Source organism: Mauremys mutica, chromosome 1, assembly GCF_020497125.1.
Source record: "Mauremys mutica isolate MM-2020 ecotype Southern chromosome 1, ASM2049712v1, whole genome shotgun sequence".
Taxonomy (NCBI): Eukaryota; Metazoa; Chordata; order Testudines; family Geoemydidae; genus Mauremys; species Mauremys mutica.
In genome coordinates, this window is record NC_059072.1 from 281,228,395 (window position 1) to 281,372,573 (window position 144,179).

The 144,179-nt window shown below is 40.9% G+C and overlaps 1 long non-coding RNA gene across 1 annotated transcript; it reads right to left on the reverse strand.

Moving 5' to 3' along the window:
• Positions 1-36,104: 36,104 nt before the first annotated feature.
• Positions 36,105-89,034, reverse strand: LOC123366974. Its single transcript, XR_006578244.1, has 5 exons — positions 88,936-89,034; positions 86,902-87,089; positions 63,254-63,328; positions 62,458-62,554; positions 36,105-36,799 (listed from the first exon to the last, which is right to left on the reverse strand). It is a non-coding gene; the product is annotated as an uncharacterized LOC123366974 (long non-coding RNA).
• Between the last annotated feature and the right edge of the window lie 55,145 nt (positions 89,035-144,179).

The window sequence follows — 144,179 nt, forward strand, 5'->3', positions numbered from 1 at the left end:
GGGAGGGGGCGGGGCAGCTGCATCCGCTCGGCGTGGAGCTCACAGCCCCGCCCCCTCACCACGCGGCTCTGAGCGGGACGGAGCTCAGGCCCCGCCGGAGACGCGCTCGGGTAAGAGGTGGGGGGGGAGCGGGACCCGCCGCCGCCGCCGCCGCCGAAGCGCAGCCCGGTCTTCGGCGGCAGGGGGCCCCTTCTGTTCCGGGACCCGCCGCCGAAGTGCCCTGAAGGCCCGCGGCGGGGACCCCTCCCCCGCCACCGAATTACCTCCGAAGACCGGGCTGTGCTTCGGCGGCGGGTCCCGCTTCGGCAGTAATTCGGCGGCGGGGGGCTCCCGCCGCAGGTCTTCGGGGCATTTCGGCGGCGGGTCCCGGAACGGAAGGGGCCCCCCGCTGCCGAAGACCCCGGGTCCCCGGAATCCTCTGGGCGGCCCTGGGTTCTAAATACAGTGAACCTACTGTAGCAGCATTGTATAAAGGGGTAAGCCACAAAGGGGTCTGAAGTAGGAGAAGTTTGGTGGCAGTACAGTGAAGTGGGAAGTAGATTTCACCCTACATGAGTCCACAAGTCTAGTTCTCACTGAATAAGGGCCCAGAGATATTCTCGCAAAAACTCTCCTGAAGTCCTGATCTATAGTTTTGTAATAGTTGTATTGTAATAGTTGATACAACCTTTCCAAATCAGTGTTGGGAGGATTATTTTTCTGTCAACCTCACTTAAATGCTCTGTGAAAAGCAATGAACATGATCTTCGCTCAGGGACTTCTGCATTTTTATAGTAAGGGATCTGCAGACTGTCCCCTCATCTCAAGGGGGTGATAAATTTGGAAGCTAGCAAGGTCAAGAGGAAGTGAACATTTTTAACTATTTTCTTGCTGAACATTACAGCAGAGACTGCCATCTGCTTCGGGCTTGTGCTCATAGCTTGCACAGAGTCCAAGCACTCCCCCCACAGTCCCCTACAGGACTCTGAGGGTATGTCTAAACAGCAATAAAACATTCATGGCTGGCCTGTATCAACTGACTCGGGCTCGTGGGGCTCGAGCTGCATGGCTATAAAATTGCAGAGAAAATATCTGGGCTCAGGCTGGAGCCAGGGCTCTGGGACCCCTCGAGTGGGAGGATACTAGAGTCTATACTCCAGCCCGATCCCAGACATCTTCACTGCAATTTTATAGCTGCACAGCCTGAGTCCCCTGAGCACAAGTCACCTGACAACATGGGCCAGCCATGGGTGTTTTATTGCAGTGCACACATATCCCGACTGAGCCCCTTTCATCCCAAAGCACTTTATCCATAAAGCACCATAGAACTACATCCATGTCTAGAAATCAGATGGGGGAGAAATTTATTACAATACTGGATAAAACCCTTCTAAAAATCAGTGTCCACACACAGGAAAATTAGCTTCAGTTTTTTTTAAATATGAAAAAATTCACATGATAAACTGCAATGAACTCAGTTTATATGTCAAGAAGATAAACAAAAAGGCCAATGTTGCCTAGATGTGATTTGGTAACTCCAGAATGAGTAAATTTTTCAAACATGATATTTAGACCACTAAGCCATATCCTCAAGTGGAAGCTGAAAGCTCCATAAATACTGGGGAGTTTTCAGCTTAATGGCCTTTTTTAATCAATTTACTTCTCTACAGAAAATATTTCTGTCTAATATTAATTCCCCCCCACATACACCCTTTTAAAACAAAAAGTATGGGTCGGAATGGAGGAGAAATGACCATATTACAGGACCATGTAGAGGAGTTCCCATTTAAGTTAACATTGACTACTCATGGAGTAAGGGATCAGAATCTGGCCCTGGCCCATTTTGGCCAGTGGGACTTATGCATTGATTGATCTAGCTATTCCTCCTCAAAGATCCAGACATCCTTAACCATGCGTCTACAATCTAAGAGAAAAAGATCTACCTTGCTGAGGTTAAGTGAGACTACTGAACCAATTTTCTTCAAACTTGGCTACATTTTTCAGTCTCCATTCAATCTACAAATCAAGCTCATTTGAAATTTCAAACATCAGCCATTTGTGTGCGGTCTGAGTACAAATTTTTCCTGATCAAAAGACTGGAGAAAATATAGATTTATACAGCACAACTCAGAAAAGGTCAAAACAGCTTTGTTGATGCTTCCCAAAGAGTTCACAGTTAGAAATAGCACTACGTTCTTAGATGGCTAGTTAGGTTTGAGCCTGTGAGGAGAAGAGTGGAGCTCTGCCATAGAACCTAAGCTGAAAGGTTGAGTATTAGTCCTGTGAGATTGTAAGACTCTGATCCTCCAGCTGTGCATGTGTGTAACTTGGACTTCAGTGGGGCTCAGAGCAAGTGCAAGGATGTGCCTAAATACAGACAATTGCAGAATCAAGGTCTAAGATTTTATTACTTTTCATATTACTTTTCACTTATACTAACCAGCTAAATGTTTTGAGCCCATTTTTGCACTGAAAATGTTAAAAAATCTCAGGTAAATTAGAAAATTGTGTGTATGACATTCTGCTACCTATGCTTTGTGAATTTCTAAAAACCTGCTCTAAGGTAAATTGTAATGAAACACTGTAAAGTACATACTCACAAAAGTATTAAAAGTTAACTCCTCACACTTGCCAAATATCTTCCCAGTTCCTATTAATTTTAAATGCAGTTTCTCTTTGACCATATATTAAACCATATTAGGATATGCAGCATTCAAATATGCTATATACTGTTTCCTGCTGTAGTAGCCAAGTTCTCTTCACAAAATGAATACTGTGTATCTGTCAATTATCCCTATGTTTATTACTATTTTAATTTTCTAAGGGTTTCTAGTGCTGTAAATAGTGAACTGTGGAACACTATGACTTGGATGGGTTTCAATATTTTGAAGTGTCAAGGTATTTGTACTTGTAAAAACACAGGTGAGTACAATCTGCTTTAAGTTTTTGCATTTTGATGATGTGTAGCAACATGAAGTTAAACATAGTAACTCAATACTGTAGTTGATTTTGAAACAAAGAAGAGAAAAATAATTGAATTCCAAATGTTTACATCTGAGATATTTGAAATTCAATCTAAATTTTCTTTGAAACCGTTCTTTTTGGGGTGATAGGGTAAAAATTATAAACTAAATATAATTTTTGCCCACAAAACTAGTTTTGGGTAAAATCCTGCCCTATTGTATTTTGAATTTCACATTTCATTTGTTGATTTGCAATTTATACTGTATCATTTTCTCTCCTTCAAAAGCACATGACTTGTCCACTGTTAAATGTGGTGCTTTTTCTATAGCAGTAGATGAAGTCATATTTAACAGATGTGCCTGTGGCCCAGGATATTGTTAGAGGATAATGGTCCCCTGCTGTTACAGTAATGCTAGTATATGCCTCACTGATTTTTGAAACAAAGACAAGACATTTATTTTCAAAACAGGAGATGTTTATTCTGTGACAATAGCATAGTTTTTAATAATTCTACCAGTTTATTTACATCCAATCTGTGACCAGCTCCTTTTGAGTACTGATGGAGTAAGGTACTACTCATTATGGTATAAGGGCAGAAGAATCTGGCTCTGATCAATTTAGAGAAAAAACTTATTTGGCTTGATTCCCCTTGCACACCAGTATAGTTATGAATAACTCCATTGAAGTCAATGAATTACATCAGTGTAAAGCTTTGCAAATCTGAGGGAAATCAGGTCCATTCCATTTGTCAGATAGCCAGAAAACACCTCGTTAATAAATGTATTAGTTACATTTAAAAAGTAAGGTCCCAATTCAGTAAGGTACTTAAGCACACACTTCGCTTTAACCCCTTGAGTAATCCTACTGATTTCAATGGGACTACTTACATGTTTAAAGTTAGGCATGTGCTTAAGCACATTGCTGAGTCAGGATCTAAAATCTCAGGCCCACCTCCTGCCCCCTTGTAGCGATCTAGCAATCTTATCCTTAATGTCATATTCAGATCTCAGATAACCCAGACAGCACTTACAATTCTAACAGGACTTTTTTCAGGAATAGGCCAGTGGAGTGGGCATGGAAAAAATGGCTGCGTCAATATGAGAAACTGTCAATGAACCTAAGCCCTGTTGGACAGCTCCAAATTAATCATACTGTTCATTACAAAAACAGCATTCCCCTTCTTTTCCAGATGACAGTGATTATAATGCAGCCATGGAAAAGTTTCTCCAGATGAGGTGCCTGAAGGAGCACACTAATCTGACTTTTCTGAAAGAGCAATGCTTTCCTTTCCCAGCGGCTACAAAACACCATAAAGAATGCTCTCCTTGGCCTTCCCCCATTTTTCCCCTCAATCCTCTCCCCAACACACACTTCTCAATTTATGGAACAGCTCAGAGCCTGAGCTACAAGACTTAACTCCTACATTTCTGAACTGAAGGGGATTCAATCTGATTAGCTTGACTTTCCTCCAAATCTTTTTGTTCTTCTCCATCTTTCATTGAAATTGCAAAGAAAGGAACAGAAGGTGGGGGACAGAGGGGCGGGGGACAAGCAGCAGTGAATGGATAATCTACTGCTTCAAAACTGCCCATTTTCTGAGGTACTTAACCCATGAAGTGACACAGAATAAGACAGAGAAGGAAAGACTTTTCAGGAGGGAAAGCTACAATGTGGTTAATGAAGGCCAGAGGTTGCACTAAGCTTGCTGGTGGTCCTTTAGTTATGAATGACAGAAAAATGGGATAAATGCTTAGGTTAAATCTACAACACAGTCATGTGTTTATTTTTCAAAGCAGCATTATGCTCTTTCTTGCTCTAACATGCCCCTAATAGAGAAAAACCATGGGAGGGACTGAGGACTCTTTACACTCAACTCTTTTATGTAGAAGGGTGGGGAGGGGTCAGCCACCTGTCCAGCATTGTCCCCCATCCCCTGTGGAGGCCAGTTTCTGGGGTTAGGAAATACAAGTAGGGAGTTGGACTGGGCAGATTGTAGGACAGGGAGTTTGCAGCTTCATTCTGGGTGCTGCAAACTCAGAGATGCACTTTTCTCCCATTGGGCTCAGGAAGAGTCCCCAGGACATGCGTCCGATGAAGTGGGTATTCACCCACGAAAGCTCATGCTCCAATACGTCTGTTAGTCTATAAGGTGCCACAGAACTCTTTGCTGCTTTTACAGGAAAAGTTAAGCACCTTGGGGCTGTATGACTTTCACTGAGATCTTTTCACTTCCCTTTTAGGAGCCATATGCTGCTTGTAGGGCAACGAGGGTATGGATCTGTTGCTGAGGCACAGGGCCTTTATATAGATGGTTCTGGCCTCCTGATGATCCCCCAGGGATTCATGTAGATCTTGGGGATTCATTGCAGTTCATTCCATGGGCAATGAATGAAGGCAAACCCCACATCCTTAGTGAACAGTCAGGAAAGAACTCACTCAAGGGATCCTTGAAGATTTCCTTCCCGTTTCCTAGATATTCACTGTGAGAGAGTATTCATACAATGGGGAAAGAACTCAACCCATATCAGATGAAGTCATAACTTAATAAAACTTTGCAGCATGAAGTCTAAAGTGGCTAAAGGCCATTGATTAATTTCAGGGTCAAAATAGGGATCTTCTTATTTTGTGTTTCTGGTATTTATGATCCTGATTGTTTCCCATCACCATCAATAGGAACCTATGTCAGTATTTGATAAACAAATCAATGAAACAGACATATGTTATTTCCTCACAGACAGCAAAAAATGTAAACATCTGTTGTAATTCCCCCAGTGAAACCTGTTTTCCTTGGGGACATTTAAGTTTTCATTTCCTGAAATATCATCTTTCATGTTGCAGGCTTTTTCTGAGAAATCTTGCATCCATTATTCTGGATTTAAAAAAATCCAAAGCAATTGAAAGATCCTTGTTAAACTGCTTACAAAATACACAAGTGATGGGATCACAGCTAGCGATAAAGCATGATTAAATAGAGCACTTTTCGTTTTTAACTGAATTTCTTTAGACTTGTGCTAAGTCATCATCATGCTTGCACTTTTATTTTTCATTCTAACCAGGTATGGCTGGGTAATAAACAGATGATTTTGCTGTCTTGTTTTGTTTTTTTAACCGAATGCTTGACTATAAGAACATAAGAACGGCCATACTGGGTCAGACCAAAGGTCCATCCAGCCCAGTATCCTGTCTACCGACAGTGACCAATGCCAGGTGTCCCAGAGGGAGTGAACTTAACAAGCAATGATCAAGTGATCTCTCTCCTGCCATCCATCTCCACACTCTGACAAACAGAGGCTAGGGACACCATTCCTTACCCATCCTGGCTAATAGCCATTATTGGACTTAACCTCCATGAATTTATCTAGTTCTCTTTTAAACCCTGTTATAGTCCTAGCCTTCACAACCTCCTCAGGCAAGGAATTCCACAGGTTGACTGTGTGCTGTGTGAAGAAGAACTTAGTAATTGCTGGGATCACCTTTAGACCCCCTTTTAAATATTGGCGTTACATTAGCGATCTTCCAGTCATTGGGTACAGAAGCTGATTTAAAGGACAGGTTACAAACCATAGTTAATAGTTCCGCAATTTCACATTTGAGTTCTTTCAGAACTCTTGGGTGAATGCCATCTGGTCCCGGTGACTAGTTACTGTTAAGTTTATCAATTCATTCCAAAACCTTCTCTAGTGACACTTCAATCTGTGACAACTCCTCAGATTTATCACCTACAAAGGATGGCTCAGGTTTGGGAATCTCCCTAACATACTCAGCGTGAAGTCTGAAGCAAAGAATTCATTTAGTTTCTCCACAATTACTTTATCATCTTTAAATGCTCCTTTTGTATCTTGATCATCCAGGGGCCCACTGGTTGTTTAGCAGGCTTCCTGCTTCTTATGTGCTTAAAAAACATTTTGTTATTAGCTTTTGAGTTTTTCACTAGCTGTTCTTCATACTCCTTTTTGGCTTTTCTTACTACATTTTTACACTTAATTTGGCAGTGATTATGCTCCTTTCTATTTACCTCACAAGGTAAAGTAAAGGTAAAAGTACAACTTTGCAGAATGGAACTATTCCAGGTTTAGGGGGCTTAGAGCCTGGCTTTATGATTGCCTCCATCTAGACACAGGATCAAGGTTTGTGCACCCTGTCTGCCACATAACATGACAAAGCATCACAGTTGCTCGGATCTGGGGAGATGCCACCTACTGATGTAGTTGCACATCAGTGTCTTACAGGGGAAAATGCTGAGACTCTCAGTTTGACTTTTAACCACTATAGTTCATTAAGTTTCATGTATGTGCTCTGTGCTAGGTTCTGAAGGTGTTGAGGGGGTCCTTCATGGCTAGCAAAGGTGAACACTGACATACTGTGTTTTAGCCTGGTGATGTTGTTACAGCTTCACTTTGGCTTGTGCTCTGCCCTTTTGAAAGCAGTATTTCTTGGCCTTAGCTCAAGCTATCATCTCTTGATATTGACATGTCTGCAACCTCCTTTTTTTTTTTTTTTTTGAAAAGGGGTTCAAGAAGGTTGTGATAGTTCAACTCTATCATGAGTCCTCAGATTTACCAGACTCCAGTCAGTCTGGACCGAGGTTTAAGGATTATACACAAACAACATTGGTGGCATTCATTGATGATTTCAGCCTGGAGAGTCGTGAAAAGCAGCTACGTTTACTACCGTTGACATCAGATGTGTATGGATGAGCACCTTTCTGTTTCAGAAGTCCCAATGTTATGTAATTGCTCTTTTGCATCAAGGGTATTCTATAGCATTCTATAGGATTCTATAGCATTCTTTCTATAGCATTCTATAGGATTCTGGTTGGTTACCATTCCTGTTCAACATGTATGCTGGACCATTAGGAAAAGGAGCCATTGGGTGAAATCTTGACCCTTAAAGTTAATAGGAGTTTTGCCTGATTTCAGTGGGGCCAGGATTTCACCCAGCACATAGTGTTGTACAACTCTTTATTATTTGTCTTTTAATATACAAAGATAATTGACATAGAAATTAAACTTACCTATTCATTATACTATTTAACATTCAATTCTATATTTCTTTCTTCTTTGACATAACTTATACAGGGTAACAGTTGACTCAGAGTTTTAATTAAATTGAGGCCTGTTAGTCACTCAAGTCATACAAGACTGAGATGGTGTTAGTAGCCTAGGAGAAGCAATCAGAAGAGCTTGAAGAGTTTATGTTCACATTCCCAACTGAGAGATTGTTATGCTGTTTGTTACGAACTTTGGAGTCTTGTTAGATCCAGAAGTTGTTCTGGATTCAGAGGTAGCAGCTATTTCCAAGACTGGTTTGTTCTGTCTCTATCACCTGGAGATAACAGTGTGGCCTCTTGTGATACCACAATCCTTTGCTCCTTAGTTGCCTTGAGATTACATATGGGTTTCATTATGAGAGCATCTAGAAATTGAAGTTCCATGGATGCATTATGCATTTAGAAAAAAATCAAGCATTGCTTCACACATCATCATCAGCATATGCACAATATGCCCAACCATTTAATGGCATCGTTATCAGCCAGGTGGAAAACCGGTAGCCTGCCATCGAAATAAGTCAATGGGCACTCAATAACAATATGCGACATAGTTTGAATTTGACTGAAACTGCATTGCGGGTCATTAGAAAAAACTATTTTAAAAGATTTGCTGCATAGTTGCCCTGTCCTGTTCAAAACCAGTTCAGAGATGACCACAGGTCCCTTGGCAGATCAAAACTGTTGGACGGATGGTTGGGTCAGTGATGAGAGAGTGATTAACAACTGTCATCAATGACCACTTGCTATGCCAAGCAGATTCCACTGTCATGTCCTGTGGTGGGATAAATGACCATAAAGGGCCAGAAAACAGGTGAGCAGGTGAGTGGTTGAAGAGGTCTGAGTATAACGGCAGGTGGCTAGTCTTATGAATCTTAGCCAGCAATGTGACAGAGACCTTTTCACGGCATATATGGGGCAGTGCTATGTTGCTAAGTATTGGGACCCATGGCAACAGAGTGTCCATAAGGTCCCAGTAACAATACGTATAGTTTTGTTCAGCTCTACATCAACCAGCCTCATGTGAGTCACTTGCATGGGGGCAATGGATCAGTATTCATATCATGCTCCCCATCAGTACCCGGCCTGGGCAAGCTAATGATCCAACCAGCGGACCAAATTTGGTGGTGAATCTTGGTCATGTGCCATCTGACTGCTTCACACAGAAAACCTGGTATGACAATAGCCTGTATCTGCACTGACAGATGTTACGTTTACTAGGTGGAGTTCAAGGTGTTGGTCTTAATTTATAAAGACCTGATTAACTGAGAAACTACTTATCTCCTTGTGTGATACCACCACAGTTGTGAGCAACAAAATGGTTTGAGTTAACAACTCCATGGTTTAAGAAAGGGCTCTAGTGGCAGGTTTTTTGTCTGGGGTTTTTTTTTGTTTTTTTTTTAATAAAGGTTCTTGAATTCTCATATTCACTTCCCTCCTTCATCTAATAGAACCCAGATTTGTTAACAATCAGAGCACTCTGCCATGTTCACCTTTTTCCTCTTAGGCTTTTGGAGAGACAGTGAATTGAGGCGGCTCCTCTTAAACATTCTGTGACCTATTATTACTAGGTTGGGTACATACTATGAGAAGCCCATTGTGTATTTATGTATATTTTATTTATATTGGTTCATGTTTGCATTGTGTGAAAACACCAGGAGTGATGAACAGGTGCTTTAAAGACAATTAAATACATTTTCAAGAGTTGTGGAGTTTTCATAATACACAATGAAAACTTAGATTCCAAATATGCTTAGATTCCATGAACTTTGAAAATTGAATGAAATTTTGCAATATATGCAGTATAACGTGTCAGTCGGGCTGATTTTCTTTTAGACCAAATAATATTTAAAAAATTAAACCAATTTTTTGTAAAGAACTAGTATTTATTATAGAATTAATTTGAATAGCCATTGACATGGCCTATCAGAGACCAGTTTAATTAAAGATGCAGACTTTTTAGACTTGGTATAGTGTAACATATACGCATGTTTTAAAGACAAATTCCAAAAGGGCATTTGGTCCATCTGTTCTGACCTAACGAGGTCAAATTCTGCCCTGAGATGCACATTTGGCATCTATAGTGCATATTTTTTGAAACAGTACATACTGTATTTTACAAAGTGCATTGAAGATCAGCCAAGTGATTTTTAATGTATTTTAAATGCTATTTACAGAGTGTGCAGCTGCTATGGTATTCTTCCAAGGTGTTCCCTTCTTTGTGCCTCTCTGCTTCTCTCTCTGTCACAAGTAGAAATGATTTCAATGCTAATTCCAAATGATATCAGCATTAATTTCCATTCTCAAATATGAGACTGGGAAAGCACAGAAACACAGGGACAATATCAACAGTTCAGTATCTACACAACAGAAGCAACAAGTTAATAGCCTCAGTACTCTGTTCCTATGTAACATTTGTTGCACTCTTCCGAATATATTCTATTTTCTTAATTTGAAAAAAACTAGAGAGAATTAACTCTGACATATACTGTTTCAAAGCAATTTAACCTTCTTGGAATACTACAAATTTTTATAAAATGCTTCAGATTGTAAATTGATCACAAAAACATTTCAGTAGCTTTAGGCAAGTCTTTATGTTGATGAAAAAAAAACAACAGAAAACTTTCCTAACACACACCTGAATTGTTATACCGTTTTGCTTTATCCATTTCTTTCTCTCTCTAGGCTTCTAAAGCCTTGATCCAACAGCAACTATATAATACCTATGATAGGAAAATAAATACAAAGTTCAAAGAGATTCTGTCCATTTCTTATTCTGTTAAAGCACTCTGTGCAAAAATAAGTTAAATATAGTCAGCCTAATATAATATAACCAACTAAAATGTAGCAAAGCTGCAAATAAATTAAGCTGGTTTAAAAGTGCTTTGGGTACAATTTGTAAAAATCTTTTTCTCTCAAATATAGTTAACATTAGCATTTAATGTAGGCATTCTGGGCCAGATATCTGTTGGTGTCCATTGGCATAGCTAGGCTGACTTAGTGGAAATACATTGATTGACACCACCTCAGTATCTGGTCCTCTGAAATGTGACTCGGTTGGTGTCCAAAAGAGAATCTATTTAACACTATATTGAATTAGATAGAGTTTGGGCAACTAGGTCACTTTGTAACTGGCCATCTGCATCCATGATTTATCTCCCAGAAAGTCACCCATTTGATCACTCCACTAGAAATGAGGCATGATGAGCAGAGGGCGAAAAAAGCCCACAACAACAACATTTAGCACATGATCATAGAATATCAGGTTGGAAGGGATCTCAGGAGGTCATATAGTCCAAACCCCTGCTCCAAAGCAGGATCAATCCCCAACTAAATCATCCCAGCCAGGGCTTTGGCAAGCCTGACCTTAAAAAACCTCTAAGGAAGGAGATTCCACCACCTCCCTAGGTAACACATTCCAGTGCTTCACCCTCCTCGTGAAAAAGTTTTTCCTAATATCCAACCTAAACCTCCCCCACTGCAACTCAAGACCATTACTCCTTGTTCTGTCACCTGCTACCACTGAGAACAGTCTAGATCCATCCTCTTTGGAACCCCCTTTCAGGTAAAAGCAGCAAAGAATCCTGTGGCACCTTATAGACTAACAGACGTTTTACAGCATGAGCTTTCGTGGGTGAATACCCACTTCTTCAGATGCAAGTGGTGGAAATTTCCAGGGGCAAGTTTATATATGCAAGCAAGAAGCAAGCTAGAGATAACGAGGTTAGTTCAATCAGAGAGGATGAGGCCCTGTTCTAGCAGTTGAGTGAAAACCAAGAGAGGAGAAACTGATTCTGTAGTTGGCAAGCCATTCACAGTCTTTGTTTAATCCTGAGCTGATGGTGTCAAATTTGCAGATGAACTGGAGCTCAGCAGTTTCTCTTTGAAGTCTGGTCCTGAAGTTTTTTTGCTGCAGGATGGCCACCTTGAGATCTGCTATTGTGTGGCCAGGGAGGTTGAAGTGTTCTCCTACAGGTTTTTGTATATTGCCATTCCTAATATCTGATTTGTGTCCATTTATCCTTTTCCTTAGAGACTGTCCAGTTTGGCCGATGTACATAGCAGAGGGGCATTGCTGGCATATGATGGCGTATGTTAAATTGGTGGATGTGCAGGTGAATGAACCGGTGATGGTGTGGCTGATCTGGTTAGGTCCTGTGATGGTGTCGCTAGTAACTCTAGCTCAGGAACCAATCCATGCAACAAACCTCCCTATACCGAAAACCTACCGACCACTATGCCTACCTTCATGCCTCCAGCTTCCATCCTGGACACACCACAAGATCCATTGTCTACAGCCAAGCACTGAGGTACAACCGTATCTGCTCTAACCCCGCAGACAGAGACCAACACCTAGAAAATCTTCACCAAGGATTCTCAAGACTACAGTACCCACACGAGGAAATAAGGAAACAGATCAACAGAGCCAGACGTGTACCCAGAAGCCTCCTACTGGAAGACAAACCCAAGAAAGAAACCAACAGGACTCCACTGGCCATCACATACAGTCCCCAGCTAAAACCCCTACAACGCATCATCAGGGATCTACAACCCATCCTGGACAATGATCCCACACTTTCACAGGCTTTGGGTGGCAGACCAGTCCTCGCCCACAGACAACCTGCCAACCTGAAGCATATTCTCACCGGCAACTGCACACCGCACCATAGTAACTCTAGCTCAGGAACCAATCCATGCAACAAACCTCGATGCCAACTCTGCCCACATATCTACACCAGCGACACCATCACAGGACCTAACCAGATCAGCCACACCATCACCGGTTCATTCACCTGCACATCCACCAATTTAACATACGCCATCATATGCCAGCAATGCCCCTCTGCTATGTACATCGGCCAAACTGGACAGTCTCTAAGGAAAAGGATAAATGGACACAAATCAGATATTAGGAATGGCAATATACAAAAACCTGTAGGAGAACACTTCAACCTCCCTGGCCACACAATAGCAGATCTTAAGGTGGCCGTCCTGCAGCAAAAAAACTTCAGGACCAGACTTCAAAGAGAAACTGCTGAGCTCCAGTTCATCTGCAAATTTGACACCATCAGCTCAGGATTAAACAAAGACTGTGAATGGCTTGCCAACTACAGAACCAGTTTCTCCTCTCTTGGTTTTCACTCAACTGCTAGAACAGGGCGTCATCCTCCCTGATTGAACTAACCTCGTTATCTCTAGCTTGCTTCTTGCTTGCATATATAAACCTGCCCCTGGAAATTTCCACCACTTGCATCTGAAGAAGTGGGTATTCACCCACGAAAGCTCATGCTGCAAAACGTCTGTTAGTCTATAAGGTGCCACAGGATTCTTTGCTGCTTTTACAGATCCAGACTAACACGGCTATCCCTCTGATCCCTTTCAGGTAGTTGAAGCAGCTATCAAATCCCCCCTCATTCTTCTCTTCTGCAGACTAAACAATCCCAGTTCCCTCAGCCTCTCCTCATAAGTCATGTGCTCCAGCCCCCTAATCATTTTTGTTGCCCTCCGCTGGACTTTTTCCAATTTTTCCACATCCTTCTTGTAGTGTAGGGCCCGAAACTGGACACAGTACTCCAGATGAGGCCTCACCAATGTCGAATAGAGGGGAATGATCACGTCCCTCGATCTGCTGGCAATGCCCCTACTTATACAGCCCAAAATGCCATTAGCCTTTTTGGCAACAAGGGCACACTGTCAACTCATATCCAGCTTCTCGTCCACTGTAACCTCTAGGTCCTTTTCTGCAGAACTGCTGCCTAGACATTCGGTCCCTAGTCTGTAGCAGTGCATGGGATTCTTCCGTCCTAAGTGCAGGAGTCTGCACTTGTCCTTGTTGAACCTCATCAGATTTCTTTTGGCTCAATCCTCTAATTTGTCTAGGTCCCGCTATATCCTATCCCTACCCTCCAGCATATCTACCACTCCTCCCAGTTTAGTGTCATTTGCAAACTTGCTGAGGGTGCAGGAAAAAATAGCTCAAGTGGGGATGATGTAGGTACAGACATACATGTGATCATTGTCTTTCATAGATTTATAGGACTTGAATCAGGGAAACTACACATGAATGAAGTGATATGACAGACCTTCCTGAAGAAGAATATAATTCTAATGTAAAAATCACACCCCCAGGTTATTCCTGATTCCTGAAGCTTCTTCCACATATGTAGAAGCTTCTTCCACACCTGACTATACTACCTACACATTTTGAAGATTAAGACACTGTATGTGTCTGTTTCTCTCCTACAGTTCTATCCCACCTGCTACACTGAAGTAACTAATGTGGGCTATTTAGCAATCTGTTAGCATATTTTTCTTGAAGCCCATGAGTGTCTTGTTTGTTTATTTCATCTCTTCATGGCAAGAACTGTGTTATACCTTTTTCAGTGCCTAACACAAGACGATCCTAGCCTCTATCCATGACCATAACACAAATTAACAATAATGTTATTTATTTGTATTATTATTTGTTATTTCACAGATTCCAAGGCCTGAAGGGACCATTGTGATCATCTAAGCTGACCTTCTGTATAACACAGGCCATAGAACTCCTGCAAAATAATTCTTGGAACATATCTTTTAGAATAGCATCCAATCTTTATTTAAAAATTCTGTGTGATGGAGACTCCACCACAACCTTCCATAAATTGTTCTCAGAAAAAAACCCTTTGATAGCAACCAATTGGAGCCGGTTGTTTGTATTTTTTTTACTTCAGATTTCTGCTATGGGTTGTATTTGAACTCTTAGTGCCTGGGGTGGTACTTGGCTTTGATAAACTTTACATATCCTCAGAGTTACCCAGGTCCTACATTTGTATTAGCATAGCACCCAGGAACCCTAGTCATAAACCAAGGCCCCTATGGGGTAGGTTTTCTACCAACACCAAACAAAAAGATGCTCCCTGCCCCAAAGAGTTTAGAAGCTAGTGTGCCGTTAACTTCAACAGCATTCAGGCCACTGCCAAGTATCTTCAGATGTTTTTCTTCAGGATCTAGGAGTGTATAATTTTTAATTAAAATGTATACTCTTGTCAAGTGTTCATCAGTGAGAGTTTGAGTATTTTGTTTATTAGAAAAATTAAACCTTACAGTCAAGCCAGATTTCCACTATTTTATCAACAAACACAAATACATAAATGCACGCTCATTTCAATGCTGGACGTTTAAAAATCAGAATAATTGGAAATCATTCCAATTACACAGAATGGGCCTAGTAACATTGGTTGTACACTGAAAATATCCCCAAGAACAGGAACTCAGATACATCTGCTCTGAGTAAATGGTAACATCTCTTTTTTGGACACAAGACCTAGAAATGATACATTTTCCACTGAAATCTATGATATCTCCTTGTCTATGCATGAATACTGGGAATGCATCTCAACAGTTTTTCTCTCACCAAGCCACAAATGATTCCTCAGAGCAACTGTATCTTAGCAGTGTGAGGAGCAGGGTTCTGAAATCTAGGTGATGGCTACTATTAAACCAGGGGTTGGCAACTTTCAGCACATGGTCGATCAGGGTAATCTGCTTGTGGGCAACGAGACATTTTGTTTACATTTACCGTCCGCATGCACAGCTCCCCGCAGCTTTTATCCTATTTGAAGTCTAGCCCCTGGAAGGTGACAAATTCAAATATTCTTTAACAAGTGCAGGTTCCAGCCACCAGACTGCAGCAGAGAGCGTATATGTTTTATATACATGCACCAGATAATATGCAACATGACTATATCTGCAAACAACACAACACATCACTCTGCCTATCATATTTTGTTTTTATGCATGTGACTATTTATTTATAAATCTACCTGATCATCTTGAAACCAATAATGCTCTTAATGAAGACAACTGGGCCCTGTACATGAACTGCCTTCCGAAACTATTTTCAAGTAGTGAAATGTGCTTGTGCAAATCTTTGGAGAGTAAGGCCCTGCAGAATTTTTAAATGGGGTAACTTTGTTATTTAATATGAGAAGTTGAGAGATAGTGTATATTTTCTAGAAATTATATGTTCAGGATTAAAGCATGTACTTCTCTCCTAAAGGATGCAGTATATCTGCCATATATTGTTCATTACATTATCTGTTCAGCCAAATACTAACACAAACCAGCTGTTTGGAGATTATTTTTCAAGTACATGAGTACATAATCATCTAAAAAAATCTAAATAAATAAAATCCATCCTATTTATTCTAAATTTGGGTATTATGAGAAACTCCATTTTATAGTATAGATTTAAGGTCTAATTTTGTTCCAATGCATTGCATTGCATAAACTGCAGCAGTTATAGCAAATCTCTAATAGTGATGATGATCTTTAAGTAACTTTAAGAGTTTCATTGCAATTGAAACTAATTGTCAAAAATCATATTCATATGGAATATTCAGTTTTTCATTAAGGACACCACTGCTAAAGTTTTAGCAAGCAGTTGTCCGTATTTGTTTTTGTTGCAAGCAAAGAAACAGAGCAAGCGAGCATGCCTTTTTTTTTTTAAAGAGTTTCATTAGCTGACGCATTGTAATGTAAAATTCACAGGAAGCACAATCTTGCGTTGTTTTAGCCATGAACTGTTGAAATGCCAAACACAATTTTAAAAAAAAAAATCAGCAGGACCTAAAGCTGCATGGGTAGACAGACAGGTCATGTGGTAGAAGGCTCTGCAGTAACTCAAAGATTGCTAACTTGACAAATGCCCTTTCAAAAACTGGCAGTGATGTGCACTCAACAATATTGGCCCAATTCATCAAAGCATTTAGTGTGTACAGATTGAATTCAAAGTGAAATCAGGCAGACAGAGTTGGTTTTTAAAAGGCTGGAAATTCCTGGGTGAATATTCATGCTAAAAAGTTTTCAACATAACTTTATTTGCCTGCAGCTTTGTACATTTTTATGATGCCCAATTCATTGTTTTGAATTTTCATATGTTGTTCGGCAACAGTTTTCACCACTCAAAGTGGTGACAAATATTTGAAAGAAATGGCTTCATACACTACTGCAACCTAGCTTAGGCACTGCAAATAAAGAACAGCACCTGTGCTACTCCCACTGAAGGGAATAGGACTCATGCATGCATACGTGAAAGGAGAATAAAATATTTATATAAGGACAGAATACAATATATTGAATATATGGCTGGATTCTCTGGCATGGAAGGTCCCTTACTTGCAAATGTCCTCCCATGTGGAAAGGAAGTAGCTTCCTCTGTGGCTGGAGAAGAAAGGGGCTGGAGGTAACTGCAGATGGGCCTGGGCCAAGACCCAGAAAGTACACATCATTTCTTTGTCCCCACTTGCAGAAAACCTAGCAAAGGGTCCTGTGTTTCCCCTCAACATTAGAACGAAGTCCCCTATGAGATTGGCAGCACAGTTCCATAGGAATCACACTGTCAGGGAGCTAAAGAGGAGTAGGTTCCGGAGCTATCACAGAAGCATAAATTTTAGTTTCCTGCCGATAGCCAGGGCAGAATTTGGTGGCTGACCCCAAACAAAACAATCCAAGAAAAGGGGAACTCACAAACTTCCCCTTTCCCCGTCTCCTCCCCCAGATTTTGGTCCCCTACGTATTTCCTCAGCAAGGGGTGATGAGGGCAAAATACTTGTGTTGTAAATGGAAACAAACAAACCAGGGAAAATCACTGATTGCTACATAAGAGATTTAAAGAAATTATTACTCACGTGAATATTGGGAATTTTTATTTGAATGCACTAACCATGCGTAAGGCAAAAAAAACCTCTTAGGCCCCAATTTTTTACACTGCTCTGAACAAGCAGACCCTTCTGCTTGCAAGGAGTCACATTGACTTTAATGAAGATCCATGTGTTTGCTTGCAGGGTCAGTGTCTTAATCTACCAGCATCTGTCTTGAATGCTCATCTCCAAAGGATTCAGGGCCAGATCCTCAGCCGGCATTAATTAACATCGCTTGATTGAATCTAGTGGAACTGCTGCTGATGACTGTTCAGGTCCACAAATTCCAGCTTCAAAGTTGTCGACCAGACCATGACAGAACTGAGGTTTAGCAACAAGTCAATGACCATTGGTTCTAGGGCAGAGATTTATAAATAAATAGAAATTAGCCCCCGCACACACAAATCATAAAATGCTTGTAGTTTTCAAACAGTGGACACCTCATACTTAACTGTTTCTTACCCACTGCATATTAACAACAAGAGTGTCTGAAGCTGATCAGCTGTGATCTGTACCAACAGATATCAGTGAAGGCACTTGGAATTATTACTGAAATTGTTGACTGTACACAGATAAAGCAGACCTCAAAAACAGGCTTAAACACAACAAAAATAGGTAATGTTTACTCTTTTATTTTTTCTTTCAAACTATTTTGAAAAGACTTAATTTGAGAACAGGAAAGGATTCGCTTTGGACTAAATGAATCTCTTTTGGCATTTGAATTCAGCAGCTCAAGCACTTCCTATAATTAAGTCCAAAGAAATACTTATTTTAGGCTTAAATAAATCCCTTTGGAGTTGTCAATGAATGCTAACTTCTCTGGACTCTAGAGGGGCAGGGTGGGGGTCAGGGAGATCTCTTAAGTACCTCATTACCCATTAGCTTGCACAACACATTTATTTTGAATACCTGTAACGTGATATTGGGTTTTTAGGGGGAAAAATCAGTTGAGAATCCAGCAGGAATGTGCCCTTGTGAAATCCAATATGAAACTAACTTTAGTCCCAATTCTGTCCTTCCAGAGCAGCAAGCTAACATGAAACACTGTAATGGTAAGCTCTTTTAAAAAAGCTTTTTAGGACCCTTCTCCCCCGCTTCTGAAAACAATGTGTGCCTGCGCGTGCGCGCACAAACACACACACACATACTTCTGCTGCCTGCAAGGAGGTGTCTAATTACTAACTGGAAAGTTCATTCATCACCCAGGTGTTAGAAAGCACAGCCCTCTAATAACAGGCCATTGCACTCCAGTGAACTTGCACTGCAGGGGATTGTCCTGTCCAAGGCCAAGCCTAGGGAAATCTGCTCACGGCCATATGGAGGGAGTCTAGGGTTTTGTTTATAACACTCCACCTCTCGTTCCTGTTTTTTCTCTACTAGCCCCACAGAGATTTTTTTTTTAAATCTTATTTCCAGCAAGAGCAGCAGACGCCTTCGGCCACCTGTCCAGCAATTCTTTAGAGTAGAAGATCATTGCTGGCTCACTTGTGCAAATTTTAAAAAGAGCTGTGTGTGCATAAACTGCTTTCTAGCATTAATATGTATTAAAAAAACCAAACAACCCAAACCCACCAAGTAATCCCACAATGTGCAGTTAAAAAAGTAACAAATTGACAGGAATAAATTAGGAAACAGTTGTCTGCATGGGGCAGTAGCCTATAAAACTCACTCACTCTTTATATTTTCTCAGATCTAAAGATCAAAACAAATGTTGTAGGGCTCCAGAGCCAACTCTGATGGTAGCACAGTTGAAGCATCCATGCATACATGGTAATAGTGAAATAAAGTCCTCATGTACATCTTTGTTTCATTCACAAAGAGATGCTGAATACAGGTTAAGTGGAACTTGATTAAACCCTGTGCACTGCCCATGTGGCTGAGTTGCTTCCAGCCTAACTCCCCATGTCTCCTGGTGTCCCATAACAATAACAGTCCCTCTAGAGTGTGGGGGCCCTCACTCCAGTTCCACTGATCATGATACAGTCACACTGATATTCCAGCTGACATATTTAGCAGTTTCTAAAACACTGACAAATTACAGCTCTCTCACTCAATTGACCGAGCTTCAGTCTTGCCAAGGTTCAATTTTGGCGAGTTCCAAGCCATCCAATTCACCATGCAAATGCCAAAAGGCCTATCCCATTCAGAGTCTGCATTGTAGAAAGCACATAGGTGAGCCTCAGCTGAACAACAGATATACTTCTTTAGTTCAGCTCTTCCTATACAATTCGAGCAAGACCTAATGAGTTCCTCTCTCAGTACCAGCTGTCTAAGACCATTAAATTTATAAAAGTAATGGCCAGTAAATTTAGAACAGAAAAACAAAATACAAAGTCACAAAGTAATTCCCAGATGCATAAGGTAATAGCGTTGAACTCTTCTTGCATTTTAAGAGGGTCGAATAATTTTATGACAATTAATAATTAGTGCCATTCTGTATACAAGGACTATTCAAATCTCATGCTTAATACATAGGCAGCTCACCTTCAAGGTGAGGGAATAACCTCCTATCCACATACACCATGGTGAATTAGTTCTATTTTCCCACTGCTTTGCACCTTGTATAGTCATAATCCACTAAACTGAAACCCTGTCCTGTTCAAGAGAAAGTTGGAGCTTTATTTACTGGCACTCATTTGTTGGTTTAGGACAAGGGTCGGCAACCTCTGGCATGCGGCTCGCTGGGCCGGGCCAGTTTGTTTACCTGCCACATCTGTTTGTTTACCTGCAGCTCCCACTGGCCACGGTTCGCTATCCCAGGCCAATGGGGGCGGCGGGAAGTGGCACCGCCGAGGGATGTGCTGGCTGCGGCTTCCCGCCACCCCCATTGGCCTGGGACGGCAAACTGTGGCCAGTGGAGCCGCGAGCGGCCAAACCTGCCAACGCGGCAGGTAAACAAACTGGCCCGGCCCGCCAGGGTGCTTACCCTGGCGAGCTGCATGCCAGAGGTTGCCAACCCCTGGTTTAGGAGGACGCATGAGACAGATAATTCATCTTACAACAAACATGCAGACCACTGACAGAGTGAGTTCTAGCATGCCTGCTAGGCTCTTTCCTATGCTGAGGATAGTACAGAGTCATACTAGTCTCTTGGAGTTCTGGGAGGCATTGCCTCCTGGAACGCCTACATGTGCAGAAGGACTGCACCTACTGTTGTACCCTTTAGGGGTTGCAGCAGATTATATCCATTGCATGGGTCTCTCTGAAGTGTGGAGGGGAGAGAAGGAATTGTTCATTTCCCTTACTTACAATTCACCACTATCAATTTTCTTCACTCGTGATAACTACTTGGAATTGGTTTTTAAATAGTGCTGGTCTAACTTATCATTACAAATAGGATTCATTGTGACTGTAATCAGTTTAGGGTCTAGCAAGCAGTTCAAAAACCTATTTTGATTTTCAACAAATGTGAGTGTTATAGCAGTGGTTCTCAACAAGGGGTATGCATACCCTCGGGGTACGCAGAGGTCTTTCAGGACTACATCACCTCCGCTAGGTATTTGCCTACTTTTACAACAGGCTATATAAAAAGCACTAGCAAAGTCAGTGACTTGTTTATATTGCTCTGTATACTATACATTGAAATGTAAGTACAATATGTATATTCCAATCAATTTATTTTAAAATAAATAATAATGGTAAAAATGAATGAGTAAGCAATTTTTCATTAATAGCATGCTGTGACACTTTTGTATTTTATGTCTGATTTTGATAAGCATGTCGTTTTTAAGTGAGGTGAAACTTGGGGTACACAAGACAAATCAGACTCCTGAAAGGGGTACAGTAATCTGGAAAGGTTGAGAGCCACTGTGTTATGGGATGAATGATTTTCACCCTATGGTTTGTCAAACTTTTGGTTCTGACTAATCAATATTGGTTATAAGCCATGTGTGTTGTGTGGTTGCTCACCTAAGTCATGTTGCACTGTATCTGCTCCCTGCTGGGAAGATTAAAATGTTTTAATATTGTAGAATACCCATTAAGGAATATCACATTTACGTTATGAAGTTTTAGATGAATACCCAATAAACTTCTGGGATTTATGGATGTCCAGTGGTTGGTTGATTACTTGCAAATAACAGATAAACATAATGAATAGGGTTTAGAGGTTTTACTTATGAAAAGATCTACAGATCACTTTTATTTAAATGATTCCAGCTCTATACCAAGTATCTCAGTCATTTCATTATCATCTGCTATTTCATGTTGATTTTATCCAACAGTTGCCCTGCTCCCCCTTTCTTTTTGTCCATTTTTTTTAATGCTGGCCTCTCTCTTTCTGAGAAAAGGTTCAACGTTTACTTCACAGTTTCCAAATATTCTGTCAGATTTTTTTTGTCCTTTCACAAAAAAAAGTTTTTATTACTTTTACATACAACAGATTTACAGGAATTAGAGTGTTCTAGTTCCAACAAAGCTTGCATAATAATCCCTAGTGTATTTCTGTATAACTGCACCCTAGATATTATGTTGCTGAGATTATGTTTTCTTTTTGCTTAGACTCCCAGCCCTCCTCTTCCTGTATGAGGAGAGGAATTCCCATGATAATACAGAATCACTGTTGCAGTCCCCCTGTATGGCCGATGTCCCTTCAAATCATCTGCTGACAAGAGATACTATTATCTCTTTTATTCTTTCCTCCTCCTCTTTCCTCTCTAAGGGAGGAAAACATCTGTACCTCCATCAGAAACTAAATGAATAGCTACATTTATCTGGCCTTTCAGGTGTGCTCCTTCCAGCCTGCCTGTTACAGACAGGGGGCCTGAATTAGAATTCCTAGATCAACTCCCATCATTAATTCATGTCTGAAATACTAACTAGTCTATTGCTTAACATGGACTATGGAATCTCTCTCTTCCTACATTATAGGAATAGAAAAAGATCCAAATATGCTATTAATATTACTAAAAAAATCTCTGAAATCTGAAAGACATTGATTAGAATACATTAAGTCAATGATGGACCACATTTACTTAAAGAATTTGTCATAATACGTGTTACAATGTCACATGAATATTATGCTCACGTTTTTCGATAGGCAGATTGTGATGGAATATACAAACCCTACACTGGACAACAAGGGGTTAAGGAGCTGTCCTGGGCTCAGGCAGCTCTGATCTGTCACACCTGCAAGGTTGGAGGAGGAGCTTGAAAAGGAAGAGGCAGGTCGCTGCAGAGGTGGAGCAGCTGCTGGCAAGAGACACCCAGCAGAGAGAAAGCTACTATGCCATGCCCAGGCACAGAGAGGTGCCAGTAGTGAGACAATCCCGTCACACAGATAATTAACATTTTCAGTCAGGATAGTAGATAATCTTGTTTTTTTTAGGCTGGCAAGTGAAAAAGTCTGATTTAGGATTCTACATATACAATGTCTGTGCATCAATATTAAATTTACAACATGTCTCCACAATGTGGCATTCCTGGATATGCATTACAGTCCAAATGTAGGAAACAATTTCATAAAAATGTTTGCACTATCTGGCAAAATGTAACCACTCCAAAATGTTGAACACATCTTCTCCCCTGCAGCTAAAATTACAGCAGGCTTGGGGATTATTTGTATTTATTTAAACAGAAAAGCAAAATCAAATAAACCAAACAAACATTTCAAGGGTTTTATGTTCTCCTAGCTAATCAGGGCCACTTGCTTGTCTTGATAATCTCAGCTAGACTAGGGATGGTTCTTTTTCACAGTGACCTCTCAGCAAGCATTTTTTAATCTATTTTCAGAACCTAAACTCCACAAATCCTAGTGTTGAATAGCCCCACTTTTTTAACAAAAGCCATGAAAATGATCTGGGCAATGCAATTTGCTCCAATTGAAGACAAGTAAAGGGAGGCCAGGCTACATTGGTAGGAGCATACCCAGCAGAGACAGGAGAGCTATATTTGTAGGACAGCTCTTGCCATGACTGTGGATAAAAGATGACCAAGGGGGAGACCAAAGACTCAGTACATGGACTGGATATCAGCAGACCTCAGAGAGACCAATCTGCATGACAATCTGTTGTAAGATCATAAGTTTCAGAAGACAGCTATAAGAGTCACCAACCTCAAGAAAGAAGAGGGCAATGCCACAGCCTTTGTGCTGTTTCACAAGTGTGGCCAAAATAAAAGTATTTCTCATATCATTCAGTTGCCAACATTTTTTGGTTCATCTCTTACCATTTGTCAAACAAATAAAACCCATTTTATGCTTTAATTTCAATTCTCTGAAGTCAATGATGCAAAAATTGTCATATGTATGCCGTGCATTTGCTTGTTGAATTATTGTTTATGGATAAACTTGTGCTTTTCTTACTTCTTTTCTCCCCCACTGAAGTCAATTCAGTTCTGGTGCAGTTCTATTTTGGGGGTTGCACTTACTCAGATCAGGTCTGTATTTGGCTCTTATTGTTCAGATGAAATGGAGGAAGGAGGTGTTTCATGGACCAAGGGACTAATAATGGGATACACAGTCCTTTACAACTGAGTCAAAAGTCCTTATCCGCCTCGGGTTGGTAGTGATCAAATGTTGCCATTTAATGGGTCTTCAGAGGTTGATGTGAAATAAGTCATCTAGTCCAGTTCCTAACTTACATATAGGCACAGTAAGAAATACCATAACGAGCACTAACATCCTTGTTTACAAGTGTTGGCAAAGAGTCCAAACACTGAAACGGACAAGATATTTCCAAACCCTTTCCGCATTTGGACTCTCTGCAGAGATCTGTAAATGTCTTGCCCATAGAAGTGGGCATCCCGGATCGAGATGCTGCAACACCATATCTAAGCACCTCACAAAGATTATTGACTTTATCCTTACAACATCCCTGTGAGGTAGGGAGATACTATTACCCCTATGTTACAGCTGAAGAACTGTGCACAGATATGTTACAGTGACTTGCCCATTCAGAATGTTTGTGGCCCAGTCCAGAATCTGAACTCAGATATCCCAACTTGTGGCTTTGGCTGCAAGACCAGGCTGAAGACAGCATAGGGAAAATAGTACAGCCATTTGTGCTGTTCTTGTTCTGTGGCTAAGAGTTTCATTCTCCAAGAAAAAATTCAATTATAAGTACATTTCAGTGTATTCCATGGCACATTTTGGGTCTATATACTGTGCACATGTTGCATTTGAGTTCCTTGTTTTGTCATTATTCCAATGCCTCCACACCTTGTAATAGTAGTAATTTGCACTTTTGTATGGCCTTTCTGCTAAAGATCTCTAAGTACTTGACTAAGCACCATGAAGTAGAGGAATAGTAATATCCTACAGAGCTGGTAATTTTTTTTAAACCAAAATTGGAAATAATATTCATTCCACAGGCTTCAAAAGTGAACTCTCTTGTAGGTGCTCCCTGCTAGAGAGGCCTCTGAACTTAATTGTGAGTGTTCCAATCATGAAGATCCCGTGTGTCGCAAATCAGCCTTGGAGATAAACCACTCATGATGCCTTGGGGAAGAGCGATTTCCACAGAATGCAGGGAAAGCCTCCACTGGACTTCATCTTGGTGGGGAGCTGAGATCCTGGTCAGGGGAGTGGAGATTGCTTTGTGGTACTCTGTCCAAGCCACAAGCTGCTGCTAAGATGCTGTTAGAAAGACAGAAGTTGCTGCAGAGAAGCTGTTGGGGCTTGGACCAAACAGGGAGCCATGGAGGCTATTGCTGGGCTTCACTGGAGTCTGGGCAGAGACTGTTGCTATGCCCAGAGCTGACTAAGGTTGGCCTGCAGCGAAGACAGCGTGAGTAACCATCTCCTTTGTTGTTTGGGAAAGGGCTTGCAGGGGAAGGGAGACAGTGAAGAGATTGTAAGGGGTTTCCCCGAGTCTGAGAAGAAATGAAGTGGTCTTATTGTCGAACCAGGATCCAGAGTTACTGACCTCTGGTAATAAAACCTCCCAGCTTCAGAGAAGTGGTGCAGCTTGGAATGATCCCAAGTTAGACTTGCTCTGCTCCTTGTTGCCTTGGCTGGACTGCTTTACTGGACCGACTGTCCCCAGCTTCCAGATCTTCTAGCGCACCCACACAAGCAAAGGTTTAGAACTCTGACTTTCAAGTGCACACTAGAGATGTAGTAAATGGTTCCAGTTTAAATGCAAGTTGGTTAAGTTTCATTTACTACTGTAAATTGCATTTATTAATTGATTTGTCAAAATGCTCCCTACTGATTTAACACGGTTGTTCCAATTCAATAAATCTCAATCTGTTATATCATGGTTTTCTAAATTGTTAAGTAAAGATGTATTTAATCTAAGAGTATGTTGGTTGTATATTGTTTATAATTGATACATTTAAGTTAAACCCCTTGCCTAGATTAGCTCAGGTTTATTCCTGGAGTCTCCCAGAGCATACCAGTGAGTGTGTACCAGTCCCAGCCAGGTAGATGCACCGCCAATTTTCATTTCCTATACAAGTAAAGGGACTGCAGCAGACGAGTGGATGGAGGATTTCCACCTATCCAATATCACCACTGGGGTACTCAGGATCTCCCTTACTGTGGACAACTTCAGGGACCTGGGCACACAAGTGAGTATCGCCTGCTTCTGAGTAAACCCTGAAGGGGGGTTACACTCTTTTTGGAAGGAGGGGGCAAGTATTTGTACAGAAAATGTTCATGTTTTTTGTCTCCCCCCCCCCTTCAGCTTTGTCCTCCGTTTTCACCTATTGCGACTGAAGGAGGAGTGAGGGAGAAAGGAAACTACAAAAGTGTGTTGGTTTTGGAGGGTCACCCTAAATAAATAAATAAAAAGTTAAATTTGAAATGTTTTGACCATTTCTGAACAGAAGGGGGAGCTCTCCTCACATTAACCTGGTAGGAAGGGCAGATGTGTGGGCGTGCTGCTTTCATAAGCTAATGAGTGAGGTGGGAGCTTTCCCTCTATTTTTGGCAGAGGAGCAGGAACCATGTTTTTCTCCATTCCCCCTTACTTTAACCTCTAATGCTGTCATATGAAGATGACAACAAAAATACATTCTGGACATGAGTCTCCTCCCTTTTGCCTCATCTTTCTAAGAAAATCTTGCTAGCTGGTAGTTTTCTTAATCTAAAGACACCTAAATCAGAACTAATTTAGTACGTTGGTTCATAAGGAATAGTATGTCTGGATGAATCTCAAGTTAATCATGAGTCTTACTAAGAACTATGCAATGCCTTTTGCTTAAGTCCACATTTCAGTCCCTCTTAAAGACCCACTTCTGCTCAGGGGCGGCTCCAGGCACCAGCACGCCAAGCGTGTGCCTGGGGTGGCAAGCCACGGGGGGGTGCTCTGCTGGTTGCCGCGAGGGCGGCAGGCAGGTTGCCTTCGGCAGCATGCCTGTGGAGGGTCCGCTGGTCCCGCGGCTTCGGCCGACCTCCCGCAGGCGTGCCGCCAAATCCGCGGGACCGGGGACCTCCCGCAGGCAAGCCGCTGAAGGCAGTCTGCCTGCCGTGCTTGGGGCGGCAAAATACCTAGAGCTGTCCCTGCTTCTGCTGAGTGGCTTACAATGAATTGAATTCTACACAATGTATCTATTGCTTTTCCCCTTTACTTGGCTGGCGGTCCTTATATTAGGAGCGCTTCAGAGCAGAGACCATTCTCTTTCCATGTTTGGAAAGCATCTAGCACATAGTGAACTCATCAGTAAAGCGCCACTATGACCACCATAAAAATACAAGTCCTTTGAATTACTATAGCAGGGTTACTCTGCTTGTTGGGTTTCTGTATGTGGCCCAGCCTGCACCGCTTCCCGCAGCTCTCATTGGCCGGGAAGGTGAACTGTGGCCGCTGAGAGCTGCAAACAGCCGTACCTGCGGACGCTCAGGTAAACAAAGCATCTTGTGGCCCGCCAGGGGCTTACCCTGAACAAGTTGCAAACCAAGTTTGGGAGCCCCTGCTCTAGAATCCCTCTTGGTAGCTGTTTTCTACTTGCTTAACCTGTAAAGAGTTAAAAAGTCTGACTGCATGCATAGGTAAAGGGAAGTGAGTGGGTACCTGACCAAAAGAGCCAATGGGAGGGCTAGAACTTTTTAAAATTGGGGAAAAAACTTCCCTTTGTCTGTGTGTTGTGGTTCTCCGGGGAACAGGATAGCAGTTATGCTGTAAGAAGCTGAAGAATTGCTTATTTGGAACCCAAATATGTAAGTAGATCAGAAAATGTGTAGGAAGACACAATTAGGTTTATTTTGTTTATTTCTTTTGTCTTGTGGATTCCTCTGTGCTATAACCCCAGATGCTTTACTTGCTTGTAACCTTTAAGCTGAACCCCCAGAAAACTATTTTGGGTGCTTCATTTTTGGAATTGCTTTTTTAAAAATCTAGCAATAGTCTGAGTTTTCAGATGTATTTTCTTTCTTTTTGTTTTTAATAAAATTTACCTTTTTTTAAGAACAGGATTTGGATTTTTGTGTGTCTTAAGAGGTTTATTCATATGGTTTTTTAGTTAGCTGGTGGCAACGGCTGATTTCTTTGTTTTCCTTTCTCAGCTCTTCTTTGGGGTTGGGGGGGGGGGAGTGAAAGGGCCTGAGAGCACTCATCTATCACCTCTACAAGCACATGTGCCAGATTACACACAATATGTAATTTTTGTAAATGGTACTTACACTGTACTGTCCCCAATGGGCACTGCAGATCCACCCCATGGGCACACTTTCACCCAATTCAAATTCCCTCCCACCCCTCCAAAACTTACGCCATTTGTGCTCCTGTAGAAATGACTTACCCGGTCTGGTATCTGGCTCATCTGCTGCATGAATTTCCATCAGGCTGGTGTCTCAGTTTCCCCACTCAGTCAGTCATCCACAGGCTTGTAGGCTCCTGTGGAGCTCTCATGCTGTACTGCATTGTAGCATGAATACCACAAAGCCTTCTGTCTAAGCCACAAAGTCCTGCTCTCCCCTCCCCCCAAGTTAATCAAAGTCCAAAGGAAAACACAAAACCAATCTTCCACCCCAGACTCTTTACAGACACAACCCTTCCTCCAAGGGTACATCCTGTTCCATGACAGCCTCTCTCTTGGACTCAGCTTCCACCCCTCCCAGGCTCTTCCACTAATCCCTTCTTTCCCTTGTTAACAGGTGTTTTGGCTTGGGGCAGGGGGGTGGGAAGGGAGAGAGTGTGCATATCCCTCTTTCCTAAGGGCCTCTGGATCTGGGATCCTAAACAATTGAGCTCTCAGACTTTCCTATCGTCCCTTCCAAGTTGTTTTATAACATTAGAGGAGTCCACATTTTTTTCTGAAAGTAAAGTGGCTCTTCATTAATAGAACTATTTGCAGAGATGCTGCAATTACAGCTAGCATTCAACCCATGTGCACAGCCTAACTTCCTGGTGCCTCCAAATTCTTTCCTCCAGCAACCTGTGCTTCTCCCTCCAAGTCCCATGCAGGTTGCTACATCAGTGCCTCCTCACTGGCCCTTTCCTGGTTGGTCCCCTGCTCTTTAACAGAGCATCTCATTCCCAGGTCTGCTCTCCCTGAAATCTCTTCGCAATGTGACCACAGGTTGCCCTTATATTTCCTAACTGGCCTGGTTCTTAATCACATGGTCCCCTGTCATGCAATGATTGACCTCGCATTCCTTCCACTTGGGATGTGACGGGTTGGGTCACAGAAACTTTCTTGGGATTGCCACTTGATGTGCTGAGACTACCTCTGAGCCCATTTTCCCTGCCAGCTTGGGACTTCAGTACCCTGTCTTGTTGAGCCAGACACGCTACCCAGCTGCAAACTCAGTCCCAGGTCTGAACCATGTCCCCCCAAAGCTGCAGACTTAACTGAAAACAGCTTAGAAAGTGCTCCTGTCTCTAGCACCCAGATACCCAGTTCCTAATGGGATCCAAACCCCAAATAAATCCATTTTACTCTGTATAATGCTTATACAGGGTAAACTCATAAACTGTCCACCCTCAATAACATTGATAGAGAAATATGCACAGCTGTTTGTGTCCCCCCCAGGTTTTTATGCATAATATGGGTTAATTAATAAGTAAAAAGTGATTTTATTAAATATAAGTAGGATTTAAGTGGTTCCAAGTAATAACAGACAGAATAAAGTAAATTATGAAGTAAAATAAAATAAAAACATGCAAGTCTAAGCCTAATACAGTAAGAAACTGATTACAGATGAAACCTTACCCTCAGAGATGTTCCAATAAGCTTCTTTCACACACTAGACTTCTTTCTAGTCTGGGCCAAATCCTTTCCCCGGTACAATCCTTGTTTCAGCTCAGATGGTAGCAAGGAGATTTCTCATGATTGCAGCCCCCTTTGTTCTGTTCCACCCCCTTCTATAGATTTGGCACAAGGTGAGAATCTGTTGTCTCTCTGGGTCCCTATCCCTCCTTTTAAATAGAAAAGCACCAGGTTAAAGATGGATTCCAGTACGAGGTGACATGGTCACATGTCCTGTGAGACCCCTCCAAGCCTTCATTCTTCCCAGCCTGACTCACAGGAAGGCTTGCAAGTAAACAGAGCCATCTACAATCAATTGTACAAGTTGATGGGAGCCATCAAGTTTCTAAACCACCATTAATGGCCCACACTTTGCATAACGACAATAGGATCTCAGAGTTATTTTTCATATTTCTATTTTCAAATACAAGAATGATTTGTTCATACAAATAGGATAACCACACTCAATAGATTATAAGCTTTGTAATGATACCTTACAAGATACCTATGCATGAAGCATATTCCATTTACGTTATATTCACACTCATTAGCATATTTTCATAGAATCATATGGGGTGCAGTGTCACAGAGGGAGGCACACCAAATCTGGCACAAGTGAAACTGAGCCCCAACCCCTTTAGGGAGAACCAGTTCTCCTTTGGATATGTCCTCATTCATAGAGGTCTGAGAAACTCTCCCACAAGTTTGCTGCAAGGTAAGTTGTCATCCAAGCATAGCATTTATCTGATGAGTGTGCAATCTGCCATCTCTATGGGTACGTCCAGACTACCCGCCCTATCGGCAGGTAGCGATTGATTTATCGGGGATCGATATATCGCGTCTCATCTAGACGTGATATATCAATCCCCGAACGCGCTCCCCATCGACTCCGGAACTCCACCGGAGTGAGCGGCGGTAGCGGAGTCGATGGGGGAGCCGCGAACATCAATCCCGTGCTGTGAGGACCCGAGGTAAATTGATCTAAGATACTTCGACTTCAGCTATGCTATTCACGTAGTTGAAGTTGTGTATCTTAGATCGACACCCACCCCACCCCCCAGTGTAGACCAGCCCTAAGGCAGACAGTTCACTGTGAATCTGATTTTATGTGCACAGCAACCTGAAATGTCCTCTCAAATCACCTCACTAACTGAATGGATAGTTTACAGAGAGAGTGAGAACATCAGAATCTGGCAGCAAATGAATAAACAGTAGTTGTATTCTACAAAAATATTTCAAAAATAAAATATTACAACACCGAACATAGCTCCACTACTGTATATTATACCTCTGCCTTTAGTCTGGAAAGCAATCAAACAATTAGGCGATATTGTTTGAAGCCATTGTTGCGTCAGTGACAATAGCATGCCTGTCCTAAATTGTGTTCCTGGACTATTTCTTAAGACAAAATACCTTTTATTCTGAAGAATGTTTACACAGTTTTTACAGATAAGAGAGTGAAATGCTACTTAAATTGCTTATGCAATCTACAGTATAGTTAAACTCTGTAGAGAAAAACAGTCTGCCTGCCAATTTATATGTTTCTGTTAGTCTCCAGCTCATTATGGGCCCAATCCAATTAACACTGAAGTTAATGGGAGCTATTCCAATTACTTCAGTGGATGCTTGATCAGGTCCTATCGTTGTTCTACACTTAGAATGGTAACTTATTCCATGTGGGCAGACCCTGGCACCCCAGGCACCCCACTGACTTCAGTGGTGCTCCGTGGGAGCGCAATGGTTTATCTGCATGGAGTTGTTTCAGTATCGGAGCCTTGGACTATTACATTTGAAAAGTAAACTAACTGTTCTATTGTATTTATACAGTGGTGTATGCATTATATTGCATAACCTACACTGTTTTAGGTTGGTCTACATGAAAACGTATATTGTGTGGTGATAGTTAGGCTGATGAAAGGGCTGATGATTTGAAATAATTTACAGCAGTGTGCAGGACACTAGGTATTTTTATTATAAAGTAACATTGGTAATTAAGCAGTAACGCAACTCAGAGCATGAATTATTGTGCAATTATTTATGTTTAGTGTATTATTAGGCATCAGCCTTAAGGTCAAATATTTATATAGCACTTAAATGTGAATTATTACACACTTAAAAGGCACTGTCATGCCTCATAATTATTTTGCTTATACAAACAAAAACTAACCTAAAATACCATCTTTTCATCGTAAAATCATTTTGTGGAAACGAAAGGGCACAAATCAATGATACTGTTTTTCAAATTAATATGAAACAGTAAAGCTATGAGACCACACAGCACTCATATTCCTTTTGCTTTAAGCTAGAGATGAATGAACTGCTTGGCACTCTTTGCTGATATCCCACATCTATCCATATTGTAGTAAACATTTTTTAAGCCTAGCTAAAATTACCCTTTCAGGTGCTTTTCACTACTCTCCTCTTTTGTGTCCCCGCCTTCTGTGATCTGACCTCATGGTTCAATAACCAAGATAAAGCAACTAATGATTTTTGTATACCTTCCTCTCTGGCTAACACACCTTTAAAGGGGCATGCATTTCAAAAAGGAATGAATACCTACACTCTGAATAATCAGGTCTCTTCAACAATAACAATGAGCTCTCATACAGCAATTTATAAGGCATTTTACAAAGATCACTACTTGCTCCCCATGACAGGGGCCCCAGTTTATCAAGATATTTAAGCGAGTTCCTAATTTTAAGCATACAAGTAGTCCCATGGAAGTCAGTAGGACTTGTCACATATTTAAACTTATGCATGCAATTAAGTACCTGCTGAACTGTACCCTGTCTTCTTATTTGTCTGTCAAGCACCTACACCTTGCATTGGAGGGAAAATGAACTGTATAAAATAAGAACAAATTTGAATTTTCACCTAAATCTCAAAGCTCAGTTAAATGGAATCCTTTGGGCATTGTGTTTTTGTTTCTTTTTAAAATTAACTTTTCCCTCTCTCCTCCTCATTTTCGCAGCACTCTGCAGTTTCCTGGTTCTTGCCAGTACAGGAAATGAAGTACTAAAGTGCCCCTCAAAAGGACTCTTCTTAAGGTATTTATGGCTCAAATGGAAGCAAGAACTATCAGAACTCTCACAGATTTTTCCAGTCCAGGTTTGCAGACCCACATGTTTTGAACAGTTGAGAACTTTTGCTAAGCATTAACCTAATCAGAACCAAATCCTTTTAGCTGTTGATATTCATTCATAACTAGTTTAAATCTTAGCTGCATTGACTTCCCTGAAGTTACACTAGGAATCACTTGAGCTAAACAAATTTGATTCTATAATTATGTGTGCCTGAGGGAATTCTGCACCAAAAAATTCAGTGCCAAAAAATAAAAATGTTGCAAAAATTCGGGACACGATATTTTAAAATTCTGCAAATTTTGTTTGCCAATAAATAAATGTGGAGGCTCCAGCATGGCAGTGGGGAGCACAGGCCATTGGCTGCATGGAAGTGGGAAATCACCCTGCAGCCCCCCTTCACCTCCCCCTCCAGGACATGGACTCGGCAGCGAGGCTTCACCCAACACAACGCAAGGACCAGGCCTGCCCTTGAAACACCCCTGTCCCTCTGTGCCAGGCACACCAGATGGGGACAGACAGGCTCAGCCTGGCAGGATCCAAGTATGAAGGGGCTTAGTGTCGGGGGATCCAGGTGTGGAGTTGAGAGGGTTCTGTGTGAGGCAATCTGGGTGTGGGCTCAGTAGGGGGTCTGAGTGCGAGGGGGATCTAGATGCACTGGGACTCATTGGGCGGGTCCAGGTTCAGAGGCAATGAGACTCTGCAGTGTGGTCCAGGTGAAGATGGTTGGGGTCCAGCAGGGATATCCTGATTTGGGGTTCGGTGGGGGGGTGAGTGTGGCGGGCTCAGCAGGCGGGTCTGGGTGCTGAGGGAGTTCTTGGTGGGGGGAGAGAGTCCAGGTGTCGGGGTGCTCAGCAGCATGGTCCAGGTGCATGGGGGTGGGGCTCGTCAGGGTGGGGCTTCAAGTGTGGGGGCTCAGTAGGGAGTGGTCTGGGTGTACTGAGTCTAATAAGAAGAAAAGAAAAAAATGTATTAAGGGGAAAAGGGAACAAAGTATTCATTTAGGAAAACACTGCAATAGTGACTCAAAAGTACACAGACAATAAGTGAAACACCTACCCCACAGTGCTCTGGGTGGTAGTCCTTTGCCTCAGTTTCCCACCTGAGATGTGAAAGTCCAGTGGACAAATATTCCTTTAACACACAACTCCCCAGTTTTCTCTGCTGAACCCACTCACAGTTTGTTGTCTCACGTTAGCAAAGTCTCAGAATCCAGGTTCTGGAGTTCACCTCCAGCCTCTGGTGGTGAGCAAATTATGCCTCTGCTTCTCACTGCTGCCACCTCTCAGCACTGTTGTCTCTGTTCTGCTGTGTCCTTGGTCTGGTCCAGTTCTACACACCACATTCACCTAGCCTCATTACAAATAATTACAACTTTAGCTACAATGCCATGTTCTGAGGCTCTATCAAGCCCAGTTCATTATGATTTCAGCACTAATGATATCACTAGGTAGTAGGGAACCTCACTACTACATCCTCCTTTCACCACACCACCACCCCCCAAGGCTCAGCCCCTCAACCACCTTATCAGCAGTTTCAGAACTAGCTATGAGTAACACAAAAGAAGAATTCTCAATTCACTCTATTCAGGATCCGTCCTTAAACACTGCAGGGGGAAGGATCAAATGGCATACAGAACCCTAAGCAGATTTCTTGCTAGTAAATAGGAACACCAACCCCCTCTAACTTATGTTTGGCTGAAGCCCCTTAACCCATGCTTAGTGAATCAGGATAAAGGTATGGTGACCTCTCAATTAGGGCATCTTAAGTGCAGTTCCGCTGCTCTTTAGTCATGCAATAAGGATAACAACATTTCATTACTCTTACATCCAAAACTTAAGTGAATTTTAACTCAAACCAGCCAAAATTGATCACTGTGACAAGGCAGATGTGTATATTGATCCTCTTGGCAAAGTAGGAGTGTATATGCAAATAAGTCCAGCTCATGAGATCTTTTCCTCCAATTCATCAATAGATGGCAGGAGAGAGCTCATTCAGACCACTGGCTTACACTCGAATGCTAAGAACTGTAAATTGGGATTTATCACAGGAATCAAATAGCATACAAGATATGCATGAATATAAATGTTCAGTGCTGTTATTATTTACTGGTATCTACTCCACTACCTTCAACACTCTCATTCACAGATTGCACTCACAGAAAACTAGTGTCAACTTGATCTTCTCTCTACATCTGAGAACTATAAAGAAAAGTCATTATACATATTGCAGTACTATGTGATTTTAGGACTGCAAAGGGTCTCTTGGGCACAAAAAATAAAAAGATTGAGTCTGTGGTGTGATGTGGCTGGAGAGAGAGAATCCATTGTTTTTTGTGCTGGTAAATCAGGTAGCATTCCTTAAGGGATTTTACCCTACACCAACAAATGTCCCCCTGCACAAACAATCTAATTTCCTTTCCACCCTACATGCTGCTCTTGCTGATGTAGAGTAGTGAGGATATTATTGACCAGGAAAAATCCTAAGAGTGAATGCTATTAAGAGCTTCTTTTGTTACAATTGAATTGATTTTATAGTTAAAATAAACCTGAGCTTCCTTTGGAAAACACATACACCCACCTAATGAAATAAGTTTGCTTAACAATTCAGCTGTTTAGACTTAGCCATCCTGTTCTCAGTTCACTATTCCAGCAAGTGAAAGAACTGTCCTTTTATAGAACTCTGTGTGCTCCAAAATACACTTCCCTCCACCCAAGTCTCCTTTTCTAGTCTGAGCAAAGACTTTTTTAAAATTTATTAAGATTCCATTTCACATCTACATCATAGTATGGTCCATCTTACCTTCTTTATTGGATTGCAGTTGTGGTAATGTATTTATGCCAGTTTATGAGGCTGGGATAGAAAAACCAAATGTGTTGTAAACTTCAAGAGAGTTAAAGTTCTTGCTGGCGGCAGCAAAAACTTTAAATCAGGATCTTTATTCCAGCTGCATGATGCTCACATATAGTTTTATATAAACTACTGTGAGTAAAATTAAGCTCACATTGTTAGGAAAAAATGTACATTTTCAAATTTTAAACAGACTTTTGATTATTTCTAGTTGACTAAGTTACTTTTTTTTCCCTCCACCAGTGACATAGGGCTAAATTCAATAGTGCCAAAGCTCTGCAGAAATGCCCCCACCGCACATGCACTCTTTCTCCCACTCCATTCGTTTTGCCTGCTCCTACCAGGTAAGTATCCTTCCCATCCTGTAGAGCAGAGCCAAGGCCATTCTTGCCGACGCCACCCATTTAGAGTTTGATGTGTCACATTGCTCTGTTCTTCCAGTCAGAAGCACTGCTGCAGAGCAAGGGGTGGGATGAGACCTGAAGTTTCCTCCTCACATCACCTCAGAAAAAGGGAATTGGTCACCACACAGGAAACACACACTCCTGGTCTCCATTTTAAATCCCCCACCTTCCATTCTGTCCCTGGCAATTGGTAGCAGGGGATACTACTACTCAGGCTGGTTACCTCACGGAGCAAATATGCCCCCCTTTCAGCTGCAATCCTTCCTGCCTCCCACTAATTACAACTGACAGGAAAGAGGCCCCTGCAGCCAATCAGCAGCCTTGCCAGACAAACTGCTCCTACCAGCCACCTGTGTCCAAGCCCACCTGATCTCCTGGATCTGAGCTGGGGGGCTAGCCCAAGCCAGAACCATACCGCAAAGTCCACACCACTGTTTTTAATGCACTTGCTTAGGCTGAGCCCTTGCGAGTCTGTCTACCTGTGATGGGAATCACACCTCACAGCTGCAGTGTAGACATCCATGAAGTTCAGAAAATTACAAGGTAGAGTTGCCAGAGTGTAGCTTTATGAAGTGTAGTTCCATCCTGGAGGTACCAGAGCCATGCTCTGTGCTGCACTGGAAGGACTATGAGGAGAGGCTGAGGGAACTGGGATTGTTCAGCCTGCAGAAGAGAAGAATGAGGGGGGATTTGATAGCTGCTTTCAACTACCTGAAAGGGGGTTCCAAAGAGGATGGATCTAGACTGTTCTCAGTGGTAGAAGATGACAGAACAAGGAGTAATGGTCTCAAGTTGCAGAGGGGGAGGTTTAGGTTGGATATTAGGAAAAACTTTTTCAGTAGTAGGGTGGTGAAGAACTGGAATGGGTTACCTAGGGAGGTAGTGGAATCTCCTTCCTTAGAGGTTTTTAAGGTCAGGCTTGACAAAGCCCTGGCTGGGATGATTTAGTTGGGTTTGGTCCTGCTTTGAGCAGGGGGTTGGACTAGATGACCTCCTGAGGTCCCTTCCAACCCTGAGATTCTATGATTCTATGATTCTATGACTACACCCCTTCCCTCTACCTGTAAAGGCAGGGCCCTTAGTTACCATGAATGCAATGACAAAATTCTCTCATTGACTGCAACATAGCTGGAAGTTCACCCCATTAGTCCAACTGTGCAGGACTCAGAGGGGAAGAAAATGTTAAACTAATAAATTTAAAGCAGCTCTAAAACAGCATTTCTATACCTAATAATTTTAGTAGAAGTCTCATGGGGAAAAGATTTGCAGGTAGAGATCAGGTAAGATAGTCAAAGGTGCATAAATAAATGAATCTACATCATGTCTGTACTGTTTATGGCTATCTCACATCTGCACATACAAAGTATGTATGTATAGTGCATACATGTGTGACTGCGCATACACGTGGATATGCACTTAACTGCAGATGCAGTCCAAAGATTTAGAGAGCTTGTATTCAGGTTTTCTGAGATGATTACTAGCTAGGGTATATCCACAAGCTTCAGCCCCAAGAAACACCATTCCTGTGGTACAAAATAATCTGAGAATATTATTACTTTAGGTTATTTTTACATTTTGCTTCTTAGATTCTGGTTGTTTTGCAACAATTTGGATAAAATAAATTAAAACTATTTCAAGCTTGGGATCATTAAAAATTGACTCAATGCAGAAGGATGCCTGACAGGGCTTCATGAATCTACCTAGTAATATCTGCTGGAACAATTTTCAAGGACTGGCTAAAGTGCATTCCTGTGTATTTCCACTTAAGCCATCTGCCAGTCTTAATACTTATTCCTGAGGGAGGAAATCTTCCAGGACTGTTTTTCATTTAATTTGCAAGGACATCCTGTTTAGGTACTTATCAAAAGAACGGAAGAATTGATGCCAAATACCACAAGCCTCAGTTTAGAAAACTTAATGGGTCAGGCTGAAGTAACAACCTACATTTAAAAAAAGCTGCAGCTTTCTTCCTGTATATTTACAAAATATATGTGGCTCCATTTGATCCAAATGCATTTCTGCGTGTCTTAACAATAACTTTGCACTGCTATCTAAACAGTAAGGGATTTCAGTAAAAGTTGTTAATCTCCATCAGCATGGTGACTAAGTGCTTCAATGCAGTGACCCTTCGTGTATCAGGTTCAAAAGCTAACATCCTAGCAATACAGGTCATATTGGGGATAAGCCCTTTAATAATTTGTACCGTGCCCTATGTTAGACACAGGCCTTTAAAACTCATAGCAAATGACCAAAATGATGAAGTATTCACAAAAGATTGGGATAGAAATGTTAACAGTGCACAGCTATAGTAAATCCATAGAAAAAAAAGTCAGGTTCTCCCAGGTTTGTGAGTTAGCAGAAGGCAGCACAATGTTAGGGGTCATATGGAGAACAGTAGCTGGCATAAGCTCATAGGAGACAGACTGTGGAAATCACCAGATACTTGGAGATCCTTTCCCAGAACAGCTAGTCCCAGTTAAAACTGTGGGTGCAGGGAATAAGTCAGAGACTTCCTGCTTACTCATGTCATGTCTAGACAAAGAGGGACTTGCTAGGGTAACCATCTGCTTGGAGAATAGCATCAACATCTGGGAAGAGCCTTCACACCTCCTGGCATTTTCATTGACTCAGTTCTGAAACTTCTTGTAAGTTTTATTGCCATTGGCTGTTGGTCTCCCTTCATCCCACCCTCTCCTAACACAAAAAATCTTCAATTCCTCAATCTCATTCTCCTATTTCTCTTCCTTTGCCTTTATCCACTTCTTTGTTTTATTCCAACAATCCCTTCCTCTCTCACATTTCAACTCCATTCCAAAAAGCTCCTAACACTAAGTTTTAATAAATACATAAAACAAATATATAAACCAATATTAAAACACTCCCTTTCCCTATGTTTCTATCCCTGGCTCTAGGAAGAAAAGGGAGTCTAGAGTGTTTACAGCACCAGGTCTGTGAGTCAGGGCTCCTGGATTCTAATTCTGTGGCCAAATGTCAGACTAAATGATCTTCTGACCTCAAAGTCTGTGAATGACCTGCTCCTGCTATCATCACCCTGATTGTTCTGCTGGTCTCCCATTTCCCTATCCTCTATCTGTTTGTCTTTTTCTATTACAAACTCAGATACCACAGTGATGGGTGCCATTGTAAGAATCTAAACACAGACACTGTTTGGTACAGAAATCACATCTTCCTATATGTTTGGATAGCCTCCTCACAGTGTTTTTGGTTAAATTTAATTCAGTCATTTCACTATAAACTTTGCTCACTCACTCATCTATTCTACAATTTATACAGATAGTAAACAATTTCAAAGAAATATATAAAACTACATTTGGAGGCAGATTTGAACCCCTTTCTAACAATGGTCAGCAGTTATAGGAATTTGGCTCACTAAGGCAAATGGAACCATTCATATAACTTACCAGTGTCAGTGAGGAGATCATAATTTGGTCCCAAATTGGTCTGTTTTTCAAAGAGGCTGAGCCTCTAAAGCTCCCATTGACTTCAGAAAATCAAGTCAATTAGACCATAGAAAACCATACTGTACAGAATAAATAACCAGAGATTCCAGTGGTAATCATTAGATAGGGTGATCAGATGTCCCAATTTTATAGAGACAGTCCCGATTTTTGGGTCCTTTTCTTGTATAGGCTCCTATTACTCTCCACCCCCATCCCGATTTTTCACATTTGCTGTCTGGTCACCCTACCATTAGATGATACCATCTGGTTTGGAAATCCAAATATAAATTCCAACATAATGAAAAGTATCAAGATTCTTGTCTGGGCTTTGTGATCATAACAATAAAGCGTAATAATTATGGCCTGTTCCTGAAGTCCTTGCATGGGCAAAACTTCCATTGACAATGGCTGTTTCAATGACAAGGACTGCAGGCTCAGGACTCATGTGCTTTTTGATTCCTTGTGGATCATCAGCAAAATGACCAGCTAAACTCTGCTTATAAAATCTTTATTGTTGGTGCTAATGAATAAAGCACAGAAACCACATCTGGAATCTTGGAAGCCAGGTTGAGCTTGCAGCAAATTAAGCATATCTGACTGAGGAGACCCATAAGGAGCAGATACAATCCTGGAGCCTTAGCTTTCCAAGTTCTCCTGCAGTAATGGAGGCTAACAGTTAGGCACCTACATAAAGTGGCCTGATTTTCGGAAGTCAATGAGAGCTGACAGCACTCAGCACCTTTGAAAAAACAGGCCACTTAACATCTATTAAAGAGCAAATCCAGATCCCAGCCTAAAAGGCTTGGCAGGATGCTGGGCAAAGCACTTTTTGGGGTAAGGGAGAGAAAGATCCATTTCAAGGAGGCTACTGCAGCCCAAGGGCTGAAGTTATCTCTGTGGGCCCTTATGTCCCCTACCTGTAGAGAGAAAGGGCTCCTGGCCTACACATGCTCTTCCTTCTAACCCCCTGTTGCTCCCATGCAGGTAGCTTAGGCAGAACAGGTTTCTGCATCAGGCAGGGAGCTGTGTGCAGCACCCCATTCCCAACCCCCCAAACAGTGGAACAGAACTGGGTTGGCTGTTAAGAGTCCCCTTGTCGCTAAGGAATAGGTGGCTGGATTTGTCTCTTAGCGCAAATGAAACTACAGCATATTCGAAATCTGGAAAACTTTCTAAAAATACCCAAACAATATGTATTTACAGGTTCATGTAAGAGATTAAAAGTATTATTTAAAAAAATCCTGTAAGGGGATTCACCTAAAAAAAGAGCATCTAAGGGATGTTAAAGTTGTGATTCAGACAACCAACTGCCAGGAAAATCAGAGTTAAGGGCGACATTCCACTATTAGTTATACTTTGGTGCCTGTCTTCTAGTTCCTACAACTATTGGAATAAAGGACCCTAAAGTTTTAATTCCCTTGTTTTTGTCAGTTTAAATTGCTAATGTAACTTTAACTAAATGTTGATTTCATCTGTTTCTATTCAGTTAGAACATACTTCTTTCAATTCCACATTCGCTCTAGCAGGAGCCAGGTTATCACAATTACTACCAATTAGCTACAAGGTGATCATTTTGTGATATCTGGGAGCAATACATTAACAGGTTTTCTTTTTTAATGAGATTAGCAATAGAAATATTTCACTGAAAAACTCTATTTTCAGTACCGGACCTGGTGCTATTAACCTCTGCCAAGAGCTCTCCATAGAAAGCAATGCTATTTACTTAAACTCTTAGGCTGTATCACAAACTTATTTCCTACATTACTAATAGTCGTACAGGCAATAGGGTCAGTTTGGAAGCAGCATCGGGTCCCAGTAATGAAAGGCTAACACATCTATCTACCCTATCACCTGATGGCTTTGAGGCAGAATAACTGGTTTAGCACTCCTGTGACAAGGAAACAAATCAGCTCCCTTTTAGAGTCAACTGACATTTTGCTAAGAAGCTTATCAGGGTACTGCAGAAATTTGCTTGCAAGAGCAGACAATTAGGAAATGAAGGTCAGAAAGGATTAAATACAAGTAAAAATCAATAACATTTAGAAAATCATTGCACTTGTCTTGAGGCAACCAAGAAAGTAATATCAGCGCATCACAGGTCTGCTTATCATAACATCAGCTCCTTTTTTTTCTTTTCACTCTCTCTCTTTCTATTAAGACTATTAAAACTGAAAGAATTAAATTGTAATTGTGCAGGCATCCCTAGGCATCCTGAAGTTTGTTCCTATCAATTGGCTCTTTATGCCTCTCAGTAGAGGCCGGATGTTTGCAGTTGCTGGCAGCTGTTGTTCAAGGCCCAGCTAACAGCTGATAGACTGGCAGTGTACATTGAAAGAGTGCAGCCTAGAGCCTGGGAAAGGTCCTAGTGCTGAATACTCTCGGCTCTGATGGGTAATTAGCTTACTACAGGCAAGATTAGAAAACTAGCACTGAAGATAGTGCATCTGACCTGCTTTTCAAAAGTCATTAGAAATTAGAAACGGTAATTCTTTCACAAGAAATGTAAAGAATTTGTGAATGGGCTGTGTTGGCTTCCTTTACTGAAGGAAACTCTGTTCTAGAGGTAGAGTCTGGTGGAACATGAAACAAATGGTACTATTTTATGCCTTCTTTCTGGACTGAAATAGTATATTGAAATTTGATTTTTTTTTAAAAAAAAGAGTTACCTCTTGCAAATATTCAGTCAGGACTTTGTCTCAGAGAAAGTTCTCCTTCAGAAAGTAATTAACAAAACAAGGCAAAACCCCAGTCAGAATAAAAAATCTTTCAAAACTGGTAACAGCAAAATTCTCATCTCTGATTATTCTAGTCTGAAATAAAGAAATTTGGGGAATTAATTCATGCTTAGAATTTGGGAGGGAAATACATTCCTTTCTTCCTTAGTTATGTTAAGTGGAAGTCCCATGCTCATTGTACAGTAAAGGCCTCATCCAAAGCCTTCCACTGACGTCAGTGGGCTTTCAATCAAGCTGTAAGTGAATTTCCCATAGTATCTCAGAAGTTTCTGCATACAGGGAAATGTGGCAACTGCACCAACCCTCTGAATCCTGTGTTTAAACTGTACCAAACTCAGAATCACGCAGTTCCCATTAGAAAAGCATGATCTAATCCCAACTCTTGACTCTGACTCTTTTTGTACACTTTACCTCTATCTTCAAAAATGAAGAAAATAATGATTAACTAGCTCAGAGGAATTCTGGGAGGATTAAATAGTTGATATCTTTAGAGCACGTTGAGACTAAGTACTACTACTACTAATAATTAATAATAATAATAATAGCCCCAGTCCTATCACTCTTAGTCAAAACCCAAAGGTTTTAATGGGAGTTTTGATTAAGGACTTTATATCCTTTATTTTAATATTGTTAGACAGCTATAATTAATTCTCAGAGCCCTTGCTCCCCTATTTACCTGTTTCTGGAGAAGAACCTGCACCAATGGAGACAGGAATAATACCATGGGTGCATCCTACCCCAAACCTGGCCCCGTGGAAGCTCCTGTATGCTGTATCCATAAAGCTTGGGCTCTATGGATAAAGAGGCTACAGACAGGAAGTAGTACAGTGGTGGGAGTAGACAAAGGAGAGGTTGGGTACTTCCAATTTTTCCACTTCCAACCTTGTTGGGGAGACTGGGTCAGGTTTGTACAACCTGATGTGGTATTAACTCGTGCTGCATCCCATTCTCTGCTATGGAAACTTCTTTGGGGAATCAGAGTGAAGATGCATTAGTGAAGGCTTGAAGGGGCTATGCTTTCCAGGACAGAAGAGAAGACAGTAGGATCAGAGAAGAGCCAAGTGATATATGTGCTAATTGCCCTTCAGTGCATAGATCCATATGGATCATAGGGAATCTGCACATTAAAGGTCAGCCACTCACCCATGATGGAAGAATGTTAATTTCAAATAGTTGAATTTCTGCTGTTTCATACAGTTAATTTCCTCCCAAGCAAGAATGGTATCTTGCATTTATGTAGGTTTAATAGTAAACTTCTTTTTCTTTCTCTCGCTAACCCATGGATTTTCAAGAGACACTAGCATTGTAATATCCCTTGAGATTTCTATGTGTTTACAAACAAATTCCCCAAACTCATATAAGTTCCATTGCATTGCAGTAATAATATGGTCACTTTTTAGTGACAAAATTGCAGACATGCTTTGGAGCAGATAAGTAACAAGATATCTGGTGTGTACTGTACAAACCTAACAATGTTTTTGACAAATCAGAACATTATAAATGGATTTTTGAGTCTTCTTATTTTGGTTTTGAAATGTCATTGTCATAAACTGAGCTGGCTGAATGACAGCAGTGCATTACGCAGATATCTTGGAGTTCTTACTGAATGCTTTGTGATGGATGCAAGGGAAGAATTCCAACTGAGTTACTCGTACAAAATTCCAGGCCAACCAATAGATCCATTCATTGACTGTATTCTTGGATGGAGCACACTGTAGCACATTCCACTCTTCTGGCTACTGAAGGAAAATCTTTATGAAAACAATTGCTAAGTGTGAGTGTGAAAGGAAAGGGTTAGAATTCAGAAAAACAACTCAATAAATGAAGTTGTATGGTAGGAAATCTCCCAGGACTGGATGCCAAAACTGCAGGGGGTAAAGCTGAGTGAATACTGTAGAATGAAATTTAAATGTTTTCTTTGAAGAAGCTCACAAAATTCCCCATATAAATTATTTTATTAATATTTGATTATCTCTAGTAAGGGGAATTTGCAGACAAAATCTGTTAAGATACAATTACAAGTAGTTATTTTAAATGTCAAGAGTTTAAAAAAAGCCAGCAATATTAAAATTAAATAAAATGTTTTTAAATGGAAGAACAAGATATCTTTAAACTATAATTTTCACTAAAGAATTATTTGCAAATTATTTGCCCTTGTTTCAGCACTGTCAATTTCTCATCATTCTTCTGTCTTTTATGGGTACTGGTCTCCCACTCATGTTAATAACTTGAATGGAACAACAAAATAACTTTATTGAACAATGCCATGTGCATTATTAGAAGAGAATTTTGCCTTAGTGATGCTAGATCATTTAAAAATTTCTTAGAGAGGATGGTCAGACTAATTTTTCCCAAATAATGAAGCTGAAAACTCTGTGGATTACAATAAGGGATTTTTCAACAGACTGCTAATTATTTATCAGTTCCCATGTGAATGTTAATGATGACATTTAGCTGTTCAGTACTCTCCTTTCTCTTTTGGATTATTTTTCACTTTGTTTTTCATTTCCAATTGTCATTTATTTTTAATATTATTTTCCTTTTTTTCCATTATGGTTCAACTGGTCACTGATCTTTTCCCCCTGCTTTGTGTATTATATTGTTCTGTGCTTTCCTTATTTCAAATCAATCTCCCCACCCACATTTCTTGTCACCCCTGTTCCCTTTCCAACTGAAATCAATTGAGCAAGAACAACCTGTAGGTCAACTCAGAGTAAATGAAGGATCCAACCCTATCAATTCCCTCCAGAATCAATCCACAGTTCCCTCCAGCTGAGATTATTGTTTCCAGTGAATAAAGTAAGCAGTGAAAATAATGTATGATCCACATTTACCCGGTACTATTGATTGGTCACCATCTGTGTGCTCAACACTGTTTAAAATAGTGAAAGCTACAATGCCTTCCCCAAGGGGTTTATCATCCGGATTATGTAGATTATGTAGGTTGGACTAATTACCAGAAGATAGTCTCAAGGCAGTGCTAGTATTTTTAAAATGCATATAATTCTATATGATTAATATGAATATAATCTGTGGTTAGAAGTATGTTTGAGTGGTGGATATAAATGAAGGGCTGATGATTCCATGAACACAAGAATAGGGAGTTCCAGATATAAAGAGAAACCAGAAAAACATGTCAGGGTGCACAACAATTCTGTATTAAGCACCAAGGGAAAGTGAGGTGCACAGAGACAGTTGTGGGGGGGGGTGTTAATCAGGAAATGCTATTATTTAATAACACAGCTCCACAGAATTGTCGATATTATGGGTTTTCTGAAAAACTGGCCCATGCCTTTATAGAGGTACCTAATTTAGCCTGAGAGTAAATGGGCACAAACCCACTGAAGTCAGTGGAGTTCCATGGAATTGCATTTGAGATGGGTTCCATTTTTATGCTTACCATTTACAGCATTCATATATACTTTATTTATATAACAAAGCAAACTGGTTCCTCCACAGTTTAGTCAGCATTTATCCAGTAATGTCCCATGGTGAAAATCATAAATGCTTCAGCATTGACCCATTGTAGTTGACTCTTTTTTTTTTTTAGCTTTGTTATCTGTGGACATATCTTCAGAGCACAGCAAGACAGCATCAACATCTATGGCTTTTTTCCATGTATATAGTGTTTAATATTATGTATTATGATAGCACCCATTGTGCTATGCATGTACAAATGAATGAGAACATGTGGTCCTTGTTGTGGAAGACTTACAATCTAATTAATGGCAAGATGTGTAATAAATGGCAAGATGTGTGCATAACAAAAAAATAAGATGGGGAGGAACGTTGAGGGTTACAGTAATAGGATCATATATATACATAGGCTAATGCAGGGATCAGCAACCTTTGGCATGCAGCCCACCAGGGTAAGCACCCTGGCAGGCCAGGCTGGTTTGTTTACCTGCCACGTCCACGGGTTCAGCTGATTGCAGCTCCCACTGGCCATGGTTCGCCGCTCCAGGCCAATGGGGGCTACGGGAAGCTGTGCCCAGCACATCCCTCGGTCTGTGCCACTTCCCGCAGCCCCCATTGGCCTGGAGTGGCGAACTGCAGCCAGTGGGAGCCGCGATCGGCCAAACCTGCAGATGCAGCAGGTAAACAAACTGGCCCGGACCACCAGGATGCTTACCTTGGCGGGCCGCAAGCCAAAGGTTGCTGATCCCTGGGCTAATGTGTACAGCTCGATTGCTCTGACCCACGTAAAAGTACTGAGGTGCTTTTATTTTATAAACAGATAAAGTTTACACTGATTGCCCTTCAAAATAGCCATCATTAGCTGACTGATGAAAGACATTTCTCAAGATATAGTTTCTTCCTGCACCTGCTGTACTTTTAGGGCTAGATTCACAAAGGAACTTAGGTGTGGCAACACTGAGCATCACCATATATAACTTTTAGGTGCCTAGAAAATCACTGGTTTATACGAAGCCTGAGTTTGGTGCCTAAGCTCCCTATGCATCGAATGGGGAGATATCGGCATCTTGGAATGTGATTCACAAAAGCCAGCATGCTACGTGGCTCTCCACCTATGCTAGTCAACGGGAGATGCCAAGGCCATAGGTGTGTGCTAAACCCCGATCCTGTTCAGGTTCACTGTCATCATCATTCCCCCACACACCAAATGCTGTGAGCTAACCTGCCGGGGACGGGAGGGGGCAGGTCTGGTAAGCAGGCTCTGAGCGGCGAGCTCGGTGGAGGAATTGCTATCTTTCTCTGGTTTGTACATTCCACTGGAGCTTAGGTATCCAGATACCTAGTGTGGGGCTGCTGTATGCATGCCCAGAGGCAGAAACACAGGCACTTATGGAACTTTTACTGCAAAATTTAGATGCCATGAAAGTTTATGCACCAACAGGGTTCAGTGGCAGATTTTGTGAATCCCGGTGCAGCCTAATTCTGGGATGCAGTTGCTTAAAGTGGTATTTAGGCACTAAGTCTTTTCTTGAATCTAGTTATTATCCTCGAGAAATTACACCTGGTTCTGAAATTACTAGCCACAACCTACAAGACTTTCTTCATATGATTTCATTTAAAAATCATATTTTATGATCTTCAAAAATGTCATATGGATAGAAAAGCTGTTGCTCCTCAAGCATGTGGGACAGTGAATAAATTGGCAATATTAGTTTTGTTGTCCCCCAAGAAGATAGTTTACTGAAGACAAAGATAAAAAATATTTAGTAGTGTAAATGAATAAGTCTAGCAAAACATGATGCCTGGTGCAACGCCATCAACCATGGGCACTCTGGCTAGTGCAACGGTCCTTAGTAGACTTTGAGTGTTTGAGGAGGATGTTTGCAACACCAAAAATACCAATGACTTCATTTTAGCTAGAAAGACTCAAAGATCCTGCTTTGAACATGCAGCATCTACAGCAAATCCCTATATCAGACTCTGACCATGAAAACAGCCTTCTTCCTGGATCTGTTCTACAAAGTTCCTCTTCCAAGGTTTACCTACATTACAGGACTCTACTAAACATGCTGCTAGTCATTCCAGTATTTCCTTTTCTGAGCAGTTACACTAATCCTTAGCTGTCTCGGGTTCTGACTTCTGTGTGGACTTTCCCATGAAGGCTCACGTAAAAAAGTAAAACAACATTTCACAAAACAAGGATGGGGAAAATTCCTCAGGTAGATCCTGAAGTGACACTGACCACTTGAAACACTGTCCCAAAGTTACAGGAATTCAGGGACAACTGTGTGTGTGTGTGTGTGTGTGTGTGTGTGTGTGTGTGTGTGTGTGTGTGTGTGCGTGTGTGTGTGTGAAAATAAAAATAAGAAGGGAAGCATTGTTGGTGCGCTTTGATAAATTGAAGGAAGAAGACGCTTCTCATGTAAAAGTGTCATCCAAATCCCTAATTTATTTTACTTTGAACTGTGCTAATGGGAGTAAGATCATTTATGTGCCATCAATGTTTTATAAACACTTCCCTAACAAATACTTGTTCTTTTGCTAAAGAACTGGACCAAATAGCAAAAAGGAGAGGAGGAAGGACATGCTGTCACAAAGCAATATTGTTCTTTCAGGGCACTGCATTAAAAGCACACTAGAACTGCTCAAAATTCAGTGACCCTGGCTGAGCTAAAGATTTGCTTTGTATTAATTTACTGAAGGATCTGAGACTGTGTCTAATCTGACCATCTTCAGATACCAGTGCTAAATACACTATTTTATTAAAGCCAACACACAGCAACAAGAATCATAATGGTGTTTACTTTAAAAAAAATCAAAATAAGTAAAAGGGACCAGTTGCTAGAAAGTAAAAGTTGAACCTACTAATATTTAAGAGCTACTGTGTTCAGCTCATTAAATATTCTTGTTTAAATTCTGATGTCTTTCAGGTGGAAGATAGAAGCTGTAGGTAGTCTAAGAAAAGCAATGGTTGTTGACTGGACATCAAGTTTAATGAAACAGGGTACAGTGATCTAATTTTATACCCTGGGACATAATACATATCACTCGCTGAGGCTGCATTCTTCTGGCCTGAGATATATCCCCATATGATGTTGGGAAATTTTGTGTTCTAACCACTTATTAATGCTGAACACAGAAAAAATTCTCAGAAACCTTTGGAGTACAATACCAATGGGACATTTACATAATAAGAGCTCTCTGGCCAGGATATTCAAATATTTAGTTACCCACCCTTTCCATGTTTCTGTTTAGTCATACAGATTATATCAGCATTTGAAAAAAAATGGTTTTTTTGATCAAAAAAGAGAGCCTTGACTCTGAATAACTTTGCATTTGATAAGGGAATTCAGATTTCAATTCCCAGATTGAAATCCCTATGGATGTGGTTCCAGATCAGAGCTAAATTTGGAAGAGATCTGGTTTCTGTTTAGATGTGGCCAAAACCTCATGAGGGTAGCTCACAAGGTTTCTGCATGATTGAATCAAATCAAAACTTAGCCTTGATTCAGCTCTGATCCCAGACTTAAGCTCTAGACAAAATCTGTTTCAGATGTAAACAGCCCATTTCTGCGCTACATTATGCAAGCTAGGCATGGATCTTTGAAGAGGATAATGTGGCGCTTTCCTTCCTGAAGGAGAGCTCAGGAAGGAGTTGTGCCTGAGTCTTGTGGGTAGAGCTGGTAATGCATTTTATAATTATGATTGCCAACACTTTCCACTATAAGCCCCTCTTTTGAGATCCTTGTAGTTTTGCCAAACTTTTACCATTTGGGCCAACATTTTCTAAGCTTGCAGTCAGCCTGAGCCTGATTTTTCTAATTCAGTTTGACCTTTGAGCACTTAAATTTGCAAGCTTAATGCTCTTTTAACATATTTTAGTACGACACATTATATAGATTATGCCATGTGCTTAAAATATAATGATGTCCAGACACTACCGCCAGGAAATAGGTTTTAACCAATGAGCAGAGCTAAAAAGCGTCTTTCATTATCAGTCCCTAAGACAATGAGTGCCCTTCCTGTTAATACACACAGTTAAACAAGGATATAGCTTTATATCATGTGCATCATTTTAAAATGTGGTTTGGATTACTCAGTAGTGCTCCTAAGCACTGTAAATATTTTTTCCCTAAAAGCTGCATTTGTAGTATAGGAATTTCTTCAATAATCTCATCTATCCATTTAAATGTTTGCAGACTTTCTGCCTCCATTAATTCTTCCCAGAAGAAAATATACAGAGTGAATATAGTATAAGCATTTGAGCAGAGTTCTCTCCATACAGGGTGTGGATACACTGGTTCTCCAACTCCTTAATCAATAGTAACCTACTTGAGTTATAACTACTATTGATGCTGCAAGGGGTCTCTCTCTGTCTGTAATGAGTTAAACATTAGAACAGGTCAAAATATTTTCAACAGAACAAAAAATGTCGGAAAATGCAGCTTCATAGAAGTCAGCTTGTTTTCTGCAAATGTGTTCATTTAAACAATTTTTTTATAGAAAAGTATCAAAATGAATTTTTAACTTTCTAATTTTAATTTTGTTTTGAATTTTATATTATATTAATTTTAATATAATAGATGCATGTTATATTTAATAATGTATATTATAATGTTTTGACATTATTGAAATGAAACAATTTGACCGTATCCAAAAAAAATTGTTTAAAGTATCTGAATTGAAATTTTCCAGCATTCCCATTCCTCAGAAAATTTTGAAATGTTGACTTTGTGTTCTGATCTGGAACAAAAACAAATGATAGATTGTTGGAATTTGGGCCACCAAGTCCAGGTTCCATTAAACACAAAGCCAATGGTACTTGACAGCGCACTGCAGGGCTGTCTTTAGAATTGTGCTAGGCTCTACCTCATCCCCATTCAGTTTTCATAGCCTCCCCAGTCAGAGTTCCAGTTTACCAAGCCCAGGTTTTTCCTCCCTACCTGTAAAAATCCTGTATTTTCTGCCTCTGGCCAGAAGAGGTTTTTTTTTATTACTTCTTTTTGTCCTCTCTTGTGAGTACTAGTCCCCACCCTGTCTTTCTCCAAGTTGGCAACTTTCTCTTCTAGCTGTCAATGTCTCCAGACAAATAGAAGCCACAGGGAGCAGAGAAGAAGGCAGAGCTGAGGCAGCCACGTGGCCAGTATCCTGTATGCTCAGCAGATCCTGAGGGGGCAAAGGTGATGCTGGGCTTGGTAATTAAAGGGACCAGGTGACAGGGGATATGCTTAAAGGAGGATTGGGAACTACAGAGCTAGTGCAGAGGGGCATGATATTTCAGAGTTCCTCCAGTCAGAAGAGTGTGGGAACTGTGGGTGGGTGGCAGTGGGGGGCAGTGGGGGAACTGTGGGTGGGTGGCACTGGGTGTTAACATTGCTTGCGGCAGAGGGTGTGCTGGGGCAGAAGAGAACTGTGACAAGATGCTGATTGTAAAGGAGAGAGCATGAGGCAGGGCTATCAGGTGGGAGGCTGTTGTGGCCAAAAGGGAAAGCTGAGATGACAAAATGAAAACAATGAGGAAGCTCTAAATGGAGGAAAGGACGTCCTAATGGAGCCTCAGGAGTGGGGAGGGAGTGTAAAAATGTCAGACCAAGAGCCATGGAGGATAAGTAGTAACTGGAAGGAAAGGGAGAGACTCCTGGGGGAAACTCTAAGGAGAAGACAGAAACAAGTATGGGGTCCAGGAGATAGGAGAAGTGAGTGAGATCCAGTGACCTCACAGAAAAGAGCCCTTGGAGATGGAGATGATGGAAGACCCATAGTTCATTTAATAGTGTGGAGGGAGTGCATTTTTGGAGCAAGGGTAGCAAAGGTGGGAGGGAAGGACATACAGAATGAGAGTAGTGAGTAGGGAGTGGAGAATGAGAGGATGGGTAGAAGCGGGGAGATGATAGCAAAGAGAGAATGGTGAATGAGTAAGCAAGCACAACAGTGCAGAGAGCGACTGATGAGGTGGGATGGAAAAGCAGGGGATGAGGCATGGAGAGTGAATGGAGCAAAGAGTGAATGAAACTGTGAGTGGTGGTAGACGGTGTAAGGAGAGTGTGACGGTGTATATGCACCCCATCTCCTTTGGTAGTGGATAGTGGGTGTGCTGACACCGCGGTTACTGTCTACCAGACTGTCTTGGGCATCACCATGATGAAGTCCAAGGGTCAGAATCAAAGCAGTGGCCCTTGGTTTCTGGGCTGCGTGGCCTAATGGACAGAGTCAATACAGGGGCCCTTGAGTGCAGGGCAGCGTGGCCTAGCAGCCAGAGTCAATAATAGCAACCCTCAGGTACGGGGCAGTATGGCCTAGAGGCCAGAGTCAATACAACAGCCCTCACATGCAGGGCTGTTTGGCCTAATGGCTAGATCTGGGGGCCATCGACAGAGGGGGTGGTGGCCAGGGTAGAGGACCCTGGCCCACCCAACTCCACCAGGTCCCAACCCAGGGCCCTAACAGCCACTGGATCAGCAGGGAATCCAGCTGCAACACACTGACCTTACACAGGTGAGAGATATCACTCACTCACCTTCCCTGGGTCACTTTCTACTGGGCTTCCTGAAGCTGCAGTCAATAAGGCACTGGGGTCTCCAGGCTCCTTGGTGCAGGTAGCTCCTTGGGAGTCCAATGGCAACAGGTCTCTGGTCCAGGTCTCAGGATCTCTGGCTCCCACAGGCAAGGACTGTAATGACTCCTGGGCTGGAGTCTCCACCAAACATCCTTCCTCCTTGGCAGTCAGCCCAGACTAAGCTGGGCTGCTTTCCTTTATTCTATTGCAGCAATTGGAGCATGCCCAGCACGGTCTGAGGGGTGGGACTTTCTTCACCCCTAATGTGGGATTAACCCTTTCCTGTCCAGTGAGAGGTATGCACACCCCATCACAGAGAGATTGGTTAAAAAAATAATCAGTATTTGCCAAGTGTAGACGGTCCGGTGTGGGGCTCGGCCCTCTCAGGTGCGGCCGGGAGCCAGGCCGCCTCACTAGGCAAGGCTAAGTACACAGCTCAGTCTCTAAAGTTCAAGCCCTAGGTCAGGGCGGGGCAGCAAACAGCGATTCGCAATTTTGGGGGCCCTTTCCATAAAAAAAAGTTGCAATACTATAGAATACTATATTCTCATGGGGGCCCCTGCGGGGCCTGGGGCAAATTGCCCCACTTGCCCCCCTCCCCTTTGGGCAGCCCTGCACCTCTAAAAGCAGACCATTTAGATGCCCAAATATGGATTTAGGTGCCCAAATTCAAAAGTGTTGGCTCATAATGTTTAGATTTTGCAGTCCCTGCTTCAAAGAACTGAACTTTTTCCATACTAGGAACAGATTTTGAAAATAGAATTATCATTTCTTTTGGAACGGATGTATTTCTGGCCTCTCCATATTGTCATTGCCCTTTTTATTTATTTAGTTTAAGAAAAAGGAATGGTTGTACTTAACAGCTCAGAATTAAAAGTTGTCACAAGAGGCCAATGTTGGCATTAAGCATATTACAGCTCTGTCTGCTGCTGAAAGATCAGCAAACACTAGTGCAGCAATTACAGAACATGGCCAACATAAGCTAGTATTTTGTGTACTTAAGGACATGCTCATTTCCCAAGGCACAATTTATGAATAATTTTACTCACTCCTTTATCTTTTGTGTTATGCATATTAGTTCCTCATAAACAAAGACTTAGCTCATTTACTAACCTATATTTACTCTGTAGATTATTTTTAGTGTCCTAATACCTCTCAGAAATATTTTCAGTCAGAAAGAGGCCATGAGTTTCATCTAACTGCATCCATCTGTTTGAAATGTTTGCCCCAATCTAAATACTTGCTTAGCCATATAAAAAAATTACTAACCACAGCATCTATTGCTGCCTGTGGTAGTCCAGTACTAGGAGTTAGGATTCTGGGCTTCTTTTTCTAGCTTAGCCATTGACTTCCTGGGTGACCCTGAACAAGTCACTAAATTACTCTTCTCTTGTATGTGCTGTATGGTAGTTCAGTGAAAACACATTACAATTATAATAATATATCAATCCCATAATTTTAAATTAAAATCAGCAAATACGAAAGTCCACATGGAAAAGAAGAAGAGAAAAGGTTTGAGTAAGCCCAGCAGTGATTACACAAATTAAAAAATAAACAAATATTTAGGTACCATTTTAAAATGAGATGAATGGGGCTGGGATCTATACAAAGTGGGGACATAAGAATGGCTGTACTGGGACAGACCCATAGTCCATCTAGGCCAGTATCCTGTCTCTGACAGCGGCCAGTTCCAGAGCTTCAGGAAGATTGTACAGAAACACAGTGATTTTGGAGAGATCCAGCCCTTTCTTCCTCTCCTGGCTTCTGATACTCAGAGATTTAGAGTCAGCCCAAGCATTGGGTTACATCCTTGACCATCTTAATTAATACCATTAAGTAGAGCTATCCTCCATGAACTAATGACATGTTACACAGGGCCCATTACAACAAAAGTATGACCACCTACTGACATAAGGTATGATAGTGATAATCTTACAAGCAGATACATTTGAATTGATGTCCATTAGGATGAGACTCAGAAATTTACCTAATATAATCAAACCATACATAGTTCAGGTCTTAAGAATCAATAGAGCCTGTGCAAAATCAATACAATACTGCAAAACATTAGATGACTGAAGTATGATCACTGGTGATCAGACCATTGAGTAAAGATGTTGCTGTAGTTTGAACACACTACAGGTGATAATCATAGAGAAGCCCTTCTGAAGTCCCCCGTTGGAAGAGATTTGCAATACTTGAGCCACATGGTCATTAGTCTATATAAACAAATGATTGAGAGTACTTTGAGATTTTTCAAGTTGCTCATAACTGCTAGTGTTCCCTGGGAAACTTCCAACGTGTCAAAAAAGATATATTTTGATTTAAAAATATAATTGTATGCATTTGCTTAGGTATTTTCCCACATGCCAAATCCCTTCTTTCCAAGGTTTCTGAGATGTTCTTCCTTTGGGTAGAATCTCAACTATATGATGCTGCCCCTCTAGAATGAGACATTCAGCCTCACCCATAATAAAATTCTTTAGCACGGAAGCTTTGGAATGCCTGGTATTCAGCATTTATCCTTCAAATACATCACTAACATTCTGATAATTCAAGAGCATGTGTCCTTCAGATATTCCAGGTACAACTATTTAACTAATTGATTCTATTATGCAAATATGTGTAATGGTATAATGAAGGTTAATATTTTAAGGCCTAATACAATAGAAAAGCCATATAGCTCCATGTTGTGGAAGTTTATTCACAGCCATATAACTCTCAAAAAACTGATTTTTCACAGTAATTGGATGGAATTGTATTCTATTGATGCTTTGATTTATAACACTCTTCATCATTTACACCTTTCTGTCATGTTTTGTTCATCTGAAATCTCTACAAAGCTACTGTAAAGTAAGTTTCATTTGGAAGATGTTGCATTAACTATTAAAACTATAGATACATCTTTTACAAAAAACAATTTATGCCAACTATAACTCAGGGGTTCTACTATATATCCATAATTAGAACTATTCAGAAAATGGAATTTCCATTCTATGGTATTCAGACATTTTGACATTTGGTTTTGGGCTAAATTGGAACAAAAAGTTGAAATTTCTTATGGAACAGAAATTCTGAAATGTTTCATTTCAGTAACATGAAAACTTTATAATATATAATTAAATAAAAGTCAAAGCAAAATATTTCAAAATTATCAAATTTAAAACAAGAAAGTCAAAACAATGCATTTTGACTTTTCCACCCATGAAATCTTTTTTAGAAATTGACACATTCTCATGGAAAGTTCAGATTTCAGAAAACTACACTTTCCAAAAGAAAATTGTTCTGTTGAAATGTTTTCAACTGGCTCTATCCATAACTATGTTTCAATTCTGTTGTGTTCTCTTACCTTTTGTATTTGTCAACCTCTCATTGAATACTTTCCCTAAAGTAGTTTGTATTGTCATATTGTTGAATTTTTTTTATCATTAATAAAAAGTCAGTGACTAAAAGTTAAGGGCAGGATTCTCAACTGGTGTAAATCAAAGTAGCACCATTGACTTCAGGGGAGTTAATTAAGGCTGGATGCCTTTCTGAAAGATGGGTTTTTGTCAGTCACAAGTCATTTGGCTCAATACAAGAATAGCTGGAAGAAATTCTTTATCTGTGTTATACAGAAGGTCAGTGTATATAATCTAATGACCCTTTATGACCTACACTCTGTGAATCTATGAGTTATGCTAATTTACATGAGTTGAAGAGCTGGCTTAAGTGTCTGGTTTTACTTCCCATTTTGAATTGTTTTTTTATATTGTTCACTTTATTTATACATTTATTTTTAACAATTCACACATTTATTTTTAACAATCACATTACTTTGATTTCCATTGATGTTTTTGTGCACAAGCGTTCCAAAGCTTTCTCTGAGATAACTCTTACTAGATTCATTCAAACATAAATTAGGTGAGTTTCAAGTGCTTTCAGGATTCATAAAGGTAGGTTTCACACAACCCTAAAATGAACACTCATACCCCATAGCATAAGGGGCAGGGTACATTCTCTCCACTTCGTTTCTAGTACGTCAAGTCGCTGAAGAGGGTGTCAGCCTACAAGGATGGAACCTTATACTGGTATTCAAGATGTTTAATTTAAATATATACTTATGACCAAACATAGATCCATTTTAAGTATGGATTTCAGTATCCATTTAGAGTTTAGTCCTGAAACCAGGTGAAATTTTGTCATTTTAAAAGAGTTTTTGTTTTTATCCTTGAAACTCAATGCAAACTACTGTTGCAGCCCACGTTGATCAAATCTTGAACCTGCCAAGTTTTGGACAGCTCCTACATGTGAGTGGATAGGGATGATGTAACTATTGAGGGGTAAGAATATAAACACTTCGCTAGGTTTTCTAACTTGCTGTTCACCAAAATAAAGCTGTTTCTTTTAATATTTCATTTTGCAATATAAGAATTGCTGCAAGTTAAGTCAGCCCAAACCAAGAAGGAGGGCCAGGAATCATTATTTCTAGCTAGCTCATATAGTAGAATGATTTCTAGAGAACTCTGTCAACAGCGGAACATTCCTAGTTACATTCTCTGCAATAAAGGGAGGGGGGGATCTTGGTTCATTTCCTGCTGGTTTGAAAACTGTCAGCTGGTAGATAGTTAGCCTTGCTCAACAAATAATTGACATGAAACAGCATGATGACTTCTGAAAATGTTTTTATATTGTTCACAAATGTAATCACAATCTCTTCTCAACATGTAAGCCTTCATGCAGAACAAAGCGGTTGCGGCTGCTGCCATTGTACCATTCAACTCTGATGTGCCAGACTTGGCATGAGCCTCTCTCTTATCAACATCAAAGACTTGAGTAAAACAGCATTAGTGTTGTTTGGGATTACGAGCATTGCATATAAATACACAGCTCTAATACTGTTTTAGCCTCAGCATTAGTGATGGCTCTGAGCACAGAACTCTGATCCATATCTGGATTCTGACTTTCCCTCATCCCACCCTGAAGATTTCAGAGAGTGGCTTTGAATCCAATGTTTGGCTTAGAATCTTATACAACTGGAGACAGACATGAAATTTGGAACTGGATTTCATGTACTATTCTATTCTAACATCTGTCACAAGTGGTTCATTCTGTGTCTCTCTCATCTTCTTCCCAGGATCTCTGGATTCTAAAGCACCTTCCCCTCCAAATGTGGAGGTGTTCGGAGCCAGGGGGATTGGTTCAACTCACTACAGAGATGGAAGTAATGTGTGAAATTTAGATCCAGATCCTTGTTTGGATTCTGAACCTGTTCTAAAGGTTAGGGAAATGTGGAGTAGATTTTTGCTACAGCCCCTTCTCCGATCAACAGATCAACAATTCATCTTCTCTACTTTTAATATATCACACCTTCTTGGTGTGATTTTAAACAAATAAACTTGATCTGTATCTTCTTATACATGCCTCTGCCCTCATAAAATTTAACAACCCTTTTGAAAGGGTAGTAGTAATATTCTTGTGCAGAGAACATTGTACTGTAGTTAATAAGAAAAAATATGTTAGTGCCTAGATACCGGTGTGCTGTATACACTAGAATTACCAGAATGGGAAAAAGCAGCCACCGATGAAATTTTTTGAGAAACTTTAGTTTTGAATTTCCTATCTCTTCTGCCCATCTTGTCTGCAAGATAAAGAGGCTGCAAGTGTCACTGATCCAAGGGTTTAATACCTGTTCACTGTAGTTCCCACAAGTTTCCCCATTCACAATGATTTATGTCAGTTTCTCTTTACAGGCTTCATCCTTGTTGCAGCTCCCCTCCCAATGAGTTAACTCAAGGATGGAGAAGAATTGTTGAGTGTCATCAAAGGGACAATAACTAGTAGAAAGTGGGACTAAATTGGGCAAAAGAAAATCTAGATTGAATATCAGGGGAAAAATTGTAGTTAGGTCTATTAGACTTAGGACTGGTCTCCCACTGGAAGTAATAGAAACACAATAAGTAGAGTCATTCAAAAATTAGACTTGACAAAATACTCAAGAATGTGTTGTAGGGAACAAACCACCATTAGCTGAGGATTGACATGGTGATATAACAGGTTTTTTTTCCACCTCTAATTGTGTGATTCTGTATTGGCCACCAGCAAAATACCACTGCTGCATGATGAATTGCTTCTGACTTAATGCTGCTGGATAGTGCTGTACTGTATATGTGCCAGCAGGGCTTCCAGGCATATTATGTTATGGCAAATACATCAAACAATCTTGGATCCCTGAGTTTTCGCAACACTGGGCAGGGCTTTAGCCATTAAACCCCATCAAAAAGTCAATGGGGATCACATGGTTAAAGTGACAGTTCCATAAACTCATCTCAATGAATGATTTATTCATGAATAAGGTCATTTTTTGTTCTGCTTTGGTTTTTATTATTTTGTTGATGTTATTTCAAATTGTACAAAGAATTTTTTATGCCAACATACTTCCGCATATGGATTGCTCACTAACTGTTCAACTTATGGGAGATCCTGGCCCCACTTAAGTTAATGTGAGTTTTGCCCTTGACTTCAATGGAGACAGCATTTCAACCTGCAACTATTGCTTGGAGCATTTGCTATTTATAATCTGCTATTCTTGCTGTGCCACTAGTTAATTAAGTCACATAGTATTGTTTCTGCTCTGTGACTGGATGAGTCCCAAACCCCCATAAATCTTTCAGGTTAGTTAAACAAACAGTTTCAGTGCAAACACTTTTACAAATACATATTTGCAGAAAAACTGAAAACATTTTCTCTTACTGTGAACTAAAGCTCACTCAATGCAAATAAAAGAGATTGTTGTAGCAAATTCACAAGCAATTTAAAGTCTGAACATTTGTCAATACTGTTTGGCAGTACTTATCCAGCTCTAGTTACAAAACTATACTTTGTTTTAGAAGCTCTGAGGATAGTAAGTTGAAATGAGAAAGATTCCTTATACAATAACAACCATTCAAAGCATTTTAAAAAATGTATCAATTAATAACAACTATAAAACGGAGGTGGTTGATTTTGAGGTAATTTACCAGCACCAAGTATATTTTCAAATATACCACACAGTATCCCACTAAGGCCTAATAAAGGCTTTCTGAATGCTTGTTTCAGTGACCAAATGACAAACTTTGCTTCCAGAATCTTCTTCTTGAAATTCTATGGATGTGTCATATGCTCACTGCTCCTAGTAATCAAATGTACCATAGGCCTCAAGCTCATCAGCTCTTTGCTACATGAAGAACAATCTTTCTTGGACTTTTAGAAGCTTACTAAGTGGTGAAGGGAAAGACTTGTTGCCAAGAGTCCCCCTCACCTGCTCAGATTGACAGCCAGCACTGACATTATGTTGTTCTCTAGGAGTTGTTCTTTTGAAACATAGTAATTTGCTGTCAATCTATCTGCTTTTATGGCCCTCATAACAATAATAATAACAATTTCCCTTTCTCTTTCTTCTCAGTCTGTTGGAAAAATAATTTGCTTTGTTTATAGTTCATTTTTTTTATGTGTGTGTGTGACTGAGTGAGCAACAGGCTGGGGTTATGTGTTTGTGCAAATGATTTATTATGGTAAGGCCAATTATTATCATCATTTTGGTAATGCCCCAAGATACCTTGGCGTGCTGGTACCTGGAGCCACCCCTGTCCACTGCTTGCTCCTTTCCATACCCTCCCCCTTGTTGCTCGCTCTTAAGGGGAGGGGCAGAGCGGGGGACAGGACCACAGTATGGCTGCCAGTGGCTCCCCCACTTCCAGGGTGCTTCTAGCACTCCTACAGCTAGGGCACAAAGGCAGCAAGCCAGTGCACTTCCAAAGGGAATTGACCTGTATCTGGCATTTGCTCCCTGCATGGTCAGCCATTTTTATTTTGGGGCACCTTCCCAAGCCTCTCATATGCGCCACCCATGCCTTTGGACATTCCTACATAGTGTGCATATAGCTTCTGCTACCTCTAGTAGTTTTACACTTGAGAGAGAGAGAGAGTGCACACCAGTGGTAAAACTTTCTTGAGTATCCAGTGTACAGTATATTCAATACAAGACTAAATTGTATTGCTTGGATACTCAGATCTTCTGAACACTTTTTAAAATAAGTTGCAAATTTTGAAATATTAGCTTTATTCCTGTTCATGTTCTCAAAACCTCCTCTAGCCTAGTGCTCGGTCTCTGATTGTTTCAGATGATACCAAGGTATACAAAACCCACCTCATAACTCCAGCTTTCCCACAACAGTGCCCTAATCCTCATAGATTCATTAAAAATAAGCCACTGAACCCCCTAAGCCTTCTGGATGGCAGGGAGGGAAGCAAGGGAAAGTATTGTCATCTTTTAAGTCATGGGATGTGCTCAGGTACTTTGGTGATATGTGCCATATAAGAAACTGGATCGATCCACTAATTATATTTGTTCACTTTAATGTTGCCCTAATGAGCAGTTATGCATCTGCACCCACATTTGATCCAGATCTACTCTGTCTGGAATGTTAGCAATCTCTTGATAGTGTTCCCTTCAAATATATCCAAGGCACAATACTCTTGTGCCACAGATGACATTTCAGTCATCTTAGGAGAGGGGTTATTCTACAGATAACAATTGGGTTTGAAAAAAGTTAAAATGAGAAAAAAATTAAATAACTGGCATGTTTGACAGAAGTTATCACCCCATTCAATTGTTAGTCAAATGTTGTCAAAAGGATGCCTTTGTGCAAAATATCAAATTACCAACCCTATATTTTCCACAAAGTTAGATATTTACTACTTAAAATAAAAGTGGTGTCTTTCGAATACCTTATGCAGATAACTTTAGGTTATGCTGTTTTTTTATTTTATTTGATCTCATTCATAAGGGATAGAAGCTCTAAATACCTAGGCAGAACCTCACTTTTGCTTGAGCACTCCTAGAGAGTGTGAAAACGCAATTTGAAAATATGTAAAACCAAAAGACAATCTCTACCTCCAATAACTCAGCGCAAAAGCATTGCTTGTGTAAAAGACACATTGAAACTTAGATGATGGAATATGGATGCTTTTAAAGGCACAAAGTGCAGTCTTGACTATTGAAACCATGCGGGCCTCATATAAAGAATGACAAAGAAATATTTAGACAGCCTATGCCAGGAGCTGTTCATCTCCTGTTACTGAGGCAGAGGCAGTAGCCAAAAATTTCCAGCCTGCTGGCCCTTATTATACATCTGCTGGTGTGTGACTGTTTAGCACACTAAGTTCCTATTGACCAGTGGGTGAGTTAACATATTTGTTCCCCCTAAAGACACCAGCAGTAACAGATGTTTTAAAATGCACGTTATGTTATTTTGAGATTTTTTTTTCTAATATCTTGGGAGCAATCAAGTGTAGGCTATACATATGTATCCATAAGGTAATGTAAACTTCTTTTGAGAATAGAAAATAGTTGGCTCCAATCAGTAAATTGGTGTGCTTTACCAGTATTTTTATATTATAGATATATTTCTCTAATTTACAATAAGAGGCAAATAAAAAAAAATTATTTTAAAAAATTATATCTATTCCAGAGCACATCATTAAATTGTTTATATCTTCTGTACAGTATAGTCTACTATCCTGCACAATTCAGACAGCCCTAAATAGACTTTGCAAACCATGCTATAAAAATATATATATGAGAGAAGATCTTAAACACTGAACCCAACATAAGATGTGCAGGGAATGTAAGTTTTGGTTCTTGGAGAAATTTGTTCACATTACCTTCTTAGGCTATAAGTGAACTCAAGGAGTGGCAGAAGACGTCTGCTGCCTAAGAAACTCAGGAAATAGAAATCAAACTATAGCTCATTCTCATCCTACAATCCAGTTAATGTCTGTTCCGTTGTATTATCTGTCTATCTGTTTCATATATTCCATTGCTAACTTCAGCAGGTTGCGTTATAACTGTGAAATTCCATTTTTTTCAACTGGAAAAAATTCACAGATGTTTTATTAAGAATAATAGATTATGTGATTATGTTCTTTTTGGCAAGGAAGGTTGATACTTGAAGCTGGTAAACAAGCATCTTTTTTAAAAAAGGTTACTTCTTCCCCTTCCCCCTCCCACCTCCAAAAAATAAGGTTCCTAAAAATAAATGTTTAAAACAATCCGGGTGGCGGGGGGAGTTAATCAGGATTAACAGTTTCAAAGATTAAATGAGAGTTTGCTAGTTTGAATATCTGGCTTACATTTCAGTAACGTCTGATTTTCCTTCCAAAAAAGTTTTGTAGTTCTTATAAAGAATAGGAAGCAACTGAGACAAAGGTATGCACCAGAAATATTTTTCTGCAAAGAAAGGAGGAGAACAGAATGGTAAAACAAACAAAGCATATAAATCAGACCTTAAAAAAATGCACATGTTGTGGAAGAGCTACTTCCTACTTGGGAAAGAGAAATAACTAAAATAACACACACGCAGCTTTCACTACCTGTAGCAAGAATGACTTCAAAGAAATAGCTCAGAAGCCAAAGGTTAAAAGGAAGCGCCTGATCCCATCTGTCAGAATCTGTTTTAACTTTTCAGATGGAGATATGCCACATTTACACATTTACTTTTCAGTGCATCTGGGATTCCAGAAGGAGAGGAAGCAGCTATCAAGCTCCTCATTATCTGTTTGTAGACACTGGGCTAAGTTAATAATCATTCTTTCATCCTTGTGATGGATATAGCAAACTCTGGATATGGTAAAAATGGCTGAATATGTTACACGATATGTAAATGCTCTGCTGACATGACCCCTAGGGAAACCAACACATCTTTTCCATTAACATTTTCAGTTCTAAGGCAAATCACACAGAACTATTTAAACTGGATTCAAAAGCCTACACAAGTGTATACAGACTGGTATTCAAACAACAGTCACCACTATATAGTATATGAAAGAAAATATTTAGTTTTCTTACATTTACTACATTCTTCCTGGGCACCTACAGTAATTAACCATTTATTCTAGTGCTATTTTCATGCCTTTCAGCATTTCTTACTTCATTCCTATTGTCACTCCTGTGATCGCTTGCTTTACATCCTGCCCAGCTGCATAGCTCTTTCCAGTCCTCAACCTGTTTGGGGGAAATTCAGACATCCTTATTCCTGGAAAAATCAAAGCATCTATTCTTCCTCTAATTTATGTAATAGTCTAGGGGTTACTTCCTTTAAAGGAAGTTTTTTAAACTTCAAAATGTGTGGTTTTTGTTTTGATTCCAAGTGCACAGATTGTTTACCATCTTGAAGGGAAATATATTTTATTAAGTACTTGAATAGACTTGCATTGACAGAACAAAACTCTGACATAGATCACTAATCACTGTGAAATAATAAAATACGTTAACAGCGATTACCTGCCCTCCTCACAGCTGCAATTTCAAGTAAAGCTGAACTATTTTGACTGAACTTCCATGTAACTCTGCTCCTCCAGTTCATCAAGGGCCTCATTTCTATAGCTCCTGAGAACCCACAAGCCCCACAGAAAGTATTATACACTTCTAGACATCAGGCCCAAGGTCTGCTCCTTCCTCTATTAAAGGCAATGGCAACATTCAATTATAATTTATTGAAATGTCTTTAACCCCTTTGGGGTTCACTGATAGTTTGTGAGCTCTGTCCATCTTTCCTCAATGAGCTAGGGCAGACTCCTGGAAATACAATCCAAATTGCAACAGTGACTCCAGGACAAAAAATGCCCCAAAGCCTTCTGATTGGTGCATTGAGTTGTGCTCTGGCTGCCACCATGACAAGATAGATGTCATGATTCTAAGGAAAGGAAGGACTGAGAGCAGCAGAATAAGAACAATGACTTTGAAAACAGCAGACTTTAACAAACTCAGAGAACTAGTAGGTAATGTTCCATGGGAAGAAAATATAAGGGAAATAGGGATTGAGAGGAGACGGCAGTTTCTTAAAGAGACAATATTCAAGGGAAGTATAGTAAGAGGCCAACATGGCTCCAGCAGGAGCTCTTTAATGACCTGAAAATCAAAAATGAATCCTCTGAGAAGTGGAAATATGGACAAATTGTTAATGAGGAGTACAAAAGAGTAGCACAAGCCTGTAGGGACAAAATCAGAAAGGCTATGGCACAAAATGAATTACACCAACCAAGGGACATAAAAGGCAATAAGTAGAGGTCCTATAAATACATTAAGAGTAAGAGAAAGATGAAAGTGTAAGCCCACTACTTAGTAGGACAGGGGTGCTAATAACAGATGACATCAAGAAGGCTGAAGTGTTTAATTCAGTGGTGGGCCACCTGCGGCCCACGGGCTGCATACAGCCCTTCAGGGTAATCCACTGGCAGGCTACCAGACAATTTGCTTACATTGACCATCCCCAGGTATGGCTGCCTGCAGCTCTCCGTGGCTGCGGTTCACTGTTCCTGGCCAATGGGAGCTGTGGGAAGTGGCGGCCAGCATATCCCTGCGGCCTGCGCTGCTTCACGCAGCTCCCATTGGCCAGGAACGATGAACCATGGCCACTGGGAGCTGCGGGTGGCCATGCATGCAGACGGTCAATGTAAACAAACCATCTCGTGGCCTGCCAGCAGATTACCCTGGCGGGCCGCATGCGGCCCACAGGCTGCAGGTTGCCCACCCTTGGTTTAATGCCTATTTTTCTTTAGTCTTCACTAAAAAAGACTAACTGACCAGATAATAAACACAATTCATATTAACATCAAGGGGAAAGGGACACAAGCCAGAAAAGGAAAATAAGAGGTTAAAGAATATTTAGATAAGTTAGATATGTTCAAGTCAGAAAGGCCTGATGAAATTCATTATACGGTACTTAAATACTAGCTGAAGCAATCTCCAAACAATTAGCAAATTTTTTTTTTTTTTGGAGAATGAGGGAGGTCCCAGAAGGGAAAATATAGTATTTATCTTTGAAAAACGGGAACAAAGAAGATCCAGAGAATTGTAGACCGGTCTGCCTTGTATGGTACCTGAAAAGATTCACAGGACCAGAAGGGACGACTGTGATCTACTAGTCTGATCTCCTGTATAACACAGGCCATAGAACTTCAGTAAAATAATTCCTAGAATGTATCTTTTAGAAAAATAATCAATTTCAATTTAAAAATTGTAAGTGGTTGACAGTCCACTAGAACCCAGACTAAGTTGTCCCAATGATTAATTACTCTCACAATTCAAAACATACACCTTATTTCCAGTCAGATTTTGTCCAGCTTCAACTTCCAGGTTCATGTTATACCTTTCTCTGCTAGGTTTAAGAACCCATTATAAAATATTTGCTCCTCATGGAAGTACTTCTTGACTCCTCATATTCATCACATCAGTGTCAAATACAGAGGTAAAATAACCTCTCTACTCCTAGTCAAGATTCTCCTCCTGTTCATGCATCTAAGGATTGTATTAGCCCTTTTGGCAACAGCTTCACACTGGGAAGCTCATGTTAAGTGATTATCTACCACAACCCCCAAATCCTTTTCAGAATCACTGCTTCTCAGTGTGGAGTTGCCCATGGTGTAAGTTCTTTGTTCCTAGATGTCTTCATTTGCATTTAGCCATATTAAAATGCATATTGTTTGCTTGTTTACCAAGCAATCCAGATTGCTCTGTACCAGTGATCTGTCCTCTTTATTTTTTTTACCACTTCCCCAATTTTGTATCATTCGTAAACTTTATTAGTGATGATTTAATGTTTTCTTCCAGATCATAAAAATGTTAAATAGCTTAGGGACAAGAACCAATCCTTCAGGACCCCCCTAGAAACATACCCATTCAATGATGATTCCGTATTTACAATTACATTTTGTGACCGATCAGTTAGCCAGCTTTTAATACATTTAATGTGTGCCATGTTAATTTTATATCTTCCTAGTTTTTTAATCAAAAATTCTTGTGGTACCTTGTCAAATGTCTTACAGAAGTCTAAATACATAACATCAACACTATTATCTTTATCAAAGAAACTTGTAATCTCACCAGAAAGACATAGTTGGTATGACAGGATTTATTTTCCATAAACCCATTTTGATTGGCATTAATTAGATTACCTCCTTTAATTTTTTAATTAAAACTCTATTTAACTCTATTATTTTGCCCGGGATCTGATATGATAATTTGTAATTACATGATCACATCCTCCATAGTTACTAATAATTTTTGTACTATATTGTAATAGTGACAACTACTGTGTATATTCCACAATAATGGAATACAGGAATGAACAAAATGTTTACCAGAAGGATTACATTTACCTGCCTGGATACCAGAGGGGATGGGGGTCCCAAAGACAGAGATACGGGGCCTTCCCACTGATAGCATTTTCCTTCTGCACATCCTATGGGATCCATTCAGTACTTGGCCAATCCATTGGATTCTCCAGGTAGACCACAACTCATTCCACCAAGTGGCAACTAATACCACTTCCCAGGCAATGATTTGGGGAAATTTCATATAAAGATCCTTGTAGAGTTTTTCTCCCACATAGGAGGGGAAACTGGGCCAAGGAATGCCAACCTTCTAAATGAGATGAAGAAAAAGAGTTTAATTTCTTAATAATTGGAGATATACCAATTGCCTAGAACTGGAAGGGACCTTGAAAGGGCATCAAGTCCAGCCCCTTGCTTTAACTAACAGGACCAAGTACTGATTTTTGACCCAGATCCCTAAGTGGCCCCCTTAAGGATTAAACTCACTATCCTGGGTTTAGCAAGTCAATGCTCAAACCACTGAGCTATCCCTCCTCCCAAGGCGAACACATGATTCTTGAAATGACTACCCTAACACATGTGTCATTCAGCCGATGGCCATGAAACTTAAAAACAATACCATGAGCTGTGCTGTACTGTGCTGTGTAAGCTGCACATGGCACACTAGTGCTCATATGGGTAAAAAAATCAGCCTCATTTAAATTCCTATAACAGCAACAAACATTCAGAATTAAAATAAGTTAAATGCTGAGTCTTCTCAGAATGTAAACTTTCACAGCAGTCTTTGTAAAATGCCCTACTTGAGGGAAAAATGAATCATTAATAATGCATTGAAAGTTCTAAGATTCATTCATCACCAATCACTGTGCATAACCTGTGAAATGGGCTTGAAAATACAATAGCATTCTTGAGCCTAAAATAGTTTTGATACCAGTTATCTTACTGAAAAGGTAATATCAGAGGGAAGATCAAAAATATAGATGCTCAATGTGAGGGGCTCAGTTAATTTGCATTCTGATGTACCATAACATTGGTTTAATATTTAAGCAAAATGTTCATGTCCTGCTTATCAAAAGTGCTAAGCAACTTTGAAAATCAGATCTTTAATATTTAAACTGCAATGTTCTTCTTTTGATGTTGAACCTGGGAAAACACAAGATGGAAAGTAGGTCACATTTTTCTGCACAGAGTTGCCTTACTGCTAAAATCCCAAATGATGTTGCTTTCTTTCAGCAACATGGCATTAGCCAGCAGCGGTTTCAGAAATGCCAGTTTTGCTTTAAAATGTAATGCATTATAACTGTGCCGTAAACCTGCATATTCAATTCCCATTGCTGTCAACCAGAGTTTTGTCACAAACTGCATGAATACAAGTGCAAATATTTTGTAGTATTAAGAGTGGACTTCAGACAACTTAAAACTGAAGCTAGAAATGATTCTTTATAAGTATTATATTAGACAATCATGCCTTACATACTACAGATTGTTTATGATGTTTGAATGGTTACGAAATCAGCAATACATTGCAAGAAGAGTGTTTAGAGTCACTAAACAACGCATCTAGCCACCATGAAAAACTCCTGAGCAAAGGAAGTGGCTTTTTTTCATCTTTGTTTACAACCAGCTCTTGATAGACTAAACTCCAGTAAGTTGTGGAGTTTCTGATGGCCTCTCTATATATACAAACAGTGCATTCACTGTAAACACAATGAGGGAGGTAGGAAGTAAAAGACCACAATACTACCAAGAAAGGCTGATCCCCCCCCATGTCTGATAAAGAAAACTAGTTGGGATGACAAAGGATAAGGCAAGCCTAAAAGTTTTAATGATATCAGGCAAAAAAATCCCAGCTCACTGAGTCTGAATTGTACAGTATTGAAGCGTACAAAGATATAGTTTTCAACCAGAAACAGAAGCTCATTTAGAAGTAAGATCCGTAAAAAACAGTCTGTGTTTGCATATGTAATTGATAAGTAACCCGAAAGTACTAAGTAGAGACATTTTGGTTTTAGCTTAGCTTTCAGTGTTTACAAAGCTTCCAGACTATTTCCTATGAACTAGAAAAAGCTGTTTTATATTCCATAGCTTTTTATATGATCTTTACATCTTTGCTAGAGTTGAGCATATAACTTAAAATCTTTTCAAAATGTATTAACTAGGCACAGAGACTAGTAGAATGGTTTAAACTTGATTTTTCAGTTAACATGCAAAAACAAAACACCCTCCTTCAATACAGATCTCCATGTATCCATTGTCTTTTAGACCTATGTATGAAGATAAATTTGTTGAACTTTCATGTGCTTTGAACATGTCACACTTCATGCAACAAAGTCCAGGCCACATTCATTTTTAAATTTAATGATTTATATAAATACAATTTCATTTAAGTGATGGTGAGCAACCAAAATGTAATCTATGATACATTGCTTATAGAAAAGTCAGAGTCACTCTAAAGTCAGGAATCTTAATTCAGTAGGGAGAGTACTACTGTAGTTAGGAACAGAGTTAGAAATGGTAATGCTGTGAAAAATCACAGATTTTGCAAAGGCCATAGGCTTCTTCACTGTTGAAATCACTAAATCATAGACTTGTACACTAAAAGTCCACCTTTACCAGGAAAATTATTGGGGGGGGAAATACTCCCAGACACATAAACCTAACCAATGCTTTAAAAGCTTAATTTGTTTTGCACTACTACTGAAAGAAGTCCTATTCTAGAGCCTCTTAAAAGCCACTTTTCTCTTCTACCATCTACTTTTAAGAATATTTCTTAGATTATTCAAACTTTTTCCAAGCTTCATTTTTAGCCAATTGCAGTATAGTTGAATATATCAAAGATGAAGATAGATGCTTACTGTATATTCATTTCAGTTAGAAACTGGTAAAAATTAAAATATACTGGGCCTGATTCTCTTCTCACACTGGGGTAAATCAGGAATAATTCAGTGGAACATAAAAACCAGTTACTAACCTTCCGTAACTGTTATTCTTCAAGATATGTTGCTCATGTCCATTCAACTGTAGGTGTGTGCTCACCACAAGCACTGCCTCCGGTGATATCCATTGGGTCAGCTTTGGTGCACCCTGTAGTCATGCTCTCATGGTACTGGTATAAAGGGTCCCGGCGCCCCTGCCCCCACCCCTCATTCCTTCTTGCCAGCTAACTCTGACAGAGGGTGGAATGGACATGAGCCACACATCTCAAAGAATGACAGTTACAGAAGGTTAGTAACCATTTTTTGTTCTTTGAGTGCTTGCTTATGTCCATTACAATGTAGGTGACTCCCAAGCAGTTACACAGGTGGAGGGTTCAGAGTTTACTGGCATGTTGATTGTAATACTTCTCGGCCAAATCCAACATCATCTCAAGCCTGTTGGGTAATGGCATAATGAGACACGAAAGTGTGAACAGAAGACCACATTGTCGCTCTACAAATGTCCTGGAAAGGAACCTGTGACACAAATTCTACTGAAGATGCCTGGTCCCTTGTAGAATGGGCTGTCAGGGCAAGGGGAGCAGGGACCTGTGCTAGGTTGCAGCATGAGTGCATACAGAAGGTGATCCATGATGAAATTCCCTGCGATGAGACTGGAAGAACTTTCATCCTATTGCAATGGCTACAAACAGTTGAGTGGATCTCCAAAAAGATTTAGTCCTTTCTATGTAGAAGGTTAATGCGCGTCTAACTTCCAGTGAGTGGAGCCTCTGTTCCTCTCTGTTGGCATGTGGTTTTGGGTAGAAGACGGGAAGTAAGATTGGTTACTATGGAATTGGGAGACTGCCTTTGCATGGAAGGCAGGGTGAGGATGCAATTGGACCTTGTCCTTGAAGAATACTGTATAAGGTGGTTCTGAAGTAAGGGCCTGTATCTCCGAGAGCCTTCTGGCAGAAGTAATGGCCACCAAGAAAGCCACCTTACATGTCAGTTGGAGAAGCGAGCATGTTGCCAATAGCTCAAATGTAGGGCCTGTCACTCTTGCCAATACCAAATTGTGATCCCAGGGAGGAATTGGTTGCTGTATGTGGTGTTGCTGGCATCTGTACACTCACCAAGCCAGCACCATCTGGACACAGTCATCACATCTCTTTGCCTCACGAAACTTGGAGTTGGAGATCGCCCTCTGTCATTTTCTTCTGCTTCTTTCTCAGCACTGGTAATGGAGAACAGTGCTGAGAGTCCCCTGCTGGAGTGATCTACTTTGGCACTGGGGATGACAGACAATGCTGGGAGTCCCGAGAAATAGAAGGAGCATCCTTTTTAGGCACTGGAGATCTGGATCATTACTGAGTCTCCCTAAGAGAAGCTGGGGTGCTTCTTATTGAGGCAGAAGTACTTGGTGCCAAGTCAGAGTGACTCGGCTCTGAGGGAGGACAAAGTGCTGCCTCCATGAGGAGAAACCTAAGCCTAGTGTCTGTCTTTTTTGGTGCGAAGCCTGAAGTCTTTGCAGATCTTGCAGCACTCCTGTATGTGAGCTTCCCCCAGGCACTTAAGGCAACTGGAATAGGGGTCACTGACAGGCATGGGCTTGTGGAATGAAGCAAAAGACTTAAACCTCAGAGACTAAGGCATACCCTGGTGCTAGGAGGGACTAACCCTGCTGAATGGCGTTCACTATCCTAACTAGCTAACTGAATTAACAACTGAAACTTAACAACTACAAATAAAGATAACTATATACAATAAAAGAATCAAAGGAGTACTTGCAAAATGCTAGGACAAGCTGTAGTTCCAGCAACCATCATGGGCGGTAAGAAGGAACTGAGAGGTTGGCAGGACTCTTTATACCAGCGCCCTGAGCGTGTGACTCCAGGAGGCACCAGAGCTGACTCGATGGATACCAGGGAGGGGAAAACTTTCCGGTGGTGGTGCTTGGGACGAGCACACACCTACATGGGAATGGACACAATGAAGCACTTGAAGAAGAACAAGGTGAAACACAATCTAAGAGAGAGAGAGAGAGAGAGAGCAATCAGACCGTTTGCCTGCAGAAACTAACAAAACACTTATGAATAATAGATAACCAAACTCACCTGATTCTGAAAAAACCTGGAGAGAAGTCCCCAAAGAAGTCAGAAAAAAGACTGCCTGGATTTCTCATAAATATTATTTTTTCATTACTAAAGCCACAGAGACGGCTCTGCCACCATTGCTCACGATTAGTGCTAATTTGTCCTACTGAAATCAAGGGGACTACTTGCAAAAGAAGGCCCTGTTCCAGCAATGCACATAAGCATACGCTTAACTTCATAGTTTGTAACAACTTGAAGATGTCCCTCCCCTTGTTTTATGTTTCTTCGTTCATTTCTCTCTCCCCCCGCCCTCTAAATTTTATTCTGCTTAATTGCTCCATTTTTAACATTTTATTTTGAGGAACACCCACATTTCTGTATTTCTCTCTCATAAACATACTTTTTATATGAGAACCTGGTGGCAAAGGTTCAGATTAATAGTCCTTCACTATCTTCATACTCTTTCTTCTGTGGATCATATCACCCTTTTCTTTTCTCATCCTGCTTTGCATATCTGTCACACTGTTGTATTTCAATAAAAATGCAGCGTGTCTTATTCTACTCACTTCAATCCTTCCTGGCCAATATTTTCTTTACAACTTATCTACATCATGCACTGCACCATGTAGATCCAGAAAAAATTTGGTTTTGACCATCTTTCATATTTGTCTTTTTATCTGAGTACTTTCAGGGTACTCACCACCATCATATCTCAGATCCTCACACATTTTAATGATAAATTGACACTTACAACAACCATTGGAAATAAGGAAATGTTATTATCTCAATTTGTAGATGGGGATTTGAAATACAGAAATATTAGATGATTTGCCCAAGAAATTTATAGATTTCAAAGCCAGACAGGACCATCTAGTCTGACCTCCTCTATAACACAGAACTTCTCCAAAATAATTTCTAGAGTATACATTTTAGAAAAGCATCCAATCTTTATTTTAAAATTGCCAGTGATGGAAAATACACCACGACCCTTTGTAAATTATCTGAGTGGTTAATTGCTCTGTTATAAATGTATAACCTTATTTCCAATCTAAATTTCTGTAGCTTCAACTTCCAGCTATTGGATCATGTTTATACCTTTATCTGCTGAACTGAAGAGTGCATTATTAACTATTTGTTCTCCATTTAGTTATTTATAGACTGCAATCAAACTGTCTCTTAACCTTCTCTTTGTTAAGCTAAATAGAGTCTATCATTATAATAGCAACAAAGAATCCTGTGGCACCTTATAGACTAACAGACGTTTTGCAGCATGAGCTTTCGTGGGTGAATACCCACTTCTTCAGATGCAAGAAGAAGATGCATCTGAAGAAGTGGGTATTCACCCACGAAAGCTCATGCTGCAAAACGTCTGTTAGTCTATAAGGTGCCACAGGATTCTTTGTTGCTTTTACAGATCCAGACTAACACGGCTACCCCTCTGATACTTGATATCATTATAATGAAGGTTTTCTAATCCTTAAATCATTTTTGTGGCACTCCCCTGAAACCTCGCCAATTTATCAACAGCCTTCTTAAATCGTGGACAACAGAACTGAACTCAGTATTCCAGCACTAGTTGCACAGTGCCAAATACAGATGTAAAATAACCTGTTTACTCCTACTCAAGATTCCCTTGTTTTATACATCTCAGGACTGTATTGGCTCTTTTGGCCAAAGAGTCACCCCTGGAACTCATTTTCAGCTGATTATCCACCATGATCCCCAAATCTTTTTCAGAGTCATACTTCCCCTGTATAGAGTCCTCTGTCCGGTAAGTATGATTATATTCTTTGTTCCTAGATGTATATTTAGTCATATTAAAAAAACATATTGTTTCCTTGTGCCCAGTTTACCAAGTGATCCAGAGTTCCTGTGGTATGCCATAACCACAAGACCATCTCTTTCTATATTCCCAGCCTTGGAAATAACTTTTATTCAGCTGTCAGCTACAATACCAGAGACAAGAGGGGAAAAAATATTGTCTCTGTCTTTTAAAATGGCACATGGAATAGTTTTAGAAATTACTAGGGCTGTTCATCAATCACAGTTAACTCATGTAATTAACTTAAAAAAATTTATCGTGATTAATCACACTTTTAGTCACACTATTAAACAATAGAATCCCAATTGAAATATATTAAATATTTTGGATGTTTTTCTACATTTTCAAATATTATGATTCCAATTACAACACAGAATACAAAGTGTACAGGGTCACTTTATATTATTATTTATATTACAAATATTTGCACTGTAAAAATGAAAAACAAAGAAATAGCATTTTTCAATTCACTTCATACAGGTACTGAAGTGCAATCTCTTTATAGTGAAAGTGCAACTTACAAATGTAGATTTTTTTTGTTAGATAACTGCACTCAAAAAACAAAACAATGTAAAACTTTAGAGCCTACAAGTTCACTCAGTCCTAATTCTTGTTCAACCAATCGCTAAGACAAACAAGTTTGTTTATATTTATGGGACATAATGCTGCCTACTTCTTATTTACAATGTCACCAGAAAGTGAGAACAGGCATTTGCTTGGCACTTTTATAGTTAGCATTGCAAGGTATTTACGTAACAGATATGCTAAATATTCATATGCCCCCTCATGCTTTGGCCACCATTCCAGAGAACATGCTTCCATGCTGATAACATTCATTAAAAAATATATTTTAATTAAATTTGTGACTAAACTTCTTGGGGGAGAATTGTATATCTCCTGCTGTTTTACCTGCATCCTGCCATATATTTTATGTTTAGCAATCTCAGATGATGACCCAGAACATGTTGTTCATTTAGAATAGTTTCATTGCAGATTTGACAAAACGCAAAAAAGGTACCAATGTGAGATTTCTAAAGATAGCTACAGCACTCGACCCAACGTTTTAGCATCTGAAGTGCCTTCCAAAATCTGAGAGGAAATTGGTGTGGCGCATGCTTTCAGAAGTCTTAAAAGAGCAACACTACGATGCGAATACTACAGAACTGAACAACCAAAAAAGAAAATCAACCTTCTGCTGGTGGCATCTGACTCAGATGATGAAAATGAATATGCATCGGTCTGCACTCCTTTGGATTGTTATCAAGCAGAACCCGTCATCAGCATTGACGCATGTCCTCTGGAAGGGCCGTTGAAGCATAAAGGGACATAGGAATCTTTAGCATAGGGGTCGACAACCTCTGGCACACGGCTTTCCAGGGTAAGCACCCTGGTGGGCCGGGCCAGTTTGTTTACCTGTCACATCGGCAGGTTTGGTGGACCGCGGCTCCCACTGGCCATGGTTCACTGTCTCAGGCCAATGGGGGAGGCGGGAAGTGGTGCGAGTGAGGGATGTGCTGGCCGCAGCTTCCCGCCACCCTGGTGAGCCACGTGCCAGAGGTTGCCAAACCCTGCTTTAGCGCATCTGGCACGTAAATATCTTGTGATACCGGCTACAACAGTGCCATGCAAACACCTGTTCTCACTTTCAGGTGACATTGTAAACAAGAAGCAGGCACCATTATCGCCTGCAAATGAAAACAAACCTGTTTGTCTGAGTGACTGGCTGAACAAGAAGTAGGACTGAGTGGACTGCTAGGCTCTAAATTTTAAATTGTTTTATTTTTGAGTGCAGGTATTTTTTGTACATAATTCTACATTTGTAACTTTAACTTTCATGATAAAGAGATTGCACTACATTATTTGTATTAGGTCAATTGAAAAATACTTTTTTTTTACTATGCAAATATTTGTAATACAAATAATAATATAAAGTGAGCACTGTACAGTTTGTGTTCTGTGTTGTATTTGAAATCAATATATTTGAAAATATAGAAAACATCCAAACTATTTAAATAAATGGTATTCTATTTTTCTTTAACAGTGCGATTAATCACAATTAATTTTTTTAATCGCTTGACAGCCCAAGAAATTACATAAATTAGAAGAAAATTAGCACCAGGTAAATTGATCGAAATGATAAATTTAAAATAGAATTGTTAAATTCCTAAATGAACAATCTATAAGGACAAAGCAAAGTAACTTTTGCAAAGGAAAAGATAACTCTGATCTATTAAAATTCTTCAAGTCAGGAAAATAGGGACTAAAGGAAAAATGATTGTTAAAAATTATTTGGACTTACAAAAAGACTTTGAAAAAAATCTCTCTGTCACAGTTCCCAAGTTAACTGCTCCTCTGGCCCTCCTCCCCTTTATAGTCTGCTGAGGGCACCCCACTTTGCTCTCAAGCCTCCAGCTATCACCTTTCTCAGGACAGAATTTTCCCACAGTTCTCTCCCTTCAGACTGGAACCTTAGGCTGCAGACTCCTATGAGTCACTGTGATTCTGTGACAATTCTGACTTCAGTTCAGCCCTTGCAATCCTGTTCTCTCTGGGCCAATGATAGGGTTATCCAGTGACCAGCCAGCCTTCATAAATCAAAGTACCACTTATTCAGACTGAAAGCATTACAAAGAAAACATATCCTAAAACAATGTATTACCAGGTGTCACCTGTCTTCCACATGGAGACCCCAGTAGGTCTAATACACTTCAGGTTCTCCCACAGTGTGTGTTTCTGCTGGTAACAGTCTCATATCTTTCAGTTCTCAGATGGTGTCTCCCAGGTCAGGGCTGTCATTTTATATAGTTTCAACCACTCTATACTTCTTCCAGAGGTGGGGGAAGGGAGAACATAAAACTCAAAACTTCAAAAGACTTATTAACTGCATTGTTTCAATAATGGGGATTTGACTTAATGACCCTCATTGTCTTCAGTTCCTGCAAGAAGCATTCCTTACCTTACCCACTTACCGGAGAATGTAATCACTAATAAGCCTTAAAGAAACATGTAACATGTAATATAATAGGCTTTGAATATTCAGTGATTTTATAGCATAATCTTTTATCCTCACAAGAGCCTATTAAGAAAATTACATGGTTGGGGTGAACGGTAAGGTTCTGTCATGGATTAGGAACTAGCTCAGAGACAGAAAATAAAGAGTAATAAATGGTCAATTTTCACCAAGGCAAAAAGTTACCAGGAGACTGTCCCAAGGTTCTGCTGTGGGACTGGTGGTGTTAATATATTTATTAATTATCTACACAGTGGGCCAACAGTAAGGTTTCAAAATCTGTAGATAATATGGAGTTATTTAGGTTAGTCAAGACTGGAGGAGACTGAGAGAAACTTCAGTGGGACCTCATAAAACTAGGCGAATCAGCAACATGATGGCAGATGAAATTTAATGTTGTAAAATATAAAATAATACACAATGAAGAAAGTACACTTGGAAGGGATATAAACCTGAGTACTGCTGGGCATAAGTCAGTCGATGACTGACATAACTTCCTAGGAAACATCCAAATCACATATTTTTGTTTAACTTTATGATTTCTCAAGTTACCCTGGAACTGCCTGGGTTAAAAGAGGGGCATAAGTGGACTTAAGTGATACATAGGCCATATACTGCTGTCTGTATAGGGGTGAAATTAATCCACTACGATTTTTTTTCCAAAATGTGTGCAGCTCAATTTTATGTAAATACCAACAGGAAAGTGTTTTGGGGTAACTTGATGCAAATGTTAGAATATCCTCTTGAAGGAGGCCCATTGATCGATCTTTGAGTGAGTAAAATAACAAAAGTAAAAGTAAAATAACAGCTCCCTTGGATTTTTCTACTGTAGCACAATTTTCCAGGAGAACATTCTAGCATGTGTGCAATTTTTTGATTGCAACAAGATGTCCACTAGATCTGATGATCAGTAGATGAATCTAAATCCCATTTTGTTGCTGCCTTTCAGCTTTGCCTTCAAAAGTCAGTTAAGTTGAACTACAAAACTGTACAAATAAAGATTTAGGTGGCTCCTAATTGAGAAAAATAAATCATTAGCAAATTGGTTACATGTGCAGGTAATTAATAATCATTCTGTTGATTAAGAGGTTTTCAGCAAGTAATCTTGAGATCAGGTGCCTCGAGTATAGAATGCACAATATTAAATATAGTTATTACAATATATTAATACTAAAGATTAATACAATTCTGAAGAAGTGGGTATTCACCCATGAAAGCTCATGCTGCAAAATGTCTGTTAGTCTATAAGGTGCCACAGGATTCTTTGCTGCTTCTACAGAACCAGACTAACACGGCTACCCCTCTGATACTAGAGATGGGCAGGGACTGTATTTTCCGTTTTGTGGGAAGTTCCAGGATTATGATTTTTTTTCTTGTTTTGAAAGAGAACAAAACCACCTGAAAAATTTTGAAATTTCCTGCTAAATAAATTTCTGGGAAAAAAATTGTTTGGAGTCAATTAAAACATTTCTTTTTGATAAAAGTTAAATGTTCTGTTCCAATTTCAACTTTTTAAATACATATTATTTTATAATATATATATTTTTAATTGAGACAATAACTCTTTTTGAAACAGGAAATGTAAATGTTCCATTTTGACTTTATTGGAATCCTCTGTTCCATTTTTTTCTAAATGAAATTCAGCTGAAATCAACACATTTCCAAAAAGACTCTTTAAATTGGTAATTTTTAATGGGAAAATGTTTTTGTTGAAAATTTTCCATTCAGCTCTAGTTAAAACCAAGAGTTATTCAACAATTTGTAAATCAAAATTACAATGTTCTTTCTTATATTTCTCCTCTCAGCTAAACAATTCACATCTTTATAATCTGCATTCATATGGAAATCTTTCCATGCCTCCAAGCACATTTGTTAGCTGTATCTGAACCTCCTCCATTTTAACTACATCCTTTACAGGATAGGATGATCAGAAATGTACACGGTATTCTAGGTAAAAGGGTACAATTTACTTATATAACAGCATTATATTTTTCTATCCTACTCTTCAACTATCCTAACATTTTGTCTGCAACAGACTGAGCACATGTTTTCATTGAAGTGCTTATAACAGGGGTCAGCAACCTCTGGCACGCGGCTCGCCAGGGTAAGCACTCTGGTGGGCTGGGCCAGTTTGTTTATCTGCCGCGTTGGCAGGTTCGGCCGATCGTGGCTCCCACTGGCCGCGGTTCGCTGTCCCAGGCCAATGTGGGAGGCGGGAAGCCGTGGCCAGCACATCCCTTGGCCTGCAGTGCTTCCCGCCACCCCCATTGGCCTCGAACGGTGAACCGCGGCCAGTGGGAGCTGTGGTCCACGGAACCTGCTGACACGGCAGGTAAACAAACTGGCCCTGCCCGCCAGGATGCTTACTCTGGCGAGCCACGTGCCAGAGGTTGCTGACCCTTGGTTTATGATGACTGTGAGGTGTTTTTCCAGAGTGGTTACAGTTAATTTAGAACCAAGACACATAAGCTTCCTCAGGACTGAGCACAGAGACCATCCTTCTCACACTAAAAAATCTTCCTTCAGCATGACCTCTGAAGTCTGTAGTCAGCTTTGTCTAGCATCCTCTCATCCAAGTCTACTCTCAGCCAGGCACTAGCAAAAGCATAGAACTCATTATTCAAGTCTGATTAAAATTAAACATGGATTAAAACATTAGAAGTAGCACCATTTTTCCCTGTCCATCCCCCAACCCTCTGCCAATATCAGAGATGTTGGGTCAGGCCACATATTCAGTCAGTGCTTACTAAAACCCTGTAAGTTGCATGTGATAACCCTTGGTTTCCCCTACAAACACCTATTCTGGTACCTGATTTCCACAGTTGCCCCCAGCCCCACTAGAATGGAACACACAGACAGGAGATATTTATACATACAGAGAACATGAAAAGGTGGAAGTATGCATAACAACAGGAAAAGTCTAATCAATTGAGATGAGCTATCATCAGCAGGAGGAAAAAAAACTTTTTGAAGTGATAATTAAGATGGCCCATAGAAGGTGTGAGGAGAACTTAACATAGGGAAATAGATTCAATTAGTGTAATGACCCAACCATTCCCAGTCTCTGTTTAGGCCAGTGTTAATTGTATCTAATTTGCATATTAATTCGAGTTCAGCAGTTTCTCTTTGGAGTCTGTTTTTGAAGTTTTTTTGTTGCAAAATTGCCACCTTCAAGTCTGTCACTGAGTGTTTAGAGAGGTTGAAGTGTTCTCCCACTGGTTTTTGAATGTTATGATTCCTGATGTCAGATTTGTGTCCATTTATTCTTTTGCCTCCAGCTTCCATCCCGGACACACCACACAATCCATTGTCTACAGCCAAGCTCTAAGATACAACCGTATTTGCTCCAATCCCTCAGACAGAGATAAACACCTACAAGATCTCTATCAAGCATTCTTAAAACTACAATACCCACCTGCTGAAGTGAAAAAACAGATTGACAGAGCCAGAAGAGTACCCAGAAGCCACCTACTACAGGACAGGCCTAAAAAAGAAAATAACAGAACGCCACTAGCCATCACCTACAGCCCCCAACTAAAACCTCTCCAGCGCATCATCCAAGATTTACAACCTATCCTCACTCTCACAGATCTTGGGAGACAGGCCAGTCCTCGCTTATAGACAGCCTCCCAACCTGAAGCAAATACTCACCAGCAACCACACACCATACAACATAAACACTAACCCAGGAACCTATCCTTGCAACAAAGCCCAATGCCAGCTCTGTCCACATATCCATTCAAGTGACACCATCATAGGACCTAATCACATCAGACACGCCATCAGGGGCTCATACACCTGCACATCTACCAACGTGATATATGCCATCATGTGCCAGCAATGCCCCTCTGCCATGTACATTGGCCAAACCGGACAGTCTCTACGCAAAAGAATAAATGGACACAAATCTGACATCAGGAATCATAACATTCAAAAACCAGTGGGAGAACATTTCAACCTCTCTAACCACTCAGTGACAGACTTGAAGGTGGCAATTTTGCAACAAAAAAACTTCAAACACAGACTCCAAAGAGAAACTGCTGAACTCGAATTAATATGCAAATTAGATACAATTAACACTGGCCTAAACAGAGACTGGGAATGGTTGGGTCATTACACTAATTGAATCTATTTCCTTATGTTAAGTTCTCCTCACACCTTCTATAGGCCATCTTAATTATCACTTCAAAAAGTTTTTTTTCCTCCTGCTGATGATAGCTCATCTCAATTGATTAGACTTTTCCTGTTGTTATGCATACTTCCACCTTTTCATGTTCTCTGTATGTATAAATATCTCCTGTCTGTGTGTTCCATTCTATGCATCCGAAGAAGTGAGCTGTAGCTCACGAAAGTTCATGCTAAAATAAATTTGTTAGTCTTTAAGGTGCCACAAGTACTCCTGTTCTTTTTGCGGATACAGACTAACACGGCTGCTACTCTGAAACCCAGCCCCACTGTTTCCCCTACCACATCCTAGCTCCTCCCCACAATCAATCTGTGACCTATTCTCCATCACCTGGCTGTATTCATAATCCCCAACTGGATTATTTCCACTACCCTTTCACCCCAACAGATATGTGCTACTTTGGTACTTTTCTGGGATTTCATTTATATGTTCTATCAAAGCTGAAGTTTACTCCTCTGGCCTAGGTGCACATGGTTTTTTGCCAGAAGATCATTTTCCCATACATATGTAATAATATATCAGTAGAGCATAGCTATATATAGTTAGTATTATTTAAGAGTCTAAACAAACAGCCCTAATATACACAGCTTTTTCTTCTGCAATCAAGTCACTTACTACTAAGTCATCCTCAGCAGGGAGTGGAAGAGTCATAGTAGATATCTGGATTTGTTCAACTAGTTAAACTAATCCTGCAAAGACCAGCTATTTTCCTTTGAATTCATCCAGATCATCCTTACTACACATTTTTTGAAGACAAATCTGGAGTTTACAAAGGAAGTACTTTGCTGCAAGTTCCATGCAGGAATGTCTGTGAAACCAAAAGATAAGAGGTTTGTAAATTCCTCTAACATAGAACAGAGATACGTTAGTTAGGTACATCTCAAGCATTTACCTAGCTCCAAGTCCAGTACATCCTGTCAAGGATTTGTGTTGTTATATTGTTATTTTAGCACAAAGGATTGTTCTCTTAAAATAATTAAGTATAAAATATTTCAATACTTGTGATCCAATAATATCCCTCAAAGCCTAAGCTATATTTTAAAGGCAATTTAAATTATACACTGTTCAGGATGTGAGAGAGATCTAAATCCTGCTACTGTATTTTATACACATACCCATACTAACAGTGTCAATGATTGGGTAGAATATACTTTATTGTATTTTGGGTATGCACACACTTCCAAGCTGATATTTTTCAATAATAAAAAATTAAAAACCATTTTTATATTTAAGCAGATCAAAATATTATTTGATTATTACTTTTTAATTACTACATCCCCTCCCCCACCCCCAAATCATTGCTTTTGTGCTTATGAAAGCACTGGGTACATTATTTAATCAACAAAAGTTCCTGACAGACTGTGCAGACAACTGGATATTTGTTACTGAAGTGAAGTAATGACACAGCAAAGCAAGGAAAGTGGTCTTGATTGTGCTCAACCAAGTTAAAACTAAAATCCTTAATAGGGTTTACCCACTTGCAAAGGCTTTGGAATTAGGAAATGTGAATTGCGGAATCCAATCCCAACTTTTGCCAACACTTCCATTTTTCCAAGTATAACTGTGAAGATGCTGAAACCAAACATATAACTATGTAAGGTCAGATGCACAGCTGGTGTAAATAGGTATTACTTCATCATTGTAGCTCACGATCTAACTCAGGCCTTTTGTTGTTACTGTACATTTCAAATAAAATGAATATAATTACATGAGAGAGAAAGCTAGGCCAGCACTATAGACCAAAGAGGCATGTCTTGTTAATGCATCACAACCACATATCTGCCTCGCATCAACAGAATAAGGCAGAGTTGAACAATGACTCTCTGGTCTGTATAAATGTGTAATCTTGGCTCCATTGACATCAATGGAAAAACTACCATTGCCTTCAGTGGGGCTAGGATTTTACCCAGGCTGTTGTATAGATATAACCAATATATTTTATTAATGTAGCACATTCAGCTATTCTTCCTTATGATATGAAAATATGGCAAATGATGGTTGCTGTATCCATCACACCTGAACTAAACTACCGTGTTGCAAATATAAAACTTTGTCTTTATTCAGTTATACAGTGCATGACTAGAACTTCCAGGATTTTAGCTTTTTTGCTATTTTTTCTGATACACCATCTTCCAGTCCCAGTGTTTCAGTGACATCAGTTTAGACTCTATTAGATTCAGTAGGCCAAATCCTGAAATGGTATGTAAGGTAGTGTAAATTACATATCAATAAGTGGTGTGAGTTTAAGGAAATCCAAGTTGGTCTTACATGCAAGCTGAGGAGGCCAGAAGAGGTTGTTAGGTGACACCAACTTAAACTCACTTAAACTCTCCACTAAATTCAGCCCAAGATCTTTAATTTTCTGACTTCCCTCTTCCATATTTCATTCTGTTTGCACCAGTGCCCCCCCAAAAACAGCCCCTGAAAGCAGAAGAACCACAGCTCAGCCAGAAAACACAAAGTAACTTCAGAGGCCGTGTTGTATCCCTTTTCATCTTTTCAATGCAGACAGTCTGGAGATTTATTGATTCTTCTTTGTTAAATTAACACAGAATAGCTTCAAGTTGAAGATACTTTTAACACCAAAAATAGCTGAGGATCAAACCCTAGTTCAACTAAATGTCCTTTTTGTAACAAATTAATATTATGATACAGTACTGAAGATCTTGTTTCACTAATGACCCAAAATAACTGTCCAACATACATGGTCAAAGGATCAATTGGACTTATTTTTAGGTGTTTCCTAATGTCTTTCTATCTTTTTTCCACTCAGCTTCTTAGTACTACACTTTTGGGAAAAGCTGGGTGGCACTGGGATTTACCAGAATTAAAATCAATATAATAGCCTCTGATAATAGCTTCCTTTAAAAATGGAAGTCACTATTCTCTAAAAGTTTGATGTTTTTAACCAAGTGTAAACCAGATTCTATGTGTCAGCAGGAACTTTATGGTTTGGGAACAGTTGGAATAACTTCTTGTGTTACAACTTCCTTTCCATTTAGTTTTAGGTGTTGTAGAATATTAATATATAAGTTTAACTGTATAATTATCTACCTGTTTGAAATCTGTTAGTAGGTTGTCTCTTACATCCTCCCTAGGAGGGCCAGCTAGGTAGCATGACAGAATACATGACAAGTTCACAAATGGCAATACTTTAAACAATTGGGCTAAGATTGAAGGCATTCTCAAAACTTGATTCCTTACTCCCTTCCCATTCCTTTGCAGTCACATAATAATCAAGCACAATCTAATCCTGTATTCCTTTTCTTCTACAGTGTTTAGCGTGCACGTTGATTTGCAACAAATAATATATATATGTGTATTGAGCTAGGTGAGAAATGGTTTTTGTGTCCCATGAAAGTTTTAAAGATTTCAAAAATTCTTCTTGTCCGAGGGCAGGGCTTGGGGAAGAGAGCATGAGAAAGAGAGAGAGAGAGTGTGTGTGACTAACTAACTACCCCTGAAGAACCAATAGCCCAATAGTTAGGGCGCTCACCTGGAAGTTGGGAATCAGGTTCAAGTTTCTGCACTTGAAGTTATATATATATATAACTTCAAGTGCAGAAACTTGAACCTGATAGCATGACAGAATACATGACAAGTTCACAAATGGCAATACTTTAAACAATTGGGCTAAGATTGAAGGCATTCTCAAAACTTGATTCCTTACTCCCTTCCCATTCCTTTGCAGTCACATAATAATCAAGCACAATCTAATCCTGTATTCCTTTTCTTCTACAGTGTTTAGCGTGCACGTTGATTTGCAACAAATAATATATATATGTGTATTGAGCTAGTTATATATATATAACTTCAAGTGCAGAAACTTGAACCTGATTCCCAACTTCCAGGTGAGCGCCCTAACTATTGGGCTATTGGTTCTTCAGGGGTAGTTAGTTAGTCACACACTCTCTCTCTCTCTCTTTCTCATGCTCTCTTCCCCAAGCCCTGCCCTCGGACAAGAAGAATTTTTGAAATCTTTAAAACTTTCATGGGACACAAAAACCATTTCTCACCTAGCTCAGCGTTAGGCACCAAATAAGTCCTTTAAAAAATAAGGGATAAACAATCACTCAACCAATGGGGACTGCAATCCTGGAGGTGATTATGGACCACTGGATACTTTATATTAGGTGTAAACTGATTATGTTTCTGTTTGTTACACTGTGAGCACTTCCATTGATCAGTACTTGTATTGATTATAAATACTCCAAACTGGAAAGAGGCACACATTTCTAAGTGTTTGTCATAGGTCTCACCCCCACTTGGAGCTGTTGGGTTCACAAGATGGGGACCTGCATGGATCCTTCTAAACTTAAATCCTAGTTTAGATCTGGTAAAAGCTGCCACCACCCAATAATGTACGTGTATTGGGACACAGTCCTTCCCCAAAATCCTTGGGGATCCCAAGAGCCCCAAATCCATGGAGTTCTTACACCTAGGAGAAATAAACCATTCCCCCCTTCTTCTCTCCCCCCTCCCTTTTTCTAGGAGAGATACCGGGCTCCAACTACAGAGGGATGCCTCCCTCCTCCCCTTTTCCTGAGAATCCACCCAAGGAAAGATCAACCAAGTCCTTAACAGAAGAGATTTATTAAAGAATAAAAAAGAAAGTAACTATCTCTGTAATACCAGGATGGAACAATACACAGAGTTTAACCTATCAACCTGGAGAGAATTCCCCCTCCCCCTTTCTTTCTCAGTAAAAGCAAAGTAACAGCAAACAGAAATAAAGAATTTCCTTCAGCAAACACACAATTGCAAATGTAGAAATCAAATTATAAGACTAATCCGCCTTTCTAATTAATACTCACTATTGGATAGTAGGAACTACTCCAGGAGAACTTGGAGACATGTCTGGTCTCTCTTAGATCCAAAAAGAGAACACTCTAACAAAGAACACAGACAAAGGCTTCCCTCCACGGAGATTTGAAATTATCCTGTCCCTTGATTGGTCCTCTGGTCAGGCGTTTCTCAGGTTACTGAGCTTGTTAACCCTTTCCAGGTAAAAGAGACCTTAACCCTGATCTGTTTATTTATGACAGTGTTAAGTAAATTCACACAGTTTCTATCCTCCCACAACAATCATATAGGAAAACAACAGGTGGTAAAATAACACACATATACCTACAAATAATGCTGCAAAGAGTCATGCATGTGCTTAACTTTATACACAGTCCCACTGATTTGAAGTCTTTGGAAGATGGACCAAAAGTTCTCAAATGAGATGAGCCATTTTTATGGAGAATAAGATATCTGTCCCATAAGTAACTTTTACCAATATCTTGATGTTATTGGTTTCCTTCATTTCTATCCACACTCTTAAGTCTTTCAGATTTATCTTACTATTCATTAGATAGGTCTCTCCATCCCCATCCTGCTACGTGTTATCACCATAGGAAACTAGCTATCAAATTTGGGGCCAAATCCAGCACAAAGTATTTGGTCTTTTGGGCCATGAAAGCCCTGAATTGTTACAGATTCTGGCTTTGAGATATGCTGTCTTGGAAGCCACTCAACCCAACCACAAAATAATCCTCCAAATGCATGGAAGCAAGTTGTAGAGCTGCCAGGTGTTGGAAACGTTCTACTTGTCTCACACATTATACAGGACTTGATTCTCATGACACCATAGTTTTCAGAAATCAATCCAGCTTTATTATGACATTCTGCACAGGTATGGCATAAGGGCTGAGTTTATTTTTAAATATACCTGAGAAGAGAGGCTTCCTGTCAGCCGGGGAAGAAACAGTCCAATGTTAGGATATTAGAAAATTCATTATGCATAGTCAGTGGAATCCTCTGACATCTTTCCCAAGAGCCCAGTTCCTATATAGGGGAGATGTCAGAGTTTCTGCCCTAGGGAAAGGAGTAGGGCAGAATACGTTATTTAACTTTAAGTAATTACCAGAAGTAAAAGATTTCCTCCTTCAAACAGGAAGCACCTTTATTGCTGAATGGACTCTTTGTTCTAAAAATTGATAAATTGTGGCAAAAATAAAGTCTTTAAAGAAAGCTTGCCAACTAGGTAAGATTTTAAACCCTTATAGTTCTAGTTTAAATGATTTTTTTCATATTTGTTCCTAGAATTCATTGCTTCATTTATCATGTATACAGTCAGCTGAAAAGGAAATATTATGAGCATTAGGTAGGTCTCCTACTGTAAAACATATTAAGCACAATGTGACTGCCTCCTTCCGTCATCTGCTGGAGTTGTAGGCAGAAAAAAATATTGGCAAATCTGAAAAACAGTTTCTTTCTCTGATGTATATTTTAAAATTATAACCAGAAATTTGGGATTGCCAGTCTCTCCAACCACAGGATATGTCTTTAAATATGTTGCAAGTGTTTATCTATATTAGAACAAAACAAACAAGAACCATCTCTTTTCTAAGGAAAATACCACATATCGTCAAACAATGCACTTCACATACCTGTATTTGTTTAAGTGCACATTGCCTCAGGGCAAGACAGGGGTGGGATACTTAGAAGAACTCATTTCCTTGGCATCCTCAGTCATCAGGGCTCTGTGCAGAACAACTCTGTGATTAAATTGCCCTCTTGCACCAGAGAACTGTAGCAGTAGTGTTGACAATTGTCTTCTGAGATGATGCAGTTGATCCTACAAGAGCAGGAAAATGTTTTTTCAATATTCTGGGAGATATTTTAAAAGGTAATTAGGTGCCTAACTCCCTTAGGCACATATTATCTTTAAAATGTTGCCCTCTCTGTAATATCAGGCAACATTTGATTGTCTGGTTCTGCTCCTCTCTCCCCCCCCCCCCCACATACCTCCACCACATATGTGCACACACACACACAATGTGTCTGACTCTGGACTGTGGAATGGTCAGTGTAGAGGGAGGGCCCTTTATTATTAAACATTTGCATTACAGTAGTATGAAGGGGCTCCAAATGAGATCAAGTCCTCATTGTACTAAATGTTGTACAGTCATACAATAAAGACATTCCCTATCCCCAAAAGCTTACAAGCTAAGTAGACAAGATTGACAGGGTGGGAGGAGAAACAGAGAGGTGTCACAGCAAGACATATGAGGAAATAGCACCTGCTCTCCCCCCTAAATCTGGAATAAAAAATCTGAGTAAACCCAAACATGAAAGCAATGGGGTAGCGGAATTACACCCTCTTGTTCTCATTAGCCACCAAATCAGGGCTGTGACAATTTACCCCATGGTGAATGAGATTCTAGTGATTCTGAGGAAGTTTCTGCTAAAAAGCAAATTAATATTCCAAAGAAATTGCAAGGTTGCAGAGACCACTTTCAGAAAGTGTCATAGTGACATTTTATAAGAAAAAAAGATATGGACTGCAAAGGAAAGGTTAATATGTACAATGCCAAATTTGTACTACAGTGGAATACAAATATTTGCCAAAGGTGGTGGGTAAGAAGTAGGCAAGTTACAATGGGAGCGACTTGTAGGCAGTCTGTGTTATCAAAAACAAAACCCCAAACAAACAAACCCCCAAACACTTCCTGCATGACAGCATTAACAACATTGGACCTTCAAATTTGGAACCAGAGACTATTTAATCTTAGTGCCTGTTCTTTAATATTCAACCAAGCTGGTACACTTTTGCAAAGCATTACAGAGTATCTCACAGACAGTATGTGAATACTTAATAAGTTCTCTGTATACGCTTTGCTATAGCTCATGTGACACTTAGCAAAGCTCTGCCAGTTACTTAAAACCCAGCCAAAAAGAAAAAAAGAGAGGGAAAAATAAAACTTTACATAGTTTGAAATTAGAATGACATGTCAATGCCAGTTGAAGACTCCACAAACAGCTGGAGGATATTGACATTGTAAAATCATGTTCATTATAAATGAACAGTTTGAAAACATCAGCAGAAAGCACTTGCAAAGATTGCCAGTATATCCATATGCCTCCAAAGAATTTCCACACAATGATTGCAGTTGCATTACAAAGACTGTGACAATCACAAACATTTGTAACCAGTCCACTAGCTAATGATGTCTTTTTGCAAATGGATTGGAGAGGGTGAGTCATTTCAGGAATTATTTTCAGAGCACTTTCACAAAATCACTGGATATGGTAGACTAAGCAATGGGTTGTTACAGAGATCCCTTACCAACTTTCCAGTCATTAACATTTCAATAATGTTAAAATATCCTACTCTGGCTGCAAATGGAATTATCCAAATATTGGGATTGTATGTCGGGCCACACTTTATAATTTTAAAAAAACTGTGCTACCATTCTGGTCACAGTTTATTTTTGGAGATTATTAAGAGGGTTCAAAATGTACTTGAACCTGAGTTACTAGAACCAGCTCAATCACCACTAGGTTCTATTCCCAACAATCTTCTTTGCCTTTACAGCCCAATGGAAAGTTACTCCTGGGATGCCTGGTCCCAACAACCTGTCACTGATCTATGTGGGATATTTTTTCCACCACCTGTGGTGTCCTTTAAAAAGTTCTTGCACCTTAGGGAGAGCCCCTGAACCAGCCAGTTGTAGTTAGAGAGAAGGGATGTAATTTGAGTCCCCTCCGTTTCTTCCCCCAGCCCAGCCGGAAGTTTCTTCAGGCACCTGTAGTCCTGGCAACCTGCCCCCTCCTCCCCCACCCCAACATTCTCTTGGAAACCCTTCCATCAGTTCTAGTCACTCCAGGACTCATGAACAAACATCCACTGACCCTTTACTGACACATACTTCATTTCACATTTATATTGCCACCCTTTGCTTTCCCTATCTCACCAGGAGACTTTCTTTTGTCATGTTAATTCTTATTTTTACATACACCCTTTTCTCCTATTCCTCCTATTTGTCTACTTCCCAGCACTCTTTACCAATTCCCTATCCACCCCCACCTCTCACCCCTAAATCATTGCCACATTCACCACCTCAGTTCAATACATCGCCCTCCTGGAAAAAAGTAATAAGTTAATCATTTATAAACACTGACTGAGGGGGTGCTTTTTTATTATGAAAATATATTGAAGGGCACATCTCACTACCATAATCCTTGTCTTCCCTTCCGCCAGCCTCCCTATAATTGTGTCATGCATAAATGTAGATTGTAAGCTCTTTGGAGCATCACCTTTAGGTTCTGTGAGGCAACTAATTTTGTCAGCTCAAAAAATACTAACAACGATATTAAGAAAAGGAGGATATGTTAAAAATATGATTGTTCTTAGAATTATACAGTGTTGGATACTGCTGAGGTCAGTTTGACTCCCCTTTTCCTAGCAATTAATGAAAAGCATGCCTATTCGCCTGATGTGGACCTTTAACTTGATAAAACCTAAATATGTAGATAATTAAACCAAAATTGTTTTGTTGCTTGTTGGATAGCACGGTATCATTAATGTTCCAGAAAGATAACAATAACACTGAGACATTCTTGCAATGACTTGAGTTGCTAAAGATCTTCAGTCCAGCTTTTTCTTATCAGACTCCATTGCAAATGACAGTCAGGAACAGCGAAGTATTTTGCAGATATCTAAAAACTGACTTGCAACATTAGCTTTGGATAGTCATCTCTCTTAGTCTGCCCTGTTGGTGCAGTTCCACTTTGTATAAGTAATTCAATATTCTTTGAGAGAGAGAGAGAGACCGACTCTACAGCTGAATGGCACTTACCTAGCATGTGAGAGATTCAGGGAGAACAGTTTTAGCCAAAACATTTATGTTGCGTATATTGCACACCATATATTCTATGTTAGAATAAAGCTTTATATTTGAATGGTACAATGCTTATTCTTGTTCACTTATGCTTATTATCCCATAACACTTTGCACAGCTGAAGTCAGCTTTGGTACTAGCAAATATAAAATCTGTCAAAATCAAGATGCACTAGTTCTATGTCCTAGTCCAGGTGCCTTCACAGGCAGCCTGTTTGGAATGTAATACCCAAAACAGAGATAAGAAAAAGTACAGAACAAAATAAGTTAAGGAACAGTAACAAATTGGTAGACTGGATTTTAGTGATGTACAATGAGGTTTGTAACTTGTAAATCCATACTATAATTATAGCTAGTTTAAATATCTATTTCTAAAGTACACCTTCTGTGTAAAGTGAACATGCTATGAGATAAGAATTGCTTCCTAGAAGGAATGTACTATCTCTCCTTTTCAAATTGTGCTGTTTTGTCTCTAGACAACAGATTTGACTAAGTCTGGTTTATTGGTCTCTTGCACATATTGCATAATGAACCACAAATGTAGTCAATCAATTGGCTATACCATTTAATCAACAGCAGGACTTGAATCAGATTTTTCCAAATCCCAGGCAAGTGCCCTAATTACTGGGCTACTGGTTATTCAGGAGTAGCCCTCTATCTTGTGAAAATTTTCAAAAGGTCTTAGTTTTCTCCCAGTGAAAAAGGGAAAACTTGTTATATCTCTAAAAGTTTTGTGGGCCAGGAAAACTGTTTTAATGCCAGGTCTACTACTTACTACATAAATGATTTTTTTTTCTATAAGAAATTTCTGAAATTTATATCTGTTTTGAATTGTATAATTCTGTTTACTGATGCTAATATTTGCAAAGGTCGATGTCTAAAGTGAGGCTTTAATTCCATATTTAGGCACCTAAATAAGTGACCTTATGTTCAAAAGGCTCATCATATTGCAATTTAGGCACTTATTTTGATTATCTTATCCTTAAAATTCTTGGCCATTTTTTTTAATTGCAGTAAAGATAGAGCATTTAAACAGAAGGGGAAAAATAAGTTCTGCAAAGATTTAGTTCTCATTTATACTATGGATTAGACATTCCTACAGGGAATGCTACAGTTTATTAATCTTTATGCATACACTCAGAGAGGGCAAGAAATACTGGAAAGATTTTAAAAACATAAGTACATATGAGAGTCAAATGAGATTTGTGGTGTTTATATCATGTTGTATACTGTCTGAAGCAATCTAAGGATACAGACAATTCCTACATCCTTATTTTTCCTTTGGGATTACAGGGCTAAGATACCAAGCTTTCACAAATAAATTTACTGACTGGAATATATACAGTTCTTATTCGTATGTAAACAAACAGGCTATGACTTGAAGCCACACAATGGCTTTAATTGTACAAACCATGTATTACTAAAATCTGCCCAAGCCATAACTGTGGTAAGCAGCCATCTCAGTCTTGAGCAATCTGTCAGTAAACTAATAAATTACATCATTGTGGAGAGAAGAAGAACTCCTTCTTTAAGGACATCTGTTCAGCACCAGGGAATAGCTAGTAAGGTTCCAGATCGGCCAACTTTAATCAGATAAGTAAAACCTCTTTACCTAAGAATTCATGTCTAATCCTTTAAGGAAGTGGCTAAAACATACAGTTTTTCATTTCGCATTCTTTTCATAGCTGTTTTAGAAGCATGCAAAACACAAGTAACTGGAATTTCCATTTAGCAGCCAATCCTGCAACCTCTGTCTATGAAAATAGACATACTGTATGAAATCCTGACACAACTGAAGTTAATGACAAACTTCAGTAGTGCCAGGATTTCACCCATTGACTCAAGGAAGTCAGGGTTACAGGATTGGATTTTTAAGCCCTAATTCAGCAAAGAAGGTAAGTATGTGCCTCACTTTAAGCATGTGACTTGTCCCATTGTCTTCAGTGGAACTACACACATGCCTAAGGACGTACCTCACATTAAATATCTTGCTGAATTGAGGCCTTGGTGGTCTATTTTTACATAGCAAATATTTAATTACTTGCTATGCATAGGACCAGACAACCCACTACAGAGATGGAGCCTGGAGGCTTCCAGTGTACCAAAATGCTTTTGCTATGCATGCTGAGTGTTTTCTCTGGATTAAACACTGATGCACATACCAGTTTGGGTCTTGAGCTCAATGAACCATTTTAACATTAAAGGGCCCAATCCAACCAAGATTTAAGGATGCAAGTAATTTTACTGATTTGAATGGCCCTATTGAAGTCAGTGGGTCATTCCAGTTGCTCATACTGAGGTCACTGAAGTCATATAACAGACATGAGCAGAGGAGTAAGACAGAAAACTACTACCATATATGTTACCAAAACCTCACAGACAGTAAGCGCCACCTGGACAAACTCAAATATGAAAATAAATGGTCACAAGTGATTACAAGAGCACCTACAGATTGACCCTATCATTATTATTTTGATACAAGATAGATTTTCTGGAAATAATATCAACAACAAGACATTATGAGCCCAACACATGTCCCATTAAATTAAATGGAAGTTTTCCCATTGAAGACGACAACACCAGGATAGTCCATATGATTGTCTTTTGGTGTACTAGCTCATGACTTTATTCTGGTTAGATCTATATTTGATCTTCGAAGAGTAGTCTGCTCAGCAGATGAAGTGTTTCTTAGAAATTATTGTGGCTTCATCATAAATTCCTTGGTTTTTTTTCTTTTAAGTGGTGAGCAAGGATTATAGTCTATGAGAGATGTGTGAACTTTGAAAGACTTGCCTTGCATTGAAGTTTTTCTTTATGCAAAGTAGTCAGATGATGCTGTGATTGGGCCCATATGAGCCCACAAAAACATTAAAGCTAAATAAGGATTGAAGCCCTTTGAACTCAGTGTTCAAAACTAAAGGATGTAGTGTAGAATTAAAGGGATAACTACCATACGCTAATTTAAAATCTATTGGTTGTTCAAATAGCATTCAATGAGGTTTAGTATGCATGTGAGATGTACGTCTATTTGGCAAGCACTTAAATGTAAATTATACATGATTCATAGGACTCACATTCCTAAATATTAATCTGCTAAAACATTTACAGAGAAGACAAATTTCATTTGCTGTAGACTATCATACTAAGTCATCTGTACCCTGAGTCCTCAAAAACATGAATGGCTGGGTTTCATATTGAAAGTTAAAAATGAAGGAAAAAAGCATCAGATTTTGTCTCACATATGGATAGGTCTAGCTTCAAGGCTCACAAGCAAATAGTAAGGCAACAGATATTGCCACAGCAACCAATAGAACAACAACAACATTCTAAATTATTGCCATCTTTTGGAATCCTCAATGTGATCTTGTTGGAATTCTGCCTGGTTTTTAGATCCTGATCTTGCATATACACAAGCTGGTCCAGACCCATATATCCACTTCAGGTTGCAACAAGGGGCTTAGTAAGAGTATGAATGAAGGGACATAAGAATCCATATCAGCATTTTATACGCTTGCAGGATCAGAGATAAGAGTTGTAAACAGTACTGTTCTTGTACAATCTTCATTTGTGCTTTGTGTAATGCTAAAGATGCTGTTGGCACTTTAATATTATTACTATTATAGTCATAGTTATTTATTAGGCATGGACTGAATTAAAAAACATGATATGACAATTGTGTATTTTCAGGTCAGCAAGCACACTGGATACAAAACTTATTGAAGTCAAGGCTCAACTGACTTAGTAGACTTTGGATCGGGTCTCTAGGCTCTAATTCAGTAAGGGACTATTCACATGTTTAAATTTAGAAACACACTTAAGTGCTTTGCTGAATCAGGGCCTTCAAGAAGAAGGTTGAGGAAAGTGTGGGCACCTTACTGAATGAGGGAGGCAACCTAGTGACAGAGGATGTGGAAAAAACTAATGTACTCAATGCTTTTTTTGCCTCTGTCTTCACAAACAAGGTCAGCTCCCAGACTACTGCACTGGGCAGCACAGCATGGGGAGGAGGTGACCAGCCCTCTGTGGAGAAAGAAGTGGTTCAGGACTATTTAGAAAAGCTGGACGAACACAAGTCCATGGGGCCGGATGTGCTGCATCCGAGGGTGCTAAAGGAGTTGGCGGATGTGACTGTAGAGCCATTGGCCATTATCTTTGAAAACTCATGGTGATCAGGGGAGGTCCTGGATGACTGGAAAAAGGCTAATGTAGTGCCCATCTTTAAAAAAGGGAAGTAGGAGGATCTGGAGAACTACAGGCCAGTCAGCCTCACCTCAGTCCCTGGAAAAATCATGGAGCAAGTCCTCAAGGAATCAATTCTGAAGAACTTAGAGGAGAGGAAAGTGATCAGGAACAGTCAGCATGGATTCACCAAGGTCAAGTCATGCCTGACTAATCTAATTGCCTTCTATGATGAGATAACTGGGTCTGTGGATGAGGGGAAAGCAGTGGATGTGTTATTCCTTGACTTTTGATATAGTCTCCCACAGTATTCTTGCCAGCAAGTTAAAGAAGTATGGGCTGGATGAATGGACTATAAGGTGGACAGAAAGCTGCCTAGATTGTCGGGTTCAATGGGTAGTGATCAATGGCTCCATATCTAGTTGGCAGTCGGTATCAAGCGGAGTGCCTCAAGGGTTGGTCCTGGGGCCGGTTTTGTTCAATATCTTCATTAATGATCTGGAGGATGGCATGGATTGCACCCTCAGCAAGTTTGCAGATGACACTAAACTGGAGTCTGTGGGAAGCGGCGCAGGACAAGGGATGTGCTGGTCGCGGCTTCCTGCAGCCCCCATTGGCCTGGAGCGGCAAACCACAGCCAGTGGGAGCCGAGGTCAGCCAAACCTGCTGACACGGCAGGTAAACAAACTGGCCCGGCCCGCCGAGGTGCTTACCCTGGCAAGCCGCATGCCAGAGGTTGCCGACCCCTGCCTTAGCCTTTCTGATTTTGTCCCTACATGCTTGTGCTATTCTTTTGTACTCCTCCTTGGCAATTTCTCCATGTTTCCAATTCTTGTAGGATTCCTTTCTGATTTTCAGGTCATTAAGAGCTACTGATGTTGACCGTCTGTAGGCACAGCTCCCCGCAGCTCCCATTGGCCAGGAAAGGTGAACTGCAGACACTGGGAGCTGTGGGGGCTGTGCTGTGGATGGTCAATCTCCGCAAAATGTCTTGCGGTCTGCAATCAGCTTACCTTGATGGGCCGCAGGTTTCCCAGCACTGGTACAGATAATCCAGGGCAATTTGCAGTTTGTAGCATGGTAAGCATGACAGCTTTTGTCATTTATTTATATTTTTATTCTTCCTCATTCTTCCTGGATTTTCCTTGCATGTTTTCCCTAAGTCTCTTTAGACAGCGGATGCTGTAATTTTTTACAAAAATAAATAAATCCAGAAATGCAGCTTGGTAAGAAAAGTTTTGAATTTGAGAAAGAATAACTAAAGATACATTCACTGGATACAGCAGTGTATACTGCACAGTTGAGACAAATATAGTGAAAGTCTCTGTTCTAGAGACCGTGGATCAGATCCTCTCCTGCACTGGCTTGGTAACACAATGCCAATGAAAAGTGGTCCTAAAGCCAGATTGATTCTCAAGGATTCCCTGTGCCCAGGTATAGCTTCATAGTGGCTCCTGTGTGCCTCCTTTTGCATGTATGACTGAGGCATCCTTATATCCTAGCAATCCTGAGGACCAAACATAATGGTACCATTCATCTTGTAAACAAATAACTGGTACAGCGTAAAATGCTTATTTAAATGACTATCTTTATATAGGCCAAAAGAATGAGGGCCTAAATCTGTGATGACTCACATTCTATCAACCCATCAAGTCCGTGGAGTGTTCTGACATCTTCAGGCCCCAATTAAGGACAGTGTGGCTGCCTAATTTCTGAAATTCATTACTTTTGTCAGTTTGCGCTAGATTAACATTGGTTTAACCTTACATTTTCCATTGGGCACAGTGATATGGAACACTTCTTTGAGTTATTTGAGTAATCTTCTCTCCCTCTTCCCACACATCAATTGCTTCTCCTAATGTAGCAACACTCCCCTCTAGCATACAGATTTAATCATTTTAACTTGCAGCATAAATAAATGCCTAAAACATGTCAGCTGAAAATCTCAGTTATTTCCTAAAACTGCAGGTGCTAGAAGTGGTGTAATGAAATAGAGCCAGCTGCAGCCACAGGCTCCAGCCAAATGGAATATGTCTTCAGAATGACATTGAATGTAACAAAACCTTGCTGTGTTTATTTCCAATAATGTTATCTCTGCAGTTTTAAAAACAGCATAAATCAAGGAATATGTTCACAAAGTATAGCTGAAGTTGAGTTATCTTTATTATGCCCAGCTATATTTTCCCCATTGCAACCTGAAATATGTTGACAGAACCATTCATATTCATCTATAATACGACCAATAATTACACTGCCAGGAAGAAAAATTGAAACAAAAGTTATTGGAAGGCTGGAATTAATCAAGTAACTGACCCATCAAGTTATGACCAGCTAAGGTAGTTAAAAAGACTTAACCTTCAAGCAAAACTAAATACTAGTTGATCCTTATGTGACTGGTAAAGAACATCAGATGGGCAATTAGCACTTACAGACCTTTTTAAAATATACATCAAAATATATTTTGTCTTTATTCTAGTGCAGGGATCGGCAACCTTTGGCACGCGGCACGCCAGGGTTTGTTTACCTGCCATGTCTCCAGGTACGGACGATCGCAGCTCCCCCGACCGTGGTTCGCCATTCCAGGCCAATGGGGGTGGCAGAAAGTGGTGGCCAGCACATCCTTCAGCCCACGCCGCTTCCCGCAGCCCCCATTGGCCTGGAGCAGCGAACTGTGGCCAGTGGGAGCTGTGATCGGCCAAACCTGCGGATGCAGCAGGTAAACAAACCAGCCCGGTCCACCAGGGCTTACCCTGGCAGACCCCCGGGCCAAACATTGCCGATACCTGTTCTAGTGGCATCATTGAATAGGTTTCTATGGGCTATAGAGTCATAGAGTTTAAGGCCAGAAAGGATCCCCAGTTCATCCATTCTCACTTCCTATATAGCACAGACCACAGTGCCCAGAAACCAGAATTAGACCAATGTTTTACATCCTTTAGGAGACTAAATTGTTGTGTGCCACAGGCCAAGCACATGAGGGACTGAGAAGCATCAATGCCAGGGACCCCTGAAATGTCAGGGAATTGATTAGGTGGGATATACCCAAATGATCTTTGCAAGTGACCCATCCCCTAGGGTGTAGAGCAGAGATCAGCAAACTTTGGCACATGGCTCACCAGGTTTGTTTATCTGCTGAATTCTCAGGTTCAGCTGATCGCGGCTCCCACTGGTCGCGGTTCGCTGCTCCAGGCCAATGGAGACTGCGGGAAGAGGCGCGGGCCGAGGGATGTGCTGGCCTTACCCTGGCGGGCCGCATGCCAAAGGTTGCCGATTCCTGGTGTAGAGGAAGGTGAAAAAACTCAAGGTCTCTGCCAATATGACATGGGGGAAAATTCCTACTCAACCCAAATATGAAATACTCAAGGTTCTATATGCGCTTTAACAATTACTTTGTGGGATTTACTGCTTTATCGTTTATTTTTATGATAACAAACATGAATTTATGACCAACAATCTCTCTGCTGAATAATGACAGCTTGTAAAGACTACAGTTATTTGAAAGGATAACAAGGAGACATTACCTTTTATAGCATTTTCTAATTAATTCCTTATCTGTTGTCAGTCTACAAAATGTTTCTATATTCCCAGGTTTGGAGCTGCCCTGTTATATAGTGATAGATATAGAACCTGATCCTGAAAAGTACTGAGCAGCTCCCAGAAGTGCTGAGCACCCTCACTCAGCTGTGTTCAGCTTAGAAGTTTAGAGTCAGATTTTTAAAAGTGCTCAGCATTGCCCTAACTCTGTTCCCAACAGAATGGGAGTTTTACCACTGACTTTTCCCCAAGTTAATTAGAGCTCATCTCTTCTATTTTTCCATAAAGAAAGGCATTGAAAACAATGGAAAATTAACTTCAGCAGTCCACAGTTTGTCCGTAAGAGAGGCAGGCAAGGTGGCTGAGAAAGGTTGTTCCTACCTCATCACTCTCTGGAAGCCCCACGTTTACTCTGAATATTTCAAACTTTATGGTTTGGTGAATGGGTATGGGTGGGGAGGGGAGAGCATTGCCATCTCCCTCCAAATTTCCATAGATCTTATTGTAGGGTTTGTCCCTATAGAATCTTCCATGAAGACAGGCTTTTGTGAATGCCCCAAGATCATTGCACTGGTTATGCATTCAGAACTCATCAACCTAACAGGAATCTAGTGAGTGAGCAGAGGACTGTATATGCTGTTCAGAACATAAATAGTAATTACACATTACCAAATTAAAATTCCTTATATTACAGTTCTAGTTCTGGGGCAATTTGGGGCTCTACACAGGCTTCCCTAAAGCCAGACTGAAATTTTTGTGACATTGCACCAAAACTGATGCTTTTGAAATATAATTTTTAAGTAAAGATGTCAGGAAATTCTACACACAAAAATCACACTCTATTCATGATCAGCAAGGAGATTGAAAACAATATTTTTGTTCTGAGCTTTGTGCAGCTTTTAATTCCACAGAAACAGACGCTATATAAATCCTATGACAGATAAATGTGTTTTGGCCCAACAAAATGACTAATAATACGTGATTATGTAACGAGTTATTCCATCAGTTTGTTTGGGTGGAAATTAGAAAGATAGGGCTGAGAGAGAAAGGTTTACATTAGTGGTCACATAAAGTTTCACAGATGTCCCTTTTTAGCACCTCCTTACCACTGAGAACTTCAAAGCAAAAGCCAGGGTAGAACTCTGATTTTCCTTCTTCCAGTATATACTATTGAGCTAATGTTAATTAATTAGCTACAGAACGTTAATTAGTTGTTCGTAGTATAGGACCTCTGGTACATAGCTAAGCTGTTCTGAGTCCATACAGTAGGCAGCAGTAGTGGAAAGAAACACACTAATCAGATCATTACAATATTTTATAGACTCACAGAGGCTTCCAAGAATGGAATGTTTTCATTTTCTGTGAGGCAGTTTTCATGTCACAACCTTTGAGAGATAGGGTCCAGTCCTATTCCACTGGAAGTCAATGGTAAAAAAATCCATTGACTTCAGTGGTGCAGCACTTACATATTGTTAGTTTATTATTATTCAGGGTAATTTTGTTCAGGCCAGTGACACAATCACTGTAGTAGCTAGTGCTCTGCATTGGTTTCCCTTTTGGTGAACATGCTGACTTTTTGTGGTGAACTATTAACTCTCGGCTGATGGTGCTCTGCTGAGGCAACTTAGCCCTCCAGCAACAGCACAAAAGTCCACCCATTTCACAGTTAACAAGTCTGATGGAAATAAAATAATCTTCCAGCCCATAGTTCTTCCACTACTTGCTCAGGGTGCAACTTCACAAAGCATAATATCTTCACCCACACGGGGCTACAGTTCCTCTTTGAAACCCCCACTATGCCCTGGGCTCAGCAGTCCATCTGCCCTGTTGGTGTAAGGTCAAAGAAGGTGCAGGGAGACATTTTCCTCACTGCCACTAGAAGTCCCAGACTAGAGCCCTAAGTAAGTGAAAGTGTCATCTTCTTTCTGCACTCCTCCACACTATCCTTTTCTCCAGAGTACTTCCATGAAATCAGTGGAGCCATGACAGCTTACACCCGCCAAAGATCTGGCCCCATATATTTGAAACTTTCATGGAAAGAAAAATACTTAATCATAACAAAGCCATAAATGTTGTTGTAATAACAATAAATAATTGAGCAATAATGGTCAAGTCATGGGGCATTTCTTGGAGATTAGTACGTAGCTAGAAGAAGTTGATGGTCTGAAGCTGGTTTAAAATGTATCCTTTGGGGTTATTTTTCTTTCCCCTTTTCTTTATATAATGTGTCTGACCTATGAATCATGCTGCACATTTGGCTTTTTCAGGCATTTCAAGAGAATGAATTCCCAGTATATTAGCTAAGAAAGACCTAGTCATGTATTTTCTGAAAGCTTGAGCCTTAAAGCCATGAGCAGAAAAAATCCTACACATGTAAGTAAGCACTATATATATATATATATATATACACACTGTATATCTCTTGGTGAAAAAACAAGGTATCCTAATGATTATCTGGGTGTCAGAGATCTTACAGGACTCTCAGATGGCTTTCTAGGCAAGGAGAAATGCATAGTGCTTTGCACATAGTGTGTTCTGGGCTAATCAATATCCTCCACTGGAAGCTCTGACATCTGGGTCTCGTAGTAACTGGATGGTACATATGCAGAAGCTAATGTCTAGATATACTTTGCTGAGGTTCTTGTCATTTTAGCTATTAAATTTGGGATGTTTATTTTCTGGCCTTTTGTAAAGAATTATTACCAAATGCTAGAAAGGAATCCTGCCAATTATAACAGCTAAAACCTAAAATCCTCAAAAGTGTAATATTTAGACTTAAACCTGTGCTGCAGAGCCAGCTGTGACAGGCTGCCAAGTCTGCAGCTGTAGGGGTCTGTGGGTCAAAAGAAGGGGGATGACCCAGCCAAGCACTAGGTTCAAATGATTATTAAAGCTACAGGGAAGCCCTGAATCAAGTTCTAGCCATTCCAATGCCCTCTCCCAAGCCTTCAGATTGTTCATCCTATAGCCTGAAAAATAATTTGACCCACTGCTTACAATGAATAATTAGAAACATCAAGGATCTCTATGATATGTGCAGTCAGAGATGGTGGCAACATTATCCAGTAGTTTGCAGTGACAACTCGAATAAGGCAAGGATGTATTATGTCCCCACTATTGTTTGCACTGGTCATTAGTTATGTCATGAGGAAAGTAGTTACAGAAGGCAACTGTGACAGGATGTACCAGACCCTTCGAGACCCCACAGTTCTTCCACATCCCATCCCAGGAAGGAGCAGAAGAGGTGGGTCCTCCAGGTCTGCCTAGAGAGTCTGCATGGAAGCAGCCAATCAGAGAGCCCAGCTGGCTCAGATAAAAGGAGCTGTAGGGCCTGAGCAGATCAGTTCCTAGCTGGGACTAGAAGGGTGAGGAAGAGCTAAAAGACTGTGAAACTCTCTAGGCAAGGAGGCCTGGAAGAGACCTGCTCAAGTAGAGAACAGATAGAGGGACTATAACCCTAAGGTAATGGGTGAAGGTGATGGGACCGAAGGTGATGGGAAGCAGCACAGGAAATGCAGCAGCAACTATCAAGGGAAGCAGTATTCGACTGCTGTTTACAGGGTACTTGGGCTGGGATTCAGAGTAGTGGGTGGGCCTGGGTCCCCGCTTGGGTTGAAAGCCCTAGAGAAGGCCAACCATTTGATAACTTTGTTACCCAGAAGGGGTTTGCTTATCCATTTTAGACTGTGTGACTTGGCTGAAGGGCTGAGCCATTAATGACCCACCCAGTAAAAGCAATAACCTATAGAGGGCACCATAACCAAGAAAGATTGCAGCACTACACCCAACTGACAAGAAGCACTCAGGAGATGAGTGCTCCATCACAGCAACCAAGGAATTTTATGGAAAAAAGATGAAGCACAATTGGAAAACGTCCCAGTTCAACATATGATTTATTGGAAGACAAGATCCAGTTTTTTGGCAGAAAAACAAACCAACTTGTTTTGCTGCATCAACAATGGGAAGACAAAATATATGACTATTAATGTCCCAAAAGCAACCATCAGAATAGACAGAAAAACATTACAAGTACTAAGTCATTTTACCTATCTAGTGAGTGAGATTTGCATTGAGGGAGACACCATGCCAGATGTCAATCAATTAGTATCAAAAGCAGCAAACAATAGTCATAAACTTGAAAAGATTTGGAAAAGTGGCATGGTTGGCACTGAAACAAAAATACAAATTTTACCACTGTCATCATGTCTGACCTCTTTTATTGGGCAGTGTCACAGAAATCTACAACACAAATTGATAAGATCAACTAATTCCAAAGTAAATGCCTGCAGAAGACCCTTGGAAAGAGTTTCTTGCAACATCAGAAATTCTAAATAGCACAAACCAACCTAAAGCACAAAACATGGTAAGCGGACAACAATGGACATATTTAGGACATACTTTAAGGATGCCACCAATATCACTTCCACCTGGAAAAAGGAAAAGAGGGCAACTTACAGAAACACTACACAGAACAATAGAGAGAGAAGCCAAATCCATCAACATGATGATAAGAAGCCTGATCAGACTAGAACAGGACCAAACAAAATTCCAGAAACTGGTGAACGCTTTCTTCATCTGATGGTGTGGGAGGAGAAAAGAAAAGAAAGAAAAGAAAAGAAAGTGGACATAACCCAGCAAGTGAGGGTCCTCTGTGGCTGAACAATCAGCCTGTCAGAGTTGGTCCTGAGACTCCAAATCAAAAGTAGCAGCGAATTAGCTGTAATTTAGATTGTAAACTTTTGAGGGTAGAAATATCTTGCCCTATTTCTAAAGTTTCATGTACATTTATGGTGGTAATCAGCTGAGGGTCCCAGATAAGTAGTGCTCTACCAAATTCACAATCCATTGTGGTCAATCTCACGGTCATGGGTTTTTAAAAATAATAAATTTCATGATTTCATCTATTTGAATCTGAAATTTCATGATGTTGTAATTGTAGGGTCCTGACCCAAAAAGGAGTGTGTGCGGGGGGGGTTTGCAAGATTATTGTAGGGTGGGTTGCGGTACTGCTACTCTTACTTCTGTGCTGCTGCTGCTCGTGGCAGCACTTCCTTCAGAGCTGGGCTGCTGGAGAGCAGCAGCTGCTGGCTGGGAGCCCAGCTCTGAAGGCAGAACCAGCAGTAGTGCAGATGTAAGGATGGCATGGTATGGTATTGCCATCCTTACTTCTGCACTGCTGCCTGCAGAGCTGGGCTCTCAGTCAGCAGCCACCACTCTCTGGTCGCCCAGCTCTGAAGGCAGAACAGAAGTAAGGGTGGCACTTCCATGATCCCCCTCTAAAATAACCTTGTGACCTCCCCTGCAACTCTCTTTGGGTCAGGACCCTCAATTTGAGAAACACTGGTCTCCCCCCATGAAATCTGTATAATATAGCATAAAAGCACACAAAAGACCGGATTTCATGGGAGGAGATCAGATTTCATGGTCCATGACATGTTTTTCATGGCCGTGAATTTGATAGGTCCCTACAGATAAGAATGTGCCATTTCCCTGATGTAACATTTATTAGATATACATATATATAAATCTACACATGCAAATGTATTATCCCCCAACTTCTGGCCCCCACCAGAAAAGCAATGACTCCAGGTTTGAAGGTGAAGTCACTTCTGGCTATCACATGGCTGTGAACCAGCCCTGCTTGTAGTCCATCATGCAGTGTATAGTTCTTTGGAACCATGACACACCACTATAGTAGGTTCCCTTTATTGGCTCTCAGACCTGCATAGTCCAGTGCAGAATGTGGAGTAGTTATTGGTATGCTAAATATAGTCTATTTCTGCACTGGAAGGACTGTACAACTAGGTTGCTAAAGGATATAAAACATAAGTCGCTTTCTATACCCTATACAGAATCAACTCGGGGGGTGGGAGGGTTGATTGTCTAATTTCAATGTGCTTAATTTATATTTTAATGAGATGCACAATATTTCATACAGCTGTCCTCTATTAAAAACATTATTTTTGTACTCTGACCATACCATATTCTTAGGCTAGGTCTCAGAAACTTCTTGCCATGCAGTTTTGTAATTTTGCTTTGCTGTTCATTGAATTTCCATATGGAAACCCCTTATAGGAAACTAAAACTCAAAACAGCCTTGAAGGAAGCAGTGTGGGTGAGCAGCCTGCCCTTGAGCTACAATGGCCTGTAAAATTTCTCCTGCTTGGATAAAACTCATTTCCTGTTCTTATTGCCTCTTTCCCCAACTCTTCAGTCCTGTTCTTAGAATATTGCATAGACTTCTTTTTAGACAAGTATATGGTGGATTCTCTTACATCTCTCTCTTACATTCTCTTTTTATCTATTTTCAACATTAAAAATAAGATTTTTTTAACTTAGAATCATAGAATCAACTGTTACCATGGCCTGTGAAAATTTGAGTGTGATTTCTTTCTGGATGTGTATACTCCCTATTTGTATCAGAGGTCTTTCTTTGAAGTACTGAAGTGTGTGTATGTGACCACGTATGCACAACTACTGGAAGGGCTTTCTTATTTAATAATTACATCTCTCAACACTTGACAGATGCCCACAGGATAAACAGGAATTAGATTAAATAAATTAAGGAAGCAAAGAAAAAGGGAGGAGGAGAAAGGGCCTCTTGTTCTTATATTTCAAGGCCCCAGTCATTGCTCTGAAGATAGAAAGGCACACAGGGGCAAAGATAGGCACAAAGATGAACAGAAAAGGAGGGTTACAATCTACAGTGCACACAGTCGTCCCTGTGACAAAGCATGCTAACTTGTCCAGTGCAACTGGGATGAGGAGGTAGAGTGTGCCTATGTTAGGGAGAGTTGATAAACCACCATAAAAGACAGGGCCGCCCAGAGGGGAGGGCAAGTGGGGCAATTTGCCCCAGGCCCTGGGCCCCGCAGGGGCCCCCACGAGAGTTTTTCGGGGGCTCTGGAGTGGGGTCCTTCCGCTCCGGGTCTTCGGTAGCAATTTGGCGGCGGGGGGTCCTTCCGCCCCAGGCCCCCTGAATCCTCTGGGCAGCCCTGATAAAAGGCACAGCACATATGGCTTAAGACAGCAATAAAAGTGTTCCCATTAGGTGACCAACTGGGTAGAACAAGAATGACAAAAAGAAAAGGAAGAAAAAAAATCAGCATGTCCTACGGATGAATTGCAAATAGATATGATCCACACAGTGAAATATCCTAAATGTCCACACATATGACCCAGTACAGGCACAAATATGCTGTTCACAGAACAGTCTGGATATTGCAAGGCATCCTTACCAACAATCAAAACAAAGGTATCAATTCTCAAACTAAAACCTAAAATTAGGGGAGGCATGCAGTGAGCGGCAGTGTCATGGTTTAGTAAATCACAATAGAAGCTAGTGTTTCTAAACCAGCCCATTCAGCTGGATAGCCATGGGAGTTGTTATAAGAGATCCTATTGGTCATTGCTATTAAGATTACCATCAAAGATTGCAACAAAAACATGCCATGATGAAGTCATATTCCTTAGACATCCACCAATAAAAATGATCCCCTCACACACTGGACAAAGCAATATAAAGCAGCCTCAGGCTATTTTAACACAGTCTCTTTTAGCAAAATACCTTTCAGTTGGGAACATGCAGTATAGTTCAATTTTGCTTTACCATCCGCTCCATTTTTGCTCACCATACTCATTCCTTTTTTGCTACCAATATGGGATGCTAGCTAACAGGCACTACTGCCCTCAGGACACTGTCTATATCAGCCTCATAACATCTGAGCTCCTTTCACTAAAATTCATAGCAATAGCGAAGACTGGGGTGAATTTCATAGAGTCTCTGGCTCTACTAACATTTTTGAGGTAAAAACTCTATTATTGTTTATTATTTGTATCACCATAGCACATAGGTCCTCTAATCATGGCCCAGGACATCATTGGGCTGTACAAACAAAGAACAAAAGACAGTCCTTGCCCCAGTGAGTCCCCTATTTACATGGCCCGTTAACTTTTTCTTCAGTATGACCATAGAAGTTTAGAAAGGCAAAAACTTAAACTTTCCAGTCTCCCAGCCTTCATTACCTATGTTGGGGTCTCTCTCTTGTCCTCTGTTTCAAACAGCCGCAAATCAATGCGTACATCTAGTGCACAAGCGGCAGGATCCACATGGATTGTTGATGCACAGCACGTTGGAGGTCTGTAGATTTGCTCCCCAGCTCACCGCGCATTAACTCATCATTTAGACATGCCCTTAGTCCAGATTTTCACCCATTTGGACCTCTTAATATTGTAAGCTTATATGTTGTCTGTGTTTGATTGTTGTATGGCATTGTATTGCACTGAGTTATTTTTCCTAAGGTTGTGAGAAGTTTCAGAATAAGTGCCAAAAACGAAAATAGTATTAAAAGTATTAATATAATTATTATTACCCTATCACAGTTTGAAGAAAAAGTCGTCTTTGATGTGCACAGTTTTTGTCTTTTCTCATGGAACATGCTAGCACTGGGGAATGATAACAGCATGGGTTTTTCAAAGTATCTTGTCAGCTTTAGAGTTACCCTTTTATATTTGTATCCCAATGTACTTGAAAGAGGCTTTTTTTGTTTTAGAGAGAGTTAAACAAAACACTGAATGTAGTTGGGTTGGGTTATATTTCTCCTTACCCTTGGTTCAATACTGGCTTTATGTTGAGCCTTTATTTTGTATTAAGAGTTCTACAGATTTGTTTCCTTTCATGTTTCCACAAACCTTTATTGGGGGAGGAGAAGCGCCTCTTTTTCTTCCTGTGAGTGGTTTTTTCCTGCTGTTTCACATCACAGCTGCTGTTTGCTGGTGGTCTTTGCTGCTGCTTCTCCTTGATCTCTCTATACTAGTTCCTGAAGCCATACTAGCAAAGTAGGGGGGAAATTAAACATTTTCCTTCTTTGCTTTTTATTTTGTTTTTAAATTTGTTTTTGCTCAAATAATCACTGTTCAAGCTGGGTAATTTGCAAAGGGGTGAGAATGTTCATGAGCATGTGTGCATGCAATACCGTAGTCCACTGCAATTTTGGAAGGGGTCGGGGGGGGGGGAAGTCCTTGCAATCTGATATAATTTAGCACACTCCAAAAACATTGCTATTCAGAAGTATGTTTTTATGATCCAGGGATAAATCAGGAATGGTTCATTTGCATCCAGAAATTCAGATGGACCAAGGAAACCAGGTTCAGACCCAGATTTTGATTAGTTTTTGGGTTATGGCCTGGGTTCAAATCTGACACTGGCAAAATCTCATGTAATTTCTTCCCTCTTGATGAAGACTCTCATGAAAACAGAGTTTGGCTGCATCCATATTGGAACTGTAAAATAGGCTTCTTCTCAGTTGACCTGTGATCAAAACCATAGTAGCGGATTTAGGGCTAGAGATTCTTGCCTGATTCTTTCTCCTTGACATTTGAAGGGTTTGTATGTGACGGGAAAAAATAGTATGTGAACAGGTAATTAAAGCCAATATCATAATGCATATGCACAAGGGGGCTGAATTATATTTCCTAACTTTTGAGAGCTTGAATCTGTACTCTTACTAAAGTTTTCAGTGTAATTTTTGTATGTAATATCTACGGCTGTCAAGCAATTAAAAAAATTAATCACAATTAATCGCAGGATTAAAAAAATTGATTGTGATTAATTGCACTGTTAAACAATAATAGAATACCATTTATTTAAATATTTTGGGTGTTTTCCACATTTTCAAATATATTTATTTCAATTTCAACACAGAATACAAAGTGTATAATGCTCACTTTATATTTATTTTTATTACAAATATTTGTGCCTTAAAAAACAAAAGAGATCGTATTTTTCAATCCACCTCACACAAGTACTGTAAGGCAATCTCTTTATCATGAAATTTGAACCTACAAATGTAGAACTATGTACAAAAAAGGGCATTCAAAAACAAAACAATGTACAACTTTAGAGCTTACAAGTCCACTCACTCCTACCAGCCCTGCCTAAAATATAATTGTTTGCTCAATTCTAGCCAAGTGTAAAACTGAAGTTAAAGACTTGTGGAATTTACTTTGGAAAAGTAGAGAAATGAACAAATATTCTAGATTTTATTTACAAGCAGCACTGGAGATTCCCAACACTAACAATCCACAAACTTGCCTCCTTTATGATCTGTCAACAAAAGGTCTGGACAGACACCATTCTAAGTGTGTTTGTGTAGCTCTGTCCACAGTCAGGAGATGCTTAACAAGGCACTGGAACAAATCATTAATGCCACCTGGAAAAGAATGGATTAACTGTTTGAATTCATGCACCACGCATGCTTTTGGGGAAAAAAATAGCTGGCGACACCAAGGAATCCTCAGAGACTTTTAATAAAGTATCTAGACATGGGTTAAATTACAACCTAGCTCACTTCATCTGACATTATTATAACCTTTTAAACTCCCTAACAGACTTGGATTATACTACTGATTTTTTTCTGTAACTCTATTTGAAGGTTTATTCCAAACATGGAATGTGCTATGATTTAACTTTAATAACCTGCTTGGGTTGTTTGGAGCATCCTCGCTTGATCTTGCGAATCCTTACTCACAAAACTAGTCATAACTCCAGCAAGATTTTAATGGGATTATCTGCCTGGATAAGGCCTACTTCTGTGCACATGGGTTTGAAAGATCAGAGCCTACATTAGTATATGTTTGTTTGTATTAAAATAAATAAAAATAATTTTAAAATAGGAAGACATCTGTAAAGAACATCACATTCGGATGGTCACCTAGCACTCTGCTTGTAAAAAGGAAACATTTGGGAACTATTCTCTATTTATCTTATTTATAATTCAGAAAATGAAAGCCATTGAGATAATCATCACAGCACATCACAATTAGTCGTTCACATTAATGCACCTGTGTTGTAAAGACCCACCTTGCAGAAAAACTTCTGCCTAATCTTGGGTGGTCTCTTTACCCAGGTTTGATTAAATATGTCTTTTCACAACAGGTGACTTTTTAATTGTTTTCTTATGGCAACTCATTTATTCTAAGGCTTTTGTTTGGCTTGCATTAGTTTTCAAAGTTAATGACTGTGTGGGACAACATGCTGAGTACAGGTGGCGAATGGCAATGTTAAGAATGTGGGTATTATAGCACATGCAGGAGGCAATTGGTTAAACTTTGCCAATTAATACATATGGAGAAAATCCCGCTTGCATTACTCACATAAATATTCCCATTGAAGCCCATGATTCTGGAATAGTACAACACATGTCGTTTCATAGCCTTTAAGTGCCTTCAAAGAGTAAATAGTGCAAAACTGGCATTCTGGCAATAGTACAACTATAAAGCTCATTTTTTCCTTTTTTGGATGCCATTGGGATTCCTTGAGGAACACCAGAACCAAAGCGATGAACTGAACTGGTACATTTCATTCATAGGGAGTAGTTCCCTTGGTAAATCCTGGAGTCCTTTCCCTGCCTTGCAAATCAATACCAGTTGCCCTGATGGACTGCATACACTTTGGTTTGTGGATGTCCATATCCTATAATCTCTCTTGCTTGCCTTCACCCTCCTATTAAATACCAAAAGTAAGAAGAAAGTCAAAGTGTGCTGTGTAGGCCCCAGTGGAGAGTAAAACTATCCTAGTTATCAGACTTCCGGAAGTCTCCCCTGCTCAGACAGACACATACAAACCATTGCCAATGATAAATGAAATGATGAGAACAGAACTAACAGCAAAATAATTAAACCCACGTGGCACTGATGTAGGTGAATAGAGCAAAAAAAAAATACTGCTGGACTAAATAGGATACAATAGCTACAGATAGTGTATCAAATAACCTACCCACTGGGTTTCATTTTTACTTCTCTCCCGTTCTATCAGAGAAAACATTTGGTTGTAATTAGCTCGTGTAAAGGAAATAGCATCTGAAGCCCCTAGTTCTGAGCGGGATGACCCCTGACCTGGTATGAAGACACTTGGAAGTATTTGCTAAATCCTGGTTAACTATGTATATGTAGAGGGTGGGGGCAATTTGAACAAATACAAGGGGATTTGCCAAGTATGTTTAAGCTACAAAACTATGTTGTACCACATGACAACAGAGAGCATTAAAAACCATTGGATCTAAAAATAAACTCTACGTATCTGCCAGTGCTAAAGCTAGTATAAAAAAAAGATGGTTAGCAGCTTATTTTCAGCTGAAATGTTATTGACACAACAGGTTCCCTTCCCAGTGGTCTCAGTGTGACATAAGGGAGAGGCCCTGAGTTCTGCACAAATTTGATATTTTTACCTTGATTTTGCAAAGCAAGAATCAACACATAGGAACATAGTAACTGCCATCCCAAACAGATCAGTGGCCTATCTCCTCCAATATCCTACCTCTTACACTCATCTGCAAATCAGCAAAAATCACAAGAGTGAACCCTTTGTTACAGGCTACACAAAAGATACATTCTATCCAGTTAACCTCCCTTTTATTGGCAGGTTCCTGTATCAGCCTCTCTTCAGAAAATGCAGTTTCCATATGGAAAAACTCTTATAGGTTATTATTCTTTATAATATTCTTTCTGTAGAATTTTTAAATCAACTTATAACATTCTATAGCAGTGATATATTTCTGTATTAAATTCTATATGGTGGTTTAAAAGTTCTATGGAAAGGATATTATTTACTATTAAGTTCCATAGCCTTTTAAAGTGATTTCTGTAGAATACTATTTCATTTTTTATGAAACCAAATTGGTTTCATCCCTATTAAGTTCCATAGGACTTTTTCATTAGTGAGTTTTGTCATTTACAAATCCTGTACATATGGAACGACTAAGTCCAAAGTAACCCAAAATATATATTTTACAGATTTGAACATTCAGATCCTTGGGCATTTTGCAGTCAGCTCAACAATATGTGCTACTGACTTTTTATATACTAATACAAAACAGAACATTTGCAGTATATATTATTTTATTTTTAAGACACAAGCTGAGAGTACTCGAGGAATACACATCATTGAGAGAAAAATGATAAGAAGAATTCCACCATTTAAAAACTTTTATCCCAAGTGTTCCCTTCTATATACCATTTTGGATTAGCTGGTAGAAGTTGGTTTACTAGCGATTGCAAGCTGACTCTAAAAGTATTCTTTAATGTTCTGAGGAATTCCTGCACTGTACAATCTTCACAAATTAGAACAAATAGTTGTGGGTCCCTATTCACCAACTTGAAGGTTTCACTATTCCCATTCATTCAAATACACTAGAGATGTACAAAAAGAATGACTTGTGGAACACATTTTAGCATTTTTTCCATTAAGGAGTAGGCCATTAAGCCTGGCAGAATGCCAGATTCTGATAGTCATCAGTCCTTCTGGGGTTGTTTTATAACTTTGCAGCTGTATTGTTGGCTATAACTTGCAGTCCCAAAGATATTTGTTCTGTCTGTTTTTGTTTTTCTGTTACATGGGGGCAGAAGCGGGGGGTGTAGAAAGGGTAATTTGGGTTTGGGTTTTTTTGGTTGTGTTTTTCGTTATTGTTTTGTTTTGTGTCAATTTGGTTTTTTTGTTTGGGTTTTTTTGCATCTTTCACAGTTGTTGTAATGTCACCACCATTTGGGATAAAATTTCAGGCATTCACTATTCTCAGACCCTTCTAACTGCAAGAACTGTGAGCTATTAAAGGACCATAGCGTGAGCCATAGCATGTGTCTGTGGGTGTTAGCTAACAATTTGCAGGTGCATATCATCCCAGTAAAGCTTTCAAATTATATGCAATTTATAAGCTATGTTTGAAGCTCACAGTGGTTGCATCTGAGCAAATTAGTATCTTATTGGGTTCAAATTTATGAGCCCCATCAAATGAGTGGAGGGAAGGGTGATGTTTCAAACATCCAAAAGTGAGACCAAAAGGCTTTTTTGTTCAGCTTTTGCTAAGTGGGAAAGGACATTGCTCCCAGGGTCTTAATTTTGTATGTTGAGTAGTGCATTCGGGAAGAGGGCAGCATGTAGTACTGCCCCAGCTGGAAAGCCAAAATTGAGATGAGAGAAGGTTTGGACAAAATAGGAAGTAACCCAAAGCTTCACCTTATACTTTCAATAATGCAAACCAACCCTTAAAAAGATTTGAGAAAGTTTAATTAACAATTTATTCATTATTTTTTCCACTTTCCTCCCCAAAATTTTAAGCAGCAGCCAGGGCTAATGGACTAAGCATGGGAGTGGAAACCAGGAGGTCTGATAATTGACACTGCCATGGATTCTTGGGTAAGTCATACAACCACCCTCTCTCTGTGCCAGATCTCTGTCATGGAGCTGTTCATGTCCAGCCAGTTGAAAGTTGGACTACTGATACAGGGCCCTTAATGGACCATACATTAGTGGAGGGTTGGTTTAGTGGAGCTCCATCTATGCCAGGAAGTGATGGGACTATGGGTGCAGTGCCTGAAGCCAGCACACTTATACTGAAAGGGAGTTCTCCTATACCAGTGAATTGTCTTCTGGACATTTGTGACCAGTTTTCAGCCACTTTGTCCCTTCAAAGTGAAGGAAAAGAGTCAGATTTCAAAAGATAATTATGTACTGTGCACATCTGATAAGTCACAGAGTGCACAAGATCTGAAAAGGCACTGGTCGAGCTGAGAGGTTATCTACCTGCTGGGCTTTACAATGGTATCAAATCTGTGTATGTGCTGGGGAAGGAAAATTACACATCCACGGACAAGAAGAGACTCAGGTGGCTGTTGGAGGTCCAGGGGACAGTAGAGGAGAGAAAGGGTGAACATTGTTGGTTATCTGGTTGGTAAACTTAAGTTTTCTAGACTACCAAACACTTTTTAAAACCTTGATTTTAGTTTTAATTATGGAATGGGCTGAGGTCTTGGGCTAGTTCAGTATTTAAATGAACTAATTTGCCTGTAATTACCTATTACATTCAGCTTAAGGCCACATTATCTCATCATAATTAATATTATAACAGTGAATTCTAACTGAATTACTCATGATTGGCTACTTATGCTTATTTGACTAATTATGTTACCTCAGTTATCTTCAATCTGCTATCTTAGAAACATGGACAACAAGAGAATCTTGAATAGTTATACAGGCATATACCCACCTGCAACAGACCCATGGTGAATGGTCAGAGGGCAAAGTGTCAGAGCAGGTGCACAATAGGAAACTACCGTGTGATGTTTGTGCACATCTCAAATATTTGGGAACTGTGACTGCAACTATTCTAATTGCCCCGTTATCTTTCAACAAGATCTATCCTGCATAATTTCAAGACAGTGCAATCATCTGTATCTTTAAATAAATGTCTATTGGATGCAGGAGAGCGAGAAATAAAATGGAGCTGTTTGAAAAAAAATAAACTTTGATAGTTTTTCATGGGAATGGTGATGGAAAAAATTCATGAGAAATTTGCAAATATGTGTGCAAATTCGTCCCATTATTTTTCAATCAGCTCTAAAAATGGAGTAAAACTGATCATTGCTTACGGCAGATGTGGGCAAACTACGGCCCACAGGCAACATCCAGCCCATGGGACCGTCCTGCCCAGCCCCTGAGCTCCTGGCTGGGGAACCTAGTCCCCACTATCCCCCCTTCCCCTGCTATCCCCCTCCCCCACAGCCATGCCGCCGTGCGGGCCGCGGTCTGGCCCGCCGCTCCCACTGGGCAGCGTGAAGAGCACAGCTGGTTCTGGCCGGGTGTCATGGCTGCGAGCTTCTGCTGCTGGTAGGGGGGTGGGGAGTTGGGTAAGGGAGTGGTGGATCCTGGGGGGCAGTCATGGAGGAGTGGGTGGTTGGATGGGGCGGAGGTTCTGGGGGGGCTGTCAGGGGATGGGGAACAGGGAGGGTTGGGAGTCGGAGTCTGGGGGGCCTGTCAGGGGGTGGCGATGTGGCTAGGGGTCAGGAGGGCAGTCAGGGGAAAAGGAGAAGGAGGGGTTGGATAAGGGGGTGGGATCCCGGGGGACAGTTAGGGGAGGAGGATCCTGGGAGGGGGTGGTCAGGGGACAAGGAGCAGAGGGTGGTTGGACAGGGGGTGGGAGTCCCGGGGGGTTGTCAGGGGGCGGGGTTGTGGATAGGAGTCAGGGCAGACAGGGAACAGGGGAGTTAGATAAGGGGCAGGGGTCCCAGGAAGGGGCGGTCAGGGGACGGGAAGTGGGAGAGGGCGGATAGGGGGCGGGGGCCAGGCTGTTTGGGGAGGCACAGCTTTCCCTCCATGGCCCTCCGTACAGTTGCGCAACCCCGATGTGGCCCTTGGGCCAAAAAGTTTGCCTACCCCTGGCTTAGGTTCAAATTATTTTCCAGCAACTGAATAACTAGTCTTATCTGTGAATATGACTCAGTACCTATACAATCCCTTCAGACAGCAGAGATCTGGTTTCCATAATAAGTCATCTTATTAGTAAATAACTCACCACAATCCATTCAATTTACATTAATTCCCTCTTGACTAAAGAGTACAGTGAGTTAATCTTCACACGCGCACACACACAGCAAGGATAAAGGAATTCAGAGCCCAACAACAAGCAGCTCCTTTTGGAGTTCCGTGGATTCTAAAATTTAAAATATAGAACAGGGATAGGCAAATTTTAGCATGCGGCCCGCCAGGGTAAGCCCCCTGGCAGGCCAGGCCAGTTTGTTTATCTGCCACGGCCGCAGGTTCGGCCAATCGCGGCTCCCACTGTTTGCAGTTCGCCATCCTAGGCCAATGGGGGCGGCAGGAAGCGGCGGCCAGTACATCCCTCGGCCCCCACCACTTCCCGCAGCCCCCATTGGCTCGGAGCAGCGAACCACGGCCAGTGGGAGCCGTGATCGGCTGACCCTGCGGACGTAGCAGGTAAACAAACCGTCCCGGCCCACCAGGGTGCTTACCCTGGTGAGCCGCGTGCCAAAGGTTGCCAATCCCTGATATAGAACCTTTTAGATAATTCTGAGTTTTCATTTTATTAATATTTTTTAACTAGAGTCTGGCCGACAACATGGCTGAATTGCCGCTTTCAAATCCCATCAGGAAAAATTGGCCTTTTTAAGATTTTTCGATTCAAGATGTATCCTGATCCAACATTATGGATCTAAACATGCCTGAAGTTCAGTGATGTTCTGTTTTTCAGCCATTTCTGTATTGTATTAAATTCAATTATTGTGATATTTTCCTTTTTAAGTCTCTCTTTGATTTGTGAATTTTTACCAAAAGGTTTGCAACCCTTCATCCTTTGTAAGTTCTCTGAAATCAGTGTGAACATTCCAGTAGTAGTGTAACTTTTTCAGCTATGTTAACTGTGTACTAACTGAAGCTTTTCCTGCATCATGGGCCAAATTCTTTCTTCTGATGCATATGTAAGATTCACTTAAAGCTGTACTCTATATACTCATTTGAGAGCTGATTTTAGCCCTAAAGTGAACAAACAGGTGTCTACTTTAGCAGTACCGGATTTACCATGGCACCATAGCACCAGACCAAAGCTCAGAAGGAGCCCCATAACACTCACTTCCTCCCCTCTTGCAGCACTGTATAAGTGAAGCCTTTGAGCAGCAGGGATCCAGCATGGGAGCTAAAAACCCAAGGGGCCCTGGGAGCTGTAGTTCCTTGGCCAGCTCCCTGCCTAGAGAGCCAGCCCTGGACCAGGGAAGGAACTACATTTCCCAGCATTCCCTTGGCAACTATTAACAGGAAAGGGAGGGGGAAAGAGTGGGGAAGCTGAGACTCCATGGGCTGCAGCTTGCTGTGGATGGGGAGCTGGCTGCTAGAAGGGGGTGGCACTGTGAATGGGGAACAAGTGTGCCCAAGGAGTAGAAGGTTTTAGCCCAGATATCACCCTCAGAAGACTTCCTCAGACTGGATTAGGGATGCTGGTGTGACCTCTCCTGGCAGCCCCCAAAGAAGAAACTGGGTGGAGTGAATGGACAGTGCACCTCTCTATCTGAAGCCTAGCAAGGGAGGTATGTGGACGCCACCCGGAGAAGTTAAAATGAAAAATAAAGGAGGGGAGGCTCTAATAGAGGACCTGGGCAGCTTTAGATACAGTACCAGGCACTTAGGAGGATTTCCACTTCTGAGCCATGGAAGCAGAAATTGACTTTTCCTTTCCAGATTTATCCAATATTCAGAAAGAGAATCTAGCACCTGCCTTTCCAGATTTGAACACCCTCAAAATTCAGGAGTTCTCAAGCTCAATTTGGGCAGCTGTTACTTCATTTCTCCCAAATCAAATATACTGATCCACTGTAATTTGCTGTAGAAAAAGTAGGATAAAATTGAGCAACAACTGCTGGTGTCTTCCCAGTGCTAACTAGGACTGGAACTGCTATTTTCAACAGCCATTACCATTTATTTATTATTTTTAGTTTTGTTTGTTTAAAAGGAAGACAGTAATATTGCACTGGCAAATTCCCCATAGAAATGAAGAATGGAACAAAAGAATAATAAAGGCACCTCAACTTTTCCTCATTTATGTACCACAGTCTTATAATATGGATCCACATATCTTCCAATCACACGAGCTGAAAATTGTTCCACTTTACTGCAGTTCTGCAACCATGCGGGAACCAGTCCTGTCTGTGTTTTGTGCACATCCAACATTCTTACTGAATTCAGAAGTGCCTTGCTTTTGTAACCATACTACATGATATTTTCAGCCCTTGTAAGCGAAGCAGGTTTACATTTAGTAACTGGGTGGGAAGCCTCTCAAAAAAAGTTAGGTGCTGTAGGAGGTGTTGCTTATTCACTAGGTAATGTGAGACCTTCCTGTTACAGTAGTAAACCAGTGCAGGCATAGAATGCACTTTGCTCCTAGAGTCTAGAATGGAGTCCTTTGCTTCTATACACAGCTCATTAAAAACAATGAAAAGACTCCCATTCACTTCCACATGCTTTGGAAAGAACTGATTATACACAGGGTAACTCCACTGTCTTCACAGGGTCCTCGTTCCACAGCAGAGGGGGGCCATGTGAGCTTGTTGCAAAGCTGCTGCTCAGGGATGGGAACCTCCAGACACTCCACTCTCCAAAATCATTCAGGCCACAGCCAGTACATCCCTCGGCCCGCACCGCTTCCCACAGCCCCCATTGGCCTGGGACGGCGAACCACGGCCAGTGGGAGCCGCAATCGGCTGAACCTGCTGACGCAGCAGGTAATCAAAGTGGCCCAGCCTGCCAGGGTGCTTACCCTGGTGAGCTGCATGCCAGAGGTTGCCAACCCCTGCTATAGAAGGTCTGAATGAGGAAGGAGATAAATATTTGAGGAGTTTCCCCTGATCACTGTGAACACTGGTAAACCCACATGGATATACGGTATAATGAGAAAAACTGGGGGCTGAGGGAGCTGTATATGTCAATGCATATAGTCAGGCAGAGGTGTGTGATCAAAATTAAAAATGTCTCTGAGATTCAGTACTGGGTTATACTATGGCACCACTGGCACTGCCACACCAGGACCACACTCGGAGCCCACAACAACTACATAGGGGCCCACAAATATGTTTGGTGCCAGGGCCCACAAAAGGTTAATCCGGCCCTGCACTGTAGACTCAAATACTGTCCTTTGCATTGTGCTTAACACTCCTCTGTAACTGATTATTTTACTTTATTTCTATTAAACTATATTCCCACCAAAAATTCCATTGAGAATTTTTTTTTCCTAAGGACATCCTGGAACAGAGAATGAAACAGCAATAAGCAGTTGTTCCTTACTAATAAACAAGCAAGCAACAGATGGAAAAAGCACAAACAACACATGAGAAACAGTTGTATGCATTTTTTCAACTCACGCTACAGGAAGATTGAAATGCACCATAGTTGATGTAGACAGGCTCCTCGTAAAATGGGGCCACAAAGGATTATCCATCTTTGTGAATCTTCTATGAGTGAAAAGCACTATGTGAGTGCTAATTATTATAGAAAACCAAAAAAGTGTCAGGGCAATAAGATAATAATAGACAAAAAACAAAGTAACAAATGGAGATCTTGTGTCTGCGGAATAAAAAGCCCCAGGAAATTAAGGCTATGTTGTTTTTAAAGTGGCTGAGTTCTCTAAGATTTCTAAAATGGCTTTTAGTTTTGTGCACCCCTCTTGAGAAAACCACATTTTAAAAGTCTAGTGTCTGTTTTTCCTTCTATCCTCACAGGGTTTTTACTACAGTCACATTTTTCTAGCCTCATTCTGTCTTAGAAACTCGATGGCCTAAGTCAGCAAGATTCTTTCCCCTCTTCCACCCCCATAACCAGCCTTTCCTCAGCTGCACTGATTTTATGATCAGCCACATCTTTATAGTTCTGAAAATTCCTAGAAGCCTTTGTAGGTCTCTCTCTCTACAAACACCTCTGAATTTTATTTCAAGCTTCTGTTACCACTAGCTAGGATGCAGCTGCTCTGGTAAAATTTCTCCAGTACCAGCCGCTATTTGATTTTCCTCATGCCTCTCTTGCAGGTGTGTTTTAAACACCTGCTAATCCCTTCTGTTCTCTCTATGAAGGAGTCAAGGCTCTTCTATGAAAGCCCCACTTCCATTGCAATGCTTCTTTGAGACAGGGGTTCCCTCAGTGGACTTTAACAGCTCATCAAGCAAACTGTCTCTATCCACACATGCAGAAAGAAGACATTGGCTGGCTTGATAAGAATGAGAAACATTCACACATGCTCACTATATCCACAATTGTATGTCTGGAAATTGATCCCTATAGAATGCTCCTACCCCTGATCATTAAGGATTTATTTTGTAGACTAGGGCTAGTCAAAATTTTTCTGTGAAAACTCTTTTTCAACTTTCTGTGGGGCTTTGAACAAAACATTTTTTCTTTTGCACAGTTCTGTGGAAAATTTCAATACGTCATTAAAAACGTGCCTGAAGACCAAAATGCTTTTGGACAAAAACAGAAATATTTAGATTCAAAATGCCACCACAATGCCTCATGGGATTTGTAGTTTAGGTGCCTTATGCTTCCATTCTCCTGTATGTGCTGGTCTCTCTGGCCAGACTACAACTCACATGGTGCACCAGGGGTAGCGACTGTTTGATGAACCCTTCTCCCCTCACCAAGAGAGAAATTGATATATGTGAGGTGTAGTCCAATCAGAGGGGAGATTAGATGCATAAGGCATCCCCAAACATAAATGCCCATGGTGGTATTTTAAATCAAAATATTTTGTCTTCATGCCAAAATACATTGGTTTTTAGCTGAAATATTAGTTTTCAATATTTTGCTGAAAAGCCAAATATTTTTCAGAAAATTTCAATGAAAATGAAATATTTGTCTAAGTTTTGCATAAAAGCCCTATTCTCTGACAAGCTATACTGTGCATGTTAAATTCTGTATTTTCATGTTAATTTTATTTCATTTTAGCCAGAGGCTATGCGCCAAGATGCAATACCAATGTTTCCACTTCTCCACTAAGGGTATGTCTACACTACGAAATTAGGTCGATTATATAGAAGTCAATTTTTAGAAATCAATTTTATATAGTCGATTGCGTATGTCCACACTAAGTGCATTAAGTCAGTGGAGTGCGTCCTCACTACCATGCCTAGCATCAACTTACGGAGCGGTGCACTGTGGGTAGCTAGCCCACAGTTCCCGCAGTCTCCGCCGCCCATTGGAATTCTGGGTTAAGCTCCCAATGCCTGTGTGACGGGTCTGACACCCCAGCACCCCCTTGTGGCAGGGGCGGGCTGGGGGCCTAGCGCCGCGCCACTCACTTGTCCTTCGGTCTGCCCCTGGCAGCCGGCGTATTACGGCCTAGCGGCCAGAGTCCATAAACGCCCCCTTCGGGGCGGGGTAGCGCGGCCTAGCGGCCGGAGTCCATAAACGCCCCCTTCGGGGCGGGGTAGCGCGGCCTAGCGGCCGGAGTCCATAAACGCCCCCTTCGGGGCGGGGTAGCGCGGCCTAGCGGCCGGAGTCCATAAACGCCCCCTTCGGGGCGGGGTAGCGCGGCCTAGCGGCCGGAGTCCATAAACGCCCCCTTCGGGGCGGGGTAGCGCGGCCTAGCGGCCGGAGTCCATAAACGCCCCCTTCGGGGCGGGGTATTAAGGGGTGGGGTAGGGGGACTCGGGCCCGCCCTCTCCACCAAGCCCCGACCCAGGGCCCTGATTGTGGCAAGCTCTCCTTGCCACCCGCTCGGCGGGGATCCGCCCGCAACACGCCGAGCAGTACTGCAGCTTTAAGGCTGTCAGTCTCTACGATCCCCTGGGTCACTTCCTACCCTGTCTAGCCGGACGTCGGCGTTGTGGGAGCGGTTCCCCCATAGGTCCCCTCCGGCCGGCGTCCCTCCCCGGGGTCTCCGGTACGGCCTCTGCTCGGCTGACGTCCCGGTCCAGGCTCCGTGGCTCTCCTCCCGCAGGAGCTGACGGTCTGCGTCCTTCTCCCCCGGTGGTCAGCCCAGACTGAGCAGACCTGCAGGCTTTTATACCGGTCTGCCAGTTGGAGCATGCCCAGCAGAGCTTCCTGGGCGTGGCTTCCTCTGCTAGCAAAGAAGGGTTAACCCCTGCTGTACCAGTGCGGGGCTGTCCCGCCCCGTCACAGCCTGATAGGACAAAAAACATTGTCGCAGGTGGTTTGGAGTACATTTTGTCAGTCGCCTTTCCCTCCGTGAAAGCAACAGCAGACAATCGTTTTGCACCAGACACCAGGGCAATTAAAAGAGCACAACAAGGCACACTGCGCATCAAAGAGGCTTTGAAAACCAGTTTCATGACTGGCCAGGCTTCAGTGTGACAATTGTGTGTGTTTCTCCTTGATGCAAACCCATCCCCTTTGTTGATTTTAATTCCCTGTAAGCCAACCACTCTCCCCACTTTGAAATAAAATAACTATTATTTTGAAACCATGCATTCTTTCTTTATTAATTAAAAAAATGAGATAACGGACAAGGTAGCCCAGGTGGGGTGGGGGAGGAGGGAAGGACAAGGCCACATTGCTTATTGTAGCCACACTAAAAATCAAATTGTTTGAATGACAGCCTTCTGTTGCTTTGGCCATCCTCTGCAGTGGAGAGCCTGGGTGCTCAGAGCCTCCTCTGCCACGTTCTTGGGCGTCTGGGTGAGGAGGCTATGGAACATGGGGATGAGGGTAGGTGGTTATACAGTGGATGCAGCAGGGGCCTGTGCTCTTGTTGGTTTTCCTGCAGCTTCAACAGATGCTTCATGATCATGTCCATTTGCTCCCCCAACAGACACTTCATCATGTCCTTTCCTGGCCTTTGCCACTGAATGCCTCCATGCATTAAGCTGTGCCCTATCAATGTGGGAGGACTGCATGAGCTTGGAAAACATGTCATTGCGAGTGCATTTTTTTCACCTTCTAATCTGCGATAACCTCAGGGACAGAGATGATAGGGAGAGCGTAGAAAAATTCTATGCTCTACGATTCTGGGGGGACTGCATGGTCACCTGTGCTGCTGAGTTTGCCACGCTGACCAAACAGAAAATGAAATTCAAAAGTTCCCAGAGCTTTTCCTGTGTACCTGGCTAGTACATCAGAATTCAAAGTGCTGTCCAGAGCGGTCACAATGGAGCACTCTGGGATAGCTCCTGGAGGCCAATACCGTCAATTTGCGTCCTCACTACCCCAAATTCGATCCAGCAAAGTCGATTTTAGTGCTACTCCCCTCGCCAAGGAGGAGTACAGGAGTCGATTTTAAGAGCCCTGTAGGTCGGTGGAACAGAGTTGGTTGTGTGGACGCATTCATTTTTAAAGCGACCTAACGTGGCTAAATTCAATCTAACCCCGTAGTGTAGACCAGGCCTAAGTGACAGGTTAGGCACTTTGGCACAGGTCAGTTGTCTCTGTGTCTATACCTAAATCTTATCAGTTTATGAGTTTGCAGAGAAGTAGAGATATATATCTTTAGTGATCTAATGGAACAGACAATATCAGGATAGTCCAAAGCTAAGAGCAGATTTTACAAAATCTACCCTTTTGTTCGAGACCAAATAAACAGTTCACTGGAGACCAATAAAATAATAAGTGCTTTTCACACAATTGTCTGTGGTTATCTTTAAGAGTAAGCAAGGAATCTAGCCAAACACTGAGGTACTCTTATCCCATATTTCCTATTCTCTTACCAATAAATGCTACGTAGGTATCATAGTGCTGCTGAGCCACATAGAAAATAATTTACGTATAAATGACTCACCTAAGTTAAATATTGATGCATAGGCCCATTAAACTATTTTTTTCCACTATAGCCTAGTCCTCCACTGGCCTGCATCTTATGTAGTTATTTACACCAATGCAAAGTGACAGGAAAACACTACTAAAGAAAAATGGTAGCATTTCCCACTACTTTTCACAAGTGTAAATTACTACAATAAAATTACAAGACAGCAATGATTCAAACACCTTGGTCCTAATAATTAAGTACCATAATGGCCTAGGGCCTAGCAACCTGAGACTGCATCTAAATCCACAACTCACCAAGACAATTTCACTGGGGGGGAGAGGGGAAGGAAAAACACAGCAGACGACAGAGCCCAGAATGAAATTCATGGTAGTGGGGTATTCTCAGTTGAGGGGCCACTACTGGAAGAAATAATCATATTCACTCAAGCCTTTCCCCAGTTAGTAAGACTGCTTAGGGAGATGAAAGTAGAATCAGGGGAGAAGGAAACTTATAGTGAAAAATAAACAAACTCAAAATAAACAAGTAATGACTGATGAAGTAGAGTGGAGCTGCTCATACAGCTACCATGCAACTCTGTTATGCATCTGGTACCTAATTACCACAGTGATGGATACACTAGGGATTCCTAGTGTACCTAATCTGGTACCTAATTACCACAGTGATGGATACACCAGTGAAGTCAATAGAAGCTCTGCCAGAGAGAAAGAGAGATAATGGGACTAATTCTCATTTACACTAGGGTCACTTTACCCAGCTAGAACAGTGTGAAGCAGCTTTAGCATGAGTGTAAGGGTAATTTAGGCCCAATTACACTATCCAAATGATATTAGTGGCAACTTTGTACATGGAAGTCAGGCTTCTTGAAGTCTTCTGTGGCATAATTCCTAGTTAACTAAGGCTGAATTAATAAGTCTATATGAAGTGCATTGGTATTATTTCTATAAGCTGGGGTTTCTGGGATTTTTTAAACAGTGATGAGCAATCCTCAGCAAGATTGCAGTAGGAATTTGGATTATTGTTCAGTATGGATGCTCAATAAAAAATCTGACGCCTACAGTTCTTGCATGCAAGAATAGGCTTTGCCAGAAGAGTGCTGGCACTTGCACTTCTATTCTGTGGGGGGCATGCCAGAAATGCAACCTTTCATCACTTCCCATTCTAGACTTGGATGGAAAGTAAGCTGGGAACCAAATGTTTTCTCACTTTCTAAGTGCTTCACAAATGTGCATCCACTCATTTTACAGCACAGAGGAGTTCAATGTTTAGTCAAGGTCATACAGTGAATCAGTGGCAAAGAAAGGAGTATGAGCCAGGCTTTTTTACTCCATTCTGAAGCCCCTGGACCACAGTGCCTGAAGCTGGCACTGAGGAACTCACAGGAAAGGAGATCTCACAGTATGTTCAAATATAAGTAGTTGTATCGTATTTTATTACAACACCGAGGGCAGGGCAAAATCAATGTGAAGTCTATAAAATGACAGTCTTCCTCAGTTTCAAATATTTTATAAATAATGTTTAAAAATAATTCCATAGCTGTTATTTAGATACTAAACCCACAAATGCTGGGTACCCTGGGCTCGTTCCAGATGTGGTATGGGAATTGTAAACAGTGTTTTACAATTGCAAAACATCCATTTTATCCAGTCGCTTAGTAGACTCTTCACATACAGCATTATAGACATGGAGGCTGATTTTCAGTTACAGTTCAATAGTGTGAAGGGGTCCTAACGTATATGTAAACATATGCCCATTTTGAAGCCCCTTTATTCTGACATAGTGAGGAAGGAAGGATGGCCTAGTGGTAGTCTGGTACCCTGGAGACCTACTGCATTCCTGCTCTGCCACAGACTCACTGTTTGGCTTAGTTAAGTCATTTGGGGTATGTCTACACTGCAATTAGACACCCAGGGCTGACTCAGTCTCATGCGGCTTGGGCTGCAGGGCTGTTTAACTACAGTGTAGACCAGGGGTCGGCAACCTCTGGCATGCAGCTCACCAGGATAAGCACCCTGGCGGGCCGGGCCAGTTTGTTTACCTGCTGCATCGGCAGGTTCAGTGGACCGCAGCTCCCACTGGCCGCGGTTCACCGTCCCAGGCCAATGGGGGCAGCGGGAAGTGCCGCGAAGCGAGGGATCCGGCGGGTAGTGTGGACCTCAGCTCATTTTCAAAAGCACCTGTCTGCATCTTTAGGTACCTAAATACCTTTAAAAATTTGACTTAATCTCTATGCCTCAGGGCCCATATATTAAATGAGACTCTAGTACTTTCCTACTTCACAGGGGCATTGCAAGGATAAATTCATTAGTAATGGTGAGGCACTCAGATACGTTAGTGCTGTGGGCAATGAGTACCTAGATTATACAGAGATTTTGTATAAATGAGAATCAGGCCTACACTATTTAGAGTGGGAACTAATATTTATTTCTGTACTTTTTAAATCCATGTAATTTTCATGGACATTAATGATAGTACTGGATACAGCAAGGCATGGAAGCAGATGCAGTAGAAGCTTCCCTGCCAATGCACCTTACTTCTGATTGGCCACATTCCTGCTATTTTAGAGCCTGTTCAGAATGCTGACTGCTCTGTGACTTCAATATGAAGTTGAAGGCCCTCAGCATCTTGCTGGTTCAGGACCTGAGTCCTGCCTTAGCAGCTCTTTCTCAGCCTCATTAATGAGCCAGCAACATGAGGCCCAATTAGTGGACCTTTTATGTGTAATGGTACCTAATCAGAAACAGACGCCAGCTGCTGCGGTGAAGCAGGGAAAGCACTACCTAAATTGAGCTGGGAAATCAGTAGAAGGGGGAAGGACCTAGAGGAAGGTCCAGTAGTTTGGGGCTGGCTTGGACAATACCCTGACAAGAGTGATAAATCAAAATTGCACTCAGGAAGGGTGATGGACCTTTTGTTTAGAGCTGAAAGCCTGAAGGAGACTCTGGTCATGTCATATGAGACCCAGTAAGGGAGTCCAGGGAAGGGACCTGTTGCGACTGGTCACTGTGGCAGACTGACCACCAGAGGGAGTGCAAGAGAAAGTCTCCTGCAACTCTGCCTCCAGGCAAAAGGAAGCACCCTGAGGTATGGCCATCCCCCCCTTCTAAAATCTTACTTGGCTCCCAACATGGCCAAGTTACCACTCATACCAGAGACTGCCTACATTCTTTCCAGCTCCCCTTTCTGGTGGTCTGTTTCCACCAGCAACTGCTTCTTTTCCTCCACAGTCTGCTATCTAGTCTTTTTCACAGAATCAGGTTCCCCTTCTCTATCAAGGAGAGGAGGGTTCTCATGTCCTTTCCTTTCCAGGCTGTATCTGTGACCTTCTCACAGGCCTTGTTCTCCTCCTGTGTCTCCATGCCATTCACAACTCCTGCTCCTTTAGGGGTGCTAGTTGAGTCTGCCTCACATTGCCTGGTTCCCCTGGCAGATTTTCTGCTGTCACCTCCTGGCCCCCACGGGGCACCTCTGCATGTACATCCATCTATGGGAGGCTAGTGTTAGCGACCATAGTCCTTTCACTCAACTCCCCTTTGCGGGGGGGGGGGGGCAGGGAGAGGTGTCTGTTGAGCAGCTGTATCATTCTTTGTTTCCAGTGCCACCTCTGGTGCACCTGCCTCCTGAGCATTTGTGCCACCAGATGCCTTCTTCTTCCTTTGCCAATTCTTCAGACTCCTGCCTTTCTTCCTGCATTGAGTCTGTTTTTTCTCTGAGGGCAGTGTCTTTTTACATGGCCCACTTCTTTACAAGTGAACCCTGTGCACTTCTTAGCCACTGGCAGAAATTCTGTGACTTTTCCTGCTGTTTGCCCTGGCAAATCAGTCTCTTCCCTCCCATCCCCAGCCCAGTTGACTGAATGGCAAGCCCTTCTTAAATGTCCAATCTGTCCACAAGCCTAACATCCCCTTGGCCAGGCCTCAGGCCTTCTGGATCCCTCTTTCTCTACATGGTACCTGTAGCTATTGCTGCTTCTTTGATGAAGGATCCATAATAGGTGCTGCAGCTCCAGCTGCACCCCCTGCCACTCTGAGTGTCAGCTGCTGACACAATGTCTGGCTTTGCCTCACAGAACCAGTCCTCCCCAGAAACAGGTGTATGAAATTTAGTGTTCATGTCTGTATAGCAAGGAGGAAGGGGAGCCTCACCTCCTTGTATCCTGGTTCCATTTTTCTATCAGGGTCCATCCCCTCTTTCCAGGAGCCATCTGGATCCCACTTCTAGTACCATGTGGGACTATGCATCCTGGCCTCTAGGCACCCCCTTGTTCCCAGATGTAGCATTGCAGGGGATTTTGCCTCTTGCACTCCCACTCATGGCCACTTCCCCTGTCACAATGATTAGTCACAGCTGATCCCTTGCTTGGACTCCCTCACTCAGTTTTGTGTGACATGGCCATAGGGCTGAGCCATACACCAGTTCAGTCCCCTTCAGGGATTCAGCTCTAAACAAAAAGGCCTTTACCCATCCTGGGCTCAATTTTGATTTATCCCCCTTGTCAGGGTACTGACCTGCTCAGGCTTTTCCCTGCTGGGAGTCTAAGTATCACTTAAACTGCCTTTCTTCCCTCATGAGCTTCTACATCATTCCCTCATCCTCACAGACCCTACCTTGGGGCTCCTCTCCACTCTAGGGACCCACCATCCCCAGGAGCTAACCCCGCTGCTGTTGCTCTGCTTCCGGGCCCTAGCCAGTCCCAACTTAACAGACCTTCACCTAAGCGAGCATGTCTCAAACCGGGAGTCCCGACCCAAAAGGGGGTTACAAGCGTATTGTAGGGGGGTCATGGTATTGCCATCCTTCCTTATGAACTGCTTTCAAAGGTGGGTGGCCAGAGAGCAGTGGCTGCTTTCTAGGTGCCAAACTCTGAATGCAGCACCACTGCCAGCAGTAGCACAGAAGAGTGTCCTGGGAGGGGTCATCACAGCCTGAAATACTTTCAAAGGGAGTCCCCACAAAAAATAAATTAATTAATTAATTAATTAAATCCCTGCTTTAGGCCCTTCCCAGGAAAAGGGATGCTCTGCCTAGTTGATCTTTTATTGCCTTCCCAGCTCAATTTAAATAGTGCTTTCCCTTCTTCACTATCACAGCCTGGGTCAATTTCTAATGAAGCCACATCACACCCAGCTGGTGCAATTAATTAGGCCTTATGTTGCTAGTTCATCAGTGAGGCTGAGGGATAGCAGCTAACTGGGGGGCAGGGCTGAGCCCATCTGACCTCAAAGGACCTGCTAGCCTACGACACATCCATTCTGATTAGGAAGTTTTTCAATCACAGAGGATAGTGATTTCACAAGGCAACAGGTAGTGGAGAATGAGTGTTAAGTGTAAAGAAATGAACAGCTAGGACCTGATCCTTCGCTGCCCTGCATCTTCCCCAGGCTCAAATGACTGGACAAAGTGAGTGCAAGGTAGGTGTAAAATGAAGAATGGTTTATACCCACTTCAATAACCACATCAGGTACAAGGCAAAGGAGAATTAAGCCATATGCATAAACTTACTATAGCAAGTCCAAGGACCATTGTTAATATACCAAATACCTCAGTACTGTTTGTGTTAAACAGAGACAAAAGAGATCCCCATCCATATTTCTAAAGTTATGTATCCACACTAAATTCATGCATCTCGTTTCATTACTTTTCTACTTCAGCATGCAGTTTTGGATTAAAGTTGAAATGGCTTAATGAGAAGTTCATGAAAGAATCAAACTCCTAAAGATTGTTTTGAATATTATTTTTAGTGCTTTCCGGCTCATTTCCTATAGTCCTGCTGATATTACTAAAAAGGTTGCCAAAAGCACTCTGGCAAATGGTAAAGATTCAAATAATGAGCATCCCATCCAAACTTTTTTGTGGATAATTAGAGGATTGAATATCGTGAAGAATAGGCCACTTTTTATTACTCATAAATCATTCACTTCTATAGATGTTTTATTACCTCATGTCTCTAATTATTATTTTTAAAAGCCTCTAAAAAAACAAATAAATGTTTTAAATAATGAAGATTTTCAGCCTTGCAGTGCCAAGCTGAGCATAAAAAGAATATTTCCATCAGCTCCCAAAAAGGTTATTTATTTCTCATTGGCAATAAACAAGAGCTAGAGAAGCAGATGTTGAGTCAATACTCATACATCAGGTAGTTGGCTTGCTCCTACTAACTGTTGGTTTACTTCCTATTTCAGCAGAAATGTTATTGAATCTGACAGTGGATACAATAAGTGGTTTATTCATTAGAAGGGATGCACATCTTTTCTGTGCCCCATAAACCATGAATGTTTCCATAACTTGGTACATTATTATATCATGTTACTCAACAGAAGTTGCCTGGTCTATGGACTAACTTGGTAATTTGGGGGTCTTTCTAATAAGCCATCTTTACAGTTTCTGCCTCTGAATTTTTCGTCTGGTTCACGGGTAAAAAATTGACACATTTTACCCAAAGAACTGATTTTTTTTTGGTGGTTGCTCCAGTCAAAATTTGGATTTCCTCATTTCAATTGGATCTTCTACTTTCTACATGAAAACTACAGAAGTGTCCTGAATTGTTAAAACTTGCACAGTTTAGGTGCACCAATAGCACCTACTTTTTTTTAGGTTCATTTTTCATTCAAATAGTCTTTAGGTACAAAGAATCTCAGTGGGCCAGATCTTCAGCAGGCATCAATGGACATAGCTCCATTGATGTTAATGAAGCGGTACTGACTTATGCCAACTGTGGATCTGGTCTGCTGTCTTGAGTTTGACAGACTGCAAGTTGTTGACTCTTTGTAGACACATGTAAAGAGATGTCCCTTTAATCTGGGTATCAGATGACTTCATATGTATACCTATTAGAGCAGGGTTTCTCAAACAGGGGTCACCGCTTGTGTAGGGAAAGCCCCTGGCGGGCCGGGACAGTGTGTTTACCTGCCCCGTCCACCTGTTTGAGAAACTCTGTATTAGAGTTTATCTGATATGATTAAGATGAGCCACTGAAGTTACTATCTCTGCATGTTTTATGTGAGTAGAAGAGAGGATGCTCAAAAGTAGTCTTTCCACTAGAAGAACAGAATGATTTTTTTATTATTATTTTCTGAATCAAGAAACAAAGCCATGGGAGTCATAGCTCACATTCACAAGTATGGAATTTGTGTTGAACAGAAACCTAAAAAAATGAGGCCCTAATTTTGAACCTCTGCATTGTGATGGGGAAGAAAGAAAATGAGAGAAAACACTGGAAGTAAGGTCTGAAAACAGCAAGAGAGGAGTGCGGCCCAGGTGGCATGTTTCCCTTTACCCTCACAAATCCTCTTTGCTGGCCCAGGGTATTGTCTGCTGTCTGCACCATCACAATAGGAGGTAGTATTGAGGAACAGATCAGCCAAATGAATGGTCCTTGCTACTGGTATCTTCCCCTGGGATCTATAACATTTAGTGCCAAGCTTCAAACTCCATGGGGTGGGGACTAAAGAAGGCTTGACTAAGAAATATCATAATTAAGAATTTGTAACATTTCTGATAACTGAGAGAGGGGAAGGGATAAAAATTGTGCTTTCCCTCCATTTTTTAAAGTCATGAGCTTGTCTGATCTCTGTGATTCTATTAAGATGTACCTTATTTCATTTCTTGCAAACCCTTCTGTAGCTTTTTTAAGTGACAGTTTGTAGTAGTTAGGAGAGAAAAAAACAGTGTAAACTTTTAAACTGAGAACAATATAGAACATATTTTAAAGCAGGCAGAATTATCTAACGTGAGCATACCCTGTATATCTGGCTAGTTTATTTCTAATGTTATCTTATCAAATTAAGGCATAAGTACTAAAATAGGCTTGTTTAGATGAAAGAGCACAAATTGGCTTCTTCAGTACCTTGACTACATGCAATGATGTAATGGAAAAAGAAACGAAGTAAATGGCATCTAATTTGCAAGACTGGCCAATTATCTATGCAGAAATAGCTCAAAAAACCTGTGGTATATGAAAAAAAAATACAGTAGGTTTATATGTTCTTTAGACATGGATGTTTGTAGAAATTTAGCGTGGTCTTTTCCAGCCTCAAAAAAAATTTTGAGCATATTGTATAAACATCAACTTTTTCATATGAAATAGGATTTAAAAGAAAATGTAATTTCTAGGGATAAAACTTCTTTATTAATGATGATTAAACTCTGTATGTATTAGGGGAATTTAGGTCAGTCTTTTATCTCCTGTTAATGTAACCTTTAAAAGAGTTATGAGAGCTAACTGTTTTTTATCCTATTACCTCTAAAAACAATTCATGTATTAGCAAGAGAATGAGAGTCACCATGTAAAGGGAAAATGTAACTCTTGGGGGGAAATGGCTATATTTAAACAAACCACATTTTAAGTACTTCCTGTCATCATTGCCAAACCGCTAAAGAATCATACAACAGTTTAAACTGCTATTCCTAATGATAAGTAAGAATAAATAATTACAACTTACTGATTCCAAAGATACCTCTGCACCTGAAATGTGAACTCTGGGGGTAACTGTTCTCAGACACTGGTGTACACTGAAATCTTGCAGGCTGGATAAACTGCACTCAATTCAGGAACAAGAAATGGCAAACAGGGGCAAGGCTTTAAATCAGGGGTGGGCAAACTACGGCCCGCGGGCCGGATCCAGCCCTTCAGGGCTTTGGATCTGGCCCGCAGGATTGCCATCCTCATGGTGCCATGGGCCCCACACCGCTTCCAGAAGTGGCCGGCACCATGTCCCTGCAGCCCCTGAGTGAGGGGGGGGGGGCAGAGGGCTCCGCACGCTGCTCTTGCCTGTGGGTACCTCCCCTGAAGCACCCATTGGCCGGGAACGGGGAATCGTGGCCATGGGAACTTCGGGGGAGGTACTCACATACAAGAATAGCACACGGAGCTCTCTGCCCCCCGGCCCTTTCCCCAGGGGCCACAGGGATGTGATGCCAGCCGCTTCCCAGAGTGGCACTAGGGAGCCTGCTCTGGCCCTGGTGTGTGCCGTTGCCACCCCAGAGCTGCTCCAGGTAAGCGGCGCCGGGCTGGATCCTGAACCTCTCCTGCACCCCGCACTCCAACTTCCTGCCCTGAGCCCCCTCCTACACCCCTCCTGCACCCCAAATCCCTGTCCTGAGCTCCCTTGTACACCCCCACCCCTCCTGCACCCCAACCCCCCGATCAGAGTCCCCTGCTGCACCTCACACCCCTCCTGCACCCCAACCCCCTGCCCTGAACCCCCTCATACACTCCGCACCCCTCCTCTGCCCCAACCCCTTGCCCTGAGCCCCTTCCTGTACACTGTACCCCCTCCCACGCCCCACACTCTCTCCCGCACCCCAACCCCCTGCCCTGGCCCTGCACGCAATTTCCCCACCCAGATGTGGCCTTCGGGCCAAAAAGTTTGCCCACCGCTGCTTTAAGTAATTCTGGGACTAGCAAGCATTTGCCAGTTTAAGTCAGAGGTACTTTAGAGCTGATGTAATTTATAAGTGGCTGCCCAACAAATTAATAGCATTCCCTGTGGAGTAAACTACTGCATAATGTGAGCATATGTGGCAAAATCTGGCTAATATTTGGATGTATCTCAAGAATTACTATTTAACATCTGGCACAACTGTATGCAAAATTTCTCTGTAAAAGTTCTTCACACCGCAGTGCCTTTCCTAGATCACACAATACAAGAACTAGATGCCTAGAACCCCTGGACCAGGCTCACAGCTCCATCCCAACTGCTTTGCACAACTCCAGCAATATCGATCAGAAATAAACCTCTTTTAACTGGCCAGTCAAGTCAGGTTTGTGGCTGGTTTCCTTTGCTGGAATGGCACAAAATGGCTGAGTACATTAGTGTATCTGCACCTAAAACAGTAGATACCTACACTACAATATTGGTACTACTACCTCTTCACAGTTTGCTCTGCACTTCAGTTTTTAATGTAAACATACATTAAGGATTTGTCTACATCGGGAACCTATTGTGAAATGAGCTAGCTTGCTGTGTGGGTACTTTTCATAGCTTAATAGCTTGTGAATGAACTTCTTCCAAGCAGTGCAATATTCATGCATCTCCTCTATCTTGAGACATCCATACCCCTGCTTTCTCCAACGGTGAGTAAAACTTCTGATCTCTGTTATGAAGCATCCAATGTACTAGCATCCAATGTACTAGGTGAGGTCACTATAGTTCAGTAATGCTGTATGTATCTAATCTGTAAAGTTTTTTTAATGAAAGATACTACATACATGTAAAAATATTAAAATATTTTAACTTTACTGAGAAATGGTACAGGGAGATGGATGCATTATTACAATTTCTTTAAGGCACTTGATTTAATTTAAGTAATCAATGGTACTACTCGATACTTACCAAAAGCAGTATTAGGAAACATATTTAGTTCTTGATCCTGCAATGAAATCTTAATGTGAACACCTGTGTTATTGAGCCTCATTGCAGGATCAAGACCCTAGTCTTTATTTGATAAATCTTAACAAATTAATCATTAAGATTGTAATAGATCAGGGCCAACACAGACAAATAAATAAAACAAATTAATTAGAATGTTTTAAACAATAAGTCCATACAATCCTTCTCAGCTATGTTATTAGTCAAACTTCAATCATGAATAAACCATACAATTAAAGACATAGCTATAGATTAAAATTAATTTTGTATGTAGTTTCTACTTTATTTCCACATTAAAATAATGACTGACATAAATAACTTAACACAACAGTGTTAGCTCCCACCCCATGAAAAACAAGCATGCATACATTTAAAAAAAAAAAAAGATATACCAATAAGCTTTAGATAAGGAAAGTCTCTGAATTTGGGAACTTTCTGGGAAATGTCATTACAATTTATTCATGTATCTAACTGAACTTGTGTTGAACCATTTCTCCTTTCCTTCCCTTTGAAGGATTTTGTAGAAGCTCAAGGAATAGTCAAAACTTCCTTGCCACTGAATAATGAATGTAGGCTGTTCCTCACTCCAGTAAACACTGCATTTTTGTAAAGAAAGAAACCAGCTGGTGCATGAATATCAAGCTTGCTCACACATTTCAAGATAACTTTTCTCAAGATACATCTTTAGATAAACATCAAACCACAATCCTTTTGGCATTGAATATGAAACCTATTAAATAATAAAAGGCAGGAATATTTGTTTTTGTGTATAAGGTGGTGTGTTCGGCCTAGCAGAAAGTCTTCTTATCTCTCTGGGCTCCCACAGTCCTGTGGAATAAAAATGGGGTTGTGCTTCAGTGGTTTTCTGTGGGCTCCCAGACCATATCGGCATACGAAATGCTCTTCATTCAACAGATAGGAAATATTGCTTTGCAAGCTGGTGCCAGGAAGGGAGGGTAGATGGGAGAGGAGAATACGGGGGCCTAGAGATACAGACAGTAAATGTGCATTCCAGAGAGTGGTTAATGGTCAAGAAAAGCAAGAGTTCACTGAGGCAAGACAGAGAGGAATGTCCAAGTTGTTCTTTGATTGATGGTCAGCAGAATGCCAAGGATCAAGAGAAAATAAGCACAAAAAGACATTTCAGTACGGAAAACAAGGCATTAATAGTGAATATCATGCCTTACGCTGATGATGATTTATACTCTGGCTTGCAGACAAAACCACTAATCTGGTGCAGCTAATAACTTTCAAGGCATGGAAAACTTGAAGGACTTTTTCAAAAACGATAGAGTACATAACAGCCGCAAAGTTTGTCTTGGAGGTTACTTTCCTTTTTCTGAATCTCCTGTAATCATTCAATTTGTATGGTCATCAATATAGAAAGAATTCTAAGTTGCCAGTAAGACTAAAATTGAAAATATTTCTAGTCATACAGTTCCAACTGCTTACTTTAGCCAGAGTAAACCTAACATCACGATGCAGAGTGTTAGAGTGTCAGACACTTACACCCTATAGATATACATATACATGGCATGCTTATGTTCTCATAGTTAATGTATGAGGGGAGTTATGTTTATTAGAGAGTGTATGGATTACAAATGACAATCTTTTTTTAAAAAAAAAGTAGATTTCAATAGGTAATTAAATTATCTGCTCTTTTTCTTTAATAGATTCCAAGCCCAGAAGGGATCATTTAATCATCTAATCCAGGGGTTCTCAAACTGGAGGTTGGGACCCTCAGGGGGTTGCGAGGTTATTACATGGGGGGTCGCGAGCTGTCACTCTCCACCCCAAACCCTGCTTTGCCTCCAGCATTTATAATGGTGTTAAATATATAAACAAATGTTTTTAATGTATTGGGGGGGGGGTCACACTCAAAGCTTGCTGTGTAAAAGGGGTCACCAGTACAAAAGTCTGAGAACTCCTGATCTAGTCTGACCTCCTGTATATCACAGACCATAAAACTTCCCCAAACTAATTCCTAGAGCATATCTTTTAGAAAAAACATTCAATCTTGATTTAAAAATTGCCAGGGAGGGAGAACCTCCAACAAAAACCTTTGGTAAATTGTTCCAATGGTTAATTACCCTCATTGTTAAAAAGGAAAGCCTTATTTCCAGTCTCAATTTGTCTAGCTTCAACTTCCAGCCATTTGATGATGTTATACCAGGGATCGGCAACCTTTGGCACGCAGCCCATCAGGGAAATCTGCTGGTGGGCTGGGACGGTTTATTTACCTGCAGTAACCACAGGTTCGGCCGAGCACAGCTCCCGCTGGCTGTGGTTCATCGTCCCAGGCCAATGGAGGTTGTGGGAAGCAGTGGCCAGCACATCCCTCGTCCTGCACTGCTTCCCACAACCCCCATTGGCCTGGAACAGCGAACCGCGACCACTGGGAGCTGTGTGGATGCTTCAGGTAAACAAACCATTCCAGTCTGCCAAGGGGCTTACCCTTATGGGCCACGTGCCAAAGGTTGCCGATCCCTGTGTTATAACTTTCTCTGCTCAATTGAACTGCCCATTATAAAATATAAGTTTCCCTGTATGTACCTATAGACCAGGGGTCTGCAACCTTCGGCATATGGCCCATCAGGGTAATCCGCTGGCAGGCCGCGAGACATTTTGTTTATGTTGACCGTCTACAGGCACGGCCACCCGCAGCTCCCAGTGGCTGCGGTTCGCCATTCCCATGGATTATCCTGATGGGCCATGTGCCGAAGGTTGCTAACCCCTGTTATAGACTGTAATCAAGTCACCCCTTAACCTTCTCTTTGCTAAGCTAAATAGATTGAGCTCTTAGACTCTATCACTGTAAGGCATGTTTTCCAAACCTTTAATCATTCCCATGGTTCTTCTCTGAACCCTCTCCATTTTATCAACATCCTTCTTGAATTGTGGACACCAGAAATGAACACAGTATTCCAGCAGTAATCGTCGCTATACTCCTACTTGAGAGTCCTCTGTTTATGCAGCCAAGAATTGCATTAGCCCTTTTGGCCACTCATGTTCAGTGTTTATCTCCAATTCCCACACCAAATCTTTGTCAGAGTCATTACTTCCCAGTATAGCATCCCCTGTTATGTATGTATGGCCTACATTCTTTGTTCCTGGGTGTATATATTCATATTTAACTGTATATTGTTTGTTTGCACCCAGCTCACCAACCAATCCAGATCGTTCTATATTAGTAACCTGTCCACATCATTATTTACCACTTGCTTTTTTTTTTCTGTTATCTGCTAACTTTGTCAATGATGATTTTATGTTTTCTTCCAGGATATTGATAAAAATATTAAATAACATAAAGTCAAGAACCGATCCCTGCAAGGCCCCTCTAGAAACACATCCATTCAATGATAATTCGCTGTTTACAATTACATTTTGAACCCCATCAGTTAGCCAGTTTTTAATCCATTTAATGTGTGCCATTGTTAATTTTATATCTTTACAGTTTTTTAATCAAAATGTCACACAGTACCAAGTCAAATGCCTTACAGAACTCTAAGTACATTACATCAACACTATTAACTTAATCAAGCAAACTCATCCAAAAAAAAATTAGTTTTACCAGATCTATTTTCCACAAAACCATGTTGATTTGCATTAATTATATTATTCTCCTTCAATTCTTTACTAGCCAACTACCATATTGCCCAGGCCATTGTCTTGTCTGGGACTGATATCAGACTGGAAAGCTTATAATTACCAGGGTCATATCATTTACCCTTTTTGAATATTAGCACAAGCTTTCTTCCAGTCTTCTGGAATTTCCCCAGTGTTCCAAGACGTATTGAACATCAACATTAATGGTCCCAGTGAGCTACTCAGCCAGGTCTTTGAAAACTATGAAATGAGTGTTGTCATAACTATATGATATGACTACATAATCTGTTTGATTTTTCCCCAAATATAGAACAGAAATATATATTGAACACTTCTGCTTTTTTTGCACTATTATTTATAATTCTGCCATTTCCATCTAGTAATGGATCAATACCATTGTTAGTATTCTTTTTGTTCCTAATATACTTTAACATTTTCTAACTGTTCTTAACTGTGCTGGCCACAGAGTTCTCCTTGTGTGCCTTTGCTTCTCTTATCAATTTTCTATAATTCCTAGCTTCTGATTTATATTCATTACTGTCAACTTCCCCCTTTTTCATATTTTATATATATATATAACAGGGGTTGGCAACCTCCCTCAGCCCGCGCCGCTTCTCGCTGCCCCCATTGGCCTGGAGCAGCGAACCTGAGGATGCGGCAGGTAAACAAACTGGCCCAGCCCACCAGGGTGCTTACCCTGGCGAGCTGCATGCCAGAGGTTGCCAATCCCGATATATAATATTTATAGTTTTTAAAGCTTCCTTCACTTTTTCCTCTAAACTAGGTCAGTTTGTTAACTGGTGGGGGCCGCCTTCTTTGATTGTGTTTTTTCTTAAACAATTCCCCCTTATCATTCAGATTTTTCTGATTATTTTTTTTTCTCCCAGCTTTATTCTGTTTGTATATTATAAATGTGATCAACTCATTATCACTTATACTAAAGTTACCATTAATTTTTAGTTCTGTGTTCAGTCCCTCATTATCAGTCCAAATGAGGTCTAATATAGAATTCCCCCATGTTGGATGCAACATTTTTTGAGTTAGGAAATTGTAGTGTATAGTATTTACAAATTCCAAGTATATTTCAGTGCTGGCGGCATGAGACCTCAAAATGTCACTCAAATTGAAGTCCTCCATAATCACAAAGTTTTTTCCCTATACAGTATAGATAGATCCATAAGCACCCTGGCAGGCCGGGCAGGTTTGTTTACCTGCTGCGTCCATAGGTTCAGCTGATTGCAGCTCCCACTGGCCGCGGTTCGCCATCCCAGGCCAATGGGGGCTGCAGGAAGTGCTGGCCGCCACTTCCCGCAGCCCCCATTGCCCTGGGACGGCAAACCACAGCCAGTGGGAGCCGCAATCAGCCAAACCTGCGGACAATGCTAAAGTTATACTGGTTACTCCTTCCCAAACACCATACTTTTGCCAGTAACACTTTGATCTTGTAGTATTAGATCTCATTTCATTTTCAAGGAGTTAATAAAAACCTGCATTCTTTACAAAGATAACAGGGCAGAAAAAAACTCCACAAAGTGGAAATTATACAAATTTACAATTCACCACTTCTATTTTTCTTTACATATCATGCAAGGGTGGGAGACCCTTTATCATTTATGGCACCAGGTTTTGGACCCCCCTCTCCTCTCCAGCCCAAACACATGCAGTCATATAAAAATACCTCATTTCTGCTTCCAGCTGTGTGTCTATGAAAAAAGAGGAGCAGAGAAAAGTGCCTCTGAGGCTTAGTAATAAATCTGAATGCTCACAGTTTATGCAGGTTTTATATGGATTTTTTTCTAGCTATTGTATTGAAAAATAAAGCCTGTTTACATTGGCAATGCAGTATTACAATGTATCAAGCTACATATTGCTTCTGGGATTCAGAGACCCTTCTTAAATATACACTCTTGGAAAGTTTTGTGTCCTTTTACATGTGTAATATTTCAAAGGAGAATAGTATTGTGCTACAATAACCTCTCACACAGATATTTCCCCTCCAGTTGAGTTGTTCATTTTACGTGCCATATTTGGAGTGTTTCACCTAAATGCTCTGCTCTATTTTCCCTTTTACATCTCTATTTTCTTTCCATTTTTAAAAAGAGATTAGTAGATTATATCTAGCATATTTGTTTCAACCACCATTTTATTCTCCATCCAGGACTTCAACAACATGGCAACTTTACAAATTTAATTAAATAATGATGAGCATAAAGCCAGCTGTTGACCACTGATCAGTCCTTTTATGGAGAATGAAAAGGACTTTCCTATGCCTTTATTTGATCTTTTTCTGCCTATATATTCTATTCTTTTGTGTAACATCCATCCATATGCTACAGTTCATCCACCTAAGTCTGATATTTGACTTTTAGAACAGCAAAGAATCATCAGGAAATTAGGGAACAGGACTTGCATTGGGTCAGAACATCCTCAAAATGTAGGTGAAAGGCACTTGTGGAGCCTCAGGAAGTGGAGGTGAAATGGGATATGCAGAGAAGAGCCTGATACCAGTGCAAACATGTTGGGGTGAAAAGTAGAGCAAGTCTAAGTCATGAAGTTCAGATCCAGCTGTAGCTCTGAATTTGACTTGTCTGATTTGGACATTCTGATTTGCTGTTTCCGTTCTATTCATTAGGAGAGAGAGACCTGAGCAGAATCTGGATCCAGATCTGAACCCCCCACAGAATAGAGGGGTCTTTATTTACAGTAGAATACTTGGGCCCTTTCTCCAGCTAGGAAGGAAGCAGCTGCAGGGTAGAGTTCATTTTCTGTTTCTCAACAAGTGTGTGTGTATTTGTGTGTTGTGTTGGTAAAACTTAAAACACAGACACAATGGGCCTAATTCTTCATTGCACCTTTGGGTAGGTCTTTTACAACTGTGGAAAGTGGGTTTAAAACTCTAATGGATCAGAATTTTCTCCTCACTTGTGCTAGCATTTTACACCCATGTTTTTCCCAGGTGTAGATGACATGCAGTGGAGAATCAGGCCCAACAAGATTTTCACACACCTAGGGGGCTGTAAAAAGAAGCTAAAAATTGCATAGTAGCATGTATCTGTGTGTACTAGGTGAAATAAGAGAATTTGTTTGTTAAATCATGGATTATGCACACTATCATGTTATACAGGAGGCAAAATATTGCATGGAGGGGAGTGAAATATGACAGTCAGATAGTCGTTTCATTTTGCAATCCACATGCCATGATAATGAAAGATAGGCACAAGCCAAAAAAAATGTAAATCATCTAGTAATCATAAACCCTAGCTGTTATAGAGAAGCTTCATCCATAGATCTCAGAGCATTAGTCTACATTTCAAACTCCCCAAAACTAAGTTCTAGGAGTGGGATTCAAGCCCACTGCTGTTGATAACATTTTCATGCGGCAATAAGAAAAGCCCTCTCCATTCTGGAATAAAAAACACACACACGCTCTCTTTAAATTGCTTGGGAGGGGAGGTGTTGTAGTGCTCAGACCAAGCTGTGATAAAGGTGACACACATGGAAAATTTAATGGAAGTTCAGTCTCACGGTAACAGAGACTGCCTGAAATACCCAGCCTGGTAGCAGGTGTCAATCCTGCTGTGGAATGTGAAGTAGGTTCTCCTGACTGACTGGCACAGGTGGCTCATTAGCCCACCCAGATATATCTAGACAGTGGACTCTAAAGAGCGGATGTAGATTATGGGATGAGTAGCTTGGAGGGATGTTTGGGTTGAACTTTAATCTTTTCTTATGGTTAATTTCACTCTTAATAAAACCAATCTCTAGGAAGGGGCTGAGTCTGAACACTACATAACGGTTGTAGACTGAGTTTGAGAGCAAATTGAGAAAAGCACCTGCTCATACTTACATTAAATCTTTTTCTCCTGAGACCTTGAGTAATGAGGCCCATATCCTCAATGAGGCAATCATCCATCCCTGTGCCATGAAATAAAGCAGCAAATATGTCCAATACCACAAAGAAAATCAGTACAGCTCTGCAATCTTTTGCCAAATGCCTCAGTGACTTTCATTCAGAACGAATAGAATTCATTAATCTGCCCAGTGAACATGCTGATGAACCTACAAAACAAATCTCATCTAGTCCAGGCACGGACAGCACCAGATGGATGAACTGAATACATTTCCTGTACAAAAAAACTAGGGAAATTGTGTTTGCTAAAGAAGATGCTGCATGCAGCAGTAACACAGAGCAAGTCACTTCTATCTGGATGATGCTATGATTTCATGATGCATTTTTCATTTTATATATATTTATATACATAAATACGTATTTCAGTATATATACTTACTGAAATACGTATTTTATATATATATATATATATATATATATATATATACGTACATAAAATACGTATTTCAGTAAGTCATTGCCTAGCTAATACGTTTGTTAAGTGTGAATACTCAGTTGATCCTAGATGTAGTAGGGGCCAGAGCTGTTGTCCATGTAACGAGGAACATAAGGGACTGTTCTACTTTCAAACTTCTGGCATTGTATATGGTATACAATTCGTATTAAAAAATTCTGTTCATTTAGTGCAACCAGCAAGCTAGACACACAACAAAACTACTGGAAAGAACAACACAATCCTACTATTATAACGCTTATGCTTTCTTCCCCCATTCACCTCTCCTTGAGGCCCTCAACAGTAGCCTGATTGCTAAGGCTCATCTATTTACTCAGGCTTGGTCTACACCAGGGGTCGGCAACCTCTGACATGCGGCTCACCAGGGTAAACTCCCACTGGCCACAGTTCACCGTCCCAGGCCAATGAGGGTGGTGGGAAGTGGCGGCCAGCACATCCCTCGGCCCGTGCCACTTCCCGCAGTCCCCATTGGCCTGGGACGGCGAACCGTGGCCAGTGGGAGCCATGATCGGCCGAACCTGCAGACATGGCAGGTAAACAAATCGGCCTGGCCCTCCAGGGGTTCTTACCCTGGCAAGCCACATGCCAAAGGTTGCTGACCCCTGGTCTACACTACAGACTTATGCTGATATAACGATGTCACTTAGGGGTGGGAAAATCCTGAGCGACATAGTTATACTGACCTAAATCCCCATGTAGACAGTGCTATATCGATGGGAGGACTTCTCCTGTCAACACAGCTACCTCCTCTCAGGGAGATGAAGTACCTACACCATCAGGAGAAGCACTCTCATCAGTGTATGTAGTATCTTCACTAAGTGCTTGAGCGGGACAGCTGCATCAGTACAGCTATGCCACTACTGTACTGTCTGTGTAGACAAGCAGGGTCTAGATAATACTTGACTGCACTAGATGACTTCTCAAGATCCCTTCCAGTTCTATGATTCTAAGCCCTCAGGCCTCACTTGGGAAAGATGATATTGAGATATGCAAACAGCAGCAGCATCCTGGTGAAAACATCTATGTTATTTTTTTGGATTATGGTTGGGGCGGCTGCCCCATACAGGGAGAAGAAGGGGTTAAAAGTAGCACCAGGGAGACTGTGCAGAACCCATGAATCAGGAAAGGGCTTATTGAGCCCACCAATAGGGGGATGGCTTGCTGGAGCAGCCAGTCAGCGCCTGCGAGGGCCATACATAAAGGGCTGCTCAGCAGAACAGAAGGGAGTCTCTCCCTAGAGTGCAAGGGAAAAGGACTGGCTGCCTTAGAGGAGTACCTTAGATAGAGCAGTGCTGGGCAGGGTCAAGGAGTTCCAGACTGAGGCCCCTTATACAAAGATCTGGGAAGGGGCTAGGGCAGGGATCGGCAACCTCTGGCACGCGGCTCGCCAGGGTAAGCACCCTGGCAAGCTGGGCCGGTTTGTTTACCTGCCGCATCTGGAGGTTCGGCCGATCTTGGCTCCCACTTGCCACAGTTCACTGCTCCAGGCCAATGGGGGCTGTGGGAAGTGGCGCGGGCCGAGGGATGTACTGGCCGCCACTTCCCGCCACCCCCATTGGCCTGGAGCGGTGAACCACGGCCAGTGGGAGCCATGATTGGCTGAACCTGCGGACACGGAAGGTAAACGAACTAGCCTGGCCCTCCAGGGTTCTTACCCTGGCAAGCTGCGTGCCAGAGGTTGCCGACCCCTGGATAAACTATATATTTTAGTAACATTGTTGCACATGCATGGGATATGAAATAGGTCTGCCAAATCTAGAAATAAAATGAAATGAATAAATCAAAGGGTGAGTTTTGTTTAACTCTTCCCACCCCGCTTCCCTTACTGCCTGAAGTCCAGTTTCTACATGCAATCAGCTGCATTCACAATCTGAAAATAGAGAATTTTGAGGGTGAAGAAGGAAACTTGTGCTTTTCTCAAGAGAAAGAGACTGCTGAAATTCTGTAAACATTCATAGGCATGTAGGAAAATAAGTTTAACTGACTATTGTTCATTTATTGAGGTCTCTTTAGTTAGATTTATTAAAACTAAATAATAAAAGTTCCATCCCAAGCCCTTCATGCCCCTTGCAAAAATTTAAAATTCACAATATTTCTAAATAAAAAATATATATCACATTAAACTAATCAAATCCACTGAAGGTACTTCCACGGTCATAATCAGAATTGGTCCCAACATATAATTTTCCCATATCAATAAATAATTATCTTCAACTCTGATCTTGCCTCCTCCCCAAATGCCCAAGAAAACAGATGAGCTTTGCAATCTGATCAATCCAGACTCTCCAATGAGAAAACATTTTAAAATCAATGAGCCAGATCCTCAGCTGGTATAAATCAGCATAGATCCTTGGGATCAATGTTTGTATGAGCTTTGTCTCTCCTATGCACCATAAGTTTCACTTTCTCCTTCTAACAAACAGTTACAAAGAGGCAAACCTAAAATTTCCAAAGAACTAGATCTGTCTGTAGCAGTTCTCAACAATATTTGGAGGAACAGTAAAAGCTGTACGGGAATTCTCCTTCACTAGTGCTATTTTAGACTGTAAGCAGGAGCAGCACCCACACAACCACTTGGGTGTCCAGGCTTTTAGAATACAAAGTACTGAGTCATCACATGACTTTCAGTCTCCCATACTTTTCTACAAGCCTCCACTGAAACATAGGGCAGAAAATGCAATAGACAATTTCTCAGTAGTGATATAAATGAGCCAGGTATACACACTGGAAATTATACATTTACCACCTACTTTGATAATGGGATTCAAATAGCCTTCCTACTTATCTCTCTCATCCTTTCCCCTTCACTATGGTGTGATTTTGCAGTTAGACATATTTTAATGTGTGTTTTCCAGAAGCCAGTGTAATCCAAAAGTGGGTGTGCATAGTGAGTGTGTTACTCGTGTTAATTGGCCCAGATTGCTTTACAATAAGAATACTGAATTAATCTATAATGCTTATGAATACTTAACTTGCCTGGCTTATTTGTTCACCATGGGAGGTGTGCATTTAATCTGTCAAACATTTGTAAAACACCAAAAGCAACGCAACCTTTGACCTGGGTCACTGAAATTTCACCCAGTTCTAGTGATTTTTCTAATCACCCAGCCTGCTTCCTACATTTGTCCCAAGCCTTATGAAGCATGCAGACAGAGTATGATCTTTGACATCTAGCCACCTGTGTCCCATACTTTTTTGTGTTAAAGAAATAAATGACAGGTCTGGAGATTAAGACCAGCTCTCCTTTTCTTATTCAGGTGCACAGCCAGCTGAACTGCAAGACCCATGGGTGCCTTAAGTTATATCTAATTTTTCCCTCTTGCTAAACTCGCCGCTAGACATGTGTTATGCAGTTTTAAATGACAAACTATCTTAACTTTTTGTGTAAATGCCTCATTGGCTTCTATGGGAGCACTGTCAGGATCATGGTTTCATTCTTTCATATTCTATATGAAAAACTAACTATCTGAACTCTGTTTTTACATATTCTTCTCTCTAGCCTTAATTACAGCACATTGCATGGCTTCTATATTAATGCAGAAAGTTTTTTCCAACTCAACAGTTGTTTCATCTGGAAGAGATTTCCAAACTTACCAAACAAGCTATACATTTGTGCATCTTTGCTGTAGTTTCTTGGGGCCTCCGAGGTTTAGTAAAAGGAGCAACCTCTACAATTATCTGACTTTGCTAATATTCCCATTGATTTCAGTGTGACTATTTGCTGAATAATGTCCTACTTAACAGGAACATGGTTGGTGGAATCTAGTTCTTAACAAACATAATAGGCTTTTAGGGGCTGATTCGTATCTCAGACCAGTTTTAAAACAGTATAATTTCATTCACCAGACTATTACACCAGTTTTAAAAAAGAGCAGGATCTGAGCATTTTTCCTCCATATTGTGGCACTAATTACCACACTATTGATCCTGTTTAAAGTATTTACTGGC